We start from the raw sequence: 144,179 nt of genomic DNA on the forward strand, positions 1-144,179 counted from the left end.
GTACTGATTTTCTTTTTCTTTTCTTTTATTATTTTACTTTAAGTTCTGGGATACATGTGCTGAACGTGCAGGTTTGTTACATAGGTTTACATGTGCCATGGTTGTTTTCTACACCAATCAACCTGTCATCTAGGTTTTAAGCCCCGCATGCATTAGGTATTTGTCCTAATGCTCTCCCTCTCTTTGCCCCCCACCCCGACAGGCCCTGGTGTGTGATGTTCCCCTCCCTGTACCCATGTGTTATTGTTCAACTCCCACTTCTGAGTGAGAACATGTGGTGTTTGGTTTTCTGTTCCTGTGTTAGTTTGCTGAGGATGATGGTTTCCTTGCAGCTTCATCCATGTTCCTGCAAATGACATGAACTCATTCTTTTCTATGGCTGCATAGTATTTCATGGTTTATACATGCCACAATTTCTTTATCCAGTCTATCATGATGCGCATTTGGGTTGGTTCCAAGTCTTTGCTATTGGGAATAGTGCTGCGGTGAACATACGTGTGCATGTGTCTTTAGAGTAGAATGAATTATAACCCTTTGGGTATATGCCCAGTAATGGAATTTCTGGGTCAAATAGTATTTCTTGTTCTGGATCCTTGAGGAATCGCCACACTGTCTTCCACAATGGTTGAACTAATTTACACTCCTACCAACAATGTAAAAGCGTTCCTGTTTCTCTGCATCCTTGCCAGCATCTGTTGGCCTCCCGACTTTTTAATGATCACCATTCTATCTGGTGTGAGATGGTACCTCACCATGGTTTTGATTTCTATTTCTCTAATGACTAGTGAAGATGAGCTTTTTTTCATGTGTTTATTGGCTGCATAACTGTCTTCTTTGAGAAGTTTCTGTTTGTATCCTTTGCCCACTTTTTAATGGGTTTTTTTTCTTATACATTTGTTTAAGTTCCTTGTAGATTCTGGAAAATTTTTCTCCCGTTCTGTAGGTTGCCTGTTCACTCTGATGATGCTTTCTTTTGCTGAGCAAAAGCTCTTGAGTTTAATTAGATCCCATTTGTCAATTTTGGCTTTTGTTGCAATTGCTTTTGGTGTTTTAGTCATGAAGTCTTTGCCCATGCCTATGTCCTGAATGGTATTGCCTACGTTTTCTTCTAGGGCTTTTATGGTTTTAGATTTTGTGTTTAAGTCTTTAATCCATCTTGAGTTAATTTTTATATAAGGTGTAAGGAAGGGGTCCAGTTTCTGTTATCTGCATATGGCTAGCCAGTTTTCCCAGCACCATTTATTAAATAGGGAATCCTTTCTCCATTGCTTGTTTTTGTCAGGTTTGTCAAAAATCAGATGGTGGCAGATGTGTGGTGTTAATTCTGAGGCCTGTGTTCTGTTCCATTAGTCAGAGAGAACTACAAACCACTGCTCAAGGAAATAAGAGAAGATACAAACAAATGGAAAAAAATTCCATGCTCATGGATTGAAAGAATCAGTGTTGTGTAAATGGCCATACTGCCCAAAGTAATTTATAGATTCAATGCTATTCCCATCAAGCTACCATTGGCTTTCCCCACAATACTAGAAAAAAACTACTTTAAATTTCATATGGAACAAAAAAAAAAAAAAAATCTGTATAGCCAAGACAATCCTAAGCAAAAAGAACAAAGCTGGAGGCATCATACTACCTGACTTCAAACTATACTACAAGGCAACAGTAATCAAAACAGCATGGTACTGGTACCAAAACAGAGATATAGACCAATGGACCAGAACAGAGGCTGCAAAGGTAATGCCAGACATTGACAACCATCTGATCTTTGACAAACCTGACAAAAACAAGCAATGGGGAAAGGATTCCCTGTTTAATAAATGGTGTTGAGAAAACTGGCTAGCCATGTGCAGAAAGCAGAAACTGGATCCCTTCCCGACACTTTACACTAAAATTAACTCCAGATGAATTAAAGACTTAAACATAAGACCTAACACCATAAAAACCCTAGAAGAAAATCTAGGCAAAACCATTCAGGACATAGGCATCAGCAAGGACTTCATGACTAAAATACCAAAAGCCTTGGCAACAAAAGCCAAAATAGACAAATGGGACCTAATTAAGAGCTTCTGCACAGCAAAAGAAACAATCATTAGAGTGAATCAGCAACCAAGAGAATGAGAAAAAATTTTTGCAATCTACCCATCTGACAAAGGGCTAATATCCAGAATCTACAAAACACTAAAACAGATTTACAAGAAAAAAACTAACAAGCCCATTCAAAAGTGGGTGAAGGATATGAACAGACACTTTACAAAAGAAGACATATATGAGGCCAACAAACATGAAAAAATGCTCATCATCACTGGTCATTAAAGAAATGCAAATCAAAATTACATTGAGATACTATCTCATGCCAGTTAGAGTGGTGATCATTAAAAAATCTGGAGACAGATGCTGGAGAGGATGTGGAGAAATAGGAACACTTTTACACTGTTGGTGGGAGTGTAAATTAGTTCAACCATGGTGGAAGACATTGTGATGATTCCTCAAGGACCTAGAAATAGAAATTCCATTTGACCCAGCAATCCCATTACTGGGTATATATCCAAAGGATTATAAATTGTTCTAATATAAGGACACATGCACATGAATGTTCATTGCGGCATTGTTTACAATAGCAAAGACTTGGAACCAGCCCAAATGCCCATCAATGGTAGATTGGACAGGGAAAATGTGGCACATATACACCATGGAATACTATGCAGCCATCAAAAATGATTAATTTGTGTCCTTTGTAGGGACATGGATGAACCTAGAAACCATCATTCTCAGCAAACTGACACAAGAACAGAAAATCAAACACTGCATGTTCTCACTCATAGGCAGGTGTTGAACGATAAGAACACATGGACACAGGGAGGGGAGCATCACACACTGGGGTGTATGGGGGGGAACTAGGGGAGGGACAGCAGGGAGTGGGGAGTCGGGGAGGGATAACATGGGGAGAAATGCCAGATATAGGTGATGGGGAGGAAGGCAGCAAACCACACTGCCATGTGTGTACCTATGCAACTATCTTGCATGTTCTTCACATGTACCCCAAAACCTAAAATGCAATAAAATATGTATATATATATAAAATAAAATAAAAAGACCTAAAGCACTAAGAGATACCAAAGCTACAAAACTATTCCACAGTTGCTTCTGTGTGTAACTCAAAATATAATGTTATTTTTTGAAATTACACATAGCTTACATGTGTGGTATGTAAATGAGTTCCTTACAGATTTTTTGAAAATTCTGTAAGAAACTAATTTATGTTATACCATGTAAAGTTTTCTTTTAATGTAAAGATTCAGACTTTTGTGGTATGATTTATATTATACCACAGGAGTCTGAATCTTTACATTAAAAGAAAACTTTTCTTATTTTTTTAATTGGCTAATCCACCATTAATTTTTAAGATAAGGAGCATTTTATAAAAATATCTGATTACAACATTTCAAAAATCAGGATAGGAATGGGGCACATGGATTGTAGGGAAAGAGGCACTCCTGGGGTCCAGAAGTCACATTGATCTTAGTTACCCTCACAGCCAAGAGCCCAACTACCCTGGGAGACCAGGTTTCTTGGCAGCAGGGCATTGGCAAATGGTCCTTGTACCACCGATTGGGTTCTCTCACTTCTGCCTTGCTGCTGACAGATGCTTCTACTCCCATCCCCTCCAGCCGTGCCAGTGAACTAAACAATCCGCAATGAAATTACCAGATGCTATCCAAGCCAGAGGTGAAGCTACCTTCAGGTTGCCACTGGGGGGAGAAAAATCAGTGAGGCCGATGGACTGTCCCAGGGTCCAGGGCTGTCAAGGTCAGCTGTGCAGGCAGCCAGTGTTCCACTACAAGCACAGGAGTCCCCTCATCTGCGGGTTCAGTTACCCACGGTCAACCAAAAGCATTAAGTGGAAATTCCCAGAAATACGCAATTCATTGAGTTCTAAATTGCATGCCTTTCTGAGTAGCATGATGAAATCTCAGGCTGTCTTCCTCCATCCTGCCAGGGATGGGAATCCTTTTTTTGCCCAGCATTTCTACACTGTCTATGCCACCTGCCCCTTAGTCATTTAGTAGCTGTCTCAATTATGAATTTGACTGTCCAAGTATGGCAGTTGTTGTGTTCAAGTGATCTTTATTTTACTTAATAATGGCTTTAAGCACAAGAGTGGTGATGCTGGCTTATTGTTATAATTGTTCTATTTTGTTACTATTGTTGTTAATCTCTTACTGTGCCTAATTTATAAATCAACCTTCATCATAGATATGTATGTATAGAAAAAAAGAGGGTATCTACAGGGTTCAGTGCTAACTGCAATTTCAGGCATCCACTGAGAGTCTTGGCAAAGATTCCCTGTGCATTAAAGAGAACTACTGTAAGCGGAAAGCTCCCAAAGCAACTTCCTCTTCCCTTTTCAGGGTAACCATAGTTATTCCCTAAACGGGCAATTGAGGAAGAGGCAGGGAGAGAGAATTTAAAAGAGAAGATGCTCACACTGAGTAAAAGAGCAGATTTCAGGTCACTAAGAAATAGAAAGTCCATTCTACACACCTTGCGTATCTACAGAAGCCATCCTGGCAGCCCTTAAATCAGTCCTGTACAGGCAGTGATGGCCTTGACTACCTGTCTCCATCTTTCTACCCGCCTTGCTACCTGGGACCCTGCGCAGGGCACTTGGCTTCTCTAAACTTTCTTTTCCTCATCTGTAAAATGGGGCATTGCTTAGTTGATTGAATAAATTTAAATATATATGTATATAAAGAAAAAATATTGCCCAATTATCTCATAATCAAGAATAACCAAAAATTCCCATGAATCATTGCCTTCTTCCCTGGAAAGCCAATGAAAAAGAAAAGTCTAAAACAAAAGTAAAACCCAATATGAAAATAATTTTTAAAATTAACTCATGTAAACCTGATACGCTTTTGAAATGCACAGTCATACTATGTTAATTTATCCAGGTCTTCTTTCACCAACAGAAATCCCCTCTACTCATTATGTACTACTTGATCTCTTAAGGAATAAATAATTTTTTTTTTTTTGAGCTGGAGTCTCGCTCTGTCGCCCAGGTTGGAGTGCGGTGGCGTGATCTCAGCTCACTGCAATCTCTGCCTCCCAGGTTCAAGCAGTTCTCCTGCCTCCGCCTCCTGAGTAGCTAGGATTTTGGTGTGCGCCACCACCCCCAGCTGATTTTTATATTTTTTAGTACAGACAGGGCTTCACAGTGTTGGCCAGGCTTGGTCTCGAACTCCTGACCTCAGGTGATCCACCCACCTTGGCCTCTCAAAGTGCTGGGATTACAGGTATGAGCCCAGCCTCAAGTTTATACATTATTCTTTTAATCAAAACTGACTTATCTTTATTTCCATTTGTCTTTTCCTAAAAATAGTGAACTTGTATAATATTTGATCCTCCTTAATAGAAAGACCATTTTAAAAAGCACTTAGGGAGCATATGTATTATGGCCAAACTGCACCAAAAGGGAAATTTGTGACTTTTGACATGTTAGCCTTTAATTCCAAAACTAATGGTTTGTTTTATTGCCAAATAAACATTGAAGAACGTTAGTATATCAAAAGAATGATTATTTTAAAATGCTAATACTGGAAGTGAAAACAAAAAAGCAAAGACAAGTGCAATTCATCTTTCTTTTTATATGCTGACATCCCTTAATGAGGGCAAATAGCTCTGTACAGTTCTTCAGTAAAACCATAGGCATGGGAAGAGACAGCTAAGCTACATAATTGGCAGGGCTCTGCACAAAATGAAAATCCAGGCCCCTTGTTCAAGACAAAGAGTAAAAAAGGTTTTTCCTTTCTTCCATGATTCTCTCTTGACATGCCATGGTGGTTTTTATTTCTATCTAATGCTATACTTCTATCTAATGCACCAGAATACCAATCAGGGAAGTGTTGAGCCTCACAGGAGTCGAAGCTGTGAATGCCCCCAGCTTCCTTCATCTCCTCCCAAGCTCCCACTAGGCTGGGCCTAACAACGCCTTCCAGGGAGGCAGGTGGTGGAAGGAGAAGGGAAGCAGCACCACATGGGAGCCAAGCCTTCTTTGTCCCATTGGGCTTTAGGTACAAGACACAAATTCAACAATAAAATCATTAAGTAAGCAACTGTGAACAAAAAAATGTCTGAGACAAGTCTCAACCAATTTTCATCCTGTTGGGATTAAGGATGCACCAGTCACACAACCTCAAGAGGTCCTGACAACATGTGCTCAAGGTGGTTGGGGCACAGCTTCGTTTTAAACGTTTTAGGGAGACACGAGCCATCAATCAATAAACCTTAAGATGTACATTGGTTTCGTCCAGAAAGGCGGGACAACTCAAAGCAGGGGCTTCTGAGTCATAGATAGATTTAAAGATTTTCTGATTGGCAGTTGGTTGAAAGAGTTATTAATAGAAAGCAATGTATGGGAAATTAGGCTTATAAAGAGTATACGAGCAACTTAAACTCAGATCCCTTAATTGGTGCCACAAGATGTGAAACTCCTAAGGCAGGAAGGACTCCCTGGAGCCTGCAGCCTTTCTTCATTTACCATTATCCCAATGGTGTATGTAGCAACACAGTAAGCTGGAAGTGCTTCCTTCTTTGTAATACTAAAACAAAGGACTAAAAACAAGTTTAGAAATTTATATTGTATTTTAAGGCAGCCTCTTTTTTCTTAGGTGGACTTACTTGTTTTTAGAATGGGAAAGTGACTTGGCTTATTCAATAAAGATGAATCCAGCTCAGAGTCCCTTACATCTGGCAAATCTTATTTTTACTTTCCTGAAAAGGAGCTCTAGAAATTACTGGTTCCAGTCCAAATATCCAAAAACTATGAGCACTTCCTGTAACACCAAAAACTGCCAAATCTGTGACCACAGCAGGAAGCACAATCACTAATGTAATAAGTGTGGTTTAAAAGAGCATTAGTTTAATAATTAACACACCTGCAGAATCAATTACAGCAAATGAAAAAGCAAGCTACATAAAAGGAAACTGACTTGTAAACACACCCAAGCAAATATAAATGGATTTTATTTTTTTATACTCAGAATGCAACAAAGCTTTGCACCAGAACCCTTAGACATTCATGAACTCACTAAAACAGAAAATGTCCTCAGAAGACAGGGGGAAGACCTATGAACATGTTTATAGAATATGTCTGTACTATAGTGTACATAGGCAATTAGAAAATATTTTTCAATGCACTTAAAATATTTTATCACAAATTTACCATTTGACAATGAATTTTCACTAAAGGGTTTGAGATTATCCAATCAGCTGTACTCAAAACTGACAAATACTTGAAGATCGTTGATATAATCTAAAATTCTGAGTGCTGAGTTCAGTTTCTTATTGAATATAACCAGTACCCTGGGCTTTGTGCAGCAGTTTACTTGTCAATATCTCAAAGTGACCAGGAACAGAGGCTCACACTTCTAATCCTGCACTTTAGGAGGCTGAGGCCAGGAGCTCGAGACCAGCTGGGGAACATAGTGAGATCCTGTCTCTACAAAAAAAAAATTTTTAATATATACTTTTTAGATAGGTGTGGCAGCTCACGCTTGGTGCCTGGTGGCTCCCAGCATTTTGGGAGGCTGAGGACAGGAGGCTCATCTGAGCCCAGGAGTACAAGACCAGCCTAGGCAAAATAGCAAGACTCCGTCTCTAAAAAAATAAAAAAATTAGCCGGGGTATAGTGGCACACACCTATAGTTCCAACTACATGGGAGGCCAGAGCAAGAGGATCACCTAAACCTAGGAGTTTGAGGCTGCAGTGAGCTATGGACTGCACCACTGCACCCCAGCCAGTAGATTAGAAATGTTGGTGAAAAGGTATCTTAATGATGGGCAAGATGGACAGCAGCTATAGTAATTATTCATAGCATCACTCTAGATATAAAAACTAGATCTTATGTGACGGGGCTGTGAAAATCTTTTGTCAAAATTTAAAATTACAAATTAACAACTATTAGGTTGCAGGCACAGGGGTCACACTGATGAAGGTATAAACCCTGCTCTCAAGTAGCTCAAATCTAGTGAAACGTCCAAAACACAAACAGGTAAGTACATAAGATTAATTCATTCAAGTGCCTCTTTGCATCCAATTCCACATTTTATTAGTTTGCAGCAGTGATGCTATAAAATGTGAGCTTTAAAGAACTCTGGTTACATTTTCAATCTTTTCCTTTCTCTGTACTGTTCTGGTTCCCCCCAATTTCTCCAATCCACTCCTAATTTTCACTGCTTTCTTTCTTCTACAAAAAACCTAAATGTGCCAATTTTACTCTTCTGTTTCTTTCAGTTAGTAAAATCAATGAAATCATAATTTAAAACAAAATTACAAATTGTCACACAATATGAAATTCCTGATGATTCCAGTGGTTTTGATCTATTAAAGCAGCAGTTTCATGATTCATCAGTTGCTTTTACATTTTTAAGTGGGAATTTTATATAATTAGAAATTAAGTACAATGACAGCAATATGACTACATATTGGCAAGTAACCTGTTGATTTCTAATTTATAAGTCTGAGAGCTGTTTCCCATACTTGAAGCCTAACAGCCAATCTGATCCAAATCCTATCAATCTTTCTGTCATTGTCAGCTACTTACTGAAATAGTAAGATTTCATTTCTACTTGGAAACAAAATATTTAACCTGAGTTTCCAATATTCAAAATATTGCTATTTAGATGTCAGATGCTTAACATTTCATGCCTAAGTTTCACCTGAATGATCTGACATACAATAGAACATACTGCTAATCAACAGAAAAAAATGGTCAACTGACACACCGGGATCAATCTCAAAAATCTGCAGAGTGGAAGAAGGCAGAGTACATACTGCAGTATTCCATTTACATGAATTCTAGGATAGATCTAATCAATGGTAACCAAAAGCAGATCTGTGGCTGCCTAGGCTAGGGGTAGAGAAATTGGTTGGGAAAGTGGGTATGGAAATTTTGAGGGCAATGAAAATATGTGCATCTTGATGGTGATGGTGGTTGCACAGAGATATGAATCTGTCAAAATTCAATAAAATATACATTTAAAAAGGGTGCAATTAAATATATGTAAATAGTACCTCAATTCTGTTGATTTACAAAACACAATATGACAGTATATTTTAAATTAAATGAAACATGAATAACTTTTTTTTAAATTAATGTGTTACGGATAAAGCTAAAGTTCCCTTCGACCACTGTCAATCCTGATTTGCACCCCTAATCTCTCATCTATACCCCCCCACTCGCTGTAAGAACTTTGGTATGGATTCTTCTGAACCTTTAAAAATATATTTACATACGTTATATAGCCATAGAAAATGCATAGCATTGTTTTGTATGTACACATAATTTGTATATAACTTTCTACAACTTGCTATTTTCACTGAGCACTATGTTTCTGAGACCAATCCAGGTTAATATGGATCTAGATTACTTCTTTTAACTCTAATAAAGTAAGTAAAAAATGACTACATCATATTTTATTTGTCAGGCCATTTCTCTTCAATATTTAGATTGTTTTTCCCTATTACAATTCACCAGTGTAGTGGTAAACAGTAGTCACCACTGGCGTGACGACAGGAACAGCAGACGGTGTTCAAAGACTTAGTCTTATTTATAAGATGTAGTTTTTTGCAATGAGAATGTATTCATGTTTAATTTATATATGATAAATATTGACTTTTTAAAGAATTTTGAGATACATATATTAGCAAAAAAGAACAAAACAAGATCAGTTATAGGAAGTAAACCATCTATTAAAATAAAAGCAAAACAAAGTTGTAGGGCCTAATAGTGTACTAATGGTTCGAAGTATATTTATTGGAAAATAAAAGCACTAAACAGATCATAAAAACATTCTCCTATGCAAAGCAAATTCCGATTAATATATCAGCATATTGGTTATCACGGCATAAGCATAATTAATACATGTACAAGTACTTCATTTATATTTTTTGCTTTCTTCTTTTATGACTATGATGTCTTTCCCCATCCCTGAAACAAAAGAGGTACCAAAAAAATGGTTATAAATGATGGACATTTTAATATCAGAGCTTTAAAATAATTCAACAGTAATATATACCACTTTAATGTCCTATTTGAAATGAATTTTCTAGTTATCATTTATATATACATTACAATTCATTTTAAAGCAGAACTTCAAAGCGTAATTTTTAAAAAATCATTTTTATTATTCCTATTTCAGTTTTGTCCGTTAGTGTTTTTTTTTTTTTTTTTTTTGAGATGGGAGTTTTGTACTTATTGCCCAGGCTGGGGTACAGTGGCACGATCTCAGCTCACTTCAACCTCTGCCTCCCAGCTTCAAGTGATTCTCCTGCCTCAGCCTCCTGAGTAGCTGGAATTCCAGATGTGTACCACCTTGCCTGGCTATTTTTTGTATTTTTAGTAGAGACGGGGTTTCACCAAGTTGGCCAGGCTGGTCCCGAACTCTTGACCTCAGGTGATCTGCCTGCCTCGACCTCCCAAAGTGCTGGGATTACAGGCGTGAGCCACCATGCCCAGCCTGTCTCTTAGTTTTCATTATGCATTTTTCATATATACTCTTAAAAAATCACTGTTTAATTCTAAATTAATGTTTTCCTTGTTCCGGTTTATGTGAGATAAACCAAGTACCTACAATTCAGTCCACCCTGGGTGTGGATATCAAAGATTAGCCTGTCGAAAAGTATTTCTTGTTTATATCCAGTTTATCTTCTTTAAATAAAAATTATTTAATGTTTAGATTTTTGAGGACTTCTAATGTATTTGAGTCAATAGGGATTGATTAGAAATGTCAAAAATTACTTAAGTAGAAGAAGAACTACCAAACCTGAAAGAAGTGAAAGAGCACAATTTTAATAATCAAGAATTAGTTTGTGTATGTATAATTATTATAAAATAGCATATGAATCCAAAAGGATTACTAAGCAAATATTTCATTTGTATAAGAAAAGGACTAAGTCATAGCTGGCTTTACACCTAATTAACTGAATGATAGTAAGATGAACAAAATCACCAAACCAATACAATAAGCTTTAATTCCTGATTACCAGTGGCCCTGGAGAGACAGGATATTATTTGATGGCCTAATATCTGACAGTACTGTGTGTATAAAAAGAAATAAGATAAGGTATAGACCTTGCCTTCATAGGGCTCACAGTCTAGTAGTGATAATAACCATTAAGCTCAAGAACAAATATGAGCTAGGTAGGGTGGTGACAAAATGGAAAAAGATGATCAGCTTTGCTTGAATGAGTGAGAAAAAGGCTTCAGGAAATGGCTGAGACGGGTGTTAAAAGATGAGGAGGAGTTTATCAAGCAGGCTTTTAAAAAGAGGTAGGCAGCAGAACACAAAGTGGAAAGGCATAGATGTGGCACAGTGTGGATGAAGAACTGTAAGTAACTCAGGCTAGCTAGAGCACAAGTTATGCATTTCATGGGGTAGTAGCAAAATACAAGTAGGTAGGAGCCAGGATCCCAGAAGTCTTGAGAGCCATTCAAAAGAATGTGAATTTTGCCACTGAAGAGTTCTCACTTTTTTTTTTTGAGACGGAGTTTCACTCTTGTTACCCAGGCTGGAGTGCAATGGCACAATCACGGCTCACTGCAACCTCCGCCTCCTGGGTTCAAGCAATTCTCCTGCCTGAGCCTCCCAAGTAGCTGAGACTACAGGTGCATGCCATCATGCCCAGCTAATTTTAGTATTTTTAGTAGAGACAGGGTTTCACCATGTTGACCAGGATGGTCTCGATCTCTTGACCTCGTGATCCATTGCCTCGGCCTCCTAAAGTGCTGGGATTAGAGGCATGAGCCACTGCGCCCAGTGAGTTCTCACTTTTTTTGAGACAGGGTCTCACTTTGTTGCCCAGGCTGGCATGCAGGGGCACGAACATGGCTCACTGCAGCCTTAACCACTCAGGCTCAAGCAATCTTCCTGCCTCAGCCCCCCAAGTGGCTAGGAACACAGGCATGCACCACCATGCCAGGTTAATTTTTGTATTTTTTGTAGAGATGAGGTTTGGCCAAGTTTCCCGGGCTGGCCTTGAACTCCTGAGCTCAAGTGATCCACCTAGCTCGGCCTCCCAAAGTGTAGTGATTACAGGTGTGAGCCACCAAGCCAGACCGCCAGTAGAATTCTATGAAGTGACTATTCATTCTAGCAGTATATAAGGGATGGAATCATATGCAGTCAACTTAAAGACAAGTAGGACAATTAAGAAAATGACCATCATTTCATTAATTGACCAGATGATGGTAAGGAGTGAAAGGAAGTATCTAAAATGATTCCTTGATTTCTGGCTTAGGTAATAGATGAGCGTCATCTCTTAAATCAGGATAGGAATGCTAGGGAAAAAAGAGCAGACTGAGAAAAAGATAAGTTTAGTTATAGGCCCTATCAACTTGAGATCTAGGTACATGCCTCATAAGCAGCTGGAATACAGAAATATGCTTCAAATGATGTACATTTACTATTCGGTATTAATTCATATCTCTTGAGCTACCAAATTTTACCAACAAGGACCAAATTGACTGACAAAATTTAGATCTTCTCTCTGACCCCATATACCCTTAATTGAGGAATTAGAAGAAAAAAAAGAGAAATAAAAGAAAGAGGAAGGAAGGAATGAGCAGAAGAAAGGGATCTAGGAAAACACCTGTTTAACACAGTTACATCCTACTTAGACATTAATTTCATATGTCCTGTTTAGGAAGCAAGCAAGTAAGAGATAAAAAAGAGAAACCAATATCCAATCACACATGCAGAGAACTATGTCACTAGAGTGATGGTTATTTGAACTGAACTATAATGAATGCTAGGAATCATCATCAATTGTTTACTCTCCTTACTTTAACTTATTCTTTTTCTTTTTTTTTTTTGAGATGGAGTCTCACTCCATTGCCAAGGCTGGAGTGCAGTGGCACGATCTTGGCTCACTGCAACCTCTGCCTCCTGGGTTCAAGCAATTCTCCTGCCTCAGCCACCTGAGCTGGGACCACAAGCGCAGACCACCACACCCAGCTAATTTTTTGTATTTTTAGTAGAGACGGAGTTTCACTGTGTTAGCCAGGATGGTCTCGAGTTCCTGACCTTGTGATCTGCCCGCCTTGGCCTCCCAAAGTGCTGGGATTTCAGGCATGAGCCCCCTCGCCCAGCCTCTAACTTATTCTTAAAATCTATTTTCTCAGCATGGTCTACAACAGAAGAACCTGTTCTACTTTTAAAAAGTAGAGAATTCAATATTGGATGATGCAGGGTTAGACCCACCTCTCTTTCCTTCTTCTCGACTCAGAGTTTTTATCCTTATCTTTATTTCTTTTTCGTTTATGTGGGCTTCTACTCCGATCCCTTCTATGTCGTGAACACTCAGCATCCAAATAGCTTCCACCAGACTGTCGTGAATCTACTGAAGCTGATCTCCTTTCTTCATTCCTAAAACATAGAAAAGAACATTAATCAGTTTGTTTTGCCACTTGTCTCCAGTATACACACACAGACACACCAGCCTAAAGTGCAATATTCTATATCAAACTAATGGTAGATAATGGTCTAAATATGCACAATCTTATAACCCATATCAGAGGACAAAGAAACACAGCTCTTAACCCATTTATGCCTGAGGTTGCAAGGTTTTGAATTTTTGCAATGAGACCTTGGCGATGACATCAAGCAGCAGGATATAAATAACGCCCACATGCCTGGTGTTCCGATAATGGAATACTAGGCATAAATGTTAGTATGTTTTGCTATTTAAATATTTCACTAATATGCTTGTCCTGTGAAAACTGTCAAACGGTAATGTCAGAGCAACTCTGGTATAATAACCCTGAGCACACTGACAACAAAAAACAATGAGCATTTTGATGAGTATACGGTGTGCTATCAAGGGTTTTAGAAAGGCTAAAATTTAACAATTATAACTAACAGATTGAAGAGAGAGTATTTCCACCAATAAAGATAATGACGTACTTTTCGGCATCATCCTCTGTTTTCTCTTGCTCTTCTTGCCAATGATTGCTGAGCTCTTCCATGTGCACATTTATCACATCTCGAATCACCTTGGGAGAAGTAAGCACCGAATTTCAGGTAAGAAAACTGCTCAAAAAATTAAGACTATAATGCTAGAAAAACCAGTGCTAATAATCAAATATTTACTAAGCGCTATGACATAAAAGACTGTGGGACATGTGCAGTTCAGAGAACACAGAAAAGGCAATGGTCAAACTGAAATATGAATAGTAGATAAAAGTTTTATAGCAATATTAAATTTGAAGTTGCTAACTGTACTAACTTTATGTAATAAAATACCTCTTAGGAAATACATACTAGGGATAAAGGGGTCATGATGTATGTAATTTAACTCTTAAAGAATTCAGGGGAAAAAATATGTATAGATAGAGATCAAGAGAGCGAAAAATGTGCAGACAGAGAAAGAGAGTGCCAATGATAAGCTATGTGGCAAAATAACAGACCACAATGAGTGATCTGGGTAAAGGCAATAATGGGAGTTCTTGGTACTATTTTTAGTTTTGCAATTTATATCTGTTAGAGATTATTTACAAATTTTTTTAAACCTTATAATTAAATCATCTTGACTTAATCATATGACTTAATAAGACAAAATATGAAACATACAGTCACTTCACAGATACTTTCCAAATAACACTATAAATCCCTTACCCATAAGAACCATTGGAAAGTTTTTCCTTTTCTATTTACTCATGCCACCAAGCACAGGGTTAGTCACTGCAGAGGCAAAGACAAAACTAAAATAGGAGCTTACACTTTCCTCATGATTAAATAGAAAATGTTTTCAGAAAAAAACGTATAGGGAGCAAGGGGCAATCTCAAAAACACTGTCATTCAGGCCTGACTGTGTTTTTCCCCACCTTAAAGAAACTTTCAATGGCTCCCAAAGTAAAATAGAACAATATCCAAACTCCTTAATGAAGCCTTCAAAGCCCTCCAGGATTTTAATACATCAGATAGAAATCAGCCTCATCTGTCAGTGGAGAAGTCCTAAGCTCTAGCCACCCTGGATTACTAATGAGTCTCTGAAAAACTCCTGTACTTTTATCTGCTTTTCAGAATGCTAGTTCTTCTACCCAGAAAATCCTTATCTACTACCTCCCCTCCTCCATTATAGTATCCCATGGAAAACCTAAGATATGCCAAGGTCCAACCTAGTGGAGTAACATGAGTCACACACACATATCTCAAGTTCCAGCTCTCCCACCTCCCAGCAGGCCTATAAGCCTCCCTCCTTGAAGCCTGATGTCTGCACAGAACCCACCTAGCTCAGGTCTACAACATAGGAAAGAGTCAGTAAGCAGACATTCTTTTACTCCTCCTGGCTTCTCCCTTTCCCTCAAAGGCTACCTTCTCTGTGAAGTCCTTACCAATTTTATATTTCAATTTTTGAAGCTGGGTGATGGGTACGTAAGGGTTCCTTACACTATGTTATCCACTTTAGTATACGTTTGAATATTTCCACAATAAAACATAAACTATAAAATCATAAAAAATACTAGCAGCAACATTTAAGCTTGATTACAAAGGTTATCAAGAGACCAGACTAAAAACAACTGATGAGCCAAGTATCTTAGGGACTCTAAAAATCACCAAGGTAGTATGACAAGGACCCAGGTCTCTACTTGCAAAGGTAAGTCTAAAACACAGACTTTAATTGTAAAAAGAACAGCATAAAATTTAGAGCTAAGCTGTGTGGTACAGAATATTACTACAATAAACTAGTGATTAGTCAACTAGCACTTCATGGAAATGGTGGCCCTTAAACTCAACGAGATTTAAAATGGCAAAAACAGCATTTCAGGTAAGAAAATAACAGGTATTAGGGCATAGACGTAAGAATAATTATATGCAATTAGATACAGTTTAAGAGACATGCTTGACTAAAGCAAAAGAAAATGCTTGGGAAAAGGAGGCCAGATTATGGAAGGTCTTTTAAATCAGAGAAAAGTAAGAAATAATATGGGAACAATTAGGGAATCAATGAGGAAATTATTTGTAGAGTCTGGGCAAGGTACCAAAAAAATTCATCAACTCTAATGAGCCATTAAATGGCATCTGAAAATAAGTCTAGATATATACCAAGAGACTAATGTATAATGTATATCAACACATTTCTTAAGCCCAGATATTACTAGAGTACATAAAAATATGCTAAGATTTCTACAAAAAAGGTAAAAGCTAATATTCTTTGTTTTGCATGCGTTCTGTCAGTCAATTCTCGTAACAACCCTGCAGAGATTATATAATTTTTATGAAAAGAAAACATTCAATCTAAAAAGCTCAAATAACTTGCTGAAGTCAAAGAGCCAACGAGAAAGAGCAAAATCAAAACTCAAGATGAGGTCTACCTAAAGCCCAAACGCATGCTTTTACCCTGATACACTACTACTTTCTCACAAGGAGCTGTCTTTTAAGATTGTATAACTGGTTTTTTTTCTTTCTTTTTTTTTTTTGAGACAGAGTTTCGCTGTTGTTACCCAGACTGGAGTGCAATGGCATGACCTCGGCTCACCGCAACCTCCGCCTACTGGGTTCAAGCAATTCTCCTGCCTCAGCCTCCTGAATAGCTGGGACTACAGGTGCGCACCACCATGCCCAGCTAATTTTAGTACTTTTAGTAGAGATGGGGTTTCACCTTGTTGACCAGGATGGTCTCGATCTCTTGACCTCATGATGCACCCGCCTCAGCCTCCTAAAGTGCTGGGGTTACAGGCGTGAGCCACTGCGCCTGGCCTGTATAACTGTTTTATATAAAGTTTTTGTACTATGAAAGCCTTTGCCTTTATGAAGGGTGGGTCTAGAAGTGATGCAACAGATACAAATCAGGTGTGGCCACCCCAAAGACACTTTCGGAAAATTTCCAAAGAACTGTGGAAATTCATAGAACAGATTTAGAAAATTACCTAAGGGAAATTTTTGTTATCAACTAAGATTATGTAAAACTTACCTCAGTATATGATTTCTTGGTTATGTGAACATTCTTAGCTCTATAGGACTGGCGTCTTCTTTTATAATCTCTTACTTCTGCCAGAATTTCAAGATAGGATTTTGGACTTTTTCGACTATTATCTAATGAAAGAATAAAATAAAATTATTATAACCTCCAAAGCTTTTAAATTCTATGACTCATCAAATAACCACATCACAATCCTGGATTTTAACTTGTTTAAAGTAGCACACAAAACATTCTAAACACTGTGTATTATCTCTATACATGGGCTAAGTTTTATATCGTTCCTTTTCACCAGCCGTTAGCTGAACATAAGAGTGCTTAGGTACACAGATTAAAGTAACAGCACAGTTGTAATATTCTTTTTTTTTTTTTCTTTGAGATGGAGTCTCACTCTGTCACCCAGGCTAGAGAGCAATGGAGCACTCTTGGCTCACTACAACCTCTGCCTCCTGGGTTCAAGTGATTCTCCTGCCTCAGCCTCCCTAGTAGCTGGGACTATAGGTGCACACTGCCACGCCCGGCTAATTTTTGTATTTTTAGTAGAGATGGGGTTTCACCATATTAGTCAGGCTGGTCTCGAACTCTTGATCTTGTGATCTGCCTACCTCAGCCTCCCACAGTTTTAATATTCTTATAGAAAGAAGGTACATTAAATGTAAAAGTCAGAGCAAAACCTCAGGCACTGAGTAAATATCCCTCAGTATCCATGGAGGATTGTTCAGGAACCCCCAAGGATACCAAGATCCACGGATGCTCAAGTCTCTGATATAAAATGGTGTAGTATTTGCATATAACCTACACACATCCTCCTATACACTTTATTTCTAAATTACTTTCATTTTTCTTTCTTTCTTTTTATCTCCTACCCAAATCAAAAGGATAAATTACTTTCAATACCTAATAGAGACCAGGCACAGTGGCTCATGCCTGTAATCCCAGAACTTTGGGAGGCCAAGGTGGAAGGATCACTTGAGGCCAGGAGTTTGAAACCAGCCTGGCCAATGTGGTAAAACCCTATCGCTACTGAAAATACAAAAATTAGCCAGGCATAGTAGCGTATGTCTGTAATCCCAGTTACTCAGGAGGCTAAGGTGCAAGAATTGCTTGAGCTTGGGAGACAGAGATTGCAGTGAACTGAGATCGCACTTCTGTATTAGGCGACAGGGGGAGACTCTGTCTTTTTTAAAACAAAACAAAACAAAACAAAACAAAAATCTAATATGATGTAAATGCTGTATGAATAGTTGTTAATATATTGTTTAGGGAATTTTGACAAGAATAAAAAGTCTCTACAAGTATAGTACAGAAGCAACCACCCATTTTTACCTTTTCCACATATTTTCAATTCACAGTTGGTCAAATTGATGGATGTAGCACCCACAGATACAGAGGGCCAACTGCATGTCAATATTAAATAATACAAAACCATTTTGTTCTAACACCAAGTGGCCTGACAATTCAATCATCTTAATAATATTCAATAAAATGATAATGAAGAAATGTAAAGCTATGATGTGCATCTCAAACCTTGATTGATTTTGGCAGCCAAGTCTACAAAGAGATCACTGTCATTTTCGATGATTTGAGAATCAGAGCGCTTTTTCTTTGTCTCCTCAACTACGAAATCATACAGGGCAAGACGATCAGCTTGAGTTAGATCACAAACGAACCGTTTGTGATTCAGAGGAACTTCAACAGGCAATGAAGAATAAATCCCTAAAGTAAAAATAAAATCACAAGAATAAACAATACATGAAACATTGTGAACTTAAAATCTAGTTATCTTTAAACATGTGCTTTCATAATGCAATATTAAAATTTTTTTCAAAAGAATCCCTAACAATACAAAATATCAATCTATGTAATAAATGACAAACAACAATTCTATCCTAAATGTAATATCCATGAAAAAAAAAAGAATTATGGATGTTTGCTATTCTCTCCAACAATATAAAGACAGATCCCAGGAAGGCAGGCAGGAATAACTGTAAGAGACAATTTGCTCTATGAAAACCTTTTGGGTAACAATTTTTAAAAGGCTACCCATCTACAAAAGTAGTTATCTGTTGATATGCTTTCCCCATCAAAGTTGGGAAAAAATGCTTTTAATAAGTAATATGCATTATAGTCTCTTTGAAAATAAACTATGGAAATATTAAAAACTGTAAAAAATATCTTTTTGTATGAGACATCAAGTTAGATGGTCAATATTCAAAATATATTGCACTTGGGCAAGGACTTAGAGCTAGGGGCCAAAAAATAATTAAGTAGCAGAAATCCAACATCTCCTCAGGCCAGAAAAAGACAGATTAAACTGAAACTAAACTCATTTTAATTTCCTGAGAAGGAAGCATAATGGCTTAACCAAATTAATTGAAAAAAGTTAATAGCAGTGCCCCCCGGTTGTTATAGAATTTTCTAAAATCTGCTCATTAGTGAAAAAAAAGGAAATACAATACCTTGATGTGATGTATTAAACATTGAAGAAAATTTTTGTTTTGAGATTCAAATTTTCTCAAATAAAAAAATGATTGCAACTGTAAAAAAAGCAATTTAAAACAATTCTTTCTAGACTTCATTATTCACTAATGCAAACGAAGAACATGAGCTACTAAAGGAATCCTTTCATTGTTTGCTAACTTATTCTAAAGTAGTAACTGGTTCATAGAACAAATAAAATCGGTAGCTCTTTCCAGATACTTATATTTGATAAGTCTAACCTCATTAAGTTCCTAGGTAGAGGCAAAAGAATTCAAGTAAGACCATACTATGAACTAAGCATTACAACAAAAAAGAGATACTATTTGTCTGCATAATAAGAGGAGAGCTGCAGTGAATCCGAGGCCATGGTTTAACAGGGTTATTGATAACAATATATGGCCATTTTTACTAGTCAAAGAGTTCTGAATTAGTGGGAAAAAAGGGTTCCCTTTCAAGTCAATCAATTTTTTTCTAATTATAGTAGGCATTTTATAATACAAAATTATAAAAACAACTTTGATAAGCCTAATTCCTTTGAATATAGGCTATAAAAATTTGGGAGAAAAACAGAAAGATTAGAAAATAATGATGTATTACAAACAAGCTCCACATAAACCTTTGCCTGTTATTTTTAAACAAAGAAATATAATTTCCTTCTTAAATTATTTTAGCACTTTCTTCAATTTATTCATCTTAAATTTCTTTATGATGAAGTCTGATACTTAAATTCCTTGAAATTCAACCAAAATTCCAATTCAAGACTATAATATGTGACAGATATTAAGATAAAGTTTAGAAATTTGAGTGATACTTTTAAAAGGATATCATTTGCAAAAAGGATACTGCATATCTTTAAATAAGGAGTACATTCAGGTTCCTAATTCCTCTTTATACTCACCCCAATTACTGAAAAAGAAAAAGTACAGGAAAGGTTAAGCAACAAACTGCATTCAGTTCATTCAGAACATAGATATTTCTGACAACAAAAAGGATAAACATACTTAAATAAACTTACATTTACACAATATGTAAATTTTCAAAACGCACATTTCTAAGTGATTTAAAGGTACATATGAATGTTCTGTAATTATAATAATTCTATGACCCTTTGGCTGTCTGTTTTTGCAGGGTTTTTTTTGTGGCAAAGTATATATAACATAAAATGTAACATTCTAGCCATTGTTTTCAGTGTACTGTTCGGAGACATGAAGTACATTCACATCTTTGTGCAACCTCTATCCATCTCTGAGCTTTTCATCACCCCAAATTGAAACTCTATTGTTTTAATAATGCCAATTCTAATTCTTGTTAGTCACTTCTGTCATCAAAGGGGACCTTAAACATGTAACATACAACATTAAATAGTAGTAGAAGGTGTTGTCACAAAGATACAAATTCAGAATTTTAGGGAGAAGTCATTCAGAGTCAATTCCCTAAGATTACAGATACAGAAATTAAGGGTCATAGAAGTAACATGACTTGCCCAAAGCCTCACAAGTGATGGGAACAGACTGGATCTAAAGCCATTCTATCCTGTCTTTTTAAGTTTCTTTCATAGTACACTGATCTTCACATCATGGCCATGACTCAAACACACTTCATGATACTGAAGTATACCACTTGTATATTTAATATTGAAGGAAAAAGATAAACCACCAAATATAAAATGATTGTTTATGATTGAAATGGCTTGGTTAAAAAATTAACCAAAGTAACTATATCTGAAAATAAGTACGTAGATCTAATGGTTGTTCGAGTTTTCATGAAGTTTAACAGATTGAGAATTCTGTACACTGAGTTTAGGCCTGACATGACAGAGGAAATGAAAACATACATAAAACCTTGTCAAAAAACTTACATTTTAGTTATAACAAATAAAATATGAATTAGATGGAGAAATGCAAAATTTCTCATGTTAGTCATTCTCCCTTCAAAGTAAATATATCAATAAGATATTTAAAGAAATTCTTGTCTTGAGGGAAAAGATCTTAAAATGTCTAAGACATAAGTGAGCCAGAAAAATAATTTGTTTAAAAACTGCATAACTCTACAGAGGATATTTTTAAACGAAAATTTTTTTTGAGACAGAGTCTCACTCTGTCGCCCAGACTGGAGTACAGTGGCGCCATCTTGAGTACAGTGGCACTATCTCGGCCCACTACAACCTCTCTCTCCCAGGTTCAAGTGATTCTCCTGCCTCAGCCTCCTGAGTAGATGGGATTACAGGCACACGCCATTGCGCCTAGCTAATTTTTGTATTTTTAGTAGAGACAGGGTTTCACCATGTTGGCCAGGCTGGTCTTGAACTCCTGACCTCAGGTGATCCACCCACCTCAGCCTGCCAAAATGCTGGGATTACAGGCATGAGCCACAGCGCCCGGCCAAAAAAAATGTTTTAAATAGGATTACAGATGACATAAAAAGTTACTGTTAACGATTTTATAATAGTGTGAAAATTCAAAATCAAAGTTCCTCTTACCTATTGAGAGAACTATTCAAAGTAATTCTTTACTTTTGAAAAGAACTAAGTTCAATGTCCAAATCTACATTAATACTGTTCTATAAATTAAAAAGCAGAGCATTTTCTAAACTACTCATATATAAAAAACTCATCCATTTCATTATCTTAATATTACTTTCTGTACATTAATTTTCACTTAGAGCATTGTAGCTACCAATTATTGGAGCTAGGGCTTCTTTAGCATCCATTATCACTGTTCCTCTCAATAACTCTATGAGAGTTTTACATTACAGATAAGGAGACAAAAGCTAAGAGTTGTTGTCATTAATACATGGCCAAGCAGCTACTTTTATTTATATCAAACAGGTTTACACCAAGTAGAATAAACAATGAACAGCACTGATAGTCACAATTAGTATGTAGAGATATGAACTTGGTGATATGCTTCCACTTCATCATGAAAGATATAATAAATAAATTTGAGCAATATCTAGAATCCTAGTCTACAAATTTTACTAAATGTAGGGTTTCTAACAGAAAATCAAACAACTCAGTTCAGAGTTTGTGTCAAAATTCAGAACTTAGTTCTGAATCCACTTTGCTATTATTTAGCAAAGGAAGTTATTTCACTTTTGTGTGCAGAGGAAATTATCTGTTTGACTTATCACGAGTTTGCTGTGAAAGAGAAATGTAATTCATAAAAGAGCTTTAGGAAAAAAAGAAGCTTTTAAAAAATAAAACTATGGAAGCCCTTTAGAACACACTAGAACTTAATCATGTCTCTATCAGACAGTTTGTTTTCTTACATATAAAATGCAGACACTGGATTAGATGATCTCCAAATTCTCTTTCAACTCTAAAATAAATTCAGTAACTCTAACCACTTAAGAGTCAAATAAAGTCCTTTAAGTATTAACCCCTTCAAAAACCAAAAACCTCTACTTTTTTATGGGTACATTACCAGGGGATATGAGTAGAACCAATAAATAGCAGAGGCCAAAAAAGGCATGACTAGTCACAGCTTAGTAATCTCCAAAAAAAAGAGAGTCAATTGTTTCCCTCAAAGAAAAAATCTGCTGACAGGGACAAAAGTGGGAACTGACAAAAGTGGGAACAACCAAAAGAAATGTGCTTTTGGCTGTTGTAGATTACCCATGTAATATAGACAGCTAAGGATAAGATGGTCTTCCTTCTGAAGCCACAGTGCAACTCTAAGACATCAAATCCAGATACTGGCTTAGAACATATTTGGTAAAGATCCTCAACTTCAACAAGGGAGAAAACCAACCATGACTACAGCCTGGTAAATATAATTCAGCTAGAAAAAACAATGAGGAAAAAAAGGTAAGACGTCCAGAGAAAGCCACCTGCATAAAGTTGAAAGAAGACAATGGAATGCAGAAATCTTTCTAAGATAAATTGTTCAGGTTTTGGCTAGATGTCATATCTAGGTTCATTAGAAATTTAAACTTTTATTAACTCATTTATGTCTTTTTTTTTTGAGACAGAGTCTCGCTCTGTCGTCCAGGCTGGAGTGCAATGGCGCCATCTGGGCTCACTGCAACCTCCGCCTCCTGGGTTAAAGCAATTCTCCCTGCCTCCGTCTCCAGAGTAGCTGGGATTACAGGCACCCGCCACCAGGCACAGTTAATTTTTGTACTTTTTAGTAAAGATCGGGGTTGGGGGGCGGTTTCGCCATGTTGACTAGGTTGGTCTTGAACTCCTGACCTCAGGTGATCCGCCTGCCTTGGCCTCCCAAATTGCTGGGATTATAGGAAGGAGCCACTGCACCAAGCCTATGTCTATGTTTTTGACAGATTAAGTTTTCTTTCAACTTCCTAGAAGCTTATGCTTAAAACTTCTAACCTAGTCTCTGCTGAGGTCCCCAAGCAGAAACTCTTTAACCCAGCTCCAAAGCTGGCCATGAAAGGATCTGTTAATATGAATCCTCTGAAATTATATGTAAAACGTTTGTGTTTATACTTTTTTTCTGAGAAGAGGATCCCAAGCATTCATCACCTCAAACCAACTCACTTACTGGGTAATAACCTGAGGGTAGCTGTAGAGACTAATTTCTTTTAGCCTAAGCCGTTTCTTTACATTGCATTTCAACACCCTCAAGAGAGGAAATCTCAGGGTAAAAGAGCCTCACTCAATGGCATTTATTGACTTACACGGGGGTATATCCCAATAAACCCATCATAAACTGAAAATACCCTTAAGTTGAAAATGCAGCCCAGCATCTGATAAAAGAATCCCTAGGGCTTAAAGTCTAAAATCTTGTGGTTATGTATTGTTTTCACACCACCAGAAAGTGGAAAAATCCTAAATTAAACCATCATTAAATTGAGACTGTCTATATTTACTAAATAATAATTTTTTTAATTAGCCACAAGGCAACTTCACCTATAAATCACCAGGTAATTCAAAGGATAAACCCCTGGCTAAGATAGTGACCTAGGAAGACTCTGATGTATCTTAACAGGAAACATCTAACAAATGAAGTTGAAATGAAGCAAATTAGCCTAATGTTAAATGTAAAATCTAACCTTTCCCATGTAACTGTTTTCACAGGATTTTCTCGAAGAAAATTAGTAACATGGTTATGAGAAAAAAATAATAATTTGATTCGTTAATTCACTTAAACTGTAATGCCACTTACTCTGATTATAGCAATCACTGTCTTTCCCAGCTGCAGTTCTAGCTTGTTTAATTATCTGGAATTGTGAGTCCTTATCTGTAAAAAAAAAAAATCCATAAATATAATATGAATCATCAGTGACCACAATTAAATGATTAACTGGTTTCTGATCCAAGCTCTTTGGGCACGTGGACAGACCTTCCAAAACCTTAAGAAACATCCACATCCCAGTCTACAAAATCCGAACACAGAATCCTTTCAGATTTATCTACAGCCTAGTAAGTAACCAGACTTCAAGCAGTTCATGCCTATAATTAGGCACACAGCAGTAGCAGCGACAAATTTTAGTGATCAATAACAGCTAACATTCTTGAAGCCTGTGTTGTAATGGTCACAGCTCTGTGACCCTCTAGCTGCCTCCAGATAAGTGCCTGACACTATTCTAAAAATATTACACATATCACTTAATTCTCACAAAGTGCTACTATAACCACCTCCATTTTAAAGAAATTTAAGCAACAAACAGGTTAATTACCTTGCTGAAAGTCACATCTGTTCATGATAAAAACAGGAGTTGAATCCGGACATTTTTTTTCCAGAGCCCAAGAATTTAATCTCTATATATGCTGTGAATCCCTGGAACAAATGTCCATCTTCAGTCTTATCCTTCAATCTGTGTCACAAGCTCAAATTTTTGTTTTAACTGAAAAGGAAGGTTTCTGCTCTACTGTACAAAGCTTTGTAAGGTTTTCACTGCCTATTAACACAGGCCTGGTCTCTAAACTTCAGATTTTGTGAATTAGTTTCCTTGTACATTAATTAATTCTACATTCTCTTAAGGTACTAAATGTCCTTCCAAATCATAGGCATACTTAAAAAAAATCCATTCTTTTGATAATATAAAAATGGAAAATCAATACCTACACTAAGATATTTTAAAATTATAATTAATACTTACTCAAAGTAATTGAAGGTATCTTCACATTCTCATAGAAAAACTCAGAATTATACATTTCACCCTGAAGAGTAAAAAAAAAATCTCAGTGTTCTTAAGTTTCAGATAATTGACTATTTTAAGATTTGACAGAAACAATAGATCAGTATTACTTATTTCTCACAATTTGTGAAATTAGGAAAGTACCATCCTACCCTTCAAATAAAGGCTATTATTTTATATCAGAGCTTCACAATATAACTTCCAAAAATTGTGAATTAATGTGTGAAACGCATGACATATATATAATATAGTAAATATATGGTACCTCTTCTTCTTTGGTATAGCCCATTTTCCTCAATCTACAAGATGCCATGTGCTTTGCTAAAGATGATTTAGGCATGTGATGATTGGAATCATAAGGACATATCACAACTTCATCCTATAAAAAAATAAAACAGAAACAAAGAAAATAGGTACATAATATTTAAATAATTATTCCCATTAAATGTTTACTATTTAATTAGGTAACAGTACTGTCTAGTGCATCCTCTTCTACAGGCCTCTCTCAACCCTCATGTGGGTATGCATTAAAGAAAAAAAAACCCTCCTTCAACCCCTAACCCCCTAACTGCCCCTGTCTTCTTTCTACTCCTTCAAAGCCTAACTCTCTGAAAGATGTTTACATTCACTGTCTAAACAATCTCACCTACTACCATTCCTCACTCACTGCCCCACTGAAACCAGTCAATAGGTCACTTTAAACCTTGCTACTAAAGCCAAAGAACATGTCACTGTCTTGTCATATCTGAACTCTTAGAAGGTCACACTCCAATTGTCCATTTGTCATCCGGACACATCCCTCACGTTCTTTCTACTTCTCAGGCTCCTTCTACTTGATCTCCTCTAAATATGTGTCTTCCTTGCTCTATTTGTCCCCCTTCAGATGTTCGTTTTCATGTAACTATTAATATAACCATTGACTTTACTATTGAATATATGCTTACTGAAAGATCTCAAGGCTACAACTCTCACTATAAAGTGAGGACTCCCAAAATTTAGATCTTTATACCTTGTTTCTCTCCAGTACCATATACTAAAGACACTAAAAGTTCAACATGAACAAAAATTAATTCATTTTATTTATCATCTCTTCTCTCTCAAACCTATTCCTCTTGTACTTTTCTATTTCAGTGAAAGGTCCCACTTGCTCAAGCAAGAAACCACCTCTTTTCCCTCATCACCCACATCCAATCAATCACCTAGTACTGCCAATTTAACTCCTAAATATCTCTGAAAATCCCCCAATATCTTCCATCTCCACTGCCACTTCTGCAATTCAGGGTATCAACATCTGTCTCCTGAAATACAACAGCCATCTCCTGACTGCGCTTGCTCAATCTCTCATGCTCTCCCCAACCCCATCCAGTCTTGCTGCCCTCCCCTTCATTCTCCCTCCTGTAGCTGGTTTGAATTCCAGCTCTGCCACTTACTGTCTGCAAGAAATTGGGTTAGGTACTTAATCTCTCTTTGCCTTATTTTCCTCATCTATTACATAAAATGAAATAATAGCAGGACCTCTCTCACAAAGTGATTGTGAAGATTTAAAAAACTATACCTAAGTTTATACACATAAAGGAATTCAAATAGGACCTGGTACATAGCAAGCATCCAATAAATGTAAGCAACTAATATTTTATTAAAAGGTAAATATGATTATGATATGCCCTGGCTTAAAATACTTCCATACTTCCCCACTGCTTTCATTCAAAAAAAAAAATCTAGACTTTCTAATATGGCTGACAAGGACCTTTGAGATCTGGCCTCTACCCACCATCATCATTCTGCTCTAACTCCACAATCTATGCTCTAGCTATCCTTAACTACTTGAGACTTCCTCATCTGGTCACTCCCTCCTCTCTGAACTTCTACACATGCTGTTGATGCTTCCCCTCACCCCTCACCCTCCTGCTTCACCTAGCTAATTCAGCTCACTTTTATTTGTCAGCTTAGAATTCACTTTGTCCAGGGAGCCTTTGTTGACCACAACTTTGTCTACCACAGCCTACAATAAAGTGTACCACAGCAATTCTAACTCCACCCATCATAGATCCATGATAACAATGGTTGAGTTCTCCTGTATTCCCCCTCACCACCACCAGACAATAAGCTAGGTCCAGACCAAGAGTTGTAACTAAATTCAGTACTAAAACACTGGTGGAAATGTGAGGATTCACTATTGGATTGCACTCATTCTAAGAACTATGGATGTCACAAAGCAGTATTTTCAAACCAAGTCATTCTCCTGACTATCCAATATTGGTTTTGCAAAAATTAGATGTAAACCCACAGCAGATGGTCAGAATTTTGGAATTTTACAAGAGTTTTAAAGAGGCAGCATAGCAATCAAGCACAGACTCACAGGAGCCACAATGACCTGAGTTCAAATCCTAGCTGCCATTTACTAGCAGTGTATTCTTGGACAAATTATCACCTCTATGTCCCTTTCCTCATCTATAAAATGTGGCCAACAATACCTACTTCATAGGGTTACTATGGGTATTAAATGAAGTAATGTAGTTTAAGTGGCACAAACAAAGTGCTATTTAAATGTTAATACAAGGAATCCAATGTTACTGCAATGCTGAGTAAACAATGCATAAAAAGGTCTGGTAAGCCCCACTCCAATGGAATTCCCAGCTTCAAATACTCCTCTAAATGAACAATAAAGATTTTTTAAATTTCCTCTATGCTTTTAATACAATAAATAATGAATGGTATATACAGAAATCAAATATATTTTAGATGTCTCTGGGGAATCAGTGATGTAACTTAAACCCAGGAGAAATTATTACAGCCTGGTAAACCCAGAAATAATATTAAAGATAATGAATTACCCCCATTGGAGCACTTCCCTTCCTCTCAGACCACCAAAAAACACCCCACAAACAAAAATCATGATTGTTCACTCTAAATACACTTGCCTACATTTTTTAAAAGGCAATTCTAATGTCCCGAGAGTTGCCAGTTACCATCTCTTGGTGATATCCTTTAATAATCCTAGAATCGGTGCTGTCCCAGTCAGAAGTGTCCAATTTCAAGGCATAGAAAGGCGAACTGGCAAACTCCCAGCTCTCCTGACAGGAATCTGGTGCAACTGCGGAATCCATATGACAGATGATAATGCAAACCGCCAATCCTGCTGCAGCGCTGAGACCCATTCACTTACTTTCTTTTTTTTTTTAGATGGAGTTTCCCTCTTGTTACCCAGGCTGGAGTGCAACGGCGCGATCTCGGCTCACCGCAACCTCCGCCTCCTGGGTTCAGGCAATTCTCCTGCCTCAGCCTCCAGAGTAGCTGGGATTACAGGCACGCGCCACCATGCCCAGCTAATTTTCTGTATTTATAGTAGAGACGGGGTTTCACCATGTATATACTTTCTAAATAAATACCAAATCTGCCATTCCTTCCTCACTCATTGCCATCTTCCTGGGTTTTGTTTGTGTTTTGAGGCAGGGTCTTGCCCTGTCGCCCAGGATGGAGTGCAGTGAAGCCATCTCGGTTCACTGCAGCCTAGAGCTCCTGGCCTCAAGCGATCCTCCCACCCCAGTCTCCCGAATAGCTGGAGCCACAGGGTCACACCACCACACCCGGCTAATTTTTGTACTTTTAGTAGGCAAGAGGTTTCACCATGTTGCCCAGGCTAGTCTCGAACTTCTGGGCTCAAGCGATCCTCCCACCTCGGCCTCTCAAAGTGCTGGGATTACGCGCGTGAGCCACCGCGCCCGGCCCCTCTTTTTCTTTAAACTCGAAGTTCGGCGGGAGCGCCGCACCGGAGGTCAGCGTGGAGCCTTCGGGAGGCCCTCGCGCGCCCCAGCCCGGGCCCCAGAGACTTCAGGGTTGCTCCAGCGCCCGCGGCACCCCTCCGGTCCCGAGCACCCACCGCAGCTCTGCACACGAACGGGGACTCCTCGCCCTTCCCTCCGCGGTTGCCAGTGTGGATCCCCCTTGTGCCACAGAAGACCCCGGGCCGACAGTCCCCGAAACGGGCCCTGCGGCCGCGCCCCTCACCTCCGCCGCCTCCTCTTCCCCGGGATCCAGACTATCCAGGTCCCAGCCCAGGGACGCCGTCACCTCCTCCAGCGTCCGGCAGCAGCTCTCCACGAACTCGCTCAGCTCCTCCTGCAGCCGCCGCCGCTCCTCCACAGATGGAGGCTCCCCTTCCATGGATGCAGCCCACCAGCCAAGAGGAAGCAACCAAACTGCCGGCGTCGCGCGCGGGCTTCTGGGAGCTGTGTGCGGGGCAAAGCCCCCACGTGACTGGAGCAGCCTATAGGGAAGAGCCCCGAGAAGGGCGGGATTGTTATTTTGAAAGGCGTTTTCCAATGTCTTCTGGGCTTACGGCTGCGTTTGCACTGTCCTTCCCTGAAAGACCTTCGCCCTCCTGGACTTTTTCAGAAAAAAATGGTTTATAACTACAGAAACTTTTTTTTTTTTTTTTTGAGACGGAGTTTCGCTCCCGTCACCCAGGCTGGAGTGCAACGGCGCGATCTCGGCTCACCGCAACCTCCGCCTCCTGGGTTCAGGCAATTCTCCTGCCTCAGCCTCCTGAGTAGCTGGGATTACAGGCACGCGCCACCATGCCCAGCTAATTTTTTGTATTTTTAGTAGAGACGGGGTTTCACCATGCGGACCAGGATGGTCTCGATCTCTTGACCTCGTGATCCACCCGCCTCGGCCTCCCAAAGTGCTGGGATTACAGGCTTGAGCCACCGCGCCCGACCGAAACGGTTTTTAAATAGTACAATGAGCTTTCGCTTAGCCGTGCTTGAGCTCATTGTGAACATTTTGCCACCTTTCTCTCCGTCTCTTCTCTCCACATTAAAAGCCTCACCCACTTATTTTTGATGAATTATTTCAAAGTTGCAGATTCTTCACCCTCAAATATGTTAGCATACATGTTCTAAGAACATTTTCCTGCATAACGCAATACATGATCAAACTTAAGAAAATTAGTAATATCATAAACTCATTTATTATACAGTCCATATTCCAATATCCCCATTGTCCCCAAAATTATTTCTATAGCAGTTTCGTTTTTCAACCCGTGAGCTATCCTTCGCCTTTTTTTTTTTTTTTTTTTTTTTTTTTTTGAGATGGAGTCTTGCACTGTTGCCCAGGATGGAGTGCAGTGGCACAATCTCGGCTCACTGCAACCTTTACCTCCCGGGTTCAAGCCATTCTCCTGCCTCAGCCTCCCGAGTAGCTGGGACTACAGGCATGCACCACCATGCCTAGCTAATTTTTGTATTTTTAGTAGAGACGGGGTTTCTACATGTTGACCGGGTTTCCCTTGACCTTGTGATCCACGCGTCTCAGCCTCCCAAAGTGCTGGGATTACAGGCGTGAGCCACCGCACCCGGCCCACCCTCATTTTTGAATTAAATCATTAAATGTGATGAGCCTAGGCCAGTTGTCTTGTAGAATGTCCCTCATTCTGGATTTGTCAGATTTTGTTTCCCTCATAATTAGACTCAGTTTGAGCACTTTTGCAAGAATACTACATAAGAGATGTTGTGTATCTCTTATTACAACCCAGGGGGATGCATATGTAAATTATATTAGTAATGCTAAATTTTTTCGCTTGGTAAAGGTGGTGACATCTCTTCATTCTAATAGTAACTTTTTCCCTTAGGAATTGGCAAGCAATCTGTGGATTATACCTTGAGATCCTAAGACTACCCTGTTCCCCAACCCCTTTTATAGTCCTTCACTGAATCTGTTGTTACATAAGGAGTTATAAATGATTCTGTAATAGTATCATGCCCTCTATGTTTATTAACTGACATTCTTTCCACACCTCCATTTTAGTGTTTTCTTTGCTATGGAATCAAGGTGCTTTTAAAGTTATTAAGGTTTTTTAAATTCAATATAATACACTTCTTTAACATCATAATTCTTGTTGATGGTCAAATTGTCCCAAATATGGCCAGTGGAAGCCACATTAAGCCATATGTGTCTTTGATGTATCCCTATTAGTCCTTGAATGCTTTCGTGCTTTGATAACACAAGCTTAACTTTGTACATTTCCTACCCACGACCTGGAATTAGCCTTTGTAGTTTCCCCAAAGGGTTTTAACTCTCAGAATCTAACCCATTTTATATTATTTAAAAATTTTTTTCAAGCCCGAGTGTCAAACCTTGGTTTCCTTTTGCGTTTTGTTTACCCCTGTGAAGGAACTGTGGAGGAATTTTTTGGTGAACAATTATTTCTAAAGGCAAATAGCACAGTCCTCACCTAAAAAAAAAAAAAAATGGTCATAAGACTATGAATAGGCAGCACCATAAAATACAGAAGTGGGCTAGAAACTAAGAGAGGAGTATGAAATTAATGTATTCATACTCGGCCCACGGTATCCTTACTTTTTATTTGCATTTCCATAATTAGCCGGTTGGTCTGGAAAATGTGAGACTATTTCTGATATGACATGACTCCTGAGAAAAAGTTCTAGTGTCTGTTTCCCTGTTTGTGTATGTGAAGCAAATTAAACCTTAGGCCAGGTCAAACATAATCCTCTCTTCAGGATGCAGCCCATGTCATCTCAGAGCTTCATGACAACTTTGGCAGAGGGAGTAGGAAAGAACTGTCAATTGACTATACTCTGTAGTTACTGTTTCAGCCTGAGGAACTGCTCTACACTGATGCTGAACTGTTTTGATATCACTCTCCTGGAGTGGTCTCCAGACTCCTGCCCTAGGCTAGGCCTCTGTTATGGATTGGATTGGGTCCCTAAAAAAATTCATGTTTTAAGTACTAATCCACAATGTGACTGTATAACGAGATAGGGCCCTAAGAGGTAATTAAGGTTAAATGAGGTCATAAAGAAGGGAGAGGTACTCTAATCAGATAAGACTGATAGCCACCCATGAGCCAGGTCTCTCTAGAAACCAACCCTACCTGCACCTTGATCTTGTACTTTTGGCTCCAGAACTGTGGGAAAATACACTTCTGTTGAAGCCACTCAGTGTGTGGCATCTTGTTATGGTAGGGTGAGGTGACTAATATGGTCTTTCAGCTCTAGCATAAGGGATTTCCTTCATTTTTCCCAACACAGCATTTACATTTTTCTTCCTCCTTTTGGATTATGAGGGCTATTTTTGCACCATGTATTTCTAGCATAGATTCCATGGCTTCCGGCACAATGCATGGCACATGAAATCAGTATTTGATGTATAAAATTAATTTCAACTCCAAATTGGGAGAGGAAGAGGAAGAGGTGAGATGAGAAAAGTGCTGTGGAAGAAAAATGGCCCACGTAAAAGCAATGGGGGTGATTTTCACCCTAAGTACCAAAAGCCCAAATGACTTATCTGATATTAATGATCTTTTTTGTTCTATACAATCAGCATTGTTTACCTATTTTCTACCTGTACTATAAAATTCAATTGCATTATACTGCTGGCATTTGAAAGCTGTCCCACTGATTGCTTTATCTGTTTCTGTCCCCACCCAGATTGCAACTGCTTTGTCGTCAGGGAGCTTTTAAGTTATACTCCATCTTCATACCTACCCCAATACTAGACATGGTAGGTATTCAGTGAAGTCGTTAATCTAATGACAAATGTGTGAATTTTAGTAGTTTCTCTTTGATCCAAAGGAATAGGCTTATATTTCCTTGTCTTTCAACGGAGAGCCAAGAACTCTTCAGAAATCCTTGTCATGGGTTCCAGGACAACTCTTTCCTCTTAAAAGGACAAAAGGAAACACTATCTATTTGGAGGATATCCAAAAAGCCACCTTAGCAACTTCATGTTTTTTCAATGCTATGATGGTGACTTTTGCCAATGCTACTTGGTACTCAGTGTCCAGAGTAAACTAGAACACGGTATTGACCTCCAGGCTGGTCTCTTTACACAGTACTTATTTCCAAGGACTCCACTGGGTGCCTGACAGGCATCTGAGAAGTGCTAAAGGACTACCTCCAAAAGATCACCTTCTAGTAAGAATTTAGAACCAAACTGTTTTTTTTGAAACGGAGTCTCGCTCTGTCGGCAGGCTGGAGAGCAATGGCACGATCACAGCTCACTACAACCTCCGCCTCCTGGGTTCAAGCAATTCTCCTGCCTCAGCTGGGATTACAGGCATGTGCCACCACACTCAGCTAATTTTGTATTTTTAGTAGAGACGGGGTTTCACCATGTTGGCCAGGATGGTCTTGATCTCCTGACCTTGTGATCTGCCTGCCTCAGCCTCCCAAAGTGTTGGGATTACAGGTGTGAGCCACTGCACCCGGCCAGAACCAAATAGTTTTTTAATGGTATTTCTTCATAGGTATTTAGTAAACAAATGTTTTTAGACCTATATTATGATAAAAAGCTGCTGCTAAATATTTATACATGTTTAAAAACATCATTAAATTAAAACACAAAAACGTCAAAAGTCTAAAAGTTTATTGCCAGAATAGCAAACTTTATAAAGACAGCTTTTTAAAGTACATCAAAATGACAAGCAAAATAAACAGAAAACTTTGACCAAAGAAAAGCAAAGATTGTTGCTGTCATGCACATACAGTCAAATTAATACCAAAGCAAATAAGTATATGAAAGAGCATATGGGTTATACAATCCACACTCTAAAACTAAAGGAGACTCATTCCAAAATGCTTGGGTTTTGGTTGCGGGTTTGAGAGGGGGGCTGGTGCTGGGAGGGTAATTATCTCCTAATACAGAAAATGGAAACATTTAGATGAGAAGCAGAATGACTAAAATATCAGTGATCCATTTATCTCCAAGAATAGAAAACTATTATAGGCTTCCAAAGTTAAAGAACTGATTTTAAAAAATCAAAACACAGAGAAGAAACAAATTCTAAGTTCAATTTGTGCTGTTGTTACAACTGATTGGCACTTCAGACGCACTGCATCCACATGTACTATCTATTTAAGATGAGCTAAGAAGATAAAAAGCCAGAAGAGCCTTTACTATTTGATTTCAACGACGGCTATGTTTTCTGTAAGCATAGAACATCCTACCACTCTACTGCAAGCACCGGGATTTTCTTTTTTATTATTTAATAAAGTGGAAATTAATATAAATGAAACCAAGGTATAGCAACCACTCCCACCTGACTACTAGTGCCCAATAGAGCTACTGCTAAATGAGTAGGAGTAAGAGTAGGAAGAATTCCCTGTGGCGTCAAAGCTTCCTCTCCGGGACCCACTGCGGGACCCGGAGCGAGATCCAGAGCGAGATCCCGAGCGGGAGCCGGAGCGGGAGCCCGGAGCCGAAGACATGTTGTAAGGGCTGGGTAAGCCCTTGGATGACACTGAGGCGGCTTCCAGAAGGCGCAGCCCAGTGATGTCTTCTACCATGGAGCGATTTATGGCATCCTTATAAGATATTTTTAATTTGGTTTTGGGGCAGGTCAGGATTTTGGCATAGCTGTTGGTGTCTTGCAGCCTCTGGGCGGCGCGGCCATCGATGAACCCCTTCCGGATGGCTTCTTCTGTGCTTATCCTCCCATGCACTTCCGGGTCAACAAGGCCTCCCGTGAGGTACTGGAACTCCAGGAAGCGCTGGCCAGCCTCGTACGGGAGCCATTTTTCTTTCACTGCCTCCGCTGCTGACATCTTCTTCTTTCCCTTCACACCCTCGAAGCCTATGTAGGCTTTCTGAGCAGGCTTCAGCCTGGTGGCCATGTCTTGGTCAATCACACCCTGGGAGACTGCGTCCTGAAGTGACAGCTTCTGGCCTGTGGTTGGGTTGATGATGCCACCTGTGCAGGCCTGAGCCTCCAGAAGCCTCTGACCGGTGATGCTGTCCACTATGCCCCGCTCTATACCTTCTGTAATGGAGATTTTCTCCAGGTTTTCTGTGTCAAAGATGGCTGCAATGGGGCTTGATTCTTCCAGGGGGTCTGAAAAAGAGCTGCTCCTTATGGTTAAATTCCTGACATTGGATATGGTGGAAAGCTTACTTACTGACTCGTGTCGGGAGCTGCTAAAAACATCATCGCTGACACCACTGCCCATGCTGCCGCCAACACCATTTTTCAAGGAGATCATGTCAGCAAATTGAGTGAGACTGAGGCTGCCCGATCGGTACTGATCAAAGAACTTCCTGTCAACAAGGCCCTTGTCAATAGCGTCTTGAATATCATACTGACTGCCTGTCTTTCTGTCTACCAGGACCACCCTGGTGGAGCCATCTGATCCTGTGATGGTTATTTCTTCCCACTCACATTCCTGCTCACACAGTTCTTTGAAGGTTTCATAATCAATTAGGCCCTTCTTGTAGGCCTCTTGAACAGACATTTCTTTATTGGTTTCTGGGTCAACTATGACCACTCTACGCTTTCTGAGGGTATTCTTTTGTGATGTCTGCACCTGTCTCTTCTTTTCTTTCAGAGGCAGAAGACAGAGCCCTGTTTCTTCATCCTTAATGCATCTTTCTTTTAGTTGGAGATAGGTAAGATTTTCTTCAGTGTTGGGGTCAAAAAATCCTTTGGTATCATCACTTGGATCCGAGAGAATCTCACTTAGTTCCTCATTGAAATAGCCCCTCTTATATGCTATGTTAACTGGTAAACGATGGCTCTCCTTTGGGTCAATGATCCCACCGGTTGCGATCTGTGCTTCTAATAAGCGAATACCATGGCCCTTTTCGATAAGTTCCTTATTCATGGCTTGGAACAAAGAGATGATGTTTCCTGTTTCAGGATCATTATACCCAGTGACAGCTCGTTCCGCAGACAGGAGCTTCTCTTTGAACTCAATGCCCACCAGACCTCTTTTGTAGGCTTCCTCCACGGGTAACCTCAAGTTGCTAACAGGATCCACTATAAAGCCAGTAGCTGCTTGGGCTTCCAACAACTCTAGAGCAGTACCAGGTCGGACTAAGCCAATTTTCATGGCCTCATAAATGCCGAGCTTCTGTTTTGTGGTCTCATTGTATATGCCTGCTATGCAGCTTGAACCCTGGAGGAAGTCCTTAATTCTCTCACCAACCTCATCATAAGAAATCTGACCAGATTCCAGTTCATTGACAGTGGACGGTCTCAATATACCAGAATCTACTAGCTCGGTGACAGTCACAGGTTGTCTGATTCCTTGGAAGGACATGCTTCTCTTCTGTACTGAGAGCAAGAGAAGACCAGTATGTGGTTCGATTCTGCACCGTTCCTTCAGCTGCACATAACTGACCTTCTTTTTGGTGACCGGATCCACGAAGTTTTTCTGACTATCTCGGGGATCATTCAGGGATCGATACAAATCTCTATCAATCAGCCCTCGGGCCAAAGCAACGTCTTTTGGCAAAAAGACACTGTTCACAGGGTCTACTACACCCCCTGAAGCAATCTGGGCTTCCAGTAGGCGCATACCAGTTTCTCTATCAATCAAATTTTTCTTGATGGCTTCTGAAACAGATACTGTCTTGCCTGAAAATGGATCGTCAAAACCAGTGATAGCTTTTTCTGCTGTATATATCTGCTGGCGGTCATCGAAGTCAATGAGGTCCCGAGCTATGGCACTGTCAACAGTCAGCTTCTCATTCCGATGAGGATCAATTATACCACCTGTAGCTGCCTGGGCCTCCAGAAGCATGACTGTGGATTCTGCACTGATTAATTTCTTTCTCTTAGCCTCTACCAAGGAGTATTTTTCCTTAGGAGAAGCAGATGCTCCAGCAATAGCTCCTGCACCCCGAAGGAAAGGCTGGATTTCAGAAGCAACTTCTTCCACTGACTTCTTCCCCTTCAATAGTTTGTCCAAAGTTGTTTTGTCAATCAGTTGACACTCATAGAGCTGCATCGCCGTCACCTTCTTCCTCAGCCCATCAAACACCAGCTTGGAGGTGTCAACAGTCCACTCACATTCAGTCTGGGTCTCCCGATGGGACCCATATGGGCGCTGTCTGAGTTTATCAATCTCCCTCTGATATCGGGAACGTTCTGTTTCCAACTGTGACTGTGTCTCCCGGGTAGAATCCTCCAGCTTACGCCTGCACCTCTCTTCAATCCTCTTGATCTCTGCTTGGAGTCTTTCAATCTCACTCCTAAGACTGTTCTTTTCTCTCTCACTCTTTTCTCTTTCTGATTCTATCTTCCTAATAGCCTCCTCCTTGCGGGAATACTGAGTCTTCCACTGATTCAGGTCATTCTGAATCTGCTGTTTCTCACACTCCAGGCGCTGTTTCACCCTGGTTTCTGCCTCTAGAGTTGCTTTTGCACGATTCAGCTCATCCTCCAGCCTCTGCAGCCTTGCCTTGTCTTGCTCCAGGACTTTGATTTTCACCAGAAGGCTCTCTCTTTCCTGCACCACCTGAGTGCACTGAGTCTTCGATTCCTGAATCCTATTAGATGCCTAGAATTGAAAAAGAAAGAAATGGGGAAAAAATAATTTTTTGAATCATCACAACTTCTTTTCTTATATCTATCTTAAAAAAAAAAAAAGCCTTCCTTACTTTTCTTTCTATATTTTCCCTGGATACACTGTGAGCTTGTCATTTCACACATTTGTGGGAAAAGTTCTGTAGACATATGGTGCCCCTTTGATAAATGGCTTCATACTTACAATTTTTTTCTAAAGAAGGAACTATAAGTTGTAGACCTGTCTTATGCCTAACAATAATTATGCTTTGAAAAAATGTGGGGAGTTCTGCTCCAGGTTATCATACCTGCTCCACCTACATCTCACCTGTTACAGCTAGACAAAGATACTTAATGAAGCAATACAAATATATGAAGAGACACATACAAAATATATAAATTATATATGATATAATATATATATATATATATACACACACACACACCTCAACCCAGCCACACACAAATATTGTCTGTAGAAGTTAAATGTATTAGAAGTTAATGAAGTTATTTTAAATTAAGAATTAGAAGAAAAGGCAAATAAAAGGAAACGCACTAGGGCCATGATCAAAAGCAAACACAGAATACTGCATGCAGAAAACTCATCTACGCCAGCAAAAGAAAAAGTGATTTAAAAATTGCTTAGAGAAGCACTTAAGTATGGCTTCTATTTAATAAAAATTTCATTACAAATGTATGCCACAGCTATCTCCTAAGAAGCAGAATGGCACATTCAGAGGAAGTGCTCTTCGATGTTATACATGTATCAGGGTTCTTAAAAGCAGGGCCAAACACAGGCTACCCAGTGATCAGCATTTGAGGCAATGACATTATTTTAAAGCAGTTATCTGGATTATGACAAGAAGTAGTAGAGCAACAAAAAGAAAAAGTCTTTCTATAAGCCTCTATCTAAGCAGCAAGAGCACAGTTCAGATTAGATGATAATGGAATGAATAGTTTGAGAAACAGTGAAGCTGTGATCAAATATTTGTGAATACCTCTAAAGCCTGCTTTTGGAATTTCTCAATTTCCTGTCTCAAATTTTCCCTCTCTCTCTGTAAATCATTAATCAGCCCCTGCAGTTCCAGGGTTCGGTTGTTGCTGATCTGCAGCTGGCTCCTTAGTTCGGAGATGGTTGCATTTTTATCACTGTCTGCTTCGCTTCGTCCCCTCCTCAGGTCATCGTACTCCAGCCTCAGGTTCCGCAGTTCTTCTTCCAACATCAAGTGCTCCTTGGTCAGGTTCTCTGTGAGAGACTGCAGCCTCTCAATTTCTATTTTGCTTTCATTTAAGCTTCTGCTTTTATCTTCTAGCGCCTTCTGGAAATGCTCGTTCCTCAAGTGAGCCTGTTTGACACTTTCCTGTTCCTGGAGTAACTGTCGCCTCAGGGCCTCGACCTCAGAGGAGAGCCTCCTTAGCTCTTCCTGGGTCCTCTGCTTTTCCCTCAGGTGGCCATCCAGCACGTCCCTCTGCTGTCGGAGGTCATCCTCACTCCTCTTCTTCACAATGGACGCCTGCTCCAGCTGCTGGGTCAGGTTGGTGATTTTGATGGCTTGCTCCTTCAGCGACCTCCTCATGCCTTCCAGCTCTTCCTCCAGCTTCTTCCTCTTGCAGGAGTCTTCTGATGCCGTCCTCTTCAGCCTATTCAGTTCCTCTTCTACCTTCTGCTTCTGCAACTGCAGCTCTTTCAGAGAGCTCTGGAATCGTGTGATATCCTGGTCCTTCACAGTCCTCTCCTGGGAAACCCTTTCATAGTCAATTCTCAGGCGTGTCAGTTCTTGCTCCTGAACCTTCAGTTTGTTTGTTGTCTCCAGCACACTACTGTTTGCTTTCTGCAGATCATACTGGACTCTTTGTAATCTTGCATTTTCATCTTCCAGGCATTTCCGCTCATTTGTTTCTTTGTCGATCAGTTGTTTTAACCTTTCTATCTCCTTGTTTTTATCCTGGATGGTTTTGGCAGCATCATCAAGAGACTGCTTGTATCTTAGGCTCTCCTCTGTTCGCATCTGAGTGACCTGTCTCAGCTCAACCTCCAGCTGCTGTTTCCTCTGAGACACCTCAGAGCCAGTGGCCTTATGCTGCTGGACGTCTTCTTCCACCCTCCTGAGATTCTCTGTGGTCTGAGCTAGAGTGTTCTTCAGCCTCTTTACTTCTTCAGATAAGCTCCTGTTTTCTCGGGTGAGACTGTCTATCTGAGCCCGGTAGCCACTGGTATCCTCTTCCTTCTGCATGGTGAGCTGGTGGATGGTGGTCTTGGTGATGTTGATCTCGGTCTCGAACTGATTTTTTAAGCTAATGATCTCCTCATCGTAATTATTTCTTACCTTACTCAGTTCATTTTCGTATTCCCAGCGGCGCTTGGCCTCCTCCTGAAACTCAGCTTTGAGTCTCTCGATCTCCTTATTTTTGTCCTGAATGGTCTTGGCAGCCTCCTCCAGGGACTGCTTGTGGCGTGCATTGTCCTCAGAACGCTGCTGCATGACCTGCTTCAGCTCTATCTCCAGATGCTGCTTCTTCTGCATGATCTCAGAGCCACAGGCTTTTTGCTGAAGGGCATTTTCTTCAGCTCGCCTTCGCTGCTCAGTGGCCTGCAAGATGCTGTCATTGAGCCTGACAATTTCATCCTTCAGATCTCGATTTTCCCTTGAGAGTCTATCAAGCTGGTTTCTAAGATTTTTGGAATCATCCTCTTTTTGCATGGATATCTCCTTGATGGTGGTCTTCGTAATGTTAATCTCTGTTTCATACTTGTTCCTTAAATTACTCATTTCCTCATTATAGTGGTTTCTTACCTTTGCCAGCTCATTTTCATATTCTCTCTTCCGGGCACCTTCCTCCTGCAGAAGAACCCTCAACCTTTCAATCTCGTACTCCTTCTCCTTGATGGCTTTCTCTGACTCTAATTTCTGCCAACCAAGGTTCTCCTTTTCACATTGCCTTGCTTTCTGCAGTTGGTCATAGTCATTCTTCTGCTGGTCAAATCTGTCTTCCACAGATTTTCTTCTTCTCTTTTCGTCTTCAATCTCATAAGTCAGTCGGGTAATCTTCTCATTGAGTTCTTTTATTTGGCCATAGCACTTGTCTAGATTTTGCTTAGCCGACTTCCCATCCAGCTCAGCCTGTCTCTTCAGCTCCTCCAGGCTTGTAAGCTTGGCTTTGAACTGGGAACACTCTGCCTGGTATTTCTGCAGGTTCTGATCCAGGAATTTGTTCTTATTACAGTTTTCCGAGTTGGCATCTCGGGCCAGTCTGAGTTCCTCTTCTAAAACTTCAATCTTGGTATTTTTCAGCTGTGGAAGTGAAATCAGAAATTATGTCAAAAGAAAAACACCTTGCATTCCAAGAAAGAAGCAGTACTTTTTACCTCCCAGACCAATGTGCATTCTCATTTCTCTTTACACACACGGACACACATGTAAAGAGTGATCCAAGGCAAGAACTACTAAGGAAAAATTCAAGAAATCTGGATTCTCATCATTATTCTTCTACCAGCTGCTCATATGATCTTAACAAATGACATATTATCTTTGAGTCTGAGCTTCCTCAACTGTAAAATGAGGTAATTTCTTTCAAGATCAAAAGCTTATGATTTCATCAATTATGTTCCCTTTATTTCAAGTTTACATTAAGTTTACAAATACACTCAATTTAAGTATTATAAAAAAGGGAACAATCACTCAACATAAAAAATTCAAATATACCTAGTCCAAGATGTTCTTATCCTTAATTTAAGACAAAGAAATAAAGCAAATTCCTTGACCAAACATTAAATAAAATGACTTTTGTTTGGCAAAGTTGTTGCAATATTGCAAATATTACTTACATTCATTTAAAGCAATGTATTTGAGAATGAAACTAACCCCAGACTTACAAACAAGCAGTAGTACACTAAACCTTTAGAGGAAATAGTTTTTTATTTTATTTTGAGATGGAGTCTCACTCTGTTGCCAGGCTGGAGTGCATTGGCACGATCTCGGCTCACTGCAACCTGTGCCTCCTGGGTTCAAGTGATTCTCCGGCCTCAGCCTCCTGAGTAGCTGGGACTACAGGCATGCACTACCACATCCAGTTATTTTTATATTTTTAGTAGAGACAGGGTTTCACCATGTTGTCCAGGATAGTCTCGATCTCCTGACCTCATGATCTGCCTGCCTCAGTCTCCCAAAGTGCTGGGATTATAGGCATGAGCCACTGTGCTCAGCCTAGAGGAAACAGTTTTACCAGGAGTATGTCCAAATCCACATTAGAATGCGGAAGTAATAATGAGGTTCTATTTTATGTTCTTTTTGATGCTCCAAGGAAAGACAGTGGTAAATTACCTTCAGATCTTCCAAACTCTTCAGCATCTCACTTAAGAACCTGTAATAGTCTCCAGATCTTGTAAGTAGTTCAATGTACCGAGCATGAACATCTGCAGCCTTGAAGAAAAGAAAGAAAAAGAAAAACATTGCGTCAAAAAAAAAGTTCTATGCAATTTAACCAATTTTGTTTTCTAAAATAATAAAACGGTGAAGTTATAAAGAGTGAATTCTCTTCTGTAGTGTGTGCTCATTCCAAAGTCAGCAAAACAAAGTACAGCAAAACAAAGGGCCAAAAATGTATCCCATTTTCATCACTCCAGGTTGTTTCCCCTAACCATCTGACAGGTGATAGTCTCTGACATCTTTGAGAAGAGGCTGTCTTTTAGAAATTTCTATATTTTCTACTATATATATATATATGTAATTTTATTGCACTTTAGTTTCTGGGGTACATGTGCAGAACATGCAGGATTATTTATAGTTTCTACTTTTTAGAAGTCTCTCTCATCAAACCCAGAAATTTAAGTCCCATTTCCTCAAAGACTCTAACAGATTCCTGATCATTTCTGAAAATGCCTCATACATAAATGACTCATACTGGAGAGTGCATAACCTGCTATTAAACCTTTTAAAATGGATATCCTTAAATTGGATGAAATCAGTGATGGTCAGGAAGACAGGCAGGAGACAGGAAAAAGGGAAGAGGCAGAAGGAGGGCCAAGTTTTAAGAGATACACAACAACATATATACCTCTTGCAGAATCACCCCAGAAGGGGACTGAACCATGGTCCTCTTGATAGGTATGTTCAGCAGAGTTTCCAGTCCTGAGGTGTATGAGGCCAGCTGGAGCTCATAATCCTGCAGCATAATGAGGTTTAAGAAAAGCGGTCTTCATGGACTTAAAAAGCATCACTAACAGCTACAGTTCCAAAGTTTTAACTCATCGGGCTGGATGTCTAATTGCCAACCTCAAAGATAATGTGCCACTAGTGTCCAAGCAGTTAAGAATTACATTACTAAACCAGGCAGTACACCTTTGTTTGCTAAATGGACAATGTAGCACCTAGCACCAGTCAAAGAATAGAAACCAGACCATTCAAATGGATATTGCCCATGTGGAATGAATTCGAGCTAACAGATTTTTAATTTTTATGGTTTGTTAAGAAGAAAATATACAAAGGCCATAATTACTATCCTCAAGAAGTGTGTAATCTTTACAACAAATCAAGTCATGCAGGTAATAATAATCTTGGTGAAACACCAACATTCTTTATGAAACCAACATACCTTAATTGAATTTGCACAAAGTTCAGCAATTTTTTGTACTTCCTCTGATTTGTCTCGTTTGCCAGATATTTCACTGTGCAAGTTCTATACAAAAAGTAAAATATTTACCAATGTTAATGCATATAAATATTTTTACATAAATGTGATTTCATTCTTTTACCACTGTTACTTGTTGTTTTTCAGTTTATTGCTACATGGACTAGTCTCATATTCTTATAGTTACAGCTTAGGAGATGAGCATTTTTCCATTCAGAAAAGAGAAGCCAGCTCTTTAACTTACTATCTGTAACTTACTATCTGGAGACTATTACAGGTTCTTAAGTGAGATGCTGAAGAATTTGGAAGATCTGAAACTCTTCAGCCTGGGTGACAGAGTAGGACTCCATCTCAAAAACAAAATAAAACAGGCTAATCAGCCTGTTGTCTGGGCCTATCCCATCAATTTATAAAGATAATTTATGATAACATGAAGAGAAGAACAATATTACATTATTTCTATGTTCATGATTGCATCTTTTTATAAACAACATCTCAGTTGCTTTTCCTCTTGGCATTCTTTAAGCTTTCACAAAATGGATTAATAATACTAAATATTCATCATTTCAAACCTAGGCACTGATACAAATGCCAGAGGAAAACATGAATTACACCCAATTAATCTCTGAACAGCTATGGAACAAGAAGTTGGCTTATACCTTCTGCTCATTCAAAAACCGCATGACTGTGTTGGAATCTCCAAATTTCATGGATTCTAAGGAATCCTGGCGGCGTTTAGCATCATAGAGCCACTTGCAGAAAGCCTGATAGTTATCACGATAATTCCTCAGTTGCTTAATTTGTTTCTCCAGGTCCCACAATCTGGGGAGAAATAGACAATAAAATCATTATCTTATTGGTTCCCAAAATATGTAACGTAGAGTCACCCAGATATTCACTTGCTATATACCCAAGAAAACAGATCATATGCTCACACAAAAATTTATACATGAATATACATAGCGGCACTTTTTATCATAACCAAAAATTGGAAACAACTCACATATCAACTGATGAAAGGATGAACAAAATGCGGTACTGCCGAACAATGGAATATTAGTCAACCATAAAAACACATGAAAGTAGAAAATAAAATGAAGCACTGAAACATGCTGCGACACAGATGAACTTTGAAAGCACGACACTAAGTGAAAGAAGCCAGTCACAATGGACTACATATTGTATGATTCCAGTTATATAAAATTTCCAGAGTAGGCAAATTCATATTCCAGAGATGTTTTAAACTCTTATTTGCAGAGCGGCATTTCTTCTGTGTGAGATTTAATTTTCAGCCAGGCGCAGTGGCTCATGTCTGTAATCCCAGCACTTTGGGAGGCTGAGGCAGGTGGATCAGCTGAGGTCAGGAGTTAGAGACCAACATGACCAACATGGAGAAACACCATCCCTATGAAAAATATAAAATTAGCTCGGTATGGTGGCGCATGCCTGTATTCCCAGCTACTCGGGAGGCTGAGGCAGAAGAATCGCTTGAACCTGAGAGGCGGAGGTTGCGGTGAGCTGAGATCCTGCCATTGCACTCTAGCCTGGGCAACAAGAGTGAAACTCCATCTCAAAAAAAAAAAAAACATTTCATTTTTATAAATTTTTGGAGAATACTAACTCAAAGCAGCTACTCGTTCCAATAATAACAGTTTATAGGGTACAAAAGAGCTGATTAAAGGGCTTCTGCTGTTTCTCTAAGACCCTGGATGGCACCTGACCTGCACAGGGCTGGCTATTGTGATGCACTCTCCTTCTCTTTCTAACAAAGCTGCATACTGGCAGTCCAAGAAAAGAACAACTGTTATGCCTAAGTTACACAAAAAACAAAACCTCTGTTTTTGTAGGCCAGGCAGGGTGGCTCACAAGGTCAGGAGTTCGAGATCAGCCTGACCAACATGGTGAAACCGCGTATCTACTAAAAATACAAAAATTAGCTAGGCATGGTGGCACATGCCTGTAATCCTAGATACTCAGGAGGCTGAGGCAGAAGAATTGCTTGAACCCGGGAGGCAGAGGTTGCGGTGAGCTGAGATCATGCCACTGCACTCCAGCCTGGGCAACAGAGAGAGACTCCATCTCAAAAAAACCCGAAAAACAAAAACAAAGCCCTCTGTTTTCTACAGTGTTTTCAAGTGACATTATCTTGTGGACAACCAAAAGGGGAGAAGCTGGGGAAGGAGGGGGAGGAGGCCGGCACACCTGAAGTCGATCTGTTTATCTATCCTTTGCCATCTGTCTGTCAGCTGTGTGACTTTTTCACTGAACTTGCCCAGATCCAGGTCATAAAGCGGATACTGCTGTGAAGTCTGAGAGTGGATCTGCTGGGCTTTCTGCAGTTCTGTCTTCATGGTGGCCAACAACGACTTCTTCAAGTTCAAGTCATTTTTTATTTTCTGCAAGATGAAAAAAAAAAATGATGGCAAATTAATCCCTTCTCCGACTGTACACGTCACCAAATTGCGGGGGCGTGGGGGAAGAAGTTTATAAAACGCTTTAGAACATTCACAATTTAAAGTGCTAACAGCCAATCCAGGAAAATATATTTACTGAACTGCATTTCCTAGTATTTGTTCCAATAATCTAGCTCCTTGTGCGATCCTGTTATAATTATATGAACATATTAAAGGTTCTACGAAGTCCCACAGTAAAGAAAGCAGTTTAACTCAGCATTCCCCAAACTAATCCCATCACAAATTAGTTTCTCATATAGTTCCTGCTAACACACTCTGGAAAACAGAGCTCTAGAGATGACAACTGATGTGACCTGTGTGGCTACTGCAACCCAATAATCCTCAAAACTCATGAAAACTGAGTGAGGCTTTATAATTGGGAGCTCAGTCCTGAATTATTTCCTGTAAATCGGTAAATTATTTCCTGTTAAAAACCTTTCAAGTTACCTTCAGTCCACAGCGGTAAGCTTCCACTTTATCCAGGTCTAGGCAGACAGTTTCCTCCTCAGTGAGCCTTGCTTCATAAACCTTTAACATGTCTTCTGTTTGAAGAATAGCTTGGAGCAGTGCCCTTACTGTGCATAAGCTGGAAAGAGCAAAAGAACCAGACAAAATTGCCAGTGACATAATTAATCTGTGAAGATTTGGCTCTCATAGCTAGTAATAAAACAATATCAAAGCAGATAAAATTTTTTTGTCTATTTTTTTATCTATTGTGATTCAGACCAGCATTTTGTATTCACTTAAGAATTCTCAAGTTCTGGCCCTTAGAGCATAGTTTAGTTCTAAGATAACATTATAGTTCAGAATAGTGGAATTAACATGCTCTCCAAACCACAGAAGGATATAAGTAGATCTCTAGTAAATAGAGAAACAGTAAGGCAAGCATCTAAAGCAAATGAAGTCTGACAAAATGAGGCCTGAGAAAAGGAAAATAGGAGATTAGTGTTAGCTGAGTTTACCTATTTAAGTAGCCATCTGTAACACCATTGATATTTTCCAGTTTCTGAAATAGTCCAAATACTTCATTCTGTAAATAGCAGTACTTTTCAGAACCTCTGAAGTTAGCAAGCATATCTTTCAGCTGGTTGAGAACCTCAGCAATTGCTTGTGAATCATTCTGCACACTCTGTCAAAAATGAAGGAAAGCTCTTTTGATTTAGCTGTGTGATTCTTTTTATTACTGTATATATTTAAGGTATACAATATGCTGTTTTAATACACATAGACACAGAGAAATGATTACATCAGATAAGTAAATTAACACATCGGTCACCTTCCATTGTTATCTTTTTTTGTATGTATGGTGAGAGCACCTAAAATCTACTCTCTTAGCAAAATGTCAATATACACTACAAGGTTACTACCTGTAGTCTGCCTGCTGAATTTAGATCTCTAGATTTATTCACTCTACACAAATGCAAGTTTGTATTCTTTAACCTACATCTTCCCATTTCCTCCTCCCTTCCCACCCCTGGTAACCACCATCCTACTCTCTGTTTCTAAATATTCAACTTTTTTCTTAGAATTTACACATAAGTAAACTCATGCAGTATTTGTGTCTGGTGTATTTCAGTTAGCATACTGTCCTCCACGTTCATCCATGCTTTTGCAAATGGTAGTATCTTTCTTTTTTAAAGCTAAATAGTACTCCACTGTGTGTGTGTGTGTGTGTGTGTGTGTGTGTGTGTGTGTGTATTCATGTGTCCAATAATGTTTTGGTCAATGAACTGCATACACAATGGTGGTCCCATAAGATACACCACACACACACACACACACACACACACATAAACACATTTTATTTTTAAAGAGATGGGGTCTTGCTCTGTAGTGGAGTACAGTGGCATGATTGGCAGCCTCCAACTCCTGAGCTCAAGTAATTCTCTCTCCTCAGGCTCCTAAGCAGCTGGGATTACAGGCATGTGCCACTGCATCCAGCCCCAGAAGATTATAATACTGTATTTTTATTGTATCTTTTTGATGTTTAGATATATTGAGATATACAAATACTTACCACTGTGTCATAACTGCTCACAGTATTCAGTACAGTAACATGCCCTACAGGTTTATAGCCTGTGTGTGTAGCAGGCTATACCGTCTAGGTTTATGTAAGTATGCTCTATGATGCCTGCATGACAAAATCGCCTAACAACACATTTCTCAGAATGTATCCCAGTCATTAAGAAACACAACTACATAGCACAGTTTTGGCATACTGATCACATAGAGATTAGTACTCTGCATTGTAGCTGTGTCATTCTTATGATCATTTTTGCCGTTAAAAACTTCACTAAGCTGGGTGCAGTGGCTCACGCCTGTTATTCCAGCATTGGGAGGCTGAGGTGGGCGTATCACAAGCTCAGGAGTCCAAGACCAGCCTGGTCAACATGGTGAAACCTCGTCACTACTGAAAATACAAAGATTAGCTGGGCATGGTGGCACGTGCCTGTAATCCCAGCTACTCGAGAGGCTGAGACCGGAGAATTGCTTGAACTGGGACCCAGGAAGTGGAGGTTGCACTGAGCCGACATTGTGCCACTGCATTCCAGCCTGGGCTACAGAGCAACACTCTGTCTCAAAAAAAAAAAAAAAAGTACACTAAAAGTAAGTAAAGGATTCAAGAAAGAGACAGGGGTTGACTTTCTATTTCTTTCTTCAGTATGGCCTCATTAGTACTGTAAATGTGGTCCTCTTACTTAGAATACCCGCATCTTGGCTTTCCAATGCAGTGCGCCTAGGCTTAGTTGAGCAGAAAACATCACTGAGTTAGGAGCTGACACACCTGGGCCGTAGTCACAGCTCTGTCTATGGTTTTGAGATCTTATCTCACCAACCAAATCTCTTCACATCAGTGTCATGTCTATAAATAAAGATAATTCCCCCTGTCTAACCCATATCATAGGTTGTTCTCTGCAAGAAGCCAAATTAATGCTTGTGAAAACTTCTGAGATGGGCCATAGCCTGATTCAACAACCCACAAACTGTGAAAACTTTTGAGATGGACCGTGAAATGCTTGTGAAAACTTTTGAGATGAACTGTAGCCTGATTCAACAACGTACAAACTTGAAAACTTTTGAGATGAACCGCACTCTGATTCAACAACATACAAACTAACAGTTTAACCCCCAGCCTGATAACCTTCTACAAATTTGGAAACATTAGACATAAGGAAATACTGCCAGAGCCTGTTTTCTTGAAAATTAATATTTTTGCCTACAAACATTGAAACCAGGATTTTAAAATTCATTTGAAGGCAAATAAAAATATACAGGGAAATCAGGCAAAATGCTAGCACTTACCTTAAGCTCATTAATTTTCACTGTGATGTGGTGTGAAGACCCCTGGTCTGCTAGAGGGAGGTTTTTGAGAGTCATCCTCCCCTCGCAGTGTTCTATCTGCCTGCGAATCTTCTGCAGCTCCATCAGCATCCACGTTTCTTGCTTGTCATTTTCTCTGTTGGTTTCAATTACTTTATTATGGTTGACGTCTTGGCAGGTTCCAACATGAGTGATTTCAGTTGTGGTCACTGCAAAAAGTTAGGGCCATAAGAATCAGAATATCCAGCTATCAAGGTGCTAGGCCTCAAACAACATCCATACTACATAAAAGTAGACCTTCTCCCTTTGAATTTCAGAATCGATTCTGAAAATTTGGGGCATGAAGAACTCCGGCTACGTAGCATTCGGAGAAATGGTGCTGAAACTGGTTTTATGCAAACTCCTTTCTTTTTAAAATGGTACGGATGGCTGATACAAAGAGGAAGATGTGCCAAGCTGACCTGTCTGGTGGTGGGGGTGGCCAGGGAGCTGAATGACCAGGGTCTGGTAATGCTTCTGCGCATCAGTGAACTGAGACTGCATTTTCCGCTTGTCATCATCCCCAAACATCTCTGAGCCTTGGCTATTTCTGATGAACTCTTGGTAATGTAACTCAAGGTCTGCTATTGTCTTCATGTAGTCTTCCTGCCGCATCGTTTTCAGCTGAAAGGAAACAGGAGAAGTGATCTGGGATTTATGACTGCCCCACAATGCAATCAGGAAGAGTTGGCCAAAAAGTGTCACCCACTAGATGGGACTCAAAGCAACATTCATCATAGGGCCATTAAGATATAAAAGGTCTTTTAGGGTTTAGACATTGCTCCCAAGAACCACAGCAATGGGTTGCCATTTTTTTTTTTCCTAGACAATTTTTTTCTTCAAATGAAATATTATTTAGAAGCCCTAAATGTAAAGCAGAGTCCAGCAAAACTCTTCCAACTAAAAAGAGAAAAAGGGCTCAGGGGACCCCAAAAGGTACTTTCTGTGCCCCTCTCCTCACTTCCATCCCTGTCCCTCCTAAAGGATCTCCCTCCCCTGCTAGGATTCTTCAGACCACAATTCAAAAGCAACTGATTCAGAGTAACTAGTGCTTTGGGTGCTCCTCCAAGAATTCCATCCTAACTTTTACTTCTGTGATACCCAGTTAATCTTTTATGACCTAACTTTCCATTACATCGAAGGAGCATAGGGTCCAGAATATTACAGGAGCCCCTGGTTTTTCCACAGGTACTTCTGGCTGGCTTATCGGGCCACTTGAATTAGTATTACCTCTCTCCCTCTCATAATCAGCTATGTGCTAATCCCTCCCATTCTCTGTTGGACAGACCAGAACCTCTAAGGAGGGCTGAGCTGACTTGCTTGATGAGACACAAAAGCTCTGCTACAGAGTGAGGTCGAACTGTTGGACATGGGCACTGCGGGGAGCCTGAGTGGCCCTGAGGATGTACCTTGGCGATCGTCATGGCCCTGATCTTCTCAATGTCAATCATGCAGTAGTGCCAGGACACCAGGCTCTTCATGTTGATATAGAGCTGGTTCCACAGAGCCAAGATGGCTTCGTAGTACTGCTCAATCCTAAGAGGCACAAAGGGAACACACGCTAGAGCCAGACTTTCACACTTCATCCCAAACAGGAAACCTGAACGTGCTCACACCACAGCACCAAAACCTACAACAGTCACTGATAAAGTAACAGGCAGAGGTATCACTTTCAAAACAGTCCATGGATTTGGATTCATTTACTCCCCAAAGGTACATTCTGAATTATCTACATTATTGGCTGATATATACACTCCAACGTTTTGTTGTTGTCTTGTTTATCAGCAACTTTGTAATTGACAGAGGTCTAAGGCAGGATGGCAGGTGCATCAGATGCCAATGACCCAAAGCTCGGTCATGAGCACACAGCAGCTTATTACACTATATTCTGTGTGTGGTTGAAGATTTCCATACTAAATGGTTTAAAAGAATCTACCATGGACAATCTGTAAAATGAAATGTTCTTCCTATAATGAGTGAATACTGATATTAAAGGTATTTTATACTTGTGGCTACGTGTAAAACGATTGATTTTCTAAGAAGAAAAGAAGAACCTTAAAATGATGCCTTTGAAGTACATGACAAGTATTATTCTCTCTGGCCCCCTTACAGTCAGATATTCTTTTTTATCCTTCAAAAATGAGTGTCTCTTCAACATAAAATTGCAAGACAAGGTGAAGGTGGACTTCACGGGGTTCCTTTTTTAGGCGGTGATTATTATGGCAAGGCACCATGTGTCTAAGCTTCTAGTATAAGCACCTACCCTCTTCCTCCACCCTCGCATTCATGTGTGGCTTTGGGAACTTAATGACTTACTTGCAAGAGAGGTCCACGGCCAGTGGGTTCGGAGGAGGGATGATCAGCCCCACGGAGGGAACGAGCATGTCAACACCTCCCGGGCCCGTCACATACCATTTGCTGCGCTCATTGTTGTCCTTCAGGATGCACTCATCCCCCTTATGTACAATTTTCTATAAGGCAAGCAGCCCCAGGGTTTGGCTTTATTCATAAGTACACGTTTTTATGTTTTTTCTCAAAGACAGAAACAGAGATGAACGCACGCAAATTATTTATTCCCCTCAAATGAAGCTGATCCTCATACACTCAACAATACTGATGCTTTAAATAATACATGTGAGCCCAAAAGGTATACATGAAGTGAGCTGCCTTTTATTTTATTTACCTATTTATTTATTTGGTCTCACTATGTCACCCAGGCTAGAGGGCAGTGCAGCGATTACAGCTCACTGCAGCTTTGACCTCCTGGGGTCAGGTGATCCTCCCACCTCAGCCTCCCAAGTAGCTGGGACTACAGGCATGCACCACCACCACCCCCCCCCCCCGCTAATTTTTTATGTTTTAGTAGAGTCGGGATTTTGCCTAGACTCCAGTTGCCTAGACTGGTCTCAAACTCCTGAGCTCAAGTGATTCACCCACCTCAGTCTCCCAAAGTGCTGGGTTTACAGGGATGAGCCCTCACACCGGCGTGAGTTACATTTTATGTAAATTAGGGAAGTGACTTTTCAAAGACAGACTGGGGAATCCACCAATAAAGTGAGAAATCCTTTTGTAAAGTAAAAGCTTTCTCCATCATTTTTCTATTTTTGTGAATTCATGTTTTGTGTATTATACTTTAGCACAAGGGCTCACTTGTCTCATTTATTTGCTCTTAAAATTTAAAAACAGAAATAATTCTGGGATGGATCTCCAGAAAAATAACTTTCTAAATTAACTCCAGTATCTAAAAAGCTTCCTACTAAATTAACCCTAACATCTATACAGCTTCTTAAAATGTCTACTTAAAGTATGACAACTATCTTAGCTAGTAAAACATAAGAGGCTTGATTTTTTACATATTCAACCTCCATTTTGGTTTTAAAGAGATAGGGATAGGCTCTCGCTCTGTCTGGAGGTTGGAGTGCAGTGGCACAATCGTAGCTCACCGCAGGCTCAAGTCCTGGACTCAGGCAGTCCTTTCACCTCAGCCTCCAGAGTAGCTGAAACTACAGTCACGCAACACGACACCCAGCCTCCTATCTCCATTTTGACTTTCTTTCTTCTCACTATACAAGCTCTCAAAACATTTTCAGGCCAGGTACAGTGCTCATGCCTGTAATCCCAGCAGTCTGGCAGACAAAGGAAGGAGGATTGCTTGGGCCAGGAGTTCAAGACCGGCCTGGCAACACAGCAAGATTCCATTTCTACAAAAAATAAAAAATTAGCCAGGCATGGTGATGCCCGCCTGCAGTTTAGCTACTTGGAAGGCTGAGGCAGGAGGATCACTTGAGCCCAGGAGTTCAAGGCTGCAGTGAGCTATGACTGCACCACTGTACTCTACGCAACAGAGTGAGACCCTGTCTCAGAAAAACAAAAACAAAACCATTTCCATGTGGTAGAATAAAGTCCACTGTTTTATAGTTTATCTAACCAACTAATCATCACATTTTACATTTTGCATTTGTATCCTCCATAATTTTATAACAAGAAAATGGAAAAGAGAGATGTGGGAATCATAATTGCTAAAAACAAGTAATCTTTCTACATAAATGCTTATATTTACCACAGAGCCTGCAGAATTGATATGCTCTAGTACTGCACAAAATCTGCAATGACATTCACTTTATATGCAACATAACAGCATCATTTCTCAATTCCTTTATCAGAAATGTAAAGATGAGAGTGATGACAGACAAGTTTTACACACTAGAAGAAAAGTATTAAGCCTTAAGAATTTTCAAAAGGTCTAAAAATAACTTTGTCCTTATTCTTGACAACTATCACGTGATTCAGAACAGAGCTGCTGCATTTGTTCCATAGCTTGCTGCTTTCATAGATCAAAGACATTGACTATGGTGATTACTGAACTCTAGATTAAATGCTGCTTTCTCGATGGACAAACCTTTGTGTGTAAGGACAGGGAAAACTTTTTTATCATTGTAAATGAGTACCCACCTGGTCTTGTTTGTAGTCACAGAGAGCCCTGAGAATAATGGGTTTATTGCTTCTGTAGTCTGGGTTACGAGGCTTCAGCTGTACAATCTTCTTAGACTTGTTCACCAAGTTCTGCACCTGACGCTTGTATTCAAGGATTTTCTCTCGTTCTTTCTGCAATTGTGAATAAAATCATACTTTAGCATAGATACACTGTGAGTTTTAGAGGAGATCTTCAAACTGCACTAACACAGCTACATGACACACTGGGTAGCACTAGTTGCATTAACTGCAAAAAATTAAAAATTCATCAGCAGAAACCTGAGAACCTTTCGTGATAACACTCTCCACAAGCTACACAGGCAGGAATTAGGTGGGCAGGGAAGATCATCCTTGTGTGAAAGGCTACGCTGATAAAATTTGAAGTATGCTTTCCCAAAGGAAATATCATGTGATGTCATCTTCTCTCTGTTTTTATTTTCAATTGGCCAGGCTGAAACAAAAGTAACTGTCGAGAGTAGCTGGGCATGTAGTGAAGTTCATTCTGAGAAAAGCCACTGAAGCTGAAGAAAGCGCTTGCTCGGCTCTGGGCATGTGTTGTACAATAATTGTTGTACAATAATCAGTGCCAGCTGCATCCCAGGGGTGTGTTTTATCTCCCGAACCAGGCACAGCTGCTGAGGTTCTGGGTCTGAGACGATACCTCCAGCTCCTTGATCTGTTCCAGCAGATGCTGCAGGGGCATGTTCTTGTCGCAGGGGTACTTCTTCCTGATGGAGTCTTGAAGCCCCTTCAGGTACGCTTCAGTCGACTGGGCCTCTTCAAAAAACTAAAGGATGAGAGTGATCGGTGAATGAAAAGCAACTCACTAAGCAACTTTATGTAATAGTTCTGTTTCAAGGACTATCATCCCTAAGCCTCTCTTTGACAGGTGGCTAAAGGAAAAAAATTTGTGCAGAAAGTATTTATGTATGTGACAGCAGGAAACTTTGTGGGACTGATGGCAAGGTTACAAATCTATGCTCCTCTCCACTCAAAACCAATGAAGATTTATGCAACATTTTGAAGAGTATTTTCAGTGCTTTATAAAACACACTCAAAAGATTAGGTATTAAGACCTAAATAACAGTGAAATTATTACTAAATATAAAAACCTGAAAGTAGGCAGCATTTTCTTTCAGATGAACATCGATGCACTTGGTGATCTGAAGAATCCAGCTCCACTGTGTCTGCAGAGTGTCCATATAGGCCTGAAACAAGAAAATGGCAGCTGTCTTAGCCTAGCTCAGTTATAGAGATGCAATATGCACCAAGAGATATGTGAGCCTGCATGAAAGCCAGTAAGCAGTTTTTATCTCGTTCTAAGTCAAGCAGATATTTTTCTAAAAGTTGAAAAGAGAATTTCTCACCATATAACTCTTGGTATAGTCAAAACGAAATTTTAAAATCAATTTTCACAAACAGACACCAGGAGGAGTCTTAGTCAAAATATGTATTACCCAAATAGCAGAGCTACTGACCAATCAGGAGAGTCACTGGGTCCCTCTGCCACACCAAGCCCTGTTCCTGGAGGATTACTGAATCCTGGGGAGGTTCCAGGCACCCAAGCAAAGGGCTTAGGGGGCTCAAGACAGTGATTCTTACCAACTGATACGGAAGTTTCTGTTTTTTTAACAAGCAGTATGGCCACACCAGTGCTACCAGTTAATGTCAGCCTTGAGCGTGGCTCACAGACGGCAGTCTAGAGCAGTGGTCAGCAAACTATAGCTCAAGGGCCACATCTGGCCCACTTCCTGTATTTGTAAATAAAGTTTTATTGGAATACAGCCACACTCGTTCATTTACACAGTGTCTATGCCTCCTTCTGCACTATAATAGCAGAGTTAAGTAATTGCAACAGAAACCAAATGGCCTGAAAGTCTAAAATGCTGACTGTCTAGTCCTTTCCTGAGTTTACCAACCCCTGGCATAGGGTATTGATCCCAAACTATAACATACAGTTGGCATGGCTTTAAGTCATATAAGAATTATTCATTTGGACGGTCTTACTTTATGAAAAGCTTCCTTTTTTTTCCTAATAAAAATATAAACCTCATGAAACCTACCTCAATTTTGTCCGAAGCTGGATGCTGATTAAGGACAAGCTGGTCACTTTCTTGTTTCAGCTTATTGAGCTCTTTTTCTTTAACTTCCAGTTGACTCATGCGTATCTGTGAATGAAGAAACAAGAAATCCTTTGGAGCAAGTCACCACTAAACTTCCATCGCTCTCGCAGTACTTTTTAAAAGTTCAATACAAAACTGCATTTTGGAAATAAACAATGCCAAAGAATCATGCTGTTTTCCTCAAGAATCACAGCATTAAGGCTGCAAAGGATATTTACTACAGGAGAGGATGTGGCTGAGGCTTACTCAAGATGACACAGGAAGAAAGAAGACCTAAAACCATCCTGAGGTTTTCTAATCCCAGGCTTCCACCCACCCTCCTGCAGAGCTACACACAGTTCTGGGTTATCTGAATGTACCAGTTCCTACCCCATCTAAAGAAACTATGGTCTTCTGGGATATTAAACAATGTATTGCCCCTCTTTTTCTTTGTAAGTTCAGAGGTACATGTGCAGGTTTGTTACATAGGTAAACTTGTATTGTAGGGATTTGTTGTACAGGTTAGTTCATCACCCAGGGATTATGCTTAGTACCCATCAGTTCTCTTTACTGATCTTCTCCCTCCTCTCACCTCCACCTGCCACCCTCGGAAAGGCCCCAGTGTGTGTTCTTGCCCTCAATGTGACCATGTAATTTCATCATTTAGTTCCCACTCTTAAATGAGAACATGTGGCATTTGGTTTTCTGCTTCTGCATTAGTTTGCTAAGGATAATGGCCTCCACACGTAGTTTTCAGGAAGGAAAGGTTTTTCATGACCATTTCAAAGAAGGCTGAATTGCAAGTGGCTGATCAAATTATTAAAAGACCATTCATTCCCCAAACCCCCAGCTCTTCAAGGCAACAGGCTCAAGGCAAGCATGTACAGCTGTGTGGGGCGAACTTACAGAGAAGGCCTCCTGTTTCTGAGCGATGTTGGTGTTCCTGTCGCTCCAGTCGTACAGCAGCTCCTCTTCCTCGCAGTCATTGATCCACATGATCTCCCGGGACGTGGCCTGGATGATGTTCTGCAGCTGTCGCAGGTGATCCATCCTCTCAAAGGACGCTTTCTGCACGGGAAGTTCAAAGGCAGCATTAAAATAACAATATGCGGATGTCTGGTATTCTCTGCAGGTTTATAGATTAACCCTGTGGTCCCTTTTACAAAGAAACAAAAAAAATCATAAGGATATGAAAAATGTTAACCATATGCATTCATGGACCACCTGGTTTGGGGAAAAGACTCATTCAAATTTACAATGAACAAAAAGGCAGCAATTTTTGATTCAAGGAAGCAGCCTAGTCCCAGAGGAACCTGATTCATTGACTGATTTTTGGGCTCAATAATTAGGTTCTTTAAAAATTTTTTTTTTTATTTTTGTCACTCTGTCTCCCAGGCTGAAGTGCTGTAGAGCAATCTCGGCTCACTACAACCTGCCCCTCCTGGGTTCAAGTAATTCTCCTGCCTCAGCTTCCCAACTAGCTGGGATTGCAGACATCCACCACCCCACCCGGCTAATTTTTATATTTTTAGTAGAGACAGGGTTTCACCATGTTGGCCAGGCCGGTCTCGAACTCCCAACCTCAGATGATTTGCCCGTCTTGGGCTCCCAAAGTGATGGAATTACAGGCGTGAGCTACTGTACTTGGCCTTAAATTTTTTTTTATTTTTCTAAATAAGGTCTTTTTTGGTATTTTTTACTGATATAGTTGCACATATTTGCAGGTACACATGATATCTGGGCACAAGTATACAAAGTATAATGATCAAATCAGGATAACTGGGATATCCATCACCTGGAACATTTATCTTTTCTATGTATTGGGAACATTACAAATATTTTCTTCCAGCTATGTTGAAATATACAATAATTAACTTTAATAATATCCCTATGGTACTATCAAACATTACAACTTATTCCTTCTATCTAACTGTATTTTTATACCCATCAATAATTAATTTTGAACTATGAGGGGGGAAAATGGACTCTTAGAGAAATCAAGCTTTTCTTGCCTTCTCCCCCAAAATCAAAAGTGCCATCAGTCATACCCCAGCCCAATAGGAAAATCATTGTCACCATAAGTGACATTATTTAAAAAGTATCAATGCCAACAAGGAAACATTAAAAAGTAAAGAAATGGTGACAAAAACAGGCAGTAGAAATCTCTCCTTTTATAAATCAAGTAACTGATACGACAGAGGCTGTCATAAAATTGTGATGACAATCTGGTAGACCTCTGTCTTGAGAAAATAACTTTTATTTTTGCTTACACTTCATAAAAAAGACCACAATTCACAAGTGGCAACATTTTCTTGCTTCAACTACAAGTATTTAACAAGTGCCATTTATGTGGCACAACTTGAAAACAGAACAGCACTAGGGACTGTCTTCTGAAAACAACTTTTAGGCTGGGCGCAGTGGCTCACGCCTGTAATCCCAGCACTTTGGGAGGCCAAGGTGGGTGGATCACTTCAGGTCAGGAGTTTGAGACCACCCTGGCCAACATGGTGAACATGGTGGAACCCTGTCTCTACTAAAAAAAAAAAAAAACTGTTAAAATTCACTTCTAAAGGAAACTCAGCAGCAGCAACAACATTAGCATCGATGAACAGGTGCCTCCCTGCCAGGATGTGCTTGGTATTTCTCGAACTGAATTGAACTGGAAACAACAGAAACTCCATGCATTTGAGAAATAAATCAGCTTACCAGCAGGTTTTCATACTCCTCCTCCAACTGGTAAATCGCCGACTTCTCACGCTAGAAGACAACAAAAAGCAGGTAGATATAAATCCCCTTGTGGATTGTATAGAAAACAGTAGCCCTTCCAAGCCTCCTTTTCATCAGATACTGGCCTCAGACCCCTCCGTAGAAAGAAGTACTTGCTCTATGAAATATTTCACCCATGAGGATCTTTTACTAGGTGGTTGGAAGGCAAATCCTCGCTGGCCTGGCAGCACCATCTCCCCAAAGGAAAGCCCAGATCACTGTCGCTTAACGACTCACTTGTTACAAAATTGTCTTAAAGTTTAAAGACATGATTTAGAATTCCCTAGATCTTAGAGAAATGAAGGAGAAAGTTGGTTAGGTGCTCAGGTGGACAAAAGTAAGCCCCCAAAAAGCCAGAAGAAGTGAGGATGAGAAGCTTTGGTCTAAGAAAAAAAAAGTTTAGTGATTTAAAAATGTAGAGACCTGGGGGGAACTACACACTTAAGATCAGTTACTATTTAATGCTCTAATTGTCAACCCAGTTTCAAGTATGACTTTTTTCAGCACCAGAGCAGGTGTCAGGAAGAGACATAGCTTTGCTCAGTAGAAATAATGTTTTAATTGCCAACTAGGAAAGAATTCATCAATGACACAAATGATTGTTGCATTTCCCCTATTGAAAAAGATTCTGCTTACTGCAAAAACAAACTACCACCTCCAAAGATACTAACTCACAAACTGCAAACAAATGAGTGTTTGCACACCTCTTAACTCCTCTTCAAAAAGTGTTAACATGATCTCTAATAGGGCTACTGATTCCACTTCCCCATTTAAGAAATGGGATTTCTAAAAATTTCCAGTCTTTTGGAAAAGAAATAATAGCACTGTTTCAGCAGCAACTGCCCGGGATCAAGTAATTACACAATCCTTCAGTACATATTTTGAAGATTCTAAAATAAAACACTGAAAAGTACCAGGTCGGCTTTAATTTTGTCCAGCTGCCAGCGATAGTCGCCGATGGCATTGTGGATGCTCCGGTGGCTGTTGATGTGCTGCTCCACCGAGGCCAGGTCCACACCCCAGGCCACCATGTCCATCTCCGCCTGCAAGGGAAAGACAAAGAGAGGCACCCTTTGTTTTTGCACCTTTGCACCTGACTCACTTATGTACAGCATCAGGGGTCAAAGTACCAAGAGACTTACGGCTTTTCTTCAGATAGAACTAAAGACATAAATATGGAGTATTTTTGAAGCCAGAATGTTTTTTTAAAGGTTCAAGGTTCCCAAATGGCTAATGCGGGGTTGCCAAATACTTCCCTCAACTTGCTTGACCCCAGCTCAAGATGGGCAGAGGAGGAAATTTGGGAATGGGAACCTTAAAACTGAGATGTCTTCTGAAGAAAAACAAATCTACCTATGCAGAGGCAAGTGAGCATGCGCACAGAACGTGTGCATATATATGTACATATGTTATAAAATATTTATTTAATCATTACTAAATATGCATCAAAAATCATTGATTAAATGCGATCATACACTGTTCCCCAAACTAAATAGTCAACCTAAAAGTATTTTTCTTTGTTTATTTATTTATTTATTTATTTATTTTTAAGACGGGGTTTCACCATGTTGGTCAGGCTGGTCTTCAACTCCCGACCTCAGGTGATCCGCCTGCCTTAGCCTCCAAAGTGCTTGTATTACAGGCATGAGCCACCAGGCCCGGCCTGTTTATTTCTTTATATTATCTCGATGAATGCAATTGTTGGCTTTTTAAAATGCAGCATATACTATTCCCTTTCAGGATGCAAAACTCCCTATGGCCCATTTTAAAGGGAAGTTACTATACCTACTCAAGGGGTCAATTTCCGTAAGTGTTGGCAATATTAGGATTATGGGCTTAAGTTAGCTTTTTTGAGACAGAGTCCTGCTCTGTCCCCCAGGCTGGAGTACAGTGGCACAATCTCGGCTCACTGAAACCTCCACCCCTCGGGTTCAAGCAATTTTCCTGCCTCGGCCTCCTGAGTAGCTGGGATTACAGGCGTGTGCCACCACACCCACCTAATTTCGGTATTTTTAGTAGAGACAGGTTTTCACAATGTTGGTCAGGCTGCTCTCGAACTCCTGACCTCGTGATCCACCCACCTCGGCCTCCCAAAGTGCTGAGATGACAGGTGTGAGCCACTGTGCCCAGCTTCAGTTAGCTTTTAAAAAAATTAAATGTGACCAACTTTATTATTTGAGCCTCAAATTTAAGGATTTTCACAAGAAGAATCACACACATTGTTCCAGCAATTTCACACTGGGGCAAGTCCAGTATCTCACCCTTCTTTTGCATGAGTACATGTAAATTTCCAAATCACCTGTCATCTCTTGGATATGCCAAGGGCAAACATTCCAGTCTGGGACTGCAGCAAGAACATAATGCACATTGTTCTAAGCCACATCCATGTTCTAATATACTTGGCAAGGCTTCAGAAAGGGGAGCCATTTCAGAGTCAGACAACAGAAGGTTACCTGGGACTTTGACCCTTCTCTCCCACAGCTGTCTGTGCTTTAAACCAGAGACAGCCAGGTGCACGAACTGGGACATTAGCAACGTGACCAGGATCCAGCTCACTCCTCTCATTACCAGCCAGGTGTATAGTATCTGACCTGTCCATCAGCAAACACGAATCAGGGAAACAAAACAGAAACCTGGCCGGGGACATGTGCCTGCCTCCTGATTGGCTGCTTAACTTACCAGCGGGGCCCTGCAGCTCAGTCTCCCGGGAATGAGGTAAAGAATGCAGGGGAGCAAGGGATAAGAGAAAAGGAGACAGAGCAAATCTCAGAGTGAACCTGCAGTAAGCAATCAAACAGCCTTTAGCTTGTTTGCAACCATGAGGGCTGCCTGCCTAATCTGGTAAGGATCTCTTGTCAATTGCTTCTGTTAGAAAATGACATAAAACTGGCTAGGCATGGTGGCTCACGCCTGTGATCCCAGTACTTTGGAAGGCCAAGGCGGGAGGATCACCTTAGGTCAGGAGTTCCAGACCAGCCTGGTCAACATGGTAAAACCCCATCTCTACTAAAAATACAAAAATTAGCCAGGCATGTTGGCGGGCGCCTGTAATCCCAGCTACTTGGGAGTCTGAGGCAAGAGAACCATTTGAACCTGGGAGGTGGAGGTTGCAGTGAGCCAAGATCGTGCCACTGCACTCTAGCTTGGGTGACAGAGCAAGATTCATCTCAAAAAAAAAAAAGACATAAAACTGAATTCATGTGATAATACTTTTTCAAAATTTAAAAACATTGAGCATTTACTATCAAGTATTCTTAAAAAGCTACACCCAATGTCAATACAAAAAAAGACAAATTGCAGGCTATCATTTTTTAATAACTGTCATTCTAAGAAAACTTTAGGGGATATGACATTTCATAACTAATTTGATTGGAAGGCTGTTTTGCCCATCACTGTGGATCCTTAAGATGTAATTCAGCCCCATCAGCTCGGCTGTGTCTTCCTTTGACTGCTTCACTCTGCAGAAGCTGGAACACCACCCTCTCCTCTACTCCCAACTAAGCAAGAATTTATTATAGCTCTTGCATGGCAGCTGATCACACACTGATCTAGACAGAAATTTGGCATGTGACTATATGCATCTGGTTTTCTTCAATAATATTCATTTTCAGGACTAGGGACCACAATCTTTGAACCCTTGGGTGCCAATACATATAAAATCCTCAAGAAATGTGCTCGAAGATGAGAATTTGGAAAACATACATACAAGTCTGTATTTAGGTTTCTGATATTTTAACTGACTTTTCTCCTCCCTAAGCCCTACCTTCTGCAATAGCTTACACTCTTTATAATAAATGGGAGAAAAGTTAACTGAGTGAATGACTGTTTAGTCATCGAAGTCCTCACTACTTAGGAAAGAATACGCAAAAATTTTAAAGTAGTTGAGAAATTTCAGAACCACTGCTGAATTGGTCTAACAACTAATCAAACCAAGCTTTCTTACAACCACTACTACGCTGCCTAACAATCTCCCCACAACTTATCATTCCAACACACCCACATTCGCAAGGGTTCGTTAGGAGTAGGTTTTCATTATAAAATTCCCATCTACATGATTGTGGCATATTTCTACCACCACCTGTTCATTATAGGACATAATGACTACATGAAAGAACAAAACAATCATTAGTCTTGAAAAATACTTTGCAGAAACTCCAGTTCTAGGGAAAGAATCAGCATATCCTTCCAATATTATTTTACTTCACCCCCACACCAGTGAGGTGAATATTGCACAATAAGGCAACGGCAACTTCAGAAGTATAAGGTAAGCAACCAATGAGCCCAAACCAGAATGGCTAGTTTGACTGTTTCCAGCTCCTCCAATCTGTGAACATTTTAAATGAACTGCCACAATGGGCCTTTTTTCTTTTCAAGCACCTATGAGTAAAACAGATGAGGCCAGTTGCTACTCACACAGGATAATGCAGTTATTTAGCAATAAATGCCCACAACAGATTTTTCCAGTGGTCCATGTAAGAACTGGATATTCAAAGTCTACTAATGAAATTACACGTTAAATATTACCTGCGTGACAAAGGATGACTATAAAGCAATGGGGCTGATTCCCCGAGCCACACTGAAATCTCATTCATTCCAAAATAGAAGACCACTTTTCAAATTGTATAGGAGAAAAATCCTGCAAACAGCCAGCTGCTGCTGCCACCTGAAGTCTAGAACACTCTGGTCACATGAACGCCTTGGCTGATGCCATTGTGCTGGAATGCCTGGCCAGCACAGGTTTGGGGTATTCAAGAAGCTGCCTACCCTTTGCTGCCTCATCCATCCCAAACATTCACTGGTGACGTGCTTGGTGAACTCATCCCAGCCAGAGCCACTCTGACACGTGTAGCCTCCGCCACCCTTGGAGCTGGCCCTGCGGACTCGAGGGACGCTGATGGCTTTATAAAGGGCTCGCATTTGCTCTTGGAGTTGAAGAAGTCTGAAAAGAAAGAAAAAAACTTTAAACCACTGCAGGAAAACAGTCTATGAAAACCCATTCTGGGCAAATTTCCCCTTTTCTGAGTCTTTTGTGTCAATAGAGAGGCTACAATGTGTTATAAAATTTGAAGGGTTTTTTTTCTTTACCCCATGACTTAAGTCTTAATCACATACAACAAATTAAATCTTAGGAAGAGGTTCAAAGCACCAAAGAGTGTAGAAAACGTAACTGCCTTTGCCTAACCTGGTAGCACCTTTCATTTCCTTACAAGTTTTGTCCTGGGAGTTTTCCTAGGTACCCTGGGCCCCAGGTGGTAGTAAAACAAATTCAGACTACATATTTCTGCTTTACAGTCTTTATTTCCAGCTCTAAGGGTCTCATTTTTTATTTATTAAAATTAAGCTTGACTTGATATTAGACTCTCAAGTAACTCACACCTGTAATGCCCGCACTCTGGGAAGCCCGAGACAGAGGATTGCTTGAGCCTAGGAGTTCAAGATCAGCCTGAGCAACATGGTAAAACCCTGTCTCCACAATTTTTTTTTTTAATTTGTCAAGTGTGGCACATGCCTATAGCCCAGCTACTTGAGAGGCTGAGGTGGGAGGATTGCTTGAACCCAGGAGGTCAAGGCTGTGGTAAGCCATATTTGTGCCACTGCACTCCAGCCTGGGTGACAGAGACCCTGTCTCAAAAAAAAAAGTCAAATGCCATGCCAAAGGCCTTTCTGTCCTCTAAAGGGAGGTACAGTTAAAATCTATAATGAACTGGCCACTTTGTATTAGAGATACACAATAAAGTTGCAAAATACCAAGTAAGCAAGCCTTTCCTTTGAACATTGGTGCTGCCTTCAAAGAAGACCTGCGTCGTGGAATTGAGTGTAACTGGGTATGCGGTGTTCTTATTCACAGGGACTGCCCGATCCATGCCAAAAGGTATCTATGGACAATACCTTTTCTGGTAAGCGTCGCAGGGCTGGCCCATCTGCCGCATCTCTCTGATCAAGCTGTCTGTGATTTCCATCTGGTCATTGGCCTGGGCAAAATACTCATCCAATTCTCGACTCCGAGTCAGCTGTATTCCATCTCCATACTTCAGTTCCTAAAAGAAAACATTCGCATGAAGGAAAACACATACTACAGGGAAGAAAAGCTTCATGTGCATTAATGGAAGCAAGAGCTTCTACTGTAAATATGACAAAAACTGTAAGTTTCCCCACTGAACATGATCTTATTAATTTGATAAGAAGGTACACAGAGGGAGATCCATGAACCAAAGTCTCGCTCTGTTACTCAAGCTGGAGTGCAGTGGCACAATCTCGGCTCACTGCAACCTCTATCTCCCAGGTTCAAACGATTCTCCTGCCTCAGCCTCCTGAGTAGCTGGAACTACAGACATGTGCCACCACCCTGGGCTAATTTTTGTATTTTTAGTAGAGACAGGGTTTCACCATGTTGGCCAGGCTGGTCTTGAACTCCTGACCGCAACTGATCCACCCACCTCAGCCTCCTGAAGTGCTGGAATTACGAGCATGAGCCACCATGCCTGGCCAATGTTTTAGTTCTTTTAAAAAAACCTTCTGCCTGGTTAATTGTATTAGTCCAATCAACGTCCTGGTTTTGATGATGCACTATAGTCATATAAGATGTCACTACTGGGATAAGCTGGGTGCTGGATAGAGATGCCTCTGTGAGTCAATAACTATTTCAAAATGTAAAAAGTGTTTTGCATTTTAAAAAAACAAAACAGAAAGCTTCCTCTGCTGCTTCAGTGCCACCTAACGAGCTTTCTCTGGAATTTTACATTTGCTGCTTTTACTTGGCATTAGCCAAATGAACCTCATTTCTCTACAGAAATGTTAGCAAATATGACACTATTTCCCTAACTAGTTTTTTTAAGATGGAGTCTTGCTCTTGTTGCTCAGGCTGGAGTCCAAAGGCGTCATCTTGGCTGACTGCAACCTCTGCCTCCCGGGCTCAAGTGATTCTCCTGCCTTAGCCTCCTGAGTAGCTGGGATTACTAATTTTTGTATTTTTAGTAAAGACAGGGGTTTCACCATGTTGGGCAAGCTTGTCTCGAATTCCTGACCTCGCGATCTGCCTACCTCAGCCATCCAAAGTGCTGGCATTATAGGCATGACCACCATTACCCAGCCTCCCTAACCTGTTTTATTGCACTTTGATGCATATAAGTAAAAATAAACTGAGAACATGAGGTCCTGCAAATTTTCAGAGCTACATGTAAAACTTATCCATAGTCACTACAAATGACATCCAGGCCTGGTGTATATGTGTTCACTATTAAGTCACTGTTGTCTACTATTTTCTTTCGTGTAAAGGAATCGAGGCACTGCGAGGAACTTTTTGGGGAGTATCTTCCAAATCAGACCCTCAAAACAACTAGAACTGGAGCCAAGCTGGTTTGCTGAGCCCCAAATATCTCTGAACATGGACTAAAGTGACATTTTTTTCTTTGGACAGTTCACTGAAAGACATTATTTTTTTAATTGGATGAAGAAACTCAGAACTGGAACCCACAATATCTAAATTAAGAAATTAGAACATTAAAATATCATCTAAACAGAACCTATAAATTCATTCAGTTAAAATCTGTTTCAAATATAGGCTATTTAAAAGGAGTACTTTGTGATGAGACAGATTCCAGATGTAACCTTGATATCAACGTCAGCATTAGGAAGACTTCACTGAAAAGATTCAGTAACTCAGGAAAGAGGTAGAAAAGATGGCTACAGCCCCACCATTCTCTATTCTGTTTTTAGCAAACTCGGAGCAAAAGTGAATGCTAGTGTTTTAAAATGAAGATCTTACATAGCAAATATCATGAACTCCATGATTTCTAATCCTGATTCGATGAGATCCTAGGATGTCTCCGTTATCTTAAGAAACATCACAAGGTTCTCACAAATGTTACCATTTCTCCTCAATTTTCCATTGCCCGTTTTTCCACATTTTTATCTTTCTCAGATAGAACTGTTATCCCAATATGGTCATTTTCCCAGCGGAAAAAAAAAATCATACTAAATTGATGGTGCACATGAAGATCCATCCCAATCCAAGAACAGAAACATGCCAGGTTGCATTTCTCAGAAGAGAAAGTATCAAAAAGTCGGGTAAATCATAAATTGCCTTATTTCCAAAAAGGTGGCAATCTGTAGTGCATGTAAACATTTGTTGGGGGGATGGGGATCTATTTGAAAACTGGTTCCCATTGTTAAACCTACAAATAGGTTAAGAAGACACACCTCTCTCCGCGGTCTGTTCTGAAAAAGAACATCTCTAAACACTACATGAAAGAGGTCAGTGAATAGGGCAGGCCCCGGCCAGCCGCAGCAAACCAGAGCACACTCGGGAGCCGCCAAGGCATTGGGAGAAGTGATGGGAACAGAGAAGGCTTACAGGCTGCACGATAAGCTCGGCTCGCATCAGGCAGTCAGAGCAGTTCTGCAGGAGCTCCTGGATGGTGTTCTGGTTCTGGTGCCTGGACATCGTGCCGGTTTGACTAAGGAGGCAAACGCAAAGAAACCAGACATAAAATAACTTCTTTCAATTCTGAAATAACTTCAAACTTTCAGAAAACTTGCAAAAACAGGACAAAAACACTCCTGTGACACCCTTTACCCAGAACCTCACTTGTTAATATTTTGCTGTGTTTCCTTTATCCTCCTCCTTCCCTCTCCATAAATGTGTGTATATTTTTCTATGTTTTTTTCTGAACCATTTGACAATAACCATGCCCCTTTACTCCTAAATATTTCAGCATATATTTATCTATTTATACATATTATTTTTTCTAAATCGTTTGAAAATAAACATGCCTTTTTACAGCCAAATATCTCAGCATAGCATTCCTAAGAATAAAAAGATTCACTTATATATAATGATCACCATGATACAGTGATCAAAATCAGAAAATTTTAAATTGACACAATTTCTTTTCTTTCTTTCTTTTTTTTTTTTTTTTTTTTGAGATGGAGTCTCGCTTGGTTGCCAGGCCGGAGTGCAGTGGGGCAATCTCAGCTCACCGCAACTCTGCCTCCCAGGTTCAAGCCATTCTCCTGCCTCAGCCTCCTGAGCAGCTGGGATTACAGGCACCCGCCACTACGCCTGGCTAACTTTTAGTAGAGTCAGGGTTTCACCATGTTGGCCAGATGGTCTGCATCTCTTGATCTTGTGATCTGCCTGCCTCAGCCTCCCAAAGTGCTGGGATTATGGGTATGAGCCACCGCACCCGGCAAATAGACACAATTTTCTAATTTACAAAACTTGTTCAAATTTCACAAATTAACCCAATAATGTCCTTCATAGCAAATTTTCCTCCCAGGTCCAGCTTCCAATCCAGAAATCTATCTCTTTGAATTATAAAAACACGCTTCTGGCAATGACAACGACACATGGCTATTTCAGCTTATATATCATCACTCCTGCTTCATCCCACAGCAGTCCCAGTCCCTAATGACAACCCCTAACACCACAACTCCCTCTGCAGGAAGACCTCACCGTGTCAGACACAGAGCGTGAAGATTTCACGGGCAAGTCTGGCTGAAGGAAAAGACAGGAGAGGAGAAAAAAGCTTACTCTACGAAAGTATTAACTAGACACAGTGGTTCACACCCATAATCCCAGTGCTTTGGGAAGCCAAGGCAGGAGGACTGATTAAGTCCAGGAGTTTGAGACCAGCCTGAGCAACATAGCAAGACCCTATCTTACAAAAAAAAAAGTTTTTAGAATAGCCAAACACAGTGATGTATGCCTGTAGCTCTAGCTACTAGGAAGCTGAGGGGTGATCACTTGAGCCCATAAGTTGGAGGCTGTAATGAGCTATGATTGCACCATGGCACTCTTGCCTGGGCGGCAGAGAGACACCTGTCCATTAAAAAATATATTTTCTGTAATCCCTGTAAAAGACAATAATGGTTTTAAAAAAAATGGTGTGAAGAAAGTGAAGGAAAATTTAAATACAGTATCTTTATTGCAAAACAAACCCATTCTCCTTTCAAGATGTTCCTAGAATACATACTTTTCTCTACAATGAAGCTCATTCCACGTACATTTCAAATGAGGCACTTTTCTGGAAGACACCTGGCAGAAACCTTAAAACAACAGTGGTGCTGAAGAAAAATGTTGCAGATCATCTGTATCTTAAACAAGGAGATGACAGAGTTTCATTTGCTCCTCAAGCAGGGCATAACCAAAGCCTGGCTTTTAAATTTACCAAGATATATCATGCCGAAGCCCTGACTACTGTAGTTTGGTTTCAGAGAGATTTAAAGCAGATCAAGTGATCATTTAATGTCTGTGCAAAGTCCTCATGGATATGCTACAAGAAGTTGGAGCTTCCTACCCAGCACTTCAGCCAGGGCCAGCCTGAACCTGCTTTTATCTGTTCGATGCCTGTCTAACCAACTGGATTTTCTTCGTGTGTGCATGCATGCATGTGTGTGTGTGTTTTAAATTTCACTGTTTTAAAAAAAAATTTTTTTTGACGAACGATGGCTGCATTATGCATAGATGGGACAGGATCACAGGAATGTGGGAATTCTCCCGCAGCGCCTGGCTACACTGTCTCACCATAGGAAAGCACTTCCTTTTTCAGCCATCCATTTGGGGTTCCTCCCTGCAAGCAAGGCTCCCCAACAAGCCAGTACTAGCTGCATGTTGGTGAGGAGCCCAGACCTCCCTGGGAACTACCCCCAGAAGAAGACACAGGCTCCTCCAGGCAGGCTCGGGTGAGGTGGTGCCAGAGCCATCCACCTCTCAAAACCAGGACTGCCTCCACCCACCACGAATCCAACACTCCAAATTACACAGGAAATGAGGCCCATTTCTCATACTGCCAAGATATAAGCAAGACTACATTTATTGTCCTAACCTGTGCAGAATTCCAACTGATTTAGAACACCTTCCAAAACATACCTGTTATAAAATAGAGGAAAGAAATTCGAGAGACAAAGGAAAACATTAAGAAACCCAGCAGCCTCACTTAGAACCCTAGGATGAATAAAATATTAGAAAGGTTCTGTGTAATTATATTTGTTTTCTTTATTGAAGGGACATAGGAATACCTTTCTTTTGAAACATTAAGAAATTCTGTTCAGCAGTTTGGTTCCGAGGGTGATTCCCACAATTGCCAGTCCCAAGCAGATAAATGAAAGACTTGTCTCTTAGCACAGTGGAAAGTCAGTTTCTTAAACGATTTAATAACGTGTGCCATGTAAAAACTATCACAACTGAGCTATACGATGAGGGTGGGGCACACCTGTAGTCCCAGAAATCTGGGAGGCCAAGGCACGAGGATCACTTGAGCTCAGGCATTCAAGGCTAGCCTGGGCAACACAGCATAAACCCCATCTGTTAAGAAAAAAAAAAAAAGGTGGAGGCAGGGGAAACTGAGTGAGGGTATACACAAACTTTGGACTATTTTGTAACTTTTCTGCAAATCTAAAACTATTCTAGAATTAAAATGTATTAAAAAACAGAGACCAGGAGGACAAACACAATTGTGAATGAATGCACCAAAGTGTACATATACGTTTTAAAAAGTGAATTTGAGACCAAATTCATTTGACCACAAATATAAAACTCGCAAACTTCTTTTTACCCAAGAACTAGGCTAGTGATACAATAGTTAAAAATGGATCAAGGAGGCAAGGCAATCAAACATTGACTTAAAACGTTGGTGGGTTTTCTCTGTTTTTTAAATTCCTTTCCTTTACTTTTAGAAGACATTCCTATTTCTCTGGAGATCAGTTAGCATCCTATAAAGAGACGACACCTTATCTGCTTCCGCTTGCCTACCCATATTTGAACTTATAAAAAAAAAAAGATAACTTCATATGCTGCTAATAATACCAAATAAATTCTTTGTGCTTGCTTTTCTAAAGGACTTCAATATGTTCCTTTTTTTTCCCCCGAGATGGAGTCTTGCTCTGTCGCTCATGCTGGAGTGTAGTGGCGTGATCTCGGCTCACTGAAACCTCCACTTCCTGTGTTCAAGCAATTATCCTGCCTCAGCCTCCCGAGTAGCTGGGAATACAGGCATGCACCACCACACCCAGCTTTTTTTTTTTTTTTTTTTTTTTTGTATTTTTAGTAAGGACGGGGTTTCACGATGTTGATCAGGCTGGTCTCAAACTCCTGATCTCAAATGGTCTGCCTGCCTTGGCTTCCCAAAGTGTTGGGATTACAAGCATGAGCCACTGTGTCCTGTGTCATCTGTTCTTGATATGCACTAAAACACATAAGTTTTGCATGGCATTTTAGTAAGTAAATTAACTGTATAGGAATGGAAAATGCACAGAAATCTAGTCCTTTAAAGGGTTGAAAAAATAAAAAGCTTAAGTGTTGGAACAATGAAACAAAGAATCTTTGATACCGCTATTTGTCTCTTAGGACGTGTAATCTGATTAACCAAATTTCATCTTAACTTTTCATCACAACTTTTCCAAACTGTGTCTGATCCCTAAAGCGAGGTCTACGTCTATCTTTCATCTGTAAGAATCCAACTGCAGTCTTAGGTGTGGCCAAGAATACCTGTTGGAAACAGACCGAGGCCAGAAAGGGAACCAGGTATACATCTTGTGAATGGCTCAGTCCATGAAAGCAACACAGAGGGAGACTCAGGCCAACTAAGGTATAGGGAATCCATCTTGACACATCAGTTTACTTGTCTCAGCCCAATGGAGAATCCACACAGAACTTGCTGTACTTAATCAGGGAGGAAGTTCAGGGGAAAGGCTTTTAACCCATCGGGTCAGTCAGATGTCATACATACACCAGCTGTGTATGTAGCACGGATTCTTCAGCACAAGAGCCAGGGGAGCTTGCCTCAGGAAATGCGCCTTTTTTTTTTTTGGTGACGGAGTCTCACTCTGTTGCCCAGGCTAGAGAGCAGTGGCATTATCTCAGCTCATTGTAACCTCCCCTTCCTGAGTTCAAGTGATTCTCCTGCCTCAGCCTCCCAAGTAGCTGGGATTACAGGCACACTGCCACCACACCCAGCTAAGTTTTGTATTTTTAGCAGAGACAGGGTTTTACCAACTTTTGGTCAGGCTGGTCTCAAACTCCTGACCTAAGTGATCCACCCACCTCACCCTCCCAAAATGCTAGGATTACATATGTGAGCCCCCGTGCCCACCCAGGAAACATGCATTTTTTAAAAGCTGTAATTCAAAACTTTCTAAGTCAAATTATATATTTTTTATTGACCACATAGTTTTAGTTCTTTTTTTAACCTCAGAAATTTCTAAATGTCTATCTGTTGGGCTAAATGGTATGTAAGATTTCTTTACCTCATTCATTCTGTAACTCAATTTTAGGAACCTACCAAACTCATTCTTCCTTACTGAAAATAATACAAATGTCTATGTTTTGTTCATGGTAAATAAATTTGTTCATGGTAATTGAATTATATTCAATTCATAGAGTGCAGTTTGGAAACATGCAAAATTCTATTACGGACAAAGAAATAATTTAAAAATGATGTACTAACAAGTGTATAAAGATTTTTTAAATCCCTAGCCTCAAAGACATTTTTAATACTGCTACATACAGGTGTTAGGGGTTGAGAGATTTTCAAATCATGTTAGGAATTGAACTAACAAGCCACAAAGTTCAATTTTTAAATCTCATTTTGTTGGCACAGAAGATGGCAGGTGTCATGTGCTTTAAAAAAAAAAACTCATTTGGGTCAAACTTATCAAAGAATATTGACTTCTAAATTAAAATTAATAAGTGTCCTTGAAAAAAAGAACTCATCCTTAAAAGTTTTAACTCTTCTGAGAGACAGATGAGTCATACTACAAAGAACTTACCTGCACATACTTTTCTTTTAAGTTCATCCTAAAACTTGTTTAAACAAGTAGGGGTTCCAAATGTTTGCACAGACAGCCCTTCATCAGCTGTTAAACAGAAAACAAGTTCTGGATTCTAATCCAAAAATGGACCGCATGAATGTGTGAAACCTTGAATTAGTTTTCAAGGTTTTATTTTACTACCCTTAAAAAAAAACCACTTTTCTTTAAAAATAGGATTCCAAAACTAGCTGTCCTAAAGCATTAGCTTTACATGTGTTGCCCAGAGTATTATTTTAAAAAATACAAGGCATCACGAGGTCAAGAGATCGAGATCATTCTGGCCAACATGGTGAAACCCCGTCTCTACTAAAAATACAAAAAAATTAGCTGGGCGTGGTGCGGCGAGCGCCTGTAGTCCCAGCTACTCAGGAGGCTGAGGCAGGAGAATTGCTTGAACCCGGGAAGCGGAGGTTGCAGTGAGCTGATGCAGTGAGAATATATATATTTAATACTTCATTTAAGAATGATACCTCTAAGAGTCATCACGAAACACCCTACGTATACATATTTACACCCTGAAATGCAGTGTTAGCCATCCTTCGAAAGTTCAAAATGTATAGCCTTCTCCAAGGAGCTTTCCGTATCTCAACTCTGCATCCTCTCCTCTCTTGCACTAGTTCGTACATTCCTGGCTATCTGTCCTGGAGAGCACAGTCCCATGTTTTAGCCATCCTCGACTCCTACAAACGCCACACAGAAGGTACTTAATGCATGTTTGTTTGGCTTAGTAAAGTGGAAGAAAAAGACCAAACAAAAGTCTGATCTGAGGATATTATGGCTCCTCTCATTTCCTTGATTTCAAAAGCTCAACCAGAGAGCACAGATATCCCCTCCCATTCCCACTCCAGCAGTGAGCAAACATGGTGGATTTTTTTTCTCTATAGATTTTAGAAAAAGAGTTTCCTTTGATCCTGCATTTTGTCCTCTCCCAGAAGCTATGCAAACAGTACTCTAATAAAAGTTCTGCTGCTTTTCCAGAAGATTTTCTCGATTTTCACACTGTGTGTTTGGCAGACTGTGTTTGGGGGATAGTGGGAAACGGATCACATGTCATTAACTTCAGAAGGACTTTGAAGTAGGGCACAGTTGGAGTTCACGCCCAGCTCAGCCACTTCCAGTTTTACAGCCTGTGACCTTGAGCAACTTAAAGTGACATCCACTGGCAGTGCCTGGAGCTTCTGCCTCTGTGACAGGTAGAACACCCCCTCCTAGGGCTGAGGTGAGGCTCAGAGGGGTACTGCAGAGGCTGAGGTCTCACTTAGGGATGGATAGCTCTCACTTGAGGAGGCTGCTGCTGTTACTATGGTTCTGATTTTTTTTTTTTTTTTTTTTTTGAGACAGAGTCTCACTCTGTCACCCAGGCTGGAGTGCAGTGGCAATGATCTCGGCTCACTGCAACCGCTGCCTCCTGGGTTCAAGCTGTTCTGCCTCAGCCTCCCGAGCAGCTGGGTCTACAGGTGCACACCACCACACCTGGCTAATGTTTGTGTTTTTAGTAGGGACAGTTTTCACCATATTGGCCAGGCTGCTCTCAAACTCCTGACCTCGTGATTTGCCCGCCTTGGTGTCCCACAGTGCTGGGATTACAGGAGTGAGCCACTGGTGGCACCCGCTGAAATTTCATTTTTGTGTTTTTGACTTTGCCGCAGTCCATGACTTTAAGGATAACCTGCAGCAAAATGGGGGTGGAGTGAAAAAAAAAAGAGAAAGAGAAGGAAGAAATGGATTGGGTATTAAGTATGAGACATTTTCAGGAGTTCCTAAGGTTCCCTACAAGACTCAAAAATAGCCAGCTCAATTGATCACGCCTGTAATCCCAGCACTTTGGGAGGTCAAGGTGGGTGGATCACAAGGTCAGGAGTTTGAGACCAGCCTGGCCAACATGATGAAACCCCATCTCTACTAAAAATACAAAAAAATTAGCCAGGCATGGTAGTTCGTGCCTGTAATACCAGTGACTCAGGAGGCTGAGGCAGGAGAATCACATGAATCTGGGAGGTGGAGGCTGCAGTGAGCCAAGACTGTGTCACTACACTCCAGCCTGGGCAACAGAACAAGACTCCATCTCGGAAGGAAAAAAAAAAAAAAAACAACTCAAAAGTAACTGAGATAATTCATAGAGAGTGATACATTTTAACAGCCTGAAAGAAACTCATTAAGGGTAAGATAATTCAAAGGCCAGGTTCACTGGCTCTTGCCTACCTATAATTATAGCACTTTTGGAGGCCAAGGTGGGAAGATTGCTTGAGCCCAGGAGTTCAAGACCAGCTTGGGAAAGATAGTGAGACCTTGTCTCTACAAATAATTTTTTTTTAATTAGTTGAATATGGTGATGCATGCCTGTGGTCCTAGCTACTGGAGAGGCTAAGGTGGGAGAGACCTGGGCCTGAGCCGTCAAGACTGCAGTGAATTATGATCACGCCACTGCACTCTGGCCTGAGCCGCAGAGCAAGACTATCTCAAAACAAACAAACAAAACGTAATTCCAAGCAGAACCTTAGATCTGTTTGCTGCGGCTTCTCACTAAAGTATTTTCATTTTCATGAAATGTAGATTTCACATTTATGAGCCCTTCCAGCCCAAGGCGTTGGTGGTAATGCATACATTAGTGGACTGCACTAGTGTTTTACAAAATGTCACCTCAAATGAGCAGCTCATGTCTGAGTCTTAGGATCTGTGGGGCTGTGGCTTCAAAATCAAGCAGCAGGGCCACTGGGATCAGCCCAGCAGGAGAAAGATGGAGAAAATCAAGGGGTGGGGCCATGCTCTCAGCTGCAGCAAGGAGGCTTCCAGACTGAAACCACTCCTTCTACAACCTCCTGGTCTGGAAAGACTGGTTAGCTGAGAGTCAAGACACTCTCCAAGTCTCACACCCAAGCCCTCCTTTGCTCCACCCTAAGAAGTCAGCATTGAGGCATTGGGGGCATCAGCAGTTTTTTCCTTTCCAAGACCTTTCCATTACCTGAGCAATGAAATTATGCCCATATTTAGTAAAAGAAAAAATCACTGCTGAAAGCTGTATTGTCCCATTAAATAGATCTGACCGACAATTAGTTGGCTTAATGCAGAATTAAACTGGGTTTCTTTTTTCCTAAGCAGATAGAAACTCTGCAAGAGTATTAACGAAAGAAGAGAATGGTTATGAAATATTTCACAGGAATGCAACAGATTAAAAATAAGTAATAACTCAGAAAAGAGTTTACAAGTAGAAAAGGTGAATTCTCACAGTACAGGTTTAATCTTTTCTTGGGTCACTGTGGTATCCTGGATTCAAATCTAACTCAACTACTTACTAGCTGTGTGACCTTAGGCAAGCCATTTAAACACTTTAACCTCAGCTTCCCATCTGTGAACTGGAATTTTGTTATGAGGCTTGAGATAACAAACATACAATACCAGGCACATCACCAGTGTTTACCAAGTAATGGTAATTATTATATTATAATAATAATAATGGTATTATTAACCACAGACCTGATATTTTTATGAAACATACAACTTACACTAAATAACCATGTCAATGTTACCTGCCACGTATTAAGCTAAACTAGATCTTGCTTTGCAATCGTTTCCCAGAAAAGTATTTAGACTATCCATGCTATGAGTCACTCAAGCTCTGGACCTGTTTTCTCAGACTCTCCCTTGCTTCTCGCATCCAATTCTTAGCTGAAGCTGTCACTCCACCTTGGCAGTACCTACTTTCCCATCCACCGCTCTCACCCTTGTTCAGACTTTCATTCCCTCCCTCCTTCAGTGGCACAATGGCTTCCTTAAGCCAACGCCTCAACAGTCCAGAAACTCAGTTATGATTGTTTCACTTCCCTGCTCCTTCAATGGAGGAGACTTTCTTTTTTTTTTTTTATTTTTTTTATTTTTTGTTTTGAGACAGGGTTTCACTCTTGTTACCCAGGCTGGAGTGCAATGGCGCGATCTCGGCTCACCGCAACCTCCGCCTCCTGGGTTCAGGCAATTCTCCTGCCTCAGCCCCCTGAGTAACTGGGATTACAGGCACGTGCCACCATGCCCAGCTAATTTTTTGTATTTTTAGTAGAGATGGGGTTTCACCATGTTGACCAGGATGGTCTCGATCTCTTGACCTCGTGATCCACCCGCCTTGGCCTCCCAAAGTGCTGGGATTACAGGCGTGAGCCACCGCACCTGGCTGGAGGAGACTTTCAATGGCTTCAATAAAAATCTGCCCCAGCTTCCCTCTGCCAATCCAAATCCGTCTCCAGGGCATTCAAGGTCTCCAATGCCTTGGTGAGAAAGGATGCTTCCTCCTTTCATCTCACTGTCTCCATGCTCAGAGGGAATGCTCAAAAAGGAGATCTCACTCCATAGACATCTCAGACTTTTCTCATGCTCTTCTCTCCCCCTGGAAGGTGCTCTGCGCATCCATCTTTACACAGCTGAAATACTCCAAAGTCTAGTTCAACACCACTTCCTTTATAAAGTCTTCCCGATGCCCCTACGACAGATACCCTTTCACCTCCTTGTGAAGTCTTTAAAGCCCCGTATACCCCTCCTGTGCGTTCCCCTTTTTATGCTAGTATTCATGTACTTATCTTCCTTGAAAAGACCTACACTGCTTTCAAGGGTATAGAGTTCCACCTTGATCTCCCCTGACACTTAACACAGAATGCAGCAGATACTCGGTAAATACTTGCTGAATGAAAGAATTAATGGAATTTGACACCCTTTTTGTGGTGTAATTGCAGCCCTGTCCACTCTAAAAATCAGGCTGTGAAGGCACAGGGAAAACCAAGGTGAGGAGCCTTGGGTCCTCAGGCCAACCCAGCCATATAAGTGGATTCCAGGATTGTGGGCACTTCCTCAGTTTCCTGTCTGTAAAGTGTGCAAGCGGGGTTTCTGCCTAGGCCAAGTGATCCTTAGAGGTCCCCTGCTCTAAAATTCCAGGTGAATAGACCTGTTTATCTCATGGTAAGAAACAAGCTTCTCTTAAAACCTAATTTAAGACTAACTTTGAAATGTGTATGAAATAATGATCATATATATCTCAGTTCTGAACTCATGAGATCTGAAGGAAAATAAGCATTAATATTATAAACACATATTTCTGAAGCTTAATGACTGTTTTCTGCTTTTAATCCTCCTACAAATCACACTTTGATGGGTGAAAGATCTAACTGTGGGCCTTTGTTACTTAGTAACAAATTTCATTACAGATTTGTAATTTGTTTTAATAACAGGAATAAGACTAAAGTAATTCTGCTGTAATTGAAAACAGTATTAATATAACATCCTATCCAAGAAAAATCCAAAATTTACACTTCAAAAAATATATGTGTCTATTATTACATTATCAAGGTTGTAACATTTACAACCTTGCAGATACCACACAAAGAATGTTAACAATGTTAACATTGCACACAATGTTAACAAGTAGTTGCAGATACCACACAAAGAACAGGCGGGTGGTGGGGGAAAAGTGGGGATTACAATACAAATGAGATCTAATTACCGTCCTAAAAATGGGTAAGTGCTGTTTGTAGAAAGGACAGAGAGACAGAAGTGTTAAAGTCATTTTAAAAGGAAAACAAAGAGTTGGGCTCTCTACACATTCAAATTACTTTATTTAGGGAAGGGCTAAATACAAAACACTCAGCTCAAAAATCACCAATCTATTAATAATTCAGCCATAAAGTAGCAGTTTTTGAAATAAATGAATTTAAAGTCAACCAATAGTTTCTATACTAGTGTTCGTGCTAAAAAAAAAAAAAAAAAAAAAAAAAAAAGAAAGAAAAAAGAAAAGAAAACCACAAAAACCTTTATTTAGAAAACCTTTGGGTCAGAGAAATATTTTTCTTAATCATCATTCACTTAACAGAGGACAGTGGCTCCCTTGGGCACAGAGGGGACCCTGCTTCTACAAAGTGTATGCCAAGGCCAAATACATCCCTCCGCACAAAACCAGAATGCCACAAGAAAAACTGGTACATGCCCTGTCTTCAGTCAGTCGCCATTATTTGAAATGCAGAAGTCAGCATATGTGGGCTATTTGGTAGTCAGCAGCACGCCTGCAGGCTGGGACAAGTTCTGGACGAAACTCCATTGCCAGGGTCCCCAGAAAGAATGACCACCTATTTACTCAAGCCCTGAGCCTGACACCCCACTGCCAGGCAGAACAGCATTAATGAGTTAAAAAAAAAAAATCATCCTTCCTCAAAGTTAGGTAATTTTTCACTTGGGTCTCTTTCCCCTTCCCAGAGAGATGTGAGACTTGACAGGTTTATGAATAGGCTTTAAGTTGGAAAAACAGAACATGAGAAATGACACTATACAATGAAAAAACATGGAGTCTGCCCAAAATTAAATGTCTCAGTGGGGAATCCTAATAAAACATGTATCTTGATGCTGTTCATTAACCAATTAATTTGTTAATGTTTTACTTTTCTACAAAAGGTATAAGAAACCAAGGGAGTGAAATATTCGATTAATAAAACTGATTATTATCTATTTAAAAGAAATCCAGGCTAGCAAAAGCATAGTAATAAATAATAATCAAAATAAATACTTGATTCATAAAAATGCCAAAAGAGCTACTGAAGAATCCTTACACATTCTGACTTGGATTTGAACTGTGTGTAACCCACACATTTAAAGGTTGTGAATCTCAAATCCTGGAGGACAGAATATTTAAATTTCAGATTTAAATGGCTGGCAAAATTTTAAAACAAATGTAATGAAAATCCAAGTTTTCACTCCTCTTATTGCTTGGCACAGTTTCCCTGGAAATCCCCAGACACATTCTGTTCAAGAAAGAACTCCAAGATTGAGACAATTCTTTGCTAACTCAAAAAAGCGAAAACAGATTATCAAGATGCTCCAGAAATAAATAAATCAATCTAAGCAGAAAACAGGTTGCAACTCGAATAGTCCCTGCCTTCAAAACTGCTTGCAAAACAAAACTCCCCTGGAGCGCATTCAGTTTGCTCCTCCCAGGCCTAGGGCCACAACACATGGTAAATAACGTCCCGGCGCTCAGGGCCTCTTTCCCAAAAGCCCAATTTGGGAAGAACCAGCAGGGGGCTGGGAGATGGGGCGGGCTGCAAAACGCGCAAGGCTTACTGGGCATCCAGCCAGAGTACAGCTCCCGAGACCCGCTCAAAGCAGGGACGGGATCTTTCCCCAGCCAACCAAATGATGCCCTTGGTCTGTTTCCTCGAGGATCCGGAGAGGCTGACCCAGCCCTATCACCTGGAGGTCTTCCCGGGGTACCTAGGCCAGGGCGGGACCCCCGCGTGGTCCTCCACCCATGCCCCTCGGCCCACACATTCTGAATCAAAGCAGACACGCTGCCGGCGCTCGACGACCGAAGGCACACTGGGGTCGCTCATCCGGTGTTTTTAAAAAGGAGGAAACAAAAGGCTCAGAGGCAGGGCCACAGGTGCGCTCGCATGTGGGGGGCTGCGGAGCGGACGAGAGAGGGGACAGGCGCGTCCCAGCCGAACTTCAAGCCCCAGGCCCGGCAGCCACCCCGGCGGGGAAGTTTCATTTGGGGGACAGGGGAAGCCGAAGCGGGGCCTCCGCGGGACAGGACCCCGCGCCTCTGGGACGCTCAGTCTTCACACAAACGCCCTCGGGTGGCCGAGTGGTCCAGGCGCCGCCGCAATCGTGGTCTCGGGGTGACCGGGGATTAGGGGTGGGCGGGTAGAGACGGTGGACCCCGGAGCACCACTTGGCCACCAGACAGGGCCGGGGCCCCGCTCCTTTACTCTTTTACTTTTGCGGTTGCAACCCCACCTCTCCCGACCTCCCATCCCGCGGCTGGGACAAAGGCGACAGCAGCCGAGTCCCGCAGGCAGGGGACGGCCGGGGCGGCGCGCACTCCTCGGCCCCGCGCTGGCCCGGGCAGGGAGCGACGAGATGCCCCCTCTGACCACCCGCCCGGGCGCGCGGGAGGGGAGGAGGGTAGGACCGAGTCCCCGCTCGCAGGGCAGGGGCTGCCCTGTCCCCGCACAAGCCAAGGCACCTGGGTCCTGTTCCCAGGGAGGCCGGGAAGGGACCTGGGGCAAAAGCCTTTCCACCTTCTGGACTCGAGTCTCCCAGTCCCGCAGGCCGGTAGCCCGGGCTCTCCGGCGGATACCCACCAATAGCCGTCGGGGTTCTGGTCGGTGATCACCCCGCGCCGCGAGTAGTACATCCTGCTGGTGCCCCCGCCGCCCCCGCCGCCGCAGGTCACCTCGTAGCGTAGGTCCGGGCCGGACTCGGCGCGGGTCAGGCGGCCCAGCGTGTTAATTCGCGGGTGGGAGCCTCCGTTGCAGCTCATGTCGGCGGGCACTCGGGAGAGCGGCTCAGCGCCGAGGCATAAGCGAGGCAGGCCGGCGCGGAGAAGGCCGAGGGGGCCGAGGAAAGGTGGACCGCCGGGGAACCGGGCGGGAGTGCGGGGGGCTCGCGCGGTTGTTGCTCGGCACCTGGGCCCTCCCGGCCGCTACGAGCGCGAGGACGGCGACCTGCCGGGGGCAGGAGCGGGAAGAAGAGCTGTGGCTTGGAGGGCGGAGAGGGCGCAGAGGAGCTGCGTCGGGGCTGGGTGTTGGTGTTGGTCGGCGGCAGCGAGAGTCTCCTCCCCGCTGGCACCGGGCGCCGAGGCCACACCTGGTGGGTTTCTTCCCAGGGCGGGGTGCCGCCGCCGCGCCTTCCCCGCCCCTCCGCTGGTGTCACCAACCCCTCCCCACCTGCGCCCGCTGCCCGCGGCTCCGCCCTGCGCCTCCGAGGCCTGAGTAACGCCGGGCGGGGCGGGGTCCCGGCGACCCGAGCGCCCCGGGCGCAGCCACCGCGGGAAAAACAGGCGCTCACGGGGGCCGCTGCGTTCGGCGCAGGGGCGGCTCGGGCGGGGAATGCGCGGCCTGGCTTTTGAGGATTTCCTCGGTTCCCGGGCGGAAATAGCTGGCATGGAAGGGCCTCTCGATTGGAGAGTTACTTGTTAAACATTGACTTTTGTTCATCCCTGGAAATGCTAACGGCCTCTCATGGAATGGAAGCACAGTGAAGGAGGGAACGCTTAGAAGATGGAGTTTTATTTGGGGGCTTTTTTTGTTTCGTTTTATTCCAGGAACTCAGAAGTCCGATTTCTAATGTGTAAAACCTATTTTTATAGAAAACCACCACTTCCTGGTAAAGTCTTCACCGTAAATATTAATCTCTTTTGCATAAGAAGGAAAACACTGCAACTATTTTTTCATGGGATAACATGAAAATAAAAATTGCAATTTATTTTATTTTTTTCCCTTCTGATGGTCGTCGTAAACGAGGAGCTTTCAACGCCAGGTCCAGTTTCCAAATTTTGTACAAGAACCTTGCAGACGCTGGTCTCTGGTGCCCTTCGCAGACCCAATCCTCTCCAGAACTCAGTGCTGTTCCCAAAAGTCAGCGGCGGAGGCCTCCTGGGACTTGAGCCTGAGGGTTGCAAAGAACCCTGGGCAGAGATCATCAGCTTGGTACCGTTGAGTGACTCGGAGCTTGAGCATTCCAGAGACTTGTTCCAGGGCCGCTCCCAGTTAAGAGGCTGAGTGTTAACTACACCGTGGGCTCCAAGAACCGAACTGGGTTTGGATCCAGACCCAGTCACACCATCCATGAAAAGCTGTTTCTATAATATGGAATACTGTTAAATGACTCTTTAGCAAAAGCCATTTAAAGATCCTTCTAATAAATTTTTCATATTTCCAAACAATGCCGCTAATTATCTTCCAAAATGTTTGTGAACTGAAAACAAAAATAAAAATCAAACTACATATTTACATTGTAAAGAGAGTTGGGGGGGGTGCGCTTTCCAAAACTTGTCATATTACAGCACTTCTCATGACACCTTGACCCTTTAGGCATAATTTTGGACAAAATGTCTTGCTCTTTTTCTTTTTACAGCTGAACATCTTAAATTCAAGGAGTAAGCACGTAGTGAGATAAAAGTTTGTCACTGTTAACACAACCAATAATTTGCATCATGGTCTCAATTTCCTCGTATCTTTAATAAAAGCAAAGTGGTTAATTGTTTACATGATTATACAGATTGAGTACCCCTTATCCAAAATGCTTGGGACCAGAAATATTTTGAATTCTGGATTTTCTCGGATATTGGAATATTTGCATAGAGGTAATGAGAGATCTTTGGGGATGGAACTCAACCCTAAACATTAAATTTATTTTTGTTTTATATATACCTTATACAAACAGCCTGAAGGTAATTTTATACAATATGTTAGATAATTTTGTGCATGAAACAAAGTTTTGACTGCATTTTGACTGCAAGTCATCACATGAGGTCAAGTGTGAAATTCACCACTTGTGGTCATTATGTCAGTGCTTAGAAAGTTTGAATTTGGGGCCGGGCGCGGTGGCTCAAGCCTGTAATCCCAGCACTTTGGGAGGTCGAGGCGGGTGGATCACGAGGTCGAGAAATGGAGACCAACCTGGTCAACATGGTGAAACCCCGTCTCTACTAAAAATACAAAAAATTAGCTGGGCATGGTGGCGCGTGCCTGTAATCCCAGCTACTCAAGAGGCTGAGGCAGGAGAATTGCCTGAACCCAGGGGGCGGAGGTTGCGGTGAGCCGAGATCGCGCCATTGCACTCCAGCCTGGGTAACAAAGAGCCTCCGTCTCAAAAAATAAAAATAAAAAAATAAATTTAAAAAAAAGAAAGTTTGAATTTGGGAGCATTTTGGATTTCAGAGTTTCAGATTAGAGATGCTCAACCTGTACAAACACTGATGTATAAACAAGATAGTGTTTTTTCTCAAACAGAATCAATGGCTGGAAGTCAGCCTCTACACAAACAGCCCATAATATCCATTGGTGGAGGAAAGGAAGACATGCATGGAGGGAGGATGTCAGGGCATAATGTACAAAATTTCATTTAGGATGTTTTCCCTCTATACATCTAATTTGTTCAGCAAATAATTATAACCTAGGATGTGAAAATACTCTGCAACATGCAAAGATGAATAGGGTACAGTAATTGCCCTTAAAAATGCTATAGTAAAACATTGATTTCAGAAATTCAGGGACTGGTGCAGTTGCTCACGCCTGTAATCTCTACACTTTGAGAGGCTGAGACGGGTGAATCACCTGAGGTCAGGAGTTCAAGACCAGTCTGGCCAACATGGTGAAACCCTGTATCTACTAAAAATACAAAATTAGCCGGGCGGGGTGGCAGGCGCCTGTAATCCCAGCTGCTTGGGAGGCTGAGGCACAAGTATCACTTGAATCCTGAAGGTGGAGATTGTAGCAGAGATTGGGCCACTGCACTCCAGCCCAGGCGACAGAGCAAGACTCCATCTCAAAAAAAAAAAAAAAAAAAAAAAAATGAATTGATTGTTCTTCTCTAATGTGTAATAAAAAAGGCCACGCAGTTGCACAGTAGAATTATCCTTAAAAAAAAAAAAAAAAAATGGTCAGGCGCGGTGGCTCAAGCCTGTAATCCCAGCACTTTGGGAGGCCGAGGCGGGTGGATCACGAGGTCAAGAGATCGAGACCATCCTGGTCAACATGGTGAAACCCCGTCTCTACTAAAAATACAAAAAATTAGCTGGGCATGGTGGTGCGTGCCTGTAATCCCAGCTACTCAGGAGGCTGAGGCAGGAGAATTGCCTGAACCCAGAAGGCAGAGGTTGCGGTGAGCCGAGATCGTGCCATTGCACTCCAGCTTGGGTAACAGGAGCGAAACTCCCTCTCAAATAAAAACAAAAAATAAAAAGCAGTTATTGGCCAGGCGCAGTGGCTCACGCCTGTAGTCCCAGCACTTTGGGAAGCTGAGGCGGGCAGATCACCCGAGGTCAGGAGTTCGAGACTAACCTGACCAACATGGAGAAACCCCATCTCTACTAAAAAAAGTACAAAATTAGCAAGGCGTGGTGGCACATGCCTGTAATCCCAGCTACTCCAGAAGCTGAGGCAGGAGAACGGCTTGAACCCAGGAGGCAGAGGTTGCAGTGAGCTGAGATCATGTCATTGCACTCCAGCCTGGGCAACAAGAGTGAAACTCCAGCTCAAAAATAAATAAATAAATAATAAAAAGCAGTTATTGAACATCTGCGATGTTACACAACAGACTCAATGCTAGACACGTGAAGATGAAGAAGGCATGACTCTTTTTTCTGCAGGATATTAAAGTCTGCAGTAATAAAACAAATAATTACAATACAACATTAAGTATGCTATAGCAAGGGTATAGTTATAGAATTTTGGAAGCACAACAAAGAGGTTTAAAAGTAGCTTGTTTTCTTAAAACTTGGTTTAAAAAATCAGAATCCAAAGTCTGTCAGAGTCTTCACTTGCTGAAGGTCAGCTATTTTTTCCCTGCCACTCACAGATAACTCCCCTTGTGCTGATAGAAACACATTACCGACAGGCAACTTTCTCTCTGGCTAACCTTAGAAATGACCTTGTAGTTAGTAAAGAGGAATCAGTCATATTCAGAGCAGATTTTAAAAGAAAACAGAACATTTTTATTTCAGTGAGATTAAGAAGAAATCATTTACTTGCTCAAAATCCCATGGGAATTCTGTATAGCTTTGTGTTGGTAAATTATACCTCTTTGTCATAGGATTTACAGCCCATCAGTTAAGATAACTGCTCTGCCTAACAGAGGAGTAGTTTTTTGGGGTTTTGTGTTTGTTTTTTTTTTTTTTTTTTTTTTGAGACAGTCTCACTCTGTTACCCAGGTTGGAGTGCAGCGGCGCAATCTTGGCTCACTGTAACCTCTGCCTTCTGGGCTCAAATGATTCTCCTGCCTCAGTCTCCCCAGTAACTGAGACTACAGGCGCGCACCACCACACTGGACTAAGTTTTGTATTTTTTGTACAGACAGGGTTTCACGATGTTGCCCAGGCTAGTCTGGAACTCCTGGGCTCAGGCAATCCACCCATCTTAGCTTCCCAAAGTACTGGGATTACAGGTATGAGCCACAGTGTCCTGCCAAGGAGTATTATTTTAATAAATCAAAATTACAGGCAGAGCTGGGTGCAATGGCTCAGTCCTGTAATCCCAGCACTTTGGGAGGCCAAGGCAGGTGGATCACAAGGTCAAGAGTTTGAGACCAGCCAGGCCAACATGGCGAAACCCTGCCTCTACTAAAAATACCAAAATTAGCTGGGGCTGGTGGTGTGCTCTTGTAATCCCAGCTACTCAGGAAGCTGAGGCAGGAGAATCACTTGAACCCAGGAGGCGGAGATTGCAGTGAGCTGAGATCGTGCCACTGCACTCCAGCCTGGATGACAGAGTGACTCCATCTCAAAAAAAGAAAGAAAGAAAGAAAAGAAGCATAATGTGAAGGAAAAGAAAATGCTTATTAAAATGGTAGACATTTAAAATCGTAATAATAAAACGTATATGTATATTTTACTGTTTCTTTTCCCTTCCATTTGTCTGAATAAATTAGAATCATCCAGAAGTAATAAATCTAGGATCTGAATTATCACAAAAATAAGATTTATCTCTCCTAATTAAAGTTGTTGAAATAAATGATTTAAAGCTTTCATTGAAGAAAGCTGTTCGACAAAGCCCATTTCAGAAATAGGAAAATGTTTGTAAAATATATACATTAACCCCAAACTGTCTTTAGTTTCCTTGGTTTAAGTGTCCTTCAGGAACTGGGGAGTTTTTCTGTTTGTAGTGGTTTTTCCTCTTTGCTGGGGGAGGGCACTTAACTTTGTGGAAATTAAATAGCTCAGAGGAACTTCTCATTTTCTGTCACTGAGGCGATGAGTTTTTATTGTTGCTGTTGTTGCCCTTTGGTTTGAGTTTTGCACAGGTAATGTCTTATAAACTGTGGTATCCATTGTTCTTTAAGAATATATTTTTTGGGCCAGGTACAGTGGCTCATGCCTGTAATCTCAGCACTTTGGGAAGCCAAGGCAGGAGGATCACTTGAGCCCAGAAGTTTGAGAACAACCTGAGCAATACAGAATTAGCTGGGCATGGTGGTATACACCTGTAGTCCCAGCTACCCAGGAGGCTAGGGTGGGAAGATCGCTTGAGCCTAGGAGGTCGAGGCTGCCGTGAGCCAAGATTGAGCCATTGCACTCCAGCCTGGATGACAGAGTAAAGCCCTGTCTCCAAAAAGAAAAAAAATAGAGTATGTTGTTTACTGCCTTTCACTGGATAGCATGGATGATGGAGATTCATCCATATTTTCCTGCCTAATCCTGTTTTCATGTAGCACCCAGATTTGCAAAAGAGGCTGGAGGTTAAAATTCCCAGTGACGTCAAGTACAGCTACGGACCACACAGGAGCCACCCACACCCATGGCCAAGTGACATCTAAAGCTAAACAATAACTCACACTTACTTTAGTGGGCAAGCCACACAGTCGATAAACATAATACGACAGCCAAAGAAGTTTACCTGTTGAATATAATTTGAAAGTAATTTTCTCATCTTATCATGATTGTGAGGGACTGTCAACCTACAGAACATGCTAGGACTGGAACACTTACTCAAACTATATAAATATAAAGGAAGGATGCAGATTATTGCTAGTAAACCCAGTAATCAGCAAAACCACAGGGAGATATACTGTGCTAAAAGTTACGCGAAGAAAACTTTTGAATAGCTAATCATCCTTTACTGAAGGCACTCAACATTTGTATTCCATAGAGAATTTCAGAAACAAAACCTTGCTTAAAACATTTTTGCACCAGTTGTTTAAAAACTTGTAAAGCGTCGGAACTCTTTCTCCAAATGAAACTCCCCAAGGCTAGCCAATGATCTGGAAACAGATCCCGGTGGTGCCAGACTGGTTGCAGCATACTTCCCACCCACTGTACCTGGATCACACGTGCTCTGGCCAGGAAAGCATGTCCCAAACATAAGCACTATATAAACTAGAACCCACCCTTTCATAAACAGAAAATAGCGACTCCCAGAGAAGTTAAGAAACGTCCCTGAGTTACTTGATATCTAAAATAGCAGAATTCCATCTGTTTCTAGGCTTATGTCCTTTCCATTATGTCAAAATTCCTGTCCTATCAGGCATGAAAGAACACATTTCTGGGCAATGATTTGGTATCAGCTTGCAACCAAGAAACTATCCCATCAATTGTTATTTTCTCTTTCCTTCCTCCCTCCTTCCTTCCTTCTTTTCTCCTTCCTTCCTTCCTTCCTTCTTTCTTTTCTTTCTTTATCTTTTGTCTTGTTCTGTCACCCAGGCTGGAGTGCACTGGTGCAATCAGGATTCACTGCACCCTAACTGTCTAGGCTGAAGCAATTCGCCCACCTAGCCTCCTGAGTAAGTGGGACCACAGTCATGTGCCACCACACCTGGCTAATTTTTTTATTATTGGTAGAGGCAAGGTCTCACTATGTTGCCCAAGTTGGTCTTGAACTCCTGGCCTCAAGTGATCCTCCTGTCGCAGCCTCCCAAAGTGCTGAGTTTATAAGCGTGAGGCACTGCACCCAACCTCAATTGTTATTTTCCTCCACTAGAATAATAAGCCTGCTTTGCAGAAGTCACACCAAAAGGTATTAATTAATACAATTAATTAATTGAATTAATACACTTATTAATTCAATAATGCGCATTATTGAAATACTGAATTTATTTATTTATTACCTATTTTTAGACACAGGGTCTCACTATGTTGCCCAGGCTGGCCTCAAGCTCCTGAGCTCAAGTGATCCTCCCACATCCAGCTACTCTTATTATTTGTAGTTGTATTCCTAAAGCTGTGGTGATTTTCTTGGTGTCCTCAAATCACAGTGCAGGTATTTGTTTTGTTTTGTTTGAATGTAGCTTCCATTGTTTAGAAAAAATAAAATAGGAGATTCAAATACTGAACAACATGAAATCAGAATGGACACTAAACCATAAATGATCTGACTCTGGATGAATATAATGCCAATGAAATGTAACCTGGTTTCTAAAGTAACTACCTTTCAAAAGCCTAGATATTAGAAATAACGAGTTTCATAAACCATTAGCATCTTATCATCATGAAATAGTTATGACACATACATCGTTTCCCTGCTACAGATAGAGGTGTAGGTAAACGGGAGACTAAAGAATAAGGAAAACGTCCAGATTTAAAAGCAGGAGACAAAATATCAAACAACCCACTGGTCATAATATCATAATAACAACACGCAGAAAGTGAGCATCTAGGCCAGTCGCGGTGGCTCACACCTGTAATGCCAACACTTTGGTAGGCTGAGGTGGTCAAATCACTTGAGCCCAGGAGTTTGGGAGCAACCTAGGCAATATAGCGAGACTTCGTCTCTTCAAAAAACACAAAAATTAGCCGGGCATGGTGGTGTGCACCTATGGGCCCAGCTACTCAGGAGGATCACCAGAGCCTGGAAGGCAGCGGTTGCAGTGAGCTGAGGTCACCACTGCACTCCAGCCTGGGCGTCAACGCAAGACCCTGTCTCAAAGAAAAGAAAAAAAAGAAAAGAAAATGAGCATCTAAATAGAGCAGGAGCTGGGGGAAAATCATCTTTAGTTTCAACTGACTCTCCTCATCTAAGGTCCCAAAAAGTTTGGGGTTTTTGGTTTGTTTTTGTTTTTGTGTTGTTGTTGTTGTTGTTTTTATCATAAACTTGGTAAGATCACAGTTCACAGGGAAGAAACCCCATTCAAACTCCTCATCTTATCCTACACCGGCCAAGAAAAGTGAGGCCATGAGAAAGAAAGAACCTGCATTACTTGCCAAGGCCCAAGACTGTAAAGGGCAAAATGCAGATTGGAGCTGAGCGCTCACTCAGCAAATCAATTAAGAGGCTTGCTTAGAAGGATAAACCCAAAGTTAGGATTTTTTTCCCTCCTGCTTATAAAAGTCTATGTATTTGCTGTAAAATACTCAGAAATGGCAGAAGGGAATGGAGAGAAGCAAGGAAAATTTCACCTATAATTATACCAAGCAGACAGGGTGATCATGCTAAACATTTTTGGAAGTTTCCTTCTAGTTTTTTCCCTTAATGAATTTTTTACCCAACTGATGTCAGTTATATATACAAGTTTATATTTAGCTTCTTTTTTTTTTCTTGAGACGGAATCTCGCTCTGTTGCCCTGGCTGGAGTGCAGTGGCATGATCTCGGCTCATTGCAATCTCTGCCTCCCAGGTTCAAGCTGTTCTTCTGCCTCAGCCTCCCAATAGCTGGGACTACAGGCTCCCACCACCACGCCTGGCTAATTTTTGTATTTTTAGTAGAGACAGGGTTTCACTATGTTGGCCAGGCTGGTCTCGAACTCCTGACCTCATGATCCATCAGCCTAGGCCTCCCAAAGTGCTGGGATTACAGGCGTGAGCCACTGTGCCCAGCCTCAGCTTCTTAATGGATTATAATATCATAAGCATTTTCCAACCTCATGTAAAATGTCTTGTTAGCATTGCTTTAAAAGGGGCATAGTATTTTCTGGTGGCGTTTGATTTTTTTAAAAGGCTCTGAAAGTGACAAGGTACAGATCCTGGGGCTTTTGTTGTTGGTTTTTTGTTTGTTTTGTTGTTTGGGATGGGGTTCTGCCATGTTGTTCAGACTGGTCTCAAACCCCTGAGCTCAAGTGATACCACGCAAGTGCTAGAACCACAGGCATGCGCCACCACACCCAGGCGGTTCTGGAGCTTTCCATGCCAGTGACCCGCCTTGTTCTAGAACTTTTCACATCAGTGGCAAATAGCATTCGCTGTGTATGGGAAACAGGAAGGGCTGAGGCAGTGGCAATCAGTGGCAGGAGTTACAATCACCACCAAATGGTGTTTAGGAAAACAATCCAACCCTGTAGGGATGCAGGCATTTCCTTGTAAAGCCTTCCCAGCAATCCTCCCTTCGCCCTCAATGAGGGGCATGCTGCAAAAGTCAGGAAAAGGGGAGTTTCCCCTGACACCTTGAGAAATTCACCAGCCATTCATACTTAGGAAACTCTAAGAGAACTGGGTTACTTCTACTTCCTTTAACCAGCTCCTCACAATTTAATAAATTAACCTCCAAATGAGAAAGCTTCCTTTCAGCAAGTGCCTGATTCAAGAAAAAGTCGTGCGAATCAGGAGAATAGCCCAGGGATTGTTTCCACTCCAATAAGAAGTTAATATACACAGCAGCAGATTTAACCTGACTCAATTTGTGTGTTTTTTTTGTTGTTGTTTGTTTTTTTACTAATTTGCAGAATTTTGATCTAAAACATTTAAACCATGCCGGCAGGAGACAGAAACATTTCCAACATAGGAAAAAGTTATAGCACAGTTCCACAGCAATTTCAACAAACCCGTGAAGCAGTTCGGTCTTGCAAGGGTGGGTGTGGAGCGGCACTCTTGACTCTGTTAAACCTGTCCAACAGCTCCCTGAGTTTTAACTGCTTAGCAGTTTGGCTTCAGGTGGAATTGAACAAAGCATCTCGGAGTCCTTTCCCACCAAGGCACACAGAAGAAACGTCACTGTCATCTCTAAACAAGCTTTTACTTTGCTTTACTGAATAAGGAAAAAATACTCTCATGATCTAAAATTAAAATTGCTGTGTTCTTAAAACAAAAATCAATCTTTCTATTTAATATCTGAGACAATGGAAAATACACAAAGGAGGCTTTTTTAAACTTCTAACTACAGAGGGACTTGTCTTTAGAAGAGGGACTTAGATTAATATAAAATATATCTTGATCCCAGAGTTATTAAAAATAAATGTTACAAAAATGAGTGTGTTTATATAAAACACGGATGTGAAAAGAAGGCAAAATATATTATAAAGTTGTTTAAGAAACAATTTTTAAACCATATATGTAGTATGGTCAGGCTTTTTTTTAAACCGAAAGTTACTATGTTAGAAGAGACAGATAACCCCTGGAGGCATAGGGGTTCATTGGAAGATGGATATACAGGATTAATTATTAGCGTATACCTTTCTAATCATAGATTTTAAAAATAAAGATATGGGATTTTGTTGTGAAAAATTTCCTTTTCTTTACCAAAGTGAGGTATTAGTTTCTCACTAACATCTGAGTCTTTAAAATCTCATATCACTATAAGAAAAATAATTGTAATTCAATTCATTTGTACAGCACCTTATGTTTTGGGTTTTTTTCCCCACAGATATTTTATTGCAGTAAAACATAAAATAACATAAAATTTATCTTATCTTTTTTTATTTTTTGAGATGGAATCTTGCTCTTGTCTTGCATGATCATAGCTCACTGCAACCTCAGCCTCCCAGGTTCAAGTGATTCTCCTGCCTCAGCCTCCTGAGTAGCTGGGATTACAGGCACCTGCCACCATGCCTGGCTAATTTTTGTATTTTTAGTAGAGACAGGGTTTCACCATGTTGGCCAGGCTGGTCTTGAACTCCTGACCTCATGGTCTGCCTGCCTAAGCCTCCCAAAGTGCTGGGATTACAGAAGTGAGCCACCGCACCCGACCCTTATTAATCACATTTTTTTTTTTTTTTTTTTTGAGACGGAGTTTCACTCTTGTTACCCAGGCTGGAGTGCAATGGCGCAATCTCGGCTCACCGCAACCTCCGCCTCCTGGGTTCAGGCAATTCTCCTGCCTCAGCCTCCTGAGTAGCTGGGATTACAGGCACGTGCCACCATGCCCAGCTAATTTTTTGTATTTATAGTAGAGACGGGGTTTCACCATGTTGACCAGGATGGTCTCGATCTCTTGACCTCATGATCCACCCACCTCGGCCTCCCAAAGTGCTGGGATTACAGGCTTGAGCCACCGCACCTGGCCTTATTAATCATTTTTAAGTGTACAGTTCAGTGGTCTCATGTACATTCACATTGTAGTGCAATTATCACCACGATCCATTTCTAGAACTTTTTCATCATCTCAAATAGAAACTGTCCCTATTAAACACTAACTCCCAGCCAGGTACGATGGCACACACCTATAATCTCAGCACTTTGGGAGGCTGTGGCGGGCAGATCACGTGAGCTCAGGAGTTTAAGACGAGCCTGGATGACGTGGCGAAACCCCATCTCTACAAAAGTACAGGTGTGCACCTGTAGTCCCAGCGACTTGGGAGACTGAGGTGGGAGGATTGCTTAAGCCCCGGAGGTGGAGGTGGCAGTGACCCGTAACTGCACTCCAGCCTGGGCGAAAGAGTGAGACCCTGTCTTAAAAATAAAAAAACAAAACAAAACAAAGATCACAAACTCCTCATTCTCCAACTTCAGCCACCCCTGGTAACCACCATTCTACTTTCTGTCTCTATAAATTTGGCTACTCCAGGGACCACATATGAACGTGGAATCACAAGTATTTGTGCTTTTATGTCCGGCTCATTTCACTTAGCATAACGTCCTCAAAGTTGATCCTTCCTGTGTCATGTGTCAGAATTTCTCTCCTTTTTAAGGCTAAATAACATTCTACTGTATGAGTATGCCACATTTTGTTTGCCAGTCATCAGTTGATGGACATTTGGATTACTTCCACTTTTTGGCTATTGTAAATAACACTGCTATATTGTTTTTAAGTAGTAAAATTACCATAAACTTTTCCTTTTTTTTTTCTTTTGAGACAAAATCTTGCTCTTAATGCCCAGGCTGGAATGCAATGGTGTGATCATGGCTCACTGCAACCTCTGCCTCCCGAGTTCAAGCAGTTCTCCTGCCTCAGCCTTCCCAGTAGCTGGGATTACAGGCAGGCACCACCAGGCCTGGCTAAAATTTTTTGTTATTTTTAGTAGAGATAAGGTTTCACCATATTGGCCAAGCTGGTCTCGAACTTCTGACCTCAGGTGATCCACCCGCCTCAGCCTCCCAATGTGCTGGGATTACAGGCATGAGCCACTATGCCGGCCTTAACTTTTCCTTTTGTTACAATTTCCCCATCACCTAGTGTTAAGAACTGTCTCCCCCCACCTTTTGCTCTGTAGTCTGTTACTATTATTAATTTATCCCCACACTTTCCCCTAGTTGAGTAAAGATTTTCTCAATACATTCATGTCAGTTATTCTATTCATTTCATTGCTTGAAGCAGTCTTTCCTCGCATCTTCTGGCTGGCTCCAATCTGAACCAGTTGCTCTCCACACCTGCTTCTCAGCTGCTTCACCACTGTCCCCTCTGCCTGCTGCGTGTTGGTTGGACCCTCTCTTTTCCCGGTTTAGTGTCTTTTGTTTTCTGGGTCTACTCCTTCATTACGGTGGCACACATCTTCCACTGACTTGGGAGGTAAATTTTTTGAGAATCTGTGTGTTTGAAAGTGTCTTTATTCCACCACAAATTTCATTGATCATCTGGCCAGATATCAAATTCTAGTTTGGATTTACTCGCCCCTTAGCCTATTGGAGGCACTGCTCCATTACCTACTGTTTGCAGAGTTGATGCCGAGAAGTCCAGTTACTCTGGTCCTTTGTACATTTTATAAAACCTGCAGCAGTCAGGATGTTCCATCACTTTTAGGACATAAATTTGGAGGCGTTCAACCTAGATGCCCCTCTTGTTCGTTCCCCAGCGCAGGTGAAACAGAGTACATTATTATTCTCAGAGAGATGCTGGGGCCAAGACAAAGACTCATAGTAAGTGCAAAGCTGGAATTCAAATTCAGCTCTTCTCACTCCAAAGAACCAAGCTCTGAACAGTTTTGCTAGGTTGCCTTGGTCAGAAAATATACAATGGGCGGGGGGGTAGGTAGTTAGTGGTTCTTATCTAATCCCAGTCCACAGGAGGCAAACACACCAAAAGGTTAACAGTGATGATCTCTGGGTGTTGGAATAATAGAGATGGTTTTTTTTTACCCTTTTCTGCGTTTTTCAAATTTTGTCTCTATAATAAGTTCCTTGACAGAAAAAAAAAAATAAAGACATCTGAGTTACAATAACTTTATCATCAGAAAAATAAAAATAGACTCCACGACTGTAATGTTTAACTCAGACTCAATGTCGCCATTGTTGTTTTGTCTGGAATAAGCTGAAAACTCCTCCAGGCAGGAGTGCAATCCTTCATGACACTGATTATCCTGCCAGGTCCTGGATGACAAACTCTAATAATGTATCTTCTCCACTGTCCTGCCTACTCAGTCTGCAAGTCTATCTGAAAAGCCATCAGGTTCGTCTGCACCCCGTAAGACCTGCGACAGTTTCCCACGACCCCTACCCCCCTCAGATGCGCAGACCTGGATTAATCATACGTCATGGCTCATGACACACTCATCATCGGTCCCTGCATGTCCCCATCACCCTATTTGTAAAATAAGATAAAGAACGTCCACCAACCCACCACCCAGAATGAGTGTAATTTACATCCATCTGCTCACCTGAGCAAACTATCCTGGACGTTGAGTTTTGGCTTACTATTCACTTCTTGTTAAGTATATATGTGTTTTACAGTTTTATCATAAATACACATATTATGGAAAAGTTAGTTGTTTCATTTTAGTTGTTTTTAACACTGTGAAGGGAGCTTAGTGGCATGTGTAAGTCTTGGGCTTAACTTTCCTTTTCTGTTTGTTTTATTTTTGAGATGGAATCTCAATCTGTCACCCAGACTAGAGTGTAGTGATGTGATCTCAGCTCACTACAACCTCCATCTCCTGGGTTCAAGTGATTCTCATGCCCCAGCCTCCCAAGTAGCTGGGATTCAGGCAGCCCTTACCACACTCAGCTAATTTCTGTATTTTTAGTAGAGTCAGGTTTCATTATATTGGCCAGGCTACTCTTGAACTCCTGACCTCAAATGATCTGCCTGCCTCAGCCTCCCAAAGTGGGATTACAGGCATGAGCCACCACCTCCGGTCTTAACTTTCTCACTATTATATATTTTCAGATTCATCCACTTTGTTGCATGCTGCTGTAAGACCATCGCCATTTAATGATTTACTAACTTTCCATTGTATGAACATATTACAATGGATTTATCTTTTCTGCTGTTGATGGACAGTTGGTTGATTTACACATTTTTGCTATTACAAAAAGGTCTGCTCTGAACATCTTTAGATATGTTTCCTAGTTTTTCTTGTTGGTATCCCCAAGGGTACCATAGAGTGTGTGAATTTTCTATTTCACACACTATTTCTATTTCTATTCTATTGTCTATTCTAGACCATAGAATGTGTGAATTTTCACATAGAGTATGACAATTTTCACACACAAAAAGGCCAAAGTGTCATCTCAGATGGTGGCACCACTTTGTATCTGCACCAGTTGTGTATAAGAAATCTAGAAAGCTGCCTGCATTTCAGATCTACATACAGATTTCCCGATATAATCTGTTACATCTTTAACCAAGTTTTCAGACCAGATTTATGCTCAAGTTCTAATTCCGGGCTACCCTTTGTAAATACTACATGTGATTTTTCTCAGTATTCTTGGATTGATCTAATTCTCCAAAGAGTTTTTAAGAACCCCAGAGAAAACCTAACCCTCACAGCATCTTCCTCTGTCACGGAAAAGCAATACTGAGCTGGGTGTTCTTGCCTCTTCCCTGGTGCTCCACAAACTCACAGACAGAAGATGTCATGTAGTTAACAGAAGACAACGTCAAGGAGTCACTGATAATAGTAGTTATTGGAAGCAGCAAGTGGCTGTTTTTTCAATTCAGTTAAATGTGGTAAATGAATGAGTGAACTCCCCAAAAGGAGAATTCAGCCTCACCATAGGCAGAACCGTCAGGCTCTGCCCCTGTTGCTGGACTTCCAGTTCGCTTTTGTTCAGGCAAGTGAGTCTCTGTCGTTGGCAGTTTAGCCCCAAGATCAGTTCCACGTTTATAGATTATTCCATCTCCATTGCTCATGCTAACACTCACCACTCGTGATCTTCCCAAGTCACTAAGAATGAAAAAAAAGCCTACTCCTCAAATCACCTTTCCCTGACTCAGTGTATGTGGCAGGCTCCGCACTCCTGATCAATCCATCCTCCTACGTCTCTTCTCTGAGTACTCACCCACAGTGATTTGCAAAAATGTGGGGTTTTTTGGTTTCTGTTTTTTTGAGACAGAGTTTTGCTCTTGTCACCCAGGCTAGAGTCCAATGGCATAATCTCGGCTCACTGCAACCTCCGTCTCCCGGGTTCAAGCTATTCTCCTGCCTCAGCCTCCCGAGTACATCCTCCTGGGGTGACAGGCACATGCCACCACGCCTGGCTAATTTTTGTATTTTTAGTAGAAATGGATTTCACCATGTTGGACAGGCTGGTCTCAAACTCCTGACCTCGGGCGATCCACCTGCCTTGGCCTCCCAAAGTGCTGGGATTACAGGTGTGAGCCACAATGCCAGGCCAAAAATGTGGCCTTTCAATAGTTAGTATGCATGTTGGAGGATGGTTTAAGTGACCACCTTACCAATTCATAAAGGATTAAGATGTGGGACCTCTGCCATCTCCCCAATCAGTCCTTTGTCTCTATTTCCATAGTTGTCACTCTGGTCAGGGACTTGACCACTTCTCACTTAGCATGGATTGCCCCCTTCCTTTCCACACCAGCACCAGGCTACCCTCAGAAAAGTTCTCTCCTCATGTCATTCTCCTCCTCACAAATCTTCATTGGCTCCCAATGTCCACAGGTAAGATACACACTCCCCAGCCTGGCAGGCCACACCCTCCACAGCTGACTGCCAATACCCAATCCCAGGTGCCTTCCTGCCTCTGTACTTTGGTTCCTGCCCTCTCCCATGGCAGGGCACTCCTCTCTTCTCCATGCATGGTTAGATTGACCTCTTGCTCTCCATGACACCCTTCCATGTCACCAAAGCCCATGGTTCATTTAAAAAGTCATCCCTCCATCTATCCATTTATTTATCCCTTCATTTAGCAAATATTCTCCTTTTATTGAGTACTTGAGTCAGGCATTGTGCTAGATTCTGTGGTAGCAAAAATAAGTAAGTCACACTTCCCATCCTGGAGGGGTTTACAGTCTAATAGAATACATACTAGCTTCCATTGAGTTTCACATATTATACATTAGCTATACTAAAAGTATTTGATATATTTTGTCATAAATTATCTTCGCAACAACAAGATATGAGAGGTATTATAATTATAATCCTGATTTTATTAATGATAAAACAGAGGCTCATCGGGGTCAGGTTATCTATCCATGGTCTTTCGGGTGGCAATTAGCAGAGTCAGGAATGAGAGTCTATAAAAACCTGCTCTGATGTCTGTCCTGGGAATATACTTCTTCTCATCATACCAATAACCTTCCTCTCCCTCTCTCTCTACCTTTCCCCTTCTGCTCTCTGTAAGTTCACAGCATTTGGGAATTGATCATGTACCATAAGTTTTCTCCTTGCATTTTCTTAGCTCATTAATGTACCTTTTGTGTGCACTAATTTCATATTTCTTCAATTAGATTTGTAAATGCCGGGTTGGGTGAAGTGGCTCACACCATTAATCCCAGCACTTTGGGAAGCCGAGGCAGGTGGATCACGAGGCCAGGAGATCGAGATCATCCTGGCCAACGTGGTGAAATCTTGTCTATACTAAAAATACAAAAATTAGCTGGGTTTGGTGATGGATGCCTGTAGTCCCAGCTACTGGAGAGGCTGAGGCAGGAGAATCCAGGAGGCGGGGGTTGCAGGGAACTGAGATTGCACCACTGCACTCCAACCTGGTGACAGAGCAAGACTCTGACTCAAAAAAAAAAAAAAAGAGTTGTAAATGCCGTGAGACAAAGGGATTTAGGAAAGGAGGAAATCAAGAATATTGTGCCTTGTGCAGAATAGGATTCAAATGTATGTTCCAGTTATAACAGGCTTGGGATGTCAACACCTCAGTAGTTTACAGAGCTATGAGGAGGTCATCCTTGAGTTAAACATAGATCACCAACACTCTCAAACAGTGACCCCCAAACTTTTAAATTACAAGGACCATTTTGTTATGAAAAACTGCTAATTTGCTTCTAAGCAAAGAAAACTTCTGACGATAACCAATGGAAGAAATCCTATGTATTGGTATTATTTTTAAAACTGCCATGAATTTAGTGATCCTTTGAGCAAATTTGTATTTTACTAATTGCAATTACACATCCCCATGTTTTTGAATAGCAGTGTGGGTATAAAATATTATGTATGCAGGCTGAAGATAATGCTTGCAAACCCACGATTTTAAATGCCTCATCAGGCATCCACGTCCTGTGGACTAGTAATCACTGATCTATAAGTTTGCTGCTCCTGAGCTGAGACTGGACAAGGTGAGCTTACCTTGTAAAGGACCATGCTTCCCTTCTGAGTCCAGAATTCTTTTGTAGGAAGGAATCTTAATTTAGGGCAGAACTCTGACATTTATCTGTCTTTTCTATTCAATAATAATACAAAAGGGGGAGGGCCTCCCCTCACTGATAATGCAATATAATTGTTACAGCTGTGAATGGGATTAACAGTTATGAGTTCAGTGGAATGAATTTAAACACAACTCAGAGAGTTCACTTTTAATGGCTTTTACCTCTTTCCAGTTCAGATCTCAGGGAAATTTGAACAAGTGTGAGTTCAGTCAAAGCTGGCTATGTGCAAACTGTCAACGGGTAACAGAATGCTGGTCACAAGAAAAGGAGACTTTCTCCCACTGTGCCCTTTCTTAAAACTTTTTTGTTAACTCATCTTTGTTCTTTTGTTTTTGTTTTGGGTTGTTTTATTTTGTTTTTTTGTCACAGGGTCTCGCTCTGTCATATTTCCCAGGCCAGCCTTGAACTCGTGGGTTCAAGTGATCCTCCCACCTTGGCCTTCCAAAGTGCTTGGATTACAGGCATGAGCCACCACGCCCAGTGCCATCTAGAAATTTCACGATTATTTCATTGGCAATTGACTCTATGTAAAAACATAGGCCATCTCAAACCTTGTATATATTTTCTTTAAGGAGGGTGGTGATGGATAGAGTCCGGCAATGAAGAGAAAGAGAGCCTATTCATGAGTCAAGTGTCTGGAGCTTCCAAGGGAGATGAGACGTTAGTCCCACATAATTATATTGGGCTACACTTACTCTAGAGCCCAAACTGATGGGTCAGATAAAAGTCTAGGCTCTCTGCAGGTCATACAGTCATCTAACCCGTACTTTTCTAATTGTTTTCTTCTCTGTTAATAAAAGGCCTTATTAACCTGCTGGTAAACAATGAACACAGATTAGTGGTCATTAATCAAGGTCATGGGTCACCTAATCGGGATGGCTCAGGGAGTAGTTTCTGTTGGTCTTATGCAGTACTTGACGGCTCACCAGGGTGACCAGGTCTAATATGGCTGTGTCACAACCCTATTCTCCCGGGAGGAAATGCTCCTTCCTCTCACTTTCCACCTCACTGTGTAAGGATAAAGGAGGCCAATACAAGGTGGGTCACAGGGGTCCAGATTGTGATTCCTGCCTCTCCCGGGAGGTATACCACCAGGGAAACCCTCCCTCATCGACATGAGCAGACAGGACCATGATGGCTATTGGTTCCCAAGATCCTCACCATCAATATTGCCTTTTCCCCCTGTTTTCTCCAACTTAGAGAATTGGGAGCCCAGGCATGGTGGCTCACTTCTATAATCCCAGCACTTTGGGAGGTCAAGGTGGGAGGATTGCTTGAGCTCAGGAGTTGGAGACCAACCTGGGCAATATAATGAGACTCCATCTCTATAAAAGTAGGTTCATAAAAATTAAAAAAGAATTGGGAGTAGTGACTGGTAATTTCTCTTTAAAAATCCCCCAAAGGATTTTTAATCATTTTTTATATTCAAAGGTAAAAAAAATCTGTCAGCATCACGTGATGACTGGTGGAATTTTCAGGTCAAGGGTATCAGCATTCCACGAAAGTGTACTCCCACTTCAACAACGCTTACATCGCTATCCTTACGAAATGTCAGGATTCTCTGCAAAATTTCACAAATAAAAGGGAGTTTTGATGCTTTTAAGAAGTTTGAAAACAAGGGTCCCAGCAGCTTAGGGGTGGTGAGAATTGCAGCCAGCACAGTTTAGGGGTGGTGAGAATTGCAGCCAGCACAGCTCTGCAAAGGCCCTTGCAGTCCCTCACCAAGAAGCCAGGGAAAAGCAGCAGTTCAGCTCAAGAGGCAGTCACAGAGACTGGCACAATGGTATCTAAAAATGCTCCTGCAGATGCCAAAACTATTTTAAAACATGCAAACAGGCCAGGAGTGGTGGCTCACACTTGTAATCCCAGCAGTTTGAGAGGCTGAGGTCAGGAGTTCGAGACCAGCCTGACCAATATGATGAAATCCTGTCTCTACTAAAAATACAAAATTTAGCTGGACACAGTGGTGGGCGCCTGTAATCCCAGCTACTCGGAAGACTGAGGCAGGAGAATCGCTTGAACCCAGGAGGTGGAGGTTGCAGCAAGCTGAGACTGCACCATTGCACTCCAGCCTGGAGGACAGAGCGAGACTCCATCTCAAAAACAAACAAACAAAAAAAGCAAGGAAAAGGGGAAGCAAAACTAGCAAATCAGACTCACCCACAGAAAATGGAGATGCTAAAACCAGAAGAGGCCAGACTCTGGTGAAGCAGGAGAGAAAGCAGCCAAATCTGATTGTCTTCCTTAACCAAGTCCCCTGGATAATCTTGCAGAAGCCAGAAGAGCCATTTTACCAGCTATTTTATGAATGTAAGCTTTTAATAGTTCTAGAAACACACTTGTAAGAAGCAGGAAATCTACCCCATCCCTTTAAAAAAAAATTGTTTGTGATAAGTGTAAATACTTTTTTAAAGAAGTAAGCTGATGGCCTGGGGTTACACTTCTTTTTCTTTTATTTAGTGCCTCTCCTCCACCTGGGTTGTATATTTTTCTATATACATCCTACATTTTTCAATTTAGCTGTTCATAGAATAAGTGGAAATCAAATTAAGGGAGACATTAACTATAGTCTAAGGATGCGGGAAGGAAGGTGGTGGAAACTGTGCTGGCAGTTTCTAGCACCCCATAACAAGAAGCACAATCAGGCCATGCACGATGCTGCACGTCTGTAAGCCCAGCACTTTGGGAAGGTGAGGCGAGTGGATCACTTGAGCCCAGGGGTTTGAGAGCAGTCTGGGCAACATACAGAAACCCTGTCTCTACTAAAAAGAGAAAAATTAGCAGGCCTGGTGTTTGTACCTGTAGTCCCAGCTACTCAAGAGAATCACCCAAGCCCAGGACGCAAAGGTTGCAGTGAGCTGAGATTGAGCCAGGTCACTGCATTCCAGCCTGTGCCACAGAGAGAGACCCTGTCTAAAAAAATAATAATAAAGTAGCACCAGAGATGGTGGCCCACGCTTGTAATCCCAGCACTTTGGGAGGCCAAGGCGGGCAGATCGCCTGAGGTCAGGAGTTCGAGACCAGCCTGACCAATATGGTGAAACCCTGTCTCTACTAAAACACAAAAATTAGCTGGGCACGGTGGTGGGCACCTGTAGTCCCAGCTACTTGGGAGGCTGAGACAGGAGAACTGCTTGACCCCCAGCTGCCTCAGCATCTGACACAGCCTCTGAAGAAACCCTGTATATAATTCTTAACGTGAGTACTAAAAATATTAAAAGCTTGGCCGGGCGCAGTGCCTCAAGCCTGTAATTCCAGCACTTTGGGAGACCGAGGCGGGTGGATCACAAGGTCAAGAGATCGAGACCATCCTGGCCAACATGGCGAAAGATTTATTAAAGTCAAAATGTCTTAACAAATCAGTGGCAGTTCTATGGTAGAGATGCAAGGAGATGAAATGACATGAATCATTTGGGAACTGATTAAAGAGAAACTCATTTTTCCCTATGAGGGAAATGGAGATGGAGGTTGTAATGAGCCGAGATGGCGGCACTGTACTCCAGAGAGCAACAGAGTGAGAGTCTCTCTCAAAAAAAAAAAAAAAAGGAGCACAATCAAATGACAGTTTAAAGTCATAATCACGCATTTAACTTGTAAACACTTTATATTGCTTAGCTTTATTCCCTTGTCTATAAAATTACTCTCCGATCTGGGTTCTTCGATGGAATTGGGTGTCCTTTGTGACACCTTTGTTCCTGGTAATCCAATTTTTTCTGATAATGTTATCAATGTGTTTTGAAAGATTGGACATGATTGAACATGTAGTATATATGTTAAATCATGAATTAGTCAAATTTTAGACCTAACAAATTTTCAATGTTTTAAGATAATAGTATTTGAAAGCCTCTTTCTAAAAATAATTTGTCTTCAAAGTTTAAACTAAAATATTGATAGAATAACTGTCTGGAAAACAATTACAGTTGCATAGCTTTTAATATTTTTGTTTTTTTGAGACAGAGTCTCACTCTGTCACCAGGCACTAGGCTGGAGTGCAGTGGCACAATGTTGGCTCACTGCAACCTCCGCGACCTGGGTTCAAGCAATTCTCCTGCCTCAGCCTCCCGAGTAGGTGGGACCACAGGCATGTGCCACCATACTCGGCTAATTTTTGTATTTTTAGTAGAGATGGGGTTTCGCCATGTTGGCCAGGATGGTCTTGATCTCTTGACCTCGTGATCCACCCGCCTCGATCTCCCAAAGTGCTGCAATTACAGGCTTGAGGCACCGCGCCCGGCCAAGCTTTTAATATTTTCAGTACTCACGTTAAGAATTATATACAGGGTTTCTGCAGAGGCTGTGTCAGATGCTGAGGCAGCTGGGGGTCTGCTTTGGGATTGCCAGGCTGTGTATGCGAGTCTGAGCATGTGAGCAGCTGTAGCTCCCCAGCTCCTCATCAGCATATCATCCCAGCAGGAGATAGACTACATTCAGTTGAGTCTGCAAGACTTTGGGGAATTGGGGTGATATGACATTGATTCACTGTTAAGGTTTATTAAAGTCAAAATGTCTTAACAAATCAGTGGCAGTTCTATGGTAGAGATGCCAGGAGATGAAATGACATGAATCATTTGGGAACTGATTAAAGAGAAACTCATTTTTCCCTATGTGGGATTGGATCTACATAGCTATGATTTGGACATAGAGAATCGTGATACCACCAATGACCAAGTCACCAAGGATACTGCAGAAGCTATGAAGAGGTATAATGTAATGTGTAAGTATTATGCGTCAAGTGTGACACTATCACCCTTGATGAGAAAAAGGTTGTAAAGTTCAAGTTGAAAAAAATGTGGAAATCACCAAAAGGCACTATCCAAAATATTCTGGGTGGCACAGTCTTCAGAGAAGCCATTGTCTGCAAAAATATCCTCCGGCTTGTGAGTGGATGGGAAAACGTATCATCACAAGTCATCATGCTTATGGGGATCGATACGAAGCAAGAGATTTTATTGTTCCTGGGCCTGGAAAAATAGAGATAACCTACACACCAAGTGACAGAACCCAAAAGGTGACAAACCTGGCACATAACTTCAAAGAGGGTGGTGGTGTTGCCATGGGGATGTATAATCAAGAGAAGTTAATTGAAGTTTTGCACTCAGTCCCTTCCAAATGGCTCTAAGGGCTGGACTTTGTATCTGAGCACCAAAAATACTATTCTGAAGAAATATGATGTACCTTTTAAAGACATCTTTCAGGAGACAAATTACAAGCAGTACAAGTCCTAACTTGAAGCCCAAAAGATCTGGTATGAGCATAGGCTCATCAATGACATGGTGGCCCAAGCGATGAAATCAGAGGGAGGTTTCATCTGGGCCTGTAAAAACTGTGATGGTGACATGCAGTCAAACTCCATGGCCCAGAGTATGGCTCCCTTGGCATGATGTCCAGCGTGCTGGTGTGTCCAGAAGGCAAGACAGTAGGAGCAGAGGCTGCCCATGGGACTGTAACTCATCACCACTGCATAAACCAGAAAGGACAGGAGACATCCACCAGTCCCATTGCTTCCATTTTTGCCTGGACTAGAGGGTTAGCCCACAGAGCAAAGCTTGATGACAATAAAGAGTTTGCCTTCTTTGCAAATGCTTTGGAAGAAGTCTGTATTGAAACAACTGAGGCTGGCTTCATGACCAAGGACTTGGCTGCTTGCATTAAAGGCTTACTCCAGGTGCGACGTTCTGACTGCTTGAATATGTTTGAATTCATGGACAAACTTAGAGAAAACTCGAAGAGCTAACTCAGGCCACACTTTAAGCTCATACCTGGGCTGAGGAGGATAAGTGACTTTTGGTAACTAGGTCTACAGGTTTACGTTTTTCTGTATCACACTCAAGGATAAAGGCAAAATCAATTTTGTGATTTGTTTAGAAGCCAGAGTTTATCTTTTCTATAATTTTACAGGCTTTTTCTTACATATACAGTTGTTGCCACCTTTGTGAACGCGGCAAGGGACTTTATAAAACTTTATTTTCTAGTAGCAGCCTAGGAATTCAGTTAGTACTCATTTGTATTCACTGTCACTTTTTCTCGTGTTTTAATATAAATGACCAAAATCAAGAATGCTCAAAAGGGTAAATGATAGCCACAGTATTGTCCCCTAAAATATGCATTAGGTAGAAATTCACTCCCTTCCCCTCCTGTCCATGACCGTGGGCAGGGGGAGGCTCTGGTGTTACAGATGTCCCATCGCACCATGTAGAGCTATACCTTCAACTTGCACATGACCGAAACAAACTGTGAGTGCACCTGAAATGTGTTGAAGACACTGCAGTCATTTTTGCAAAGAGCTTGCTGAAGGTTTCCAAAAGACTAAACATTTTTGAGGCCATAGGAGAGTTTGGAATCTGGAATCAATGCTACCTGGAGGTTTGGAAAAAAAAAAAAAAAAAAAAAGAACTATATATAAATAAATCATTAGGTCTATGTACTGATTGATAAACAACAACAAAAATAAAAATAGTAAAATACCAATTAAGGTAGAAAAAAAGTCTAAAAACACTAGGTATGGTAGAAAGAGTGCTGGATTTTTAGGCAGGTGGACAGGACTCCCAACCCAGAAAATGTATGTGATTTGTGTGACATTGCACAGCAAATGCTATATAGCAAAGCCAAGACTTGACCCATGCCTTCAGGTTCTCAGCCCTGCTGTTACCATTACCCAACATGGCCGCTCAGAGGTAACTCTTCATCCTACAGCTATGCGTGGCTTGCAAGGCCAAAGAGCCAGAAATGGGTTCAACTCTAGATTTTCTCATTCACTAGATTGCCTGTAGCAATGATTCTCAATATTTGCTGTGTATCAGATTATATGAAGGAGCTTTGGAAAGCATACAGTTGCCCAGATCCCTCTTCCAAAGAGTCTGACTCATTTGTTCTGGGGTGGGGCCCAGGCGGCTTAATTTATTAAAAAATCTTCCTGGATGATTCTCATATGCAGCCAATTTGATGAGAATCATTGTTTTCTGGCACTGGTTCTCAACCCTGGCTGCACATTAAAATCACTTGGGGAGCTTTGAAAGCTACATACCTGAGTCCCATCCTCAGAAATAGTCAATCACCTGGTCTGGGTGTATCTTGGGCCTTGGCCCTCGCAAAAGCTTTCCAGGTGATGCTAATGTGTAGCAGGTGTGAGACCCATTGCTCATTGACTGCCCAAACCATGCATCCTTAGTCTAAAATCACCTCTCAGGGAAGGGCCTGATTATCAGCATTCTGAAAACTCTAGCCCTGCCAGTGTTCAATCAATGCTTGTTGAAAGAATTGCCACATGAGGATCAATGTCTATTGGCAGGTAAGAAGAAGAGGGCACGTTTAAGAAACAATTCGCATTTAATATGAAAATGTCCTGAGGGCAGATTGTGCAGTTAAGCAAATATTATGACAATATGAAGATTATTTTACGAACACCAAGATGGCCTTCTTAAATTGTACAGGCTGCTGTTCTAAACCTGGGATCGTCTAATGTAGGGTAAACACACCTGGTAGCAATTATTTAAGAATACTCTGAGAATGATCCTGGATGGCAGATATATCTAAATGTGTGTTCCAAGATGGGGAACCCAATCTTGGAACAAGATGAACAAACCCAATGGAAGTTTGTTCCTTATCTTTGATAAACATCTGAGCCCCTGGTCTGTTTCATGGAACACGGGCTGTACATGGAAGCCCTGAGTTTTGGAGGAAATGAAGGTTGCCAGGTGGAGGTCGTCAGGGGCCGGTGTTAAGTGGAAACGCTATAGACACTGCATGCTGTTTGCAGGTGGTTGCAGTTTTCCTGGCCAACCCACTGCCACTGGGCTATGTGGTTATGTTCTCCAGCCTGCTGCCGCTGGACTCTCTCCCCTGTATGTAACCCCCTAATAAAACTCTGTGTCTCATTTGCTGGCTCTGGGTCTCTTCTCTGGCCTCTTGAACCTGGTGCCTTCCCTACTGAGATTACTAGAAGTTTGGCACAACACCTTATCCCCAAGAATATTGTGATAGAATCAGCAAATTCTACCTACCTTAACTAATCTCCATCTCAGACAGAACCATTCTTTACTGAATCCAACGGCAGTCTCAGCACAAGGCATCTGGAACACTAGAGAATTCTCTTAGCAAACGCTGTTTCCAGTGTATAATGAAGACCATGACCCACCAGTGGGAATTTACACTATGGAGAAGCTATTTTCCTTCACGGATATGAGCCATCTAAGAAAAGAAAAAAAACTGATTTCCCTTTTAACATTATTTAACAAGAATGTTAAGTGACAAAGTAGACTAGCAAAGCTGTCCCTGCTGCATGATCCCACCTTTGTAATAAACATGACCTCGAAGAAATTTACCAAAATTTGAACAGGGCTCGTATTTATCTTTATAACAGAGATTATGGTGATTTTTATTTTCTCCTTTATACCTTTCTGTTTCCTGAATGTTCTGCCTAGTGCAGATACTACTATTAATAAGAAAAAACCACATTAGCCTTTAAAAATTTTGTGTGTGTGTGCAGGAGGTGGGTTAAAAAAATGTAAGGTGCTCCAGCTTGGGGAATGACTACCAGAGGCATTTCTAAATCTGCTGGCACTCAGACAAGGAGGAGCAGATTTGTCTGACACTTTGAAAGCTCAGCAGGTCCATTAGTGCTTTCATAAGCAAATGGAGATTTTGCAAGCCTGGTGTGGAGCTTGACAGCTTCAGCAAAGTTGGTGTCAGACAGGTGACCAATAAAAATGAGGTTCTAATAACCTCTGTCTGTCCACTTGGTGCCCAGCCTGACACATATGAATGTCAGACTGCCATTGAGTGATAATGTTAAATACACGGAGAAGACACAAGGAGAAACTACTCAGAAAGATTCATGGTACTAACCCCTTGGTTCCAACACTTGACTAAAGCTGTTCTCAATGTTTATAAATCTATTTGATTTGGAAGTCAGGTGCAAATGGCATATGAATGAATCTTTTAGAGAAAATTTAGCTGAATTTATGTGCTTGGCTTACCCGAGAAGCCCAATGAGTATCATAGACCAGTAGGTGCTCTCAGATAAAAAACCACAAATCCAGTAACAATGTCCTTTTAATTTCAGCAGCAAGGCTCTCTTTCCCCCAGAAACTTCCAACTCTTCATAACCATCTATAAGACTACTTTAAAACTTCCATCGTCGGGGCAGTGGCTCACGCCTGTAATCCCGGCATTTTGGGAGGCTGAGGTGGGAGGATTGCTTGCATCCAGGAGTGCGAGACCAGCCTGGGCAGCATTAGCCAGACCCTGTCTTCACAAAATTTTAAAAGTTATTTGGGTGTGGTGGTGAATGCCTGTAGTCCCAGCTACTCAGGAGGCTGAGATGGGAGGATTGCTTGAGCCCGGGAGGTCAAGGATGCAGTGAGCTATGGCTGCACCACTACACTCAGCCTGGGTAACAGAGGAAGACCCTGTCTCAAAAAAACAAAACCAAACCCTGATGCTCAATCTCTTTTTTGCTATGAGCTTCTCCCACCTCTTCCTGAATTTTCCACTTTTCCTCTGTTACGTGACACAGATACTCTTCCTTCATTACTTTCCTGAAGCAAAACTTTCCCTTAATATCTTCAACCCTGAAACCATCAGCACCCTTCCAGTATCCTCGAACACCCATCCCATCTCACTATCATCAGAAAGCCTAACAGTTAGGAAGTTTTATTTTCTGCTTAACTTAAATGTCATCTATTATAAATTGAGTTGTAAACAACTTGAGGGAAGCAATCTATTTATCCATCTTTGTATCCCTCCAAAAGCACGTAGGCTACTAAACATTTGTAGAACAAATGAGTTTCTTCTGAAAGAACAACAGTAGCACTTTATAATGATATTATACATTTGTTTATATAGAGCCATTTTCAAAGCATACGAGCTTTGCAGCTGCAAATGGGATCCGCAGAACTACAGAGCTGACATCTTCTGGGAGTTATTTAGGAAAAAGGCATCTTGACCTCCTGCTCCCTTCTGCTCCCCCCTTCCCTTATACACACTGACTGAACTGGAATCTGAGTTTTAATAAAATCCCAGGCAATTCCTTTGGCATTCAAGGGTTGAGGACCATTGGTCTAAATTATAGCATTGGCTCTCAACCTTGGCTGCACATTGGAATCATATAGAAAACTCTAAAATACAGATGCCTGGGTTCCAGCCCTCTTCTGCCCATCCTGATTTAATCAGTCCCCCCTGAGCAATAGGATTCTTCTTCTTTTTTTGAGATAGGGTCTTGCTCTGTTGCCTAGGCTGGAATAAAGTGGCGCAATCACAGCTCACTGCAGCCTCAGCCTCCCCAGGCTCAGGAGATCTCCCACTTCATCCTCCCAAGTAGCTAGGACCACAGATGCATACCACCATGCCCAGCTAATTTTTGCATTTTTTGTCGTCCTGGGCTTGAATTCCTGGCCTCAAGCAATCTGCCCACCTCAGCCACCCAAAGTACTGGGATTACAGGTGTGAGCCACCGCATCCTGGACAAGAATAGGATTCTTAAAGGTGCCCCAGTGAGCAGCCAGAGAAGAGAACCATTGTGAGTGTCCTCATGGGAACTCTCCAAAACTCCTACAATATTTTATGAGCCCAGTGTGTCGCTTCTATGGTGATTTCCCTTTCTTTCCCCCATGCAACTTTCCCTTAAGATTGTATTACTTCTCATCGTCCATAAAAATATCACTCAGGCTGGGCATGGTGGCTCACACATGTAATCCCAGCACTTTAGGAAGCCAAGGTGGGTGGGTCATGAGGTCAAGAGATCAAAACCATCCTGGCCAACATGGAGAAACCCTGTCTCTAGTAAAAATACACAAAATTAGCTGGGAATGGTGGTGCATGCCTGTAGTCCCAGCTACTCAGGCGGCTGAAGCAGAAGAATCACTTGAACCCAGGAGGCAGAGGCTGCAATGAGCTGAGATCACACCACTGCACTCCAGCCTGGCAACAGAGTGAGACTCTGTCTCAAAAACAAAAATAAACAAACAAAATCACTCAGTTTTATTTCACATTAGGCACTTATTGAGCACCTAGGATTTGTACAAACACAAAACCCATTCTTAAACTTCCTTCCACAGTAAATTATCTAAATTCTCTCTCTTGGGCGATTTCTCCATTAACCCTATTTTCTAATTTTATAAGCATTCTTTGGTACTGGTATAATTTTGACTTGTCATTTCCAGAGTAGAGGAAAAGAAAATTAATTCCATTTTGTCTAGTTTTAAAACAACTTACAGATTATTTTAAGCCAGAGATACAAAAATTGATTATATTTCAAAGCAAATAGACCCGTTTTTTTTTTTTTTTTAATAATTTCTGAGATGGAGTTTTGCTCTTGTTGCCTAGGCTGGAGTGCAATGGTGTAATCTCAGCTCACTGCAACCTCTGTCTCCCGGGTTCTGGAGATTCTTCTGCCTCAGCCTCCCGAGTAGCTGGGATTACAGGTGCGTGCCACCATGCCCAGCTAACTTGTGTATTTTTAGTAAAGACAGAGTTTCACCATGTTGGCCAGGCTGGCTTGAACTCCTGACCTCAGGTAACCCGCTTGCCTCAGCCTCCCAAAATGCTGGGATTACAGGTGTGAGCCACCACACCTGGCCGACTCAGTTCTTTAACCTTGATCAATACAATCAATGTACTATGTTTCACTTTCTCATCCAAACTATAACAGCTAAGGCTTCTAGAGGGTTTGCAATACCCCGACAGGTGCTAAGTACTTTGCCTTTATTGTCTCACTTGATCTACCCGACAATGCTGTGACGTACATTCTATTGTTATCTCTATTTTTTGGAGGAAAAAACAGTGACACAAAGAAGTTCAGTAACTGGCCTAGGGCCACACAACTTGTCATCCTGAAGATCGGCTCCAAACCCAGGCAGTCACAGAGCATGCTGGTCCCCATTGAGCCATCTGTTCTATGCAGGATGGCGCTCCAGGAACACAGGGATACTCTTTAGGATTCCAGAGTCTGGGGGAGCGATTGCTTCTTTCTTAGTTCTTGACAGACCACCGAGTGCAGTTTTTCTAAACCTTCTTCCCACTTTAAACTGTGGTCCATAAAGCTGTTTCCCAGGTATAACCCACTGTGAAGTTGAAAATGATTTCATGTTTGGACAAATTCCTACTGAATGTTAAGCTATATAGGAAACACATTCTGACTGATACAGATGAAGGCCTGAATGAAGAAGTCTTATTTTTATAAAGGAGTTTTCTCCTCCTCACCAGATCCAGTTTTCAATGTTGACATCTCTGTTGCAAAAGATGATAAATAAATATATCCTCTGCTCAGTAGTGGGTGTGTGTGTGTGAATATAAGGGTAAGAAAGTTAAGAAATGTCCAATAGTATACCAATGGCATTCTTGGACGGGGAATGGCTCATGCCTGTAATCCCAGCACTTTGAGAGGCTGAGGTGGGAGGACTGCTATGGCCCAGGAGTTCAAGGCCAGCCCTGGGCAAAATAGCCAAACCATATCTCAAAAAAAAAGGAAGGAAGGAAGGAGGGAAGGAAAAAAGGAAGGAAGGAAGAAAATTTAAAAGGCAAAGCGCATTATTATTATTTATTTATTTATTTATTTATCTATTTTTAGACAGAGCCTTGCTCTGTCACCAGGCTGGAGTGCAGTGGTGCAATCTCAGCTCACTGCAACCTCCACCTCCCGAGTTCATGCTATTCTCCTGCTTCAGCCATCCCTGTAAGTAGCTGGGATTACAGGCATGTGCCACCACAGCTGGGTAAGTTTTGTATTTTCAGTAGAGATGGGGTTTCACCATGTTGGCCAGGCTGGTCTCAAACTCCTGACTTCAGGTGATCCACCCAGCTCGGCCTTCCAAAGTGCTGGGATTACAGGTGTGAGGCACCGCGCCTGCTAGGGCAGTCTTTTTCTTTGGGCCTCTTCTGTAACCATCCATATTAAAATCTCTTTTCTTTCACCCTTCCCTCACTGAGGAGGAAATGGTTTCGTGTCATCCCTTCCAGTTGTTCTAGAGCAGAATTTCTCTACCTGAGTGCTATAGACATTTTGGACTGGATGATTCTTTGCAATGGAGGGCTGTCCTGTGGATTGTAGGATTTTCTGCAGATTCCCTGGCCTCTACCCAGTAGACACAGCAGCCCCTTATTTCAGTGTGATGACCAAAACTGTCTTGTCTCATGTCCCCTGGGAAGTAGGGAGAGAAGGGCAAAATCACCCCAGGTTGAAAACCACTCTTCTGGGAGTATTCACTGGCATTGCACTCCACAGGTTCACATTTTGCCATATTGCATCCTCAACTCTTGTCTCAAAGATTTCAAGGCCACGTATTAGGTGTCCCTAGTATTGTTTCTCTGTTTTTCCTACCTGTCCTTGCCTTTTGAGCCCTCATTGGATGAACTCCCCAGGCCATATCCTGAAGGTGACATACTGACATGTTTCCCGGGCTGGGGTGCAATGGTGTGATCTTGGCTCACTGCAACCTCTGCCTCCTGGGTTCAAACAATTCTTGTGTCTCAGCCTCCTGAGTAGCTGGGATCACAGGCATGCACCACCACGCACAACTAATTTTTGTATTTTTAGTAGAGAGGGGAGTTTCACCATGTTGGCCAGGCTGGTCTTGAACTCCTGGTCTCAAGCAATCCACCTGCCTTGGCCTCTCAAAGTGCTGGGATTATAGATGTGAGCCATCATGCCCAGCCCAGGCTCATATATCAAGAGCACACAGATGACCTTGGAGGGTCCATGAGTCCCAGAGTGGGACCCTGGAGGATGCTCTACCATCACCACTGCTTTATCTGCGGAGGCAGCTTGCTCCTGAGGGCCTTCCTCTGAAGTTTCTGTGGACACCATAGCACCGCAGACATTATTCTGGTAGTTCCTCATCAAATGTCTCATCGTCGATGGTGTTGATAAACATAAAACACCTGTGGTCCAAGCACGGTTTACCTAAAGGCAAAGGCAGGACTCTAATATACAGAATAAGCAAAGAAGACAGGTTCAGAATGCAGATTAGAGATAGCAGCTTGTTTTTGCTCCTCGTATATGTGGGTCTCACTGATGCAGGTATTGATGGATGTGAATATGTGGCAGAAAATTGTTTCCATTGTTTGGATCCAGTTAAAAAAGACAAATTAGGTAAGACTGCCCATGGCCAGCTTCTAGTTGACTTTCAACCAGGATGTGCAATGACTCAATAACAGCAATGACTAACACTTTTTTTTTTTTTAAGACATGAGGTATTGCTATATTGCCCAGGCTGGTTTTGAACTCCTGAGCTCAAGCTATCCTCCCTTCTCAGCCTCCCAAAGTACTGGGATTACGGGTGTGAGCCATTGTGCCTGGCCACTAACACCTACTGAGAACATACTACGTGCCAAAACTGTGTCAAGCGCTTTACTTGACTGTCTCACTTTAACCTTACAGCAGGTTTAAGAAGTATATGTCATTATCATCTCCATTTTACAGATGACCAAACAGACTCATATTGATCAAGTTACTTGTCCAAATTTATATTTCTTTTCTTTCTCTCTTTTTTTTGAGACAGAGTCTTGCTCTGTTGCCTAGGCTACAGTGCAATGGTGCAATGAGACAGAGTCTTGCTCTGTCGCCTAGGCTACAGTGCAATGGTACAATTGTAGCTGAAGGCAGCCTCTGTCTCCTGGGTTCAAATGGTTCTTGTGTCTCAGCCTCCTGAGTTGCTGGGATCACAGGCATGCACCACCACGCCCAACTACTTTCTGTATTTTTAGTAGAGAGCGGTTTCACCATGTTGGCAAGGCTGGTCTTGAACTCCTGGCCTCAAGCAATCTACCTGTGTTGGCCTCCCAAAGTGCTGGGATTATAGTTAGCCAACACGCCCGACCCGAGTTCATATTTCTTATAAAGTCACAAAATAGAGATTCAGGGCCCAGCGCAGTGGCTCATGCTTGTCATTCCAGTGCTTTCATTCCAGTGAGGCAGGAGAATTGCTTAGGGCCAGGAGTTGGAGGCCAGCCTGGGCAACATAATGAAACTGTCTCTACAAAAAAAATGTTTTTAATTAGCTGGGTATGGTGGCATGTGCCTGTACTCCTAGCTACTTGGGAGGCTGAGATGGAAGGATCCTTTGAGCCCAGGAGGTTGAGGCTACAGTGAGCCATGATCATGCCAGTGCATGCCAGCCTGGGCGACAGAGTGAGACTTCATCAAAAAAAAAAAAATAGAGCTACAAACCCAGGGAGTTTTTGTGCTCAGTTATTATCATTCTTGTGTGTGTGTGTAGACTCTTTTCCAAATTGTAGTGAAATACGCATTACAGAAATCTTAATTAGTTTTAAGTGTACAGTTCCACTGACATTAAGCACATTCACAACGTTGTGCAACCATCACCAACACCCATCCCCAGAGCACCTTCATCTTTCCAAACTGCAGCTCTGCACCCAGTAAATAACTCCCATCCCTCGCCTCGCTCTAGCCTTTGGTAACCCTCATGCTACTTTCTCCATGAATCTGACTTCTCTAGGTATCTCAAATTAAGTGGAATAATACACTATTTGTTTTTCTGTATCTGGCTTATTTTTGCTAAATGTAATGTTCTTGGGGTTCATTCTTGTTGTCGCATGTGTCAGAATTTCCTTCCTATACACAAGGCTGAATAATATTCCTTGTATGGATAGTCCACATTGTGTTTATCCATTCATCCGTCATCAACGGTTCCTCAGTTGCTTCCACCTTTTGGCTATCACGAATAATATTGCCATACATGCTGGTGTACAAATATATCTTCAAGACACTGTTTTCTTTTTTTGAGACAGAGTCTCACTCTGTCACCCAGGCTGGAGTACAGTGGGGTGATCTCTGCTCACTGCAACCTCCAATCCCAGGTTCAAGTGATTCTCCTGCCTCAGCCTCCCTAATAGCTGGAATTACAGGTGCCCACCATCATACCAGGCTAATTTTTATATTTTTAGTAGAGATGGTGTTTCGCCATGTTGGCCAAGCTGATCTCAAACTTCTGACCTCAAGTGACCTGCCTGCCTCGGCCTCCCAAAGTGCTGGGATTACATGCATGAGCCACCGTGCCCAGCCAAGACCCTGTTTTCAATTTTCCTGGATGTATACCCAGTGGTGAGATTGCTGGATCATATGGTGATTCTCTGTGTAATTTTTATGGGACTTCCATACTGTTTTCCACAGTGGCTGCACCATTTTACATTCCACCAACAGTGCGCAAGGGTTCCAATTTCCACTCCGTTTTTTTCCAGGGAATAGTCTGTCTTCAGTCTTTAAGGACTCAGCTCCTTTCACGGGCTTTGGTGGCAGTTGTGGGGCAGCACCCACAGGTCTAAATCGGGGTGGAGGTGTTCGGTGCTTGCAGGCTTCATGAGATCCATTCCTGACTTCGCCATGAACTGCACAACTCACACAGTAATGGAGCTTCGCATGCAGCTTGGGAAGCGCACAGGCATCGAAGACGGTCTCTTCAGAAATGTCCCTGACCCTCCACTCTGTTTAAAAAGACAAATTTCCTAATGGGCTTATCCTTGGGCACATATCGAGCACAGTTCGTGCAGCGAATAGGCTGCAACATGGTCATGACCCTTTTTGGCATGACTGTCGTTCCTTCTTTTCTTTGTCATCTTGAAGGCACGGGCCAGAGAGAGGAGCTGTTTCTGTTTTCAATAGGTAGCATCCTTATGGTTGTGAAGTGTGTCCCTAACACCTTGAAATGAGTTATATGCCAAGCCTTTCCCTTCTAGACCTTTTCTTCTTAATTCAATAGCAACGCACACACTCAATGGAAAGATCTTGATGATAATATGGTAGCTCATGAGGATTCATGCTCATTACATTCCTCACTGCCCTCGGCTAGTCAGTTCTTTGGCAAGTGGCCAAGGTGGTTTGTTGGGAGGGCAGGAATGGATAATATAAAACCACCTTCTCTCTCTAGTCCTGAGCCCCGGGGATGTGAAAGCCCCTCTATTCTACCTTTTCTATACTTTAGGGGTCTCTCTAAGCATTTAGGAAACACGTTGAAAAGAAACACGTCGTGTTACAGAAAAGATCAGCCTATTCTGATTCCATTAATTTTAATGGGAATGATCTTTCAGGAAACCTGTTCTGACTTGATCAAGGGCACTTGGTCTAGGCAGATTCTCCGCCTGGCATTCAGAACTTGACAAAAGGTGTGGCTGCTGAGGCAGAGAGGAATGACTCACACCTGCCCACGACTGAGCAGGGGCCCTACCCAAGGCGGGTCCCTTTCTCCTTCTCCTCCTCCCTGTTTTTCCTCTGTCTGCTTCAAGCTCTCAGGCCTTCCTGCTTCCAGGCACCCTGGGAAAGAGTGGCTGAAATAACATAGGGATGAATCATCCCTATCTGACCAAAAGAAGGGAAGGCAGGAGCAGTTCTTGATTGACTGAGTTTCAAGGCCTGAGTTCCCCAACTCACAGTCACGACGGTGTCAGGGCAGCTTGGGCTTCCACGGCGTCTCGTTCCAAATCTGGACCAAAGCCAGCTTTCATCAGGATGCCGGTGCACTGACGTAGCGAGCGAATGCTGTTCATTAGGTTTGGGGTGTATCCTGGCAATTTAAAGAATCACCCAGTGTTGCAGTTATAGAATTGTGGCATTTTAGGGCTGAAACGGATTTTACATATACAATGTCATAGAGTCAATGGCTTAACTTTCAAGGTATTTTCCAGCTGGTTTACTTCAAGTTAGTGGTTTGAATGGGCCTTTTGATGGGATTATTTACAACACAGAAATTGACAAATACTACAAATCAGGCTTCTCTCTCCTCCCACTTCATTAGAGCTGATTGTTAAAAAAAAAAAGTACTAGTCCATCATTGACCTTGTCCAAATCCTTCATTTATAGTTGAGAAAACTAAGGCCTAGAGACAGAAAACAACTTACCCATGGTCATGCTGTTAGTTAGCAGCAGAATTTAGAATCAGAATCTTTTGTGTTGTTTTTTTTTTTTTTTTTTTGAGATGGAGTCTCACTCTGTCACTCAGGCTGGAGTGCAGTGGCACAATCTCAGCTCATTTGCAACCTCTGCCTTCTGAGTTCAGGCAATTCTCCTCCCTTAGCCTTCCAAGTAGCTGGGATTATAGGCACTCGCCACTACGCCCAGCTAATTTTTGTATTTTAAGTAGAGACAGAGCTTTACCGTGTTGGCCAGGTTGGTCTTGAACTCCTGACCTCAAGTGATCCACCTTCCCTGGCCTCCCAAAGTGCTAGGCATGAGCCACTGCGCCTGGCCTTTTGCATTCTATTTCAGTGAGTGGATACTGAAAGCATATTCCTATCACCCCAGCCTAGCATCCTGTCAAAAAAATCAGAAGCAGGAGGATGTTACTGCACTATTGATAGGGAGTGAGGGACAGGAATTCCTCTGAAAACTGGTTTTTAGGGGAAAGAGACTGATTGCTATAAAACTTCCCCTGGAATTCCCTCTTATAGTTTAGGCTGAGCATGCGGCCATGTTCTTCCCATACTTATGTGGAATGCAACAGGGAGACGCAGACACAATAGTGTCTTTGTAATATCCTCAACAATAAGAGGCTTCGTTGCCCTTGAGGAAAAAAGTGGCGTGCAGTGTAGGCCAGGGTCAACAGCGTGACCACAAAGAAGAAGAAATAAACTAGACTAGAAATGCACCATTTAGGATGGGTTATGGACTCGCTCAGTTGTCATTGTGATCAATGTGGATCCAACACAAAAGCAACTTAACTTTGATGCTTGCATTTGTTTCCCACAGTGTGATTTTTCTGTACTTGCACAGCTGAGCTCAAAGCTCTAGTTAGGACTTTCACTGGAGGATGAAAGTCTGGAAAGTCTGGACACTTACAATAAATCAGAGCAGCAGGCGTGGCGGCTCACACCTGGAATCCCAGCACTTTGGGAGGCTGAGGTGGGAGAATCACTTAAGCCCAGGAGTTTGACAGCCAGCCTGGGCACCACCGTGAGACCCCAGTGCTACAAAAAAATTGAAAGCTAGGCAGGTGTGGTGGCACATGCCTGTAGTCGCAGCTACACTTGGGAGGCTGAGGCAGGAGGATCACTGGAGCCCTGACTGACCCATAGCACTCCAGCCTGGACAACAGAGCAAGACTGTCACCAAAAAAAAAAAGAAAAAAAAATTAAAGTATAAGAAAGGGAAGGAAAGGAAAGGACGGATGGAAGAGATGGAAACTCTAGTTAGAGGGTGCATTCCACCCTCTTAGGGTGGCTCTGCGGAGCCAGTATGAACCAGTTCCAGGACAACATACAGCAGGATCAATACTACATGTTATTTAAATCCTGAAGTTGTAAACATTGTATATGTAAAATCTGTTTCAGCCCTAAAATGCCACAATTCTATAATTGCAACACTGGGGGATTCTTTAAATTGCCAGGATACACCCAAACCTAAATTAGAGGGTGCAGCCACAAGAGCTGACCCTCAGAAAGGTAAAGGGACAACCCCCACGCCACGGAGGGCAGTGAGCCTGTGGGGAACAGTGGGGCCTCTGCTTCTGTGTGGTTGCATCACCTGAACCAGTGAGGCCGGAACAGGAACCCGAGTGGCCAGGTTGCATGGGATGCAGAAGGGAAGAATGTGCCAGATGTCTCCAGCGTGGCTGTCCCCACCTCGGCCTCCACACTGATGCTGTAACCCTCTGCAGTTGGTCTGGTCCAACCTGCCCTACGACAAATGAGCTCTGCCAAAAGCCACCAGCGTCTTTCTCGTCCCTTCCTGGAGGCTCATGACAGCCTCGGCCTCCTCCACCACCACAGGGTTTGCTACACTTAGCTTGGAGGGAGAACACTGCCCCCCTTCCCGCACGCCCCGGCCACACCGCAGGACTGCGGTGCTGGTAGCGCTTTTACCTATCTGCTTGTAGTCACTGTCTCCTAGAAAGAGTGACAGGATTCCTGGTGTCCCTGACCAGGACAAGGGGTCACTCACACTGGGCAAAGGAACAGGAAGGCCAGGCCTGGACAGGCTGCCGTCTTGCCCAGATGTAAATGCCAGTTGTCAGAGCAGGAGGAGAGGAGCAGAAGGAGGCCAGAGAGTGGAAGCCACCCCTAGAAGCAGGGAGCCCAGCCAAAGACTCTGAGGGGCCATACCAACTTCAGGCTGGGGTCTGAGGAACTCTGCTCCGCTCTGGAAGGAAACCCACAAGCCCCATAGAGCACTGTGGCTGTGCGGCATGAGAACGTATACCCTGTGGATCTGAGGTTTGTTGTATTCTCTTGCTCTCTGTTGGCACTACTTAGAAAAGTCTTTTTTGAAAGTTCCAGCATCTAACAGTAAGAGGGAAAAAGAGGGAAAGGGCTGTATCTACTCTTGGCAAAAGTACTAAAGTAGCAGCTTGCTAAATAGTTAAGGTCCTGATTTTTTTTTGGGCGGGGGTACGGGGTTGTTTTTGTTTCTTTTTTAAATTTTTTTGAGTTGGAGTCTCACTCTGTCACCCAGGCTGGAGTGCAATGGCGTGATCTCAGCTCACTGCTCTCTGCCTCCTGGGTTCAAGCAATTCTCCTGACTCAGCCTCCCGAGTAGCTGGGATTATAGGTGCGCACCATGCCCAGCTAAGTTTTGTATTTTTAATAGAGACGGGGTTTCACCATGTTGGCTGGGCTGGTCTTAAACTCCTGACCTCAGGCAATCCACCTGCCTCAGCCTCCTAAAGCGCTAGGATTACAGGCGTGAGCCTCTGCGCCTGGCCAGGTCATGGGTTTTGAAGTGATATTTTATTTCTGCCACCTCCTCTTTGAAATCCCTCTTCAGACTCCTGAACCTCAGCACTGCCCACATTCTCCTCCTACATGGCCTCAGTCACCTTTGATGCCTCCTTCTTCTTCTGCCCCATAAACAGGCTGTTGAGCGAGGTTCCGTCTTCTGCTGCCTTCCTGTCTCTTCACTCTGTCCTCTATAGTATCATCCATTGTTCAATACTTCAACTGTAACCTTGGGAGGATGATCCCAAATCTAGTGCTGACCTTCTCCAGACACATTGTCAGCCTTCTGGGCTGCACTGCCTGGGCAGGCAATTGTTGTCCTACCCCAGTATTCCCCAAAATGAATTGATTTCTTTCGCCCTAAGCTCAAAAGTTACAGGTAGTCCAACAGCCTTGGACTACCTCCCTACCCTCTCAGCCTTATCTCTAGTTATCAAAGCCTGTTGACTCTATGTCCCCTGCTCCCTTTACACCCTTCTCTTTCCAATACCTGCATCCCCACCCAATCCAAGGGTGCCTTACCTCTTCCCTTCATCATTGCAAAACCGTGCAAACTGGTCTCCCCGCTTCCAGTATCTTCCCATTCTAAATCAGCCCTGACAGCCTTCCATCAGTAAGCCCAACCCAGGATTTCTGTGCTGCCACCTGAAATACCTTTCAGACCACAGATGGGGTGACTTGACCAAAATCTGTCATCACTGTTCTCTACACACAGCCTCATGTTTCCCTGTTCTTCTCCACAGAACATTTTCATTGCAACCTCACCTGCTGAAAGCCCTTTGAACCTAATCCAAGGGCCACCCCCCTTTTTTTGAGACGGAGTCTAGTTCTGACACCTACACTTGAGTGCAGTGGTGTGATCTCGGCTCACTGCAACCTCCACCTCCTGGGTTCAAGCAATTTGTCTGCCTCAGCACGCCCCCGGCCTCCCTCCCCGAGTAGCTGGGATTACAGGTGAGTACCACCATGTCCAGCTAATTTTTGTATTTTGGTAGGAGTAGGGTTTCATCATGTTGGCCAGGCTGGTCTCGAACTCCTGACCTTACATGATCAAAATTCATACACACACACACACACAGATTGAGTATCCCTTATCTGAAATGCCTGGGACCAGATATGTTTTGAACTTGGGTTGTTTTCAGATTTTGCAATATTTGTATATACAGGCATACCTCATTTTATTGCACTTTGCTTTATTATGCTTCACAGATATTGCATCTTTTACAAATTGAAGTTTTGTGGCCAACTCTGTGTCAAGCATTGCTTGAACCCAGGAGGTGGAGGTTGCAGTGAGCCGAGATCACACCACTGCACTCAAGTGTGGGTGTCAGAACTAGACTCCGTCTCAAAAAAAGGGTGGTGGCCCTTGGATTAGGTTCAAAGGGCTTTCAGCAGGTGAGGTTGCAATGAAAAGTGTTCTGTGGAGAAGAACAGGGAAACATGAGGCTGTGTGTAGAGAACAGTGATGATAGATTTTGGTCAAGGCACCCCATCTGTGGTCTGAAAGGTATTTCAGGTGGCAGCACAGAAAATCTGCACCATTTTCCACAGCATATGTTTGCTTCATGCCTGTGTCACATTTTAGTAATTTTTGCAATATTTCAAAGTTTTTCATTATTATTATTATATCTGCTGTGGTGATCTGTGACCTGTGATCTTTGATGTCACTTTCGTGATTGTTTGCAGGCACCACAAGCTGCGCACATATAAGACGGCAGACTTCCTTGATAAATGTTGTGTGGGTTCTGAGTGCTCCCCCAGCCGGCCTTTCCCACATCTCTCTCCCTCTCCTCAGGCTGCCCTATTCCCTGAGACACAACAATATTGAAATTAGGCAATTGAACAACCCTACGGTGGCCTCTTAGTGTTCAAGTGAAAGGAAGTGTCGCAAGTCTCTCACCTTAAATCAAAGGCTGGTAATGGTGAAGCTTGGTGAGGGCGGCCTGTCGAAAGCCAACATGGGCCAAAAGCTAGGCTCTTGCACCGGAGTTAGCCAAGATGTGAATACAAAGGAAAAGTTCTTGAAGAAAATTGAAAGTGCTACTCCAGTGAGCCCGTGAATGATAAGAAAGCACAGCGGCCTTTTGCTAATCTGGAGAGAGTTTCAGTGGTGTAGAGAGAAGAACAAACCAGCCACAACATTCTCTTAAGCCAAAACGAATCCAGAGCCAGGCCCCAACTCTCTGCAATGCTATGAAGGCTGAGAAAGATGAGGAAGCTGCAGAAGAAAAGTTGCAGCTAGGGAAGGTTGGTTCATGAGGCTTAAGGAGCAAAGACATTTCCATAACATGGACCCTCCTAGGCTGAGGAGAGAGCCCTCTCCACCGTTCCGACCGTTCCCAGGACTCACTGCACGCTGTTCTTCTGAGTGCTCCACCAGGCTGTCCTCCCTGCTGGACTCCCGGCCCTTGCCTTGCTGGGCTTTGTGTCTGCTGTGCTTATCTCTGACCTTAAAATGTATAGACAGATAATCATTTATTAAGTAATTGAAGGGAAGAGCCCATCCTATCTTTCTATCTGTTTATCTATCTAGAGAAATACATACAAAGCTCATTTAAGACCAGGGTTTGCTGGGCACAGTGGCTCACATTTGTAATCCCAGCACTTGGGGAGACCAAGGCAGGAGGATCACTTCAGCCCAGGAGTTCAAGACCAGCTCACCACGCTTTTCCATACTGTCCTCCTGGCTGTTCTTTAAACCACAAAATATTTATTGAGAAGCTATTTCATGTAAGACCCACTAGCAGATATTAGAGGAAATACGAGTCAGATTTAACCCTGGTCTTTTAAAAAAAATTTTATTTAAAAGTTTTTTAATTTTAAAGAACAGCATTGATGAAGGTGGCTCCACTAAATAATGGATTTTCAACATAAGCAAAACTTAGCCTTCTGTGGAAGAAGACGCCATCTAGGACTTTCGTGGCTAGAACAGAGGAAGTCAAGGCCTGGCTTCAAAGCTGCAGCGAGTTATCCGGAAGATCTGGCTAATAGCATTGATGCAGGCGGCTGCACTAAATAATGGATTTTCAATCTAAACAAAGCAGCCTTCTGTAGAAGAAAACGCCCTACAGGACTTCCATGGCTAGAGCAGAGGAAGTCGAGGCCTGGCTTCAAAGCTTCAAAGGACAGGCTGCCTCTCTTCTTAGGGACTAATGCAGCGGGTGACTTTAAGTTAAAGCCAATGCCCATTTCCCATTTCAGCAATCCTAGGGCTGTTAAGAATGATGCTAAATCTCCTCTGCCTATGCTCTAGAAATGGAACAACAAAGCCTGGAGGACAGCACATCCATTTATAGCATAGCATGCTTACTAAATGCATTAAGCCCACTGTGGGACCCATTCTTCAGAACAAAAGACTCTTTTGAAAATATGGCTGCTCAATGAAATGCACCTAGTCACCCAATAACCCTGATAGAGATGTACAAGGAGACGAATGTAATTTTCATGGCTGCTAACACAACATTCATTCTGCAGCTCGTGGATCAAGGAGTAATTTCAACTTTCCTTTTTTTTTTTGAGAAGGAGTTTCGCTCTTGTTACCCAGGCTGGAGTGCAATGGCGCAATCTCGGCTCACCGCAACCTCTGCCTCCTGGGTTCAGGCAATTCTCCTGCCTCAGCCTCCTGAGTAGCTGGGATTACAGGCATGCACCACAATGCCCAGCTATTTTTTATATTTTTAGTAGAGACGGGGTTTCACCATGTTGACCAGGATGGTCTCGATCTCTTGACCTCATGATCCACCCGCCTCAGCCTCCCAAAGTGCTAGGATTACAGGCGTGAGCCACCGCGCCTGGCCCGTAATTTCAACTTTCAAGTCTTAATATTTAAGAAATACATTTTGCCAAGTGTGGTCAGGAGTTCAAGACCAGCCTGCCAAACATGGTGAAACCCTGTCTCTACTAAAGATACAAAAAATTAGCCGGCCTGGTGGTGCACATCTATAATCTCAGCTACTTGGGAGGCTGAGGCAGGAGAATCACTTGAACTCAGAAGGCAGATGTTGCAGTGAGCTGAGATCGTGCCATTGCACCTCAGCCTGGGTGACAGGGCGAGACTCTGTCTCAAAATAAAAAAAAGAAAGAAAGAAAGAAATGCATTTCATAAAGCTATAGTTCCCATAGACATATGATTCCCCGGATAGATGTGGGCACAGTAAATCGAAAACCTTTTGGAATCGATTCACCATTCTAGATGCCATTAAGAACATTTGTAATTCACGAGAGGAGGCCAAATATAACATTAACATCAGTTTGGAAGAAGTTGATTCTAACCCTCATGGATCATTGGAGAGGGTTCAAGATTTCATTGGAGGAAGTCAAGCAGATGTGGCGGAAATAGCAAGAGAACTAGAATTAGAAGAGGAGCCTGAAGATGTGACTGAATTGCTTCAATCTCATGATCAAACTTGAACAGATGAGGAGTTGCTTTTTTTTGTGCGTGAGACAGAGTTTTGCTCTTGTTGCCCAGGCTAGAGTGCAGTGGCACAGTCTCAGCTCACCACAACCTCTGCCTCCCGGGTTCAAGCGATTCTCATGCCTCAGCCTCCCGAGTAGCGGGGATTACAGGCATGCACCACCACGCCCAGCTAATTTTGTATTTTTAGTAGAGATAGGGTTTCTCCATGTTGGTCAGGCTGGTCTTGAACTCTCAGCCTCAGGTGATCTGCCTGCCTCAGTGTCCCAAAGCGCTGGGATTACAGGCATGAGCCGCTGCACTCCTCCACGAGCTGCTTTTTATGGAGAACAAAGACAGTGGTTTCTTGAGATGGAATCTGCTTCTGGTAATGATACCATAAACACTGCAGAGATGAGAACATGGGATTTAGACCATTACATAAACTGAGTTGATAAAGCAGTGGCAGGGTTTGAGAGCCTTGACTCCAATTTTGAAAGAAGTTCTACTGTGGGTAAAATGCTGTCAAACAGCATCATCTGCTACTGAGAATTTTTTTGTGAAAAGAAGGGTCCATTGATGTGACAAATTTCATTGTTGTCTCATTTTAAGAAATTGCCACAGCTACCCCAACCTCTAGCAGCCATGGCCCTGATCAGTCAGCAGCTGCCAGCATTGACAAAAGATCCTACAGCAGCGAAAAGATTATGACTTACTGAAGCCTCAGGTGATTTTTAGCATTTTGGGGAATAAACCATTTTAAAATTAAGGCATATACGGTTTTTAGACATAATGCTATTGCACACTTTTTTTTTCTTATGCTATGGTAAACCACAGACCAAGAAAATTCACTGAAATTAAGACTCATCATGTTTTTTTTTTCTTTAGAAAGGAAAGAAGAAAAGAAAGAGAAACAAAAAGGAGTGAAGGAGAGGAAGAAAGAGGAAGAAAAAGAGGGAGAGAGAACGGGAATGTTGCTTTATTCTAAAAATGTGTATTAATAATGGCCGATCAATATTTTGTGTATTTAAAGTGGAGAATGTATATTTTGTGTATACAAAATGGAGAGCTCTATAAATATTTATTAAGTTTACTTGTTCCGAATCTGAGTTCAAGTCCTGGTTGTCCTCATCAATTTTCTGTCTCCTTGAGTCTAAGTCTCTTTATGGGTCTTATGTGTCTGGGTGTTAGGATCATTAGCTCTTATTGTTGCATTGTTCCTTTTACCACTATATCTTTGTTGCTTTGAAATCTATTTTATCATATGCGAGAATTGCAACTCCTGCTTTTTATTTATTTATTTATTTTTGCTCTCCATTTGGTTGGTAAGTCTTTCTCCATCCCTTTGTTTTGAGTCTGTGTATCTTTGGATGTGAAATGGGTCTGGATGTAGCATAATGTTAGGTTTTGGCTGTATCTTTTGATTGGGGGATTTAGTTGACTTAAATTTAGTGTTACTGCCATTTGATGTTAACTGGCTATTTTATACATCTATTGATATAAATTCTTCTTTATGTTGATGCTCTTTACTTTTTGGTATATTTTTAGAAAGGCTAATACTGGTTGTTCCTTTCTATATATAATGCTTCTTTCAGAAGCTCTTGCATAGCAGGCCTGGTGGTAATAAAATCTCTGAGTACTTGCTTGTTCATAAAAGATTTTATTTTTCCTTCAATTGTGAAGCTTAGTTTGGCAGGATATGAAATTCTGGGCTGAAAGTTCTGTTCTTTAAGGATGTTGAATATTGGCCCCCCACTCTCTTCTGGCTTGTAGGGTTTCTGCTGAGAGATCTGCTGTAAGTCTAATAGGCTTCCCTTTGTGGGTAACCTGACCTTTCTCTCTGGCTGCCCTTAGTATTTTCTCCTTCATTTCAACACTGGTGAATCTGACGATTATGTGCCTTGGGGTTGCTCTTCTTGAGGAATATCTTTGTGGTGTTCTCTGTATTACCAGGGATTGAATATTGTCCTGCTTTGCTAGATTGGGAAAGTTTTCCTGAATAATATCCTGAAGAGTATTTTCCAGCTTGGATTCATTCTCTCCGTCACATTCAGATACACCTAGCAAACGTAAATTAGGTCTTTTCACATAGTCCCATATTTCTTGGAGACTTTGCTCATTTCTTTTTAATCCTTTTTTCTCTATTCTTGTCTTCTCATTTAATTTCATTCAGATGGTCTTCGACCTCTGATATCCTTTCTTCTGCTTGATCAATTCGGCTATTCAAACTTGTGCATATTTCGCTAAGTTCTCATGTTGTGTTTTTCAACTCTATTAGTTCATTTATATTCCTCTCTGTATTGTCTGTTCTTGTTAGCATTTCGTCAAACCTTTTTTCAAAGTTCTTAGTTTCTTTACATTGGGTTAGAACAAGTTCTTTTAACTCCCAGAAATTTCTTATCATCCACCTTCTGAAACCTATTTCTGTTAATGGAACACAGTCCTTCTCCATCAGGGCTTGTTCCATTGCTGATGAGGAACTGTAATCCCCTGTAGAGGAAGAGGGGTTCTGATGATTTTGGGTATTCTCAGCCTTTTTAGGCTGGTTTCTTCCCTTTGTTATAAATTTATCCATCTGTTGTCTTTACAATTACCACCTTTCTAATTAGGTTTCTGAGTGGACGTCCAATTTATTGATTCCCAGTGCTGGAATCCGAGCAACCCACTGTGCTGGCCAAAACAGCAGCTATAAGACTGATGGTGCTCTTCTGCCCAGGAATCTCCAGTCTGGCTTTCTTCTTGAGTCCATAATAAGCGGCTCTGCCTTCCCGGAGTTCCAAACATAGGTCAGAAGGGGAACTAGTCCCGTTTACTCTGCACGAAGAGCTGCCACGCTGAGGTGCCGGCAAAACCGCTGCGCTGGCCACAAGAGTCGCGCTGGTGACCCGTGGGGCTCCTCCACTGGGAATCTTCTGGTCTGTGAGCGACAAAAATTCATCTGAAAGTGTGGTGTCCTCTCGTTCTCTGCGCTTTCACTGGGAGCTACAATCCCAAGCTGTTAGCGATCAGCCATCTTGGATCCTTTTTTTTCCTGCTCTTCTTGAGTAATATTTTTGTTGTGTTCTCTGTATTACCAGGGGTTGAATATTGTCCTGCTTTGCTAGATTGGGAAAGTTTTCCTGAATAATATCCTGAAGAGTATTTTCCAGCTTGGATTCATTCTCTCTGTCACAAGTATGCTATTGCATACTTAATAGACAACAATATAGTATAGACACAACTTTTATATGCACTGGGAAACCAAAACCTTTTAACTCTAATTGCTACATTTGCTTTAATTGTGGTGGTCTGGAACTGAACCCACAATATCTTCGAGGTATGTCTGTTTATAACAAGATATCTCGGGAATCGGACCCAAGTCAAAACAGGAAATTCATTTATGTTTCCTGCATACCTTATACATATAGCCTGAAGGTAACTTTGTACAATATTTTTAATTTTGTCCATGAAATAAAGTTTTGACTGTGACCTGTCTCATAAGGTTAGTTGTGGAATTTTCTACCTGTGATGTCTTGTGGGCACTCAAAAAGTTTTGAATTTTGGAGCATTTTAGGTTTCAGAGTTTTGGACCAGGGATTAGATAGATATATAGATAGGTAGGTAGGTAGAGAGAGAGAGAGAGAAATTTTATATATAGAGAGAGAGAGAAATTACCATGCATAGTAAGTACTAATAAAATTATAAAGTTATGACTTTTTTGCTTGAATTAATAAAATAACTTCCTAACTAGCCCCTGGCTGCCACAACACACAAATAAAATCCAGTACCCACTACACCACCAATGAGCTCTATAAAAAGCATATAAAATTCTATACATGACTTTTCTTTTTAATGCTAATGAAATAAAATAGAATGTCCTTAGAATAAAATTGCAGTGGTGGATGTTTTTTTAGCTCAGCCTGTAAGCTGTTCATGCAGCAGCCCAGCTGCTCCTGGTTGCACCGCCCACTGCTCTGACATGTCCCCTTTACCAAGACAGAAGGGTGAACAGTTTTTCCATGCAGCATGCCCTTCCACACACCCTTGCATGCACTTGAGCCTCACACAGGCTCCTCCTCCCCAGCCCACCTCCACCTCACTCCCTGCTTTCCACATTTACTAACTCCCAGTCATTCCAAGACACAACTCAACTGTCACCTGCTCTGATAGGTCTCCTTGACCCTCCTAGGCTGATGAGAGAGCCCTCTCCACCCTTCTGATCATTCCCAGCACTCAGTGCATGCCATTCTTAAGAGTGATCCGCCAGGTTGTCCTCCCTGCTGGACTCCAGGCCCTTGCATTGCTGGGCTTTTTGTCTGCTGTGCTTAACTCTGGACTTAAAATGTATAGACAGATAATTTTGTATTAAGTAACTGAAGGAAAGAATGAACCCCAGCCCATTCTATCTATCTATCTATCTATCATCTATCTATCTATCTATCTATCTAAAGAAATACATATAAAGCTCATTGAAGACCAGGGTTGGCTGCACACAGTGACTCACATCTGTAACCCCAGCATTTTGGGAGGCCAAGGCAGGAGGATCACTTGAGCCCAGGAGTTCAAGACCAGCCTGGGCAACAAAGTGAGACCCCTGTCTCTATAAGTAATTTTTAAAATTAAAAATTTTTTTAGACAAAAAATTTTTTAAAGTCCAGGGTTAGATCTGACTCTTATTTCCTCTAATATCTGCCAGTGGGTCTTACATGAAATGGCTTTTCAATAAATATTTTGCAATTTAAAGAACAGCAAGGAGGATAGTACGGAAAAGTGTGGTGGGCAGAGGAGACAACGGGCAGAGCCGTGGGGCCCAGATCAGGCCTGGTGCCTGGAGGAGTATGTGCTTCATTGCAAGTGTAATAGGAAGCTCTTGGAGAGACTGAAGTCAAAAATGAACAAAATCAGACTGAAGTTTTTTAAAAAGCCAGATATGTTTTATATGATTTCAGTTATAGGAAATATTGATCAACCTCAGAACCCTCCCCAGGAAACTCCCATCCTCAGTGTTCTTATTTATGAGGGTAGACCAGATGACTCTAGGGTCACATTTAATTCTATGGGGTCTTTTTGGGTTCCATATTAATAAAAAGCAGCCAGTCGCAGTGGCTTATGTCTGTAAGGACCCCAGCACTTTGGGAATCTGAGGCCAGTGGATCACAAGGTCAGGAGTTCAAGACCAGCATAGCCAAGATGGTGAAACGCTGTCTCTACTACAAATACAAAAATTAGCAGGGTGTGGTGGTGGGTGCCTGTAATCCCAGCTACTCGGGAGGCTGAGGCAAAGAATTGCTTGAACCCAGGAGGTTCAGGTTGCAGTGAGCCGAGATCACACTACTGCACTCCAGCCTGGGTGATAGAGTGAGACCGCATCTGAAAAAAAAAGCAATGGTTAAATGGGCTAAGGAATAGAACCTGGTATAGCAATCCCAGGAAAGGTACTCATGGTTTGTCCATCTCAGTGGCACTGTGATACTGTGGGAATAATCCTGGAGGTGTGGTCTCTTCCCCTGGATTGAGTATTTACCATTGAAATGACCTTGAAAAAGTAATGAAATTCTTTGGCCCTTTGTCTTTGCAGCTCTAAAATATGGACATTCTAGAAAGGGGTGTCTATGGTACTTTTCATAGAAAGTTGGTATTCTAATCCAGCTTCACATTGTGAAGGCAACATAGAGCTTTGAATGAAAAAGATTCACTCTTGCTATAGGTTCTAGGAGTTTTAATAAAATTAATGTCATGGGAATTTTGCTATTAAAAAGACTGAGGGGTCCGGGCATGGTGGCTCATGCCTGTAATCCCAGCACTTTGGGAACCTGAGGCAGGTGGATCACTTGAGGTCAGGAGTTTGAGACCAGCCTGGCCAACGTGGTGAAACCCTGTCTCTACGAAAAATACAAAAATTAGGTGAGCGTGCTGGTGGGTGCCTCTAATCCCAGCTACCTGGGAGGTTGAGGCAGGAGAATCGCTTGAACCTGGTAGGCATAGGCTGCAGTGAGCCAGGATGGTGCCATTGCACTTCAGTCTGGGTGATAGAGTAAGACTTTGTCTCAAAAAAAAAAAAAAAAGACTGAAGGAAGAACATGGAATACTGTGCACATACTAAAAAGAATGCAGATTTATAAGGACTGATGTGGAAGATTCTTAAGAATATTGCTACATCAACCCATATAGTTGCAGGATATGTACAGTGTAATCTCATTTTTTTTGGTAAGAAAATAGCGTGTGCACTGCACGTAAATGCTGCTATTGACGGTGGCCTGACAAAGTTGTCTGTCTTCATCAGCCAGGGCTGCCATAACAAAGTACAACAGCCTGGGGGCGTTAAACAACAGAGATTTATTTCCTCCTAGTTCTGGAGGCTGGAAGTCCAAGATCAAGGTGTCAGCAGGGTTGGTTTCTCTTGAGGCCTTTCTCCTTGGCTTATAGACATTGTTTTCTTTCTCTGTCTTCACATGGTCTTCTCTCTGTGTGTGTCTGTGTCCTCATCTCCTCCTCTTAGAAGGACACCAGTCATATTGGATTAGGGCCCACCCATCTGACCTCATTTTAACTTAGTAACTTTTGTAAAGACTCTATCGGGAAATATAGTCACATTCTGAGACACTAGAGGTTAGGACTTGAACATACGAATTTAATGGAGACACAGTTCAGCCCACAACAGTAGCTATGCCTGAGGTGTAGTAGATGGTCCAAAAATAGTTGAAAAGCTGGATGAATGAAGTAAATGAGATTGCTTTGTTTGCAGGTGCAGTGGAAGGTTTGGGGGACACTAAAAGCAGACAAGATCACGAAGAGCCTTGAGCTCAAGAGACAGACATCCAGATCCTGGCTGGAGGATGCTCTTGAGCCAAGGAACTGCTGTTTTGTGACTTTGACACTGTTGGAGGCACATTTAACTGGCGTTCATTTGACTTGAGGTTTGGAGCACAGTTAAGCCTGAGTGACTAGTCATTCATTCCAGGTATGAGGTGACAAGGGCCTTGATCAGGGTAGTGGCCTGAATAAAAGTTGGATACAGACAGGTGTGCCTGGCAGTTGTTACAAACTCCTGCACCTGCTGATGTGTCAGTGAGAGCCACATTTCACCTTCACCTTGAGAACAAGGAGTCTTGTAGAAACTGGAAAGGCGGTGGCTACCAGAACTGCTTAGGATGAGCTCCTAAGTCCTAGAACACCCACAATTCCAGACAACTCCTCTTGATTCAAGGCCTTCTCAATTTGACTCCACCCTGGCTCTGCAAGTGGGTCCTTTCTCTTCTCCCACACTCAAACTGAGATTCTTACTGGTTCACAGAGGCATTAAATTCCCACTACGTCTTGGATATTGTTGTCATCTCTCATCATACTTCTTGTAGCTACTAGAATGTTCTCTCTTCCTTACCTCTGGAAAGCCATCCCGGTTTGTATAGTGCCTTCTCCATGCAGCCCTCTGTGATGACTGCAGCTCACATGGCACTCTCCCTCAGCTGAACACTAATCACATATGTTGTCTATACCAGAAAATGCAGCATGATATTAAATAACGTATCACACACATGCTTTAGCTATTTAGAACATTCATATATCATGCAAACTCCCCCACGAGATGGCAAACTCCTTGAGGTTATGAATTTAGGGCTTCTTGTGTTCTGATGGTTATAATGCCCAGCCCAATACCTATTAGGGACTCAACAAATTCATGCTAAGATGATAAACAATACCCTATAGGTTCATGTAGGATTCTTCCCTTAGCCCAGGAAATGGGGTTAGTTGGTAAAAATGTCAGAGACAGACTGCAATCATATTCATTTCAATCCATAGAAATATCCCTTAAGTCCCAACCCCACTACCTCTCCCTTTGTTCTCTTAATGCAGCTCAAAAAACCATTACCCCATGTCAACAAGGGTTCTTAGGCCTTCAAAAGTAGCTTGTTGATAAAGGGGTTGAGCAGAACAGGCTCTTGGAAGTCTGCACCCAAGGAGATGATTAACCATGTCCTGGGAGGCAGATGAGACCAACACCAGTGATAAGAATCACACAGAGAACCTGAGAGGAGCTGGCACCAGGGGGGCCTTTGGGAAAGAAGGCAGTCATTTGAATGCTCTTTATGGGAAGAGGACAAAGAATGGTTGGAAGTATTTTTTGCAGAAATGTAAATGGTGGTCCTCAAATTCATATGGAATTGTAAGAGTACCCAAAGGGCCAAAAGAATCTTGAGACAGAGAACAAAGTTGGCAGACTCACACATCCCAAGTTCAAAACTTTCTACAAAGATATAATAATCAAAACAGTATGGCACTGGCCTAAGGATAAACTTATGAACCAATGGAATAGAATGAGAGTATAGGAATAAATCTGTGTGTCTATGGTCAAATGATTTTCAATGAGCATGCCAAGTCCATTCGATGGGAGAAAGAATAGTCTTTTCAACAAATGGTGCTAGAAAAACTGGACTTTCATATGCAAAACAATGAAGTTGAATCTCTATCTTACACCATAAGCAAAACTTAACTCAAATGGATCAATGACCTAAATATAAAAGCTAAATCCATAAAACTCTTAGAAGAAAACTCTAATCAATCAGTACCTTGGATTTAGCAATGAATCCTTAGATATGACACCAAAACACAAGCAACAAAAGAAAAAAACAAACTGCATTTAAAAATGAAAAACTTTTGTGCACCAAAGGACATCATCAAGAAAGTGAAAAGACAACCAATGGAATAAGATAAAATATTTGCATACCATATATCTGATAAAGGCTTAATATCCAGAATATATGAAGAACTCCTAACAACAATATGAAAAACAACCCAATTTAAGAAATGGTCCAAAGACTGGAGTAGACATTTCCCCAAAGAAGATTGACAGATGGCCACCAAGCATATAAAAAGATGCTCAGCACCATTAGCCATTAAGCAAATGCAAACCAAAACCCCAATAAGATACCACTTCACACCTATTAGGATGGTTATTACATATATATGTACAAACACACAGAAAATTACAAGTGTTGGTGATAATATGGCGAAATTTGAATGTGGTACATTGCTAGTGGGAATGGAAAATGGTACAGCCACTGTAGAAAACGGTTTGGCATTTTTTCAAAAATGTAACATAGAATTACCATATGACCCAGTAATTGCACTCCTAAAGAACTGAAACAGGGACTGAAACAGATACTTGTATGTCAGTGTCCACTGTGGCATTAATTACAACAGCCAAAAGCTGGAAACAACCCACGTCTATCAGCACATGAATGAATTAACAAAATGTGGTATATCCATACAATGGAATATTATTCAGCCATACAAAGGAATGAAGTTCTGATCCATGCTATGATATGGGAGAACCTTAAAAACATTATACCAACTAAAATAAGCCCAACTCAAAAAGACAAATATTGTGTGGTTCTATTTATAAGAAATGCCTATAATAGGAGGGTTTATACACAGAGAAGTATCATATAGATTACCAGGGGCTGGGGAAAAAGAGAGAATGGGGAGTTATTACTTAATACTTACTGAGTTTCTGTTTTGGTAGTGAAAAAGTTTTAGAAATAGATAGTGTTGATAGTTGTACAACATTGTGAACAGATTTAGTACCACTTAGTTGTACACTTTGGTTAAGATGGTTTTATTGTATATATGTATTTTCCTACAATAAAAAGTTTTCCAAAAAAATAAAATAAAAGGTCAGTTGGTAGATACGAAGAAGGGACGATGGCAAGGTGCAACATGGCTATGGTACTCTTCGGAATGCAACACGTATTCAGAGTGAGGGGTAGTGACGAGCCTTTTATTCGGAGAATGTTTTATGTTAGACACCAAAATATATCTGAATATACAAAAATCATAGGTAGGAAAGATTCACTCCAGTGAATACAGGATTTGCAAGATTCACCCTTGGAGTTAAGAAGCTAACTCCTAGGCTCTCTGGGTCCCCTCAAGATGCCAAGATAATGCTCTCCAATGTCACTTTCTACACCAAATAATTCTGGTGGCACTTACTTACTTTGCCATGTTGAAGTCTCATATCAAATATGGCAATATCAAGAATGATTTCAGCTGACAAATGTTTGAAGCTTGCTTAGCTCAAAAATTGTCAATTTTCCAGCCTCTCTTCTGCAGAAAAAAAGGTGGGTAGGGGGAAGACTATGTCCTTCAATAGATAGCCCTTTTAATTTACTTTTTAGGATAAAATATGTCCATTTCCTATTTTGTGGCATTGTAAATTACCTTTTTTCTTTTTTTACAGAGTTTTGCTCTTGTTGCCCAGGCTGGAGTGCAATGGCACAATCTCAGCTCACCACAACCTCTGTCTTCCGGGTTCAAACAATGCCCCTGCCTCAGCCTCCCGAGTAGCTGGGATTACAGATATGCACCACCGTGCCCTGCTAATTTTGTATTTTTAGTAGAGATGGGATTTCTCCATATTGGTCAGACTGGTCTTGAACTCCCAACTTCAGGTGATCTGCCCTCCTCGGCCTCCCAAAATGCTGGGATTACAGTGTGAGTCACCGCACCCAGCCCTCATTTGGATGATTTTAAACTTTCTGTTTGATCAGGAATTGATTTTCAGGGATACCCACTTTTAAACTAAAGAGTGAGCTGCCTGCAAATCAAATGTGTCCTTAAATACTTTAGCATCCCACATGAAATAGGCCTCCTGAGAAGCATACACAAAAAGGTATAACTAATACATATACTGGTTAAAATGTAAAGAAGGCCTTAGAGTAGATACGTACTTCTGAACAAGTGGTGTTTGGATGGGTTTGATGTAACAGCTAGTTTGCTTGGTTTTACTCAGGTTGCTTCATTCTGTTTAAATTGTACTACTCGAATACACCACACAGCTGGCCCTAAATACTAAGTGTTAAGAGGCAGCTCTTGCAGAGAAGTGGGTTCAATTAGCATCACATCTGTAATTACACAGCCCATTATATACTTCACATGTATAATTATTTATTTTATGGCTTTATGCCATCTTATAGATAAACAAAGACTTTGAGAAAATTTACTAGCTTTTTTCTGGGAGTGTCCCCATAAGGGTGTAATTTTCATTCTAACCAATTACTAAGATGGGGATAATTCTACAAGTAGATCGCCAACCTGTTGGTGTACACGAAGTTCAGAAATTCCCTTCATGAATTTTTTTCTTTTAATGTAAAATTGCAGAAACATTCATCAACCCACACATGAAAGGGGTAATCACAGTATTGGAAATACAAATATAAAGAATATGAAGATCTTGTATTGAAGGAACTCACAGTGTAGTAAGGGAGACCAATATGTAAGGATGAAAAGAGTTGGAAAAAGGCACAAAATGAGTAGGGGTTTGAGGGTGGAAGACGTCCCCCAGGAAGACTTCAAGGAGGAAGCTAAAGTCTTAGGTAGATGTTGAAGAATGAATAGACATTTTCAAGGCATGCAGAAGTTGGGAAGACATTCAAAGAGTGAACATCACACGCAAAGGTACAGCATGGAGGGTTGGGGACAACTCCCGATGGATCTATATCAGCATGACTGGAGAGTAAGTTAGTGGGAAGTGACACTGAAAACGTAGGAGCTGAACATGGGGTAAGGCATGAAATCTCCATATTTATCCTCCTCGATGAGTAATAAAGGGGCCAGTCACAGTGGCTCTCACCTGTAATCCCAGTGCTTTGGGAGGCCGAGATGGGAGGATGGCTTGAGGCCAGGAGTTGGAGACCAGCCTGGACAACATACAGACCAGACCCTGTATACAGACCAGACCCAGTATCTACAAAAAAAGAAAAAAAAATTAGCCAAACGTGGTGGCACACATCTGTAGTCCCAGCTACTCAGGGGGCTGAGACAGGAGGATTATTTGAGCCTAAGATGTCACAGCTGCAGTGAGCTATGAGCATGACGCTGCATTCCAGCCTGGGTGACAGAGCAAGACCCTGCCTCTAAAAAAAAAAAATTCTAATGTTGATACAGAAAGCCACGACACAGTTCATTAATCTTCACCTTAAAATACACAACCTAAATTGTGTTATCAGATTAGAAAATAGGTTTGAGATAGAAGGAGAAGGAGTTGTCCTAGGAAATACTAAACCAGGAATCTTTTTTTTTTTTTTTTGAGACAGAGTCTTGCTCTGTCACCCAGGCTGCAGTGCAGTGGTAAAACCTCAGCTCACTGCAACCCCGTCTTTACGGGCTCAAGTGATCCTCCCTCCTCTGCCTCCCAAGTAGCTGGGACTACAGGTGTGCACCACCACACCCAGTTAATTTTTAGGTATTTTTTGTAGAGATGGGGCTTTGCCATGTTGGCCAGGCGGCCAGGCTGGTCTCGAACTCCTGACCTTAGGTGATCCATCCACCTCAGCCTCCCAAAGTGCTGGAATTACAGGCATGAGCCAACACGGCAGTTCATTTTTTTTTTTTTTTTTTTTTTTTGAGACAGAGTCTTACTCTATCACCCAGGCTGTAGTGCAGTGGTACAATCTTGGCTCACAGCAACCTTCGCCTCCCAGGTTCAAGAGATTCTCCTGCCTCAGCCTCTTGAGTAGCTGGGATTACAGGTGCACACCACCATGCCTAGCTAATTTTTGTATTTTTAGATGACACAGGGTTTCACTATGTTGGTCAGGCTGGTCTCAAACTCCTGACTTCATGATCTGCCCATCTCAGCCTTCCAAAGTACTGGGATTACAGGGGTGATCCACCATGCCCAGCCCTTAACCAAGACTCTTAAAGCTCAATTATAGACCCCAGAAAACCAATGGCATAAGAGTCTTTTTTGCCACCAACCATCCTCAATTTTTTTAAATTGTCATTTGGCTGGGTGTGGTGGCTCACGCTTGTAATCCCAGAACTATGGGAGGCCAAGGTAGTTGGATCATCTGAGGTCAGGAGTTCAAGACCAGCCTGGCCAACATGGTGAAATCCTGTTTCTACTAAAAATACAAAAATTAGCTGGGCATGGTGGCGGGCACCTGTAGTCCCAGCTACTCTGGAGGCTGAGGTAGGAGAATTGCTTGAACCAAGAATCTAGAGGCAGAGGTTGCATTGAGCTGAAATTGTGTCACTGCACTCCAGCCTGGGTGACAGAGTGAGACTCTGTCTCAAAAAAAAAAGTAGGTACTATAGGGGCAGTTCCCTGATGGGCTTTGGGTGGTACCAGGGCCCTGCTGTTCATATCCTGGGTCCAGGCTGAAAGGTGTGGAGGCAGAGGAAGGGCTACAGTGGTAGGAAGCTACGTACAAGGAAGAAACTGTCTGGAGAACTGACACAGTTTTTGAGGCCATAGGGTTGAGCCCCCTGCAGACAGAGAGTTTCCCCCTTCTCTAAGGATGGTGGCTGCTGGCAATTCTCATTCCATACCTGTCTCCTTCTGTGGCCCATGGAGCTGTTTCTCTTCTAATGGCTTCCAGCATCATCATGTTTCTGCTACTCAAGCAGTAATGTAATTGTGATGATTCCACACAAAGCCTTCTGGTGTTTATCATGGGCCACATGGGGAGCTCAGCCTCTCGTTTCTTATTCTCCCTTCCCACCTCCCCACAAAAAGATTAGAAGCCCTTTGGATCAAAACATGACAAAGTTCATTTGCACATTCAACAGATTATATCCTTTTGTAAAGTAAATACAATTTTTGTACGAAGTCATAGCATCTATTGAGGAAGGAGATGAGGAGGGAAGATAATATTGACCAACTCACCAAGGGCTAGACTCTGGGGTGGGTGCTCTGAATATACAGTCTCACTTCATTCCCTCAACATGCCTGTGAGGTAGGTACTGTGAACCTGTTTTACAGATGTGGATATCATCACCAAGCCATGGTACTAAGATCTCCAGCAAACATCCTTACCCTGCCCCAGTTTGAGCACAATGGTCTGGGCAAGTATGTAGCACAGTAGATGCTTGATAAATGATGAATGGGCTTGGCTGGATCCTTGTCCTAATCAATTTGATAATGGTTTACCTAGCTTTTTCTGACCCCCCTGCCCTCACTCAGTTATCATTCCTTTTTAGCACTCAACACATATTTTATGGAGAACAGGAAGTTCCATGCACTATATTAGGCTCTTGAAAAGGAAAGTTGGTCAGGTGCGGTGGATCATGCCTGTAATCCCAGCACTTTGGGAGACTGAGCCAGGCAATGATGAGGTCAAGAGATCGAGACCATCCTGACCAACATGGTGAAACCCCACCTCTACTAACAATGCAAAAATGAGCTGAGCATGGCAGCACATGCTTGTGGTCCCAACTACCCGGGAGGCTGAGACAGAAAAATCACTTGAACCTGGGAGGCAGAGGTTGCAGTAAGCCAAGATCATGCCACTGTACTCCAGCCTGGCAACAGTGAGACTCCCTCTCAAAAAAAAAAAAAAAAAAAAAAAAACGAGGAGAGAGATCCAAGATGGCCGAATAGGAACAGCTCTGGAGTGCAGTTCCCAGATAGAACAATGCAGAGGGTGAGTGATCACCACATTTCCAAATGAGTTTTTAGTGCCCACAGACCAGGAGATTACCGGCTGAAAAGCACCACGAGTTTCCAGCATGGCGGCTTCAGCCAGCATAGCTGGTGTCCACAAAATACTCACACAAACTTGGGCAGCCATTTCAACTGGTGCCTGAAACTCCTGGGAGACAGAGATGCTCATTCAACTGAGAAAAAGGGGGCTGAAACAGGGAGCCAGGTGATTTGGCTTGGCGGGTCCCACACCCACAAAGACCAGCAATCTGAAATGCTCTGGATTGAGAGTTTCACAGCAAGCACAGCTGGACCCACGACAGTCCAGCTCTGTGGAGGGAAGGATGTCTGCCATTTCTGAGGCAGTCCACCATTACAGAGGCAGTCCACCATTACGGAGGCAGTCCACCATTACTGAGGCAATCTGCCATTACAGAGGCAGTCTGTCATTATTGAGGCAGACCGCCATTACCAAGGCAGTTCTAACTATACCTCTGTAAACAAAACCACAAGGAAGTACACATAGCAGCTGGACAGAGCCCATGGCAGCCCAGCAACACCTCTGCTGGCAGACTATGACTAGGCAACCTCCTTGCAGGGCAGGGCATCGCTGAAAAAAAGGCAGCACCACGTCAGGAACTTATAAATAAAACCCCACCTTCCCAGGACAGAGCACCTGGGAAAAAAGGCAGTTATGAGTTCAGCTGCAGTAGACTTAAAAGTACCTGCCCAGCAGCTCTGAATAGAACAACAGAGCTCACAGCTCAGCACTTGAGCTCCTATAAGGGACAAACTGTCTCCTCAAGCAGCTCCCTGACCCCCGTATAACCAAAGAGAAACCTCATAAAGGAGAGCTTAGACTGACATCTGGTGGGTATCCTCCTGGGATGAAGGATTCTTAAGAAGAAACTGGCAGCAACCCTTACTGTTCTGCAGTCACTGCAGGTGATCCCCAGGCAAGCAGGGTGTGGAGTGGACCTCCAGCAGTCCTGCAGCAGAGGGGCCTGACTTTTAGAAGGAAAACTAAAAAGCAGAAAGACATAACTTCATTATTAACAAAAAGGATGTCCACTCAGAGAACCCATCCAAAAGTCACCAACTACAAAGACCATAGGTAGATAAATCCATAAAGATAGTAAGAAACCAGTGCAAAAAGGATGAAAACACCAAAAAACAGAATGCCTCTCCTCCTCCAAGGGATCATAACTGCTCACCAGCAAGGGAACAAAGCTGGATGGAGAATGAGTCTGATGAATTGACAGAAACAGGCTTCAGAAAGTAGGTAATAACAAACTTCTGTGAGCTAAAATAACATGTTCTAACCCAATGCAATGAAAGTAAGAACCTGGAAAAAAGGTTTGATGAAATGCTAATGAGAATAAACAGCTTAGAAAAAAATATAAATGAATTGATGGAGCTGAAAAACAACACGAGAACTTCATGAAGCATACACAAGTTTCAATAGCTGAATCGACCAAACAGAAGAAAGGATATCAGAGATTGAAGATCAACTCAATGAAATAAAACAAGAAGGCAAGATTAGAGAAAAAAGAGTAAAAAGGAATAAACAAAGCCTCCAAGAAATATGGGTGTATGTGAAAAGACCTAATCTACATTTGATAGGTGTACCTGAATGTGATGGAAAGAATGAATCCAAGCTGGAAAACACTCTTCAGGATATTATCCAGGAGAACTTCCCCAACCTAGCAAGGCAGGCCAATATTCAAGTCCAGGAAATACTGAGAACACCACAAAGATATTCCTCAAGAAGAGCAACCCCAAGGCACATAATCCTCAGATTCAACAGGGTTGAAATGAAGGAAAAAATGCAAAGGGCAACCAGAGAGAAAGGTAGGGTTACCCATAAAGGGAAGCCCATCAGACTCACAGCAGATCTCTCAGCAGAAACCCTACAAGCCAGAAGAGAGTGGGGGCCAATATTCAGCACCCTTAAAGAAAAGAACTTTCAACCTAGAATGTCATATCCAGCCAAACTAAGTTTCATAAGTGAAGGAGAGATAAAATCCTTTACAAATAAGCAATTGCTGAGAGATTTCATCACCACCAGGCCTGCCTGACAAGACCTCCTGAAAGAAGCACTAAACATAGAAAGAAACAACCAGTACCAGCCACTCCAAAAACGTACAAAATAGTAAATGAAGAAATTGTGTCAACTAATGGGTAAAACAACCAGCTAGCATCAAAATGGCAGGATCAAATTCACACATAACAATATTAACCTTAAATGTAAATGGGCTAACTGCCCCGATCAAAAGACATAGACTGGCAAATTGGATAAAAAGTCAAAAGCCATCAGTGTGCTGTATCCAGGAAACACATCTCACATGCAAGGACACACATAGGCTCAAAATAAAGGGATGGAGGAAGATTTACCAAGCAAATGGAGAGCAAAACAAACAAACAAAAAAAGCAGGAGTTGCAATTTTAGTCTCTGATAAAATAGACTTTAAACCAACGAAGATTAAAAGAGACAAAGAAGGCATTACATAATGGTAAAAGGATCAATGCATCAAGAAGAGCTAACGATCCTAAATATATACGAAGCCAAAACAGGTGCACCCAGATACATAAAGCAAGTTCTTAACCTACAAAGAGATTTAGACTCCCACACAATAATAGTGGGAGGCTTTAACACTCTGCTATCAATATTAGACAGATCAATGAGACAGAAAATTAACAAGGATATCCAGGACTTGAACTCATATCTGGACCAGGCAAACCTAATAGACATCTATAGAACTCTGCACCCCAAATCCACAGAATATACATTCTACTCAGCACCACATCACACCTACTCTAAAATTGACCACATACTTGGAAGTAAATCACTCTTCAGCAAATGCAAAAGAACGGAAATCATAACAAACAGTCTGTCAGACCACAGGGCAATCAAATTAGAATTCAGGATTAAGAAACTAACTGAGAACCACACAACTTCATGGAAACTGAACAACTGACTCTTGAATATTGACTGGATAAACAATGAAATGAAGGCAGAAATTAAGATGTTCTTTGAAACTAACCAGAAGGAAGACACAACATACCAGAATCTCTGGGACACATTTAAAGCAGTCTCTAGAGGGAAATTTATAGCAATAAATGCCTACATGAAAAGAAAGAAAAGATCTAAAATTGACACCCTATCATCAAAATTGAAAGAGCTAGGGGAGCAAGATCAAAAAAACTCAAAAGCTAGCAGAAAACAAGAAATAACTAAGATCAGAGCAGAAGTGAAGGAGATAGAGACACAGAAAACCCTTCAAAAAAGTCAATAAATCCAGGAGCTGGTATTTTGAAAAGATCAACAAAATAGACAGACTGCTAGCCAGATTAATAAAAAAGAAAAGGGAGAATAATCAAATAGATGCAATAAAAATGATAAAGGGGATATCACCACTGATTCCACAGAAATGCAAACTACAATCAGAGATTACTACAAACAATTCTATGCACATAAACCAGTAAACCTGGAAGAAATGGATAAATTCCTGGACACTTGCACCCAAGCCTAAACCAGAAAGAAGATAAAACCTTGAATAGACCAATAATAAGGGCTGAAGTTGAGGCAGCAATTAATAGCCTACCAACCAAAAAAGTCCAGGTCCAGATGGGTTCACAGCTGAATTCTACCAGACATACAAAGAGGAGCTGGTACCATTCCTTCTGAAACTATTCCAAATAATCCAAAAAGAGGGAATCCTTCCCAAATCATTTTATGAGACAACATTATCCTGATACCAAAACCCGGCAGAGACTCAACAAAAAAAGAAAACTTCAGGCCAATATCCATCATGAACATAGATGCAAAAATCTTCAATAAAATACTGGCAAACAGATTGCAACAGCACATCAAAAAGCTTATCCATCATGATCAAGTAGGCTTCATCCCAGGGATGCAAGGCTGGTTCAACATATGCAAGTCTATAAACATAATCCACCACATAAACAGAACCAAAGACAAAAACCACATGATTATCTCAATAGATGCAGAGAAGGCCTTTGACAAAATTCAACAGCTCTTTATGCTAAAAACACTCAATAAACTAGGTATCAATGAAACATATCTCAAAATAATAAAAGCTATTTACAACAAACCCACAGCCAATATCATACTGAGTGGGCAAAAACTGGAAGCATTCCCTTTGAAATATGGCACAAGACAAAAATGCCCTCTCTCACCACTCCTATTCAATATAGTATTGGAAGTTCTAGCCAGAGCAATCAGTCAAGAAAAAAGAAATAAAGAGTATTCAGTTAGGAAAGGAGGAAGTCAAATTGTCTCTATTTGAAAATGACATGATTGTATATTTAGAAGACCCCATTGTCTCAGCCCAAAATCTCCTTAAACTGATAAGCAACTTCAGCAAAGTCTCAGGATATAAAATCAATATGCAGAAATCACAAGCTTTCCTATACACCAATAACAGACTTAAAGAGAGCCAAATCAGAAAGAAACTGTCATTCATAGTTGCTACAAAGAGAATAAAATATCTAGGAATACAACTAACAAAGGATGTAAAGGACCTCTTCAAGAAGAACTACAAACCACTACTCAAGGAAATAAGAGAGGACACAGACAGAAAAACATTCCATGCTCATGGTTAGGAAGAATCAATATTGTGAAAATGGCCATGCTGCCCAAAGTGATTTATAGATTCTACACTATCCCCATCAAGCTACCTATGACCCTCTTCACAGAACTGGAAAAAACCACCTCAAACTTCATATGGAACCAAAAGAGAGCCCACATAGCCAAGACAATCCTAAGCAAAAAGAACAAAGCTGAAGGCGCCACACTGCCTGACTTCAAACTATACTACAAGGCTGCAGTAATCAAAACAGCATGGTACTGGTACCAAAACAGAGATATAAACCAGTGGAACAGAACAGAGGCCTCAGAGGCAACACCACACATCTACAAACATCTGATCTTTGACAAACCTGACAAAAACAAGCCATGGGGAAAGGATTCCCTGTTTAATAAATGGTGTTGGGAAAACTGGCTTGCCATGTGCAGAAAGCAGAAACTGGACCCCTTCCTGACACCTTACACTAAAATTAACTCCAGATGGGTTAAAGACATAAACATAAGACCTAATATCATAAAAACCCTAGAAGAAAACCTAGGCAAAACCATTCAGGACATAGGCATCAGCAAGGACTTCATGACTAAAACACCAAAAGCCTTGGCAACAAAAGTCGAAACAGACAAATGGGATCTAATTAAACTCCAGAGCTTCTGTACAGCAAAAGAAACAATCACTGGAGTGAATTAGCAACTAACAGAATGGGCAAAAATTTTTGCAGACTACCCATCTGACAAAGAGCTAATATCCAGAATCTAGAAAGAACTAAAACAGATTTACAAGAAAAAAAACAAGCCCATTCAAAAGTGGGTGAAGGACATGAACACTTTTCAAAAGAAGACATATATGAGGCCAAGAAACATAAGAAAAAATGCTCATCATAACTGGTCATTAGTGAAATGCACATCAAAATCACATTGAGATACCATCTCATGCCAGTTAGAATGGCAATCATTAAAAAGTTTGGAGACAACAGATGCTGGAGACGATGTGGAGAAACAGGAACACTTTTACACTGTTGGTGGGAATGTAAATTAGTTCAACCATGTGGAAGACAGTTTCCTCAAGGACCTAGAAACAGAAATTCCATTTGACTCAGCAATTCCATTACTGGATATATAGGCAAAGGATTATAAACCATTCTATTATAAAGACACATGCACACGTATGTTCACTGTGGCACTGTTTACAACAGCAAAGACCTGGAGCCAACCCAAATGCCCATCGATGATAGACTGGACAAGGAAAATGTGGCACATATACACCACGGAATACTATGCAGCCATAAGAAACAATGAGTTTGTGTACTTTGTAGGGACATGGATGAATCTGGAAACCATCATTCTCAGCAAACTGACACAAGAACAGAAAATCAAACACCTCATGTTCTCACTCACAGGCAGGGGTTGAACAATGAGAACACATGGACACAGGGAGGGGAGCATCACACACTGGGGTCTGTTGTGGGGGAATAGGGGAGGGACAGAGAGGGGTAGGGAGGTTGGGG

At 41.7% G+C, this 144,179-nt stretch overlaps 2 protein-coding genes and 1 pseudogene across 3 annotated transcripts; 1 reads left to right on the forward strand and 2 right to left on the reverse strand.

The window, feature by feature from the left end:
- Positions 1-7,005: 7,005 nt before the first annotated feature.
- SNRNP48 (small nuclear ribonucleoprotein U11/U12 subunit 48) lies at positions 7,006-29,759 on the reverse strand. Its single transcript, XM_002746244.7, has 9 exons — positions 29,567-29,759; positions 25,824-25,937; positions 25,520-25,580; positions 24,583-24,657; positions 18,506-18,694; positions 16,973-17,094; positions 13,963-14,051; positions 13,261-13,425; positions 7,006-9,989 (listed from the first exon to the last, which is right to left on the reverse strand). The coding sequence occupies exons 1-9, from the start codon at positions 29,720-29,722 to the stop codon at positions 9,941-9,943; spliced, it is 1,020 nt and encodes a 339-aa protein (XP_002746290.1). The 5' UTR covers positions 29,723-29,759; the 3' UTR covers positions 7,006-9,940.
- A 4,170-nt stretch (positions 29,760-33,929) lies between these two features.
- Positions 33,930-81,043, reverse strand: DSP (desmoplakin). Of its 2 annotated transcripts, none has more exons than XM_035295000.3 (24): positions 80,565-81,043; positions 66,998-67,100; positions 64,534-64,682; positions 63,409-63,583; positions 59,559-59,687; positions 58,585-58,635; positions 56,785-56,946; positions 55,840-55,944; positions 54,889-54,984; positions 54,438-54,563; positions 53,756-53,908; positions 51,620-51,774; positions 50,713-50,839; positions 49,726-49,927; positions 49,247-49,473; positions 46,906-47,072; positions 46,391-46,529; positions 45,693-45,886; positions 44,150-44,312; positions 43,455-43,538; positions 42,918-43,025; positions 42,185-42,283; positions 40,658-41,155; positions 33,930-37,857 (listed from the first exon to the last, which is right to left on the reverse strand). In XM_035295000.3, the coding sequence occupies exons 1-24, from the start codon at positions 80,741-80,743 to the stop codon at positions 34,627-34,629; spliced, it is 6,822 nt and encodes a 2,273-aa protein (XP_035150891.1). In that variant the 5' UTR covers positions 80,744-81,043; the 3' UTR covers positions 33,930-34,626. The 2 variants fall into 2 exon arrangements, with proteins under 2 accessions (XP_035150891.1, XP_002806728.2); XM_002806682.6 differs by having other exon boundaries at positions 38,861-41,155.
- A 22,073-nt stretch (positions 81,044-103,116) lies between these two features.
- Positions 103,117-104,347, forward strand: LOC100408729 (isocitrate dehydrogenase [NADP] cytoplasmic pseudogene; annotated as a pseudogene).
- The last annotated feature ends 39,832 nt before the right edge of the window (positions 104,348-144,179 follow it).

Source organism: Callithrix jacchus, chromosome 4 (genome assembly GCF_049354715.1).
Source record: "Callithrix jacchus isolate 240 chromosome 4, calJac240_pri, whole genome shotgun sequence".
Lineage (NCBI taxonomy): Eukaryota > Metazoa > Chordata > Mammalia > Primates > Cebidae > Callithrix > Callithrix jacchus.

What these genes read in the sequence shown, in the direction of transcription:
- DSP (XM_002806682.6), bottom strand. Translation starts at nt 80,743, where the DNA reads ATGAGCTGCAACGGAGGCTCCCACCCGCGAATTAACACGCTGGGCCGC. An exon ending in GTGACTACAAACAAGACCAG is followed by an intron (nt 51,775 to 53,755) that starts GTGGGTACTCAT and finishes CTTGCCTTATAG; the next exon opens with AAAATTGTACATAAGGGGGA. An exon ending in CCACCCCCACCACCAGACAG is followed by an intron (nt 49,474 to 49,725) that starts GTCAGCTTGGCA and finishes AACTTTTTGCAG; the next exon opens with TGACCACAACTGAAATCACT.
- SNRNP48 (XM_002746244.7), bottom strand. Translation starts at nt 29,722, where the DNA reads ATGGAAGGGGAGCCTCCATCTGTGGAGGAGCGGCGGCGGCTGCAGGAG. An exon ending in GATACCTTCAATTACTTTGA is followed by an intron (nt 24,658 to 25,519) that starts GTAAGTATTAAT and finishes TTTTTTTTACAG; the next exon opens with ATAAGGACTCACAATTCCAG. An exon ending in CCAAGAAATCATATACTGAG is followed by an intron (nt 14,052 to 16,972) that starts GTAAGTTTTACA and finishes ACTTCTCCCAAG; the next exon opens with GTGATTCGAGATGTGATAAA.